The following is a 144,179-nucleotide window of genomic DNA, read 5'->3' as shown; positions in this document are numbered from 1 at the left end:
ATGCATCACTGAAATAGTAACTGTTTAACTATGATGTTGATTATATAAACACTACAGTAAAAAATCTGGGCTCAGTAACATTTTTAACATTTAATTTTTTTAAGAAAATATATTCAGCAACGATGCATTAAATTGATCCAAAGTAACAGTAAAGATAATCAATCTCGTTACAAAAGGTTTCTATTTCAAACTAATTTTGTCCTAAAAACCTAATTAAACCAAAGAACCTTCAAAAGAACCTATCACAATTTCTAATAAATAAATATATAAAAATAGTGCAAATAGAATTTCATTATATTATTAATGCATTTGTGGAAGGGGGGGCGTGGTTTAGCGAAGTTTGCAGCGGGAGAGAGAATCAGGAGACGAGCGGTAAGTGAGTGGTTTGGGCAGAAATTATCATCACCTGTTTCTTGTTCCAGTAATTGGCGTGGAGAGAGTATAAAACGCCAGGAGAGACGGAAGCAAGTGAGAGAGAGACGGACTGCTGACGCGAACCAAATACCTGTGAGTATCAAGGGGGGTACATATCCGGCCTTGGTGGATTCAGGATGCAACCAAACCTCAATCCATCAAAGCCTGATTCAACCGGGGGCATTGGATACAAGCCGCATGGTTAAGGTGCGGTGCGTACACGGGGATGTGGTGGAGTATCCGGTCGTCCCAATTATGATTCAATTCCGGGGACAAAAGCATAGTGTGGAGGTGGCGGTTAGTCCCCACCTCCGGCATCCGATAATTTTGGGAACGAATTGGCCCACGTTTACGGTTTTATTGGGGTCGTTATGTGCGGATGCCTCTTGGGGAAATAAGGCGTGGAAGGAGACCCCGCGGGTTCAGGTGGGGGAAACTGAGCCAGGACCGCTGGGTTCTGCTTCAGGGGAACCTAACGAAATCGGGAGACTGATTCTCTCGGAGCGTGATGACTTTCCTCTGGAGCAGTCTCAGGATGAGACACTAAAACATGCGTTTCAACAGGTCCGCGCCATCGATGGCCAGTCTCTCCAACCTGCCCTCCCGCTCTCCTATCCGTATTTTAACATTTTAAAAGACCGGTTGTATCGAATGACCCAAGATGCTCGGACAAAAGTGAATACAACCCAGTTGTTAATTCCAAAGGGCCACAGGGAAATGCTTTTCCATGCGGCTCATTCTAATCCTATGGCAGGCCATTTGGGACAGGCCGCAACACTAAATCGCCTCATGACCCGTTTCTTTTGGCCGGGCATTCATGACAACGTGCGCAGGTGGTGCGCGTCTTGTCCGGAATGTCAGTTGGTGAACCCACCGGCCGCCCCAAAAGCGCCTTTGCGCCCTCTTCCCTTAATGCAGGTCCCCTTTGAAAGAATTGGAATGGACCTCATCGGGCCATTAGAGCGATCGGCACGAGGACATCGCTTTGCATTAGTCATAGTTGATTATGCAATACGATATCCACCAGGAGAGAAAGTACTTGTATTACTCCCAACGTCGAGCTCTAAATTAATGGCTACGTGGCAGGGACCGTTTGATGTCACACGACAAGTCGGAGATCTCCATTATGAGGTAATACGGTCCGATAGGAACGGGTCCCGTCAGATCTACCACCTCAACCTCCTTAAAAAATGGAATGAGGCAGAATCAGTGATGTTAGCAACGGTGATTGGGGGGGAGGATGATCTCGGTCCAGAGGCGAATATCAAACCACAATCCTTCTCCCTGGCTCCAGGTGGAGATCACCTCTCGCCGTCCCAACTCACTGATTTAACGAAATTACAGGTAGAGTTTGCCGACGTCTTCTCGCCCCTACCGGGCCATACTAACCTGATTCAGCACCATATCGAGACTGAGCCGGGCGTGGTAGTTCGCAGCCGGCCGTATCGCTTACCTGAGCACAAGAAAAAAATAGTTCAGGCTGAATTAGGCGCTATGCTTGACATGGGGGTAATAGAAGAATCCAACAGTAACTGGGCGAGCCCGATAGTTTTAGTTCCGAAAACGGACGGCTCAGTCCGGTTCTGTGTGGATTATCGCAAGGTGAATGCTTTGTCGAAATTCGACGCGTATCCAATGGTTGACGAGTTGCTTGATCGGCTAGGCACGGCTCGTTTTTATTCGACATTGGACTTAACAAAGGGCTATTGGCAGATCCCCTTGTCTCCATTATCCAGAGAAAAAACAGCTTTCACAACGCCGTTTGGTTTACACCAATTTGTTACCCTTCCGTTTGGCTTGTTCGGGGCACCTGCTACCTTTCAGCGCCTCATGGATCTGAGGGCTGCCCTGAGGTCGCTGAGGGGAGCGGGGCTCACGGCCAACCCAAAGAAGTGTGCGATTGGGCGTGTGGAGGTAAGGTATCTGGGCTTCCACTTGGGGCATGGACAGGTGCGTCCCTAAATTGATAAGACAGCCGCTATTGCGACCTGCCCACGTCCCAAGACCAAAAAGGAAGTAAGGCAGTTCTTGGGGCTGGCGGGATATTATAGACGGTTTATTCCTAATTATTCTGACCTCACCAGCCCTTGACTGACCTTACTAAAAAGGAGGTGCCAGATACGGTCCAGTGGACAGAGCCGTGTCAGCAGGCCTTTACCCAGGTCAAGGCTGCTATATGTGGCGGGCCGCTGTTACACTCTCCTGATTTTTCTCTCCTTTTTCTGTTGCAGACAGACGCGTCGGACAGGGGGCTGGGGGCAGTCCTGTCCCAGGAAAGATAGAGGGGGAGGAACAGCCGGTGCTGTACATTAGCCGGAAGCTCTCAAAGAGAGAGGCTAAGTACAGCACCATAGAGAAAGAGTGCCTTGCCATCAGATGGGCCGTCCTCAACCTCTGCTATTATCTCCTGGGACGGGAGTTCACCCTCTGTTCGGAGCACGCTCCGCTGCAGTGGCTCCACCGCATGAAGGATACCAACGCGTGGATCACTTGTTGGTATCTAGCTCTTCAGCTTTTTAAGTTCAAGTGGTCCACAGGCTGGGTGTTCAGATGGCGGTGGCCGACTTCCTCTCCAGAAATGGGGGGGGGGGGCTTCAGGCCAGATGGCTCCCCGGCCTGAGTCGGTCGGTGGGGGTATGTGGCAGGGGGGGCCTGGTTTAGCGAAGTCTGCAGCGGGAGAGGGAATCAGGAGACGAACGGTAAGTGAGTGGTTTGGGCAGAAATTATCATCACCTGTTTCTTGTTCCAGTAATTGGCGTGGAGAGAGTATAAAACGCCAGGAGAGACGGAAGCAAGTGAGAGAGAGACGGACTGCTGACGCGAACCGGAAACGGAAACCGGAAGGAGTAAATCGAAAGTGCTGTGACAACGTGTCAGAATAGAAGTCACCATTTGGTGTTTGCAAAGTTTAAGTTATGTTTCTGTTAAATAAATACGTCAGCAGTCAAGCCGACCCCTTTGTCCTCTTCCTTGCCCACACGATCTTACTACAACATTATTTTGATCAAATAAATGCAGTCATGGTGGGGAAGATAAGAGACGTTTGCCCCTAAAATAATAATAAAAAAACACATATGTAACCCTAACAAGTCCCTTGCAAGTCTTAGACCTCAAAAAAAAAATCTCCGTAGCAAAAGGAGACCTAACAATGCTTGCAGTGACCGAAACACTGAAAGGAGGGCCCACACAAGGATCTGGGGCCTCATTTATAAAGCGTGCGTACGCACAAAACGGGGCTGGAAACGTACGTACGCCAGTTCCCACGCAAAGGTTGTGATCTATAAAAAACAAACTTGACGGGAGAATGTGCGCACCTTTAAGCAAACTTTGAGCCGTGCGTACGCACATTCTGGAGACAAAGGGAATTGGCGACACCGATGGTGAAGTCGTGAACTGAAGTTAGATTGTAGAAAATAAATGTGAGAAGAACGATTATAAGAATGAATGACATTTAATTTTCACTCCATTTCATACGTTATATCCACATTATCATGAAGATTAAATCCAACAGTGTTATTTGTGCCGATTGTTTTAGGCTATATACATCTAGTAAAATCCAAACGTAATTCAAAATGTATTAAAAGTAAAATAAAATAATAATCAGCGCTGCCTTACAGTCACATTGTCCACAACGGGAGCACAGGAGGACATGGCGCGATACATGTGATAGCCTACAGAATAGCATGAAATACCCTTTTATTAGAGAACTGCAGAACACAGTGTAAAAAGGAAATATTTTCCTTAATGTACATAGCCTATATCATAAAATGTCAAAGTCTGCAAATACAGTCATGAAGCACAATCGCTACTCATCATCGGTCCTAACTATTACGGTGTTCATTACAAAACCGTCAAGAAGCATGTGTTCACTATAACATTTTCGTCTTAAATTTTCGCCCACAAATTAATTAAGTGATTTTGTCAAGGTGTTAACGATCAGTCTATTTGCTAGAAACATATAAATTCTCCGGTGACCCGGGTATGTAATGCTTCATGATGGCACTCCTGGCACTGTTGGAGGATTACGCTAATGGCAGAATAAGGAGAGAACGAGTTTTCAGGGACCATGATGATTTCCTGGCCCATGATGATGACTGGCTAATAAGCCGATTTAGATTCCCTAGAGCTGTGCTCTTGGATCTATGTGCTGAATTGGGTCCAGTATTAGAGAGGGCAACACGCCGGAACCATGCCATCCCAGTCCAAATACAAGTCCTCACCACTCTGGGGTTCTTGGCAACCGGCTGTTTCCAGCGGGAATTGGCAGACAGGTAAATTAATAATATAAAAAAACTATAAGTAATCCTCAAATTTGTCTCTAAGACCTTTTTGTATATGAAATAATTCTATTGGAATCTATCATCTCACCCTATAGGTCTGGTATATCACAGCCGTCCCTGAGTGCCATAATATCTGTCGTTTTAAATGGTATACTTAATATGGTTAGTCGATACATCAGGTTCCCCTACACTGTGCGAGAACAGGCCGAAATTAAAACGCAATTTGCAGCAATGTCTGGTTTCCCAAATGTAATCGGCGCAATTGACTGCACTCATGTTGCTATAAGGGCACCATCTGAAAATGAATTTGCTTATGTTAATAGAAAGCATGTGCATTCTATTAATGTGCAAATCATATGTGACTCCAACATGACCCTCACAAACATTGTGGCACGCTGGCCTGGTTCAACACATGATTCCTTTATCTTGACACATAGCAGTGTAGGGAACAGACTAAATGCAGGCGCAGTACGTGATGGCTGGCTTCTTGGTGAGTTTAACAATATTAAAAAGTAGAAACTGTAACAATTTTATTTTTAATATAATTATAACCTGCAGGCGACAGTGGCTACCCCCTGAGACGCTGGCTCCTCACCCCATTTTTAAACCCGCAGAGCGCAGAGGAAACTCATTATAACGAGGTCCACTCTCGTGCCCGCGCAGTTGTGGAGCGTGCCATCGGCATCCTGAAATGCAGATGGCGTGCTCTGGATGCCTCGGGTGGCAGACTTTTATACCATCCAGCAAAAGTGTGCAAGATTGTCAGGGCGTGTGGTGTTTTGCACAATATAGCACTGAGAAACGGTATTCCTCTCCCTCCTGATCTCCCTCTACCCCAGCATTACGACCCCGAGCCACAGCCCCCTGGCCGACAAGAGGGATATCAACGAGGTGCAAGAATCCGTGAGGATGTCATGCGGCGTTTGTAAAGAAAGACAAAACTCAAGGTTCATGTTTTAACTGCATCTTTTAATGATTGTGCAATTTCTTGCATCACTTCTCTCATCTGCCGTAGCTCATCTGCAACCCTGTTGACAGCGTTTATTGTCTCTCGCTGTAACTGCAGGACTGCGTCAGTGAGTACCCGACCACTTTTGGACGTGCCAGACGCAGAAGGGGCACTGCTTTGAGCCGGACGCTGTGCATCTGCATCTGAGAACCCCTCACCCTGAACCTCCTGTTCATTTACAGCTTCAGACTCCGGAAGGACTGGAGGACAAACAATTGGCAACATTTATCCATTTATCACCCCACACACTCAAATGTACAGCGTTAATGATTAAAAATCGGTTTAACCTTGCTCCTCTGTGGTTTCAGTCACGTCAGTGTCTCCCTCCTTTTCCGACACAATACCACACACGCTGACCTCCCCAATTAAAGCCGCGATTTTGCTGTCCACTGATGTGAGATCAGCTGTACATGGGCCCCCACCAGTTGCAGCCACGCTCTGGCGGTGGGAGGACAGTTTTCTCTTTGCCTCCACCTTGAATGAATGAGAATCTTTATTTCACATATTTTGCATACTGTAAGCACATGTAAATAAAACTTTTTGAAAATCAATATTGCTATTTATATAGGTATATAGCCTAATAAAACACAAATGTAATATGTTGGTAAAAAAAAAAATTGTATACCTTCAGGTCGGACCATTTTTTCTTTAATTCTGCAACTGTCCGTTCTGTCCCACTGACACAATTGACGGCAGAAGCAATACTTTGCCACTCGCACTGCTTCTTTTTATTAGTGACCCCACTGCTGTGGCCACCAAATAACACAGTTTTCCGAGCCTCCACCTCCCCTACAAGTGTTTCAATCTCAGTATCTGAGAAATTACGTTTTTTTCCTCTTTTCTCACCTGTCGCCATTATTAAAATTAGGCTAACAGAAATGCACGTTTTCACTTTCTTGGATTAATTAATTGGCGGGTCGCATGCCAGTTTTCCAGGTATATATGGGATTCCACTCTCATTTACATGCTGATCAGCAATCATGAGGTGATTTGCATTGACTATTTATGGTTAAAAATGGGCGTGTACAGGGCGGGATATGAGGCTGGTTCACGTACGCACATCTGCGGGTGATCTGTGATTTATAAAGGGAACATTGCTTACATCGGTTTTATAAATCGGAATATTTTTTGGCGTACGCCATTTTTGGCTTTTGGGCGCACGTAAACTTTTAGTAAAGATCCTACGCATAGTTTTATAAATGAGACCCCTGGTGTGCCAGCCTGTAAAGGGGTGTGAATGCAGACATCCCTGGTGGTTGATGTAAGAAACCACTGCTGCATTTTCGGTGCACCTGCTGTGTGACTTTTCTACTCATATGAAGCTGTAAGTCCTGCTAATAAAACGTCTCAAGGTTACGCATGTAATCATGGTTCCCTGAAGGGAAAGAGATGCTGCATCAAAATGCTACAGGAACGCCTCCAGCGTGACCATGCTCTGAATGCTCTGAAGGAGGGGCTTACCTCGTCGCGGACAGAAGTCCTCGATCAGAGTCTTATGCAGAACGTCCCGGCCCGGTATCCAACTCCTCTCCTCTGGACTATAACCCTCCCAGTCCAACAGAAACTGGAAACCCCGACCACGGCGTCTAACATCCAGGATCTTTCTCACAGTATACGCTGGAGTACCATCCACAATACGAGGGGGGGGGGGTGGGGGAGTAGAAGAGACAACAGCATTTAGAGGTGAATGAAACACAGGCTTAACCCTGGACACATGGAAGACCGGGTGAACCCGACCAAGCGTGTAAGGAAGCTTGAGCCGCACTGCCACTGGACTTAGAACCTTGGTGATACGGTATGGCCCAATGAACCTGGGTGCCAGCTTACGAGAAGGCACCCGGAGAGGTAGGTCCTTGGTGGAAAGCCATACTTTCTGACCACACACACATACAGAGGAGCAGGAGTCCGCTGGCGATCAGCCGCTGCTTTGGTCCGTCTGGAAGCCCGGGCCAAGACCTCCTTAGCCCTCCTCCAGGTGCAGCGACACCGACGGACGAAGGCCAAGGCAGACGGGACCGCAGCTTCGGGTTCCTGAGAAGGGAAGAGAGGTGGTTGATAACCCATGGAACATTGAAAGGGAGACATACCTGTGGACGCTACAGGAAGGGAATTGTGGGAATATTCGACCCATGGTAGCTGCTGACTCAGACTATGTGATGCCAGACAGCGGAGAGCTCTCTCGAGTTCCTGGTTGGCTCGCTCGGACTGCCCATTGGTCTGAGGGTGAAAACCTGAGGACAGACTCGTTGAGGCCCCGATCGGTCTACAGAACTCTTTCCAAAACCGGGAGACAAATTGGTCCTCTGTCAGAGACCACATCCACCGGAAGACCATGAATCCGGAAGACATGGTCCACCACCACTTGAGCTGTCTCCTTGGCGGAGGGGAGTTTGGGCAATGGAATGAAGTAGGCCGCCTTGGAGAAGCGATCCACCACCGTCAGAATCACGGTGTTGCCTCTTGATGGGGGAAGGCCAGAAAAAAAATCAAGGGCCAAGAGTGACCAAGGACGAGAGGGAATGGGCAAGGGCTGTAACAGTCCAACAGGAGACTGGTTAGAGGTCTTATTCTGAGCACACACACCGAGCAAGCCAACACAAGCTGCCTGACATCGTGGACCATGGATGGCCACCAGAATCGCTGACGGACGGCGGCCAGCGATCTCCGAACCCCTGGATGACAGGCTACTCTGGACTCTTGACCCCACAGGAGAACCTCAGGACGTAGCACATCAGGCACAAAAAACCGACCCGGCAGGCACCCCCTCGGGACCTCCCCCTCCTGCACGGCCCTCCCCACCCGCTGCTCGATATCGCAAGAGAGGGCTCCCACCACCACCCCCTTGGAGAGAAAGGTGTCAGGAGCCACATTCCTCCCAGGACTCTCGAACAGACGAGAAAGGGCATCAGGCTTTGTGTTCTTGGAACCCGGCCGATACGACGGGAAGAAGTTAAACCGCCCAAAGAAGAGTGCCCAGCGGGCCTGGTGAGCATTCAACCTCCTGGCCGAACGGATATATTCCAGGTTCTTATGATCCGTCCAAACCAGGAAGGGCTGCGCTGCTCCCTCCAACCAATGGCGCCACTCCCCCAGAGCCATCCTGACTACCAGCAGCTCCCTGTTACCTATATCATAATTTCGTTCCACAGGGGTCAGGCGGTGAGAGAAAAAGGCACAGGGGTGCACTTTCTCATCTCTGGAGGACCGTTGGGACAGAACCGCGCCTACCCCGACCTCCGAAGCATCTACCTCAACAATAAATTGCCGTTCAGAATCTGGAAGACAAAGAACAGGAGCAGAGATGAAACGGGACTTAAGAACATCAAAGGCCTCCTGAGCCTGAGAATTCCACCTGAACAGTACCTTGGGAGTGGGGAGTGTTGTTAAAGGTGCAGAGACCAGGATAAAGTTCTGGATGAATCGCCTATAGAAGTTGGCAAACCCCAGGAACCACTGCAATGCCTTCCGGGAGTCAGGGGTTGGCCACTCAGCTACGGTCCTTACCTTAGCAGGATCTGCTTTGACCCCCTCCGCTGAAATTATATCCCCAAGAACGAAACTGACTTGGCGTGGAACACACACTTCTCCGCCTTGACATAAAGCTGGTTCTCCAGCAGCCGTTGTAGCACCTGACGAACGTGTTGAGTGTGTTCCTGCAAGGAGGGGGAGAAGATGAGGATATCATCGAGATACACAAAGACAAATTTGTTTACCATGTCTCTCAACACATCATTGATCAGGGCCTGGAAGACAGCTGGGGCATTGGTAAGTCCAAAGGGTAAGACCCGGTATTCAAAGTGTCCCGTAGGGGTATTGAAGGCTGTCTTCCACTCATCCCCCTCATGTATACGGACCAAATGGTAGGCATTGCGGAGGTCTAACTTCGTAAAGACCTTGGCTCCCTGTAACAATTCAAAAGCAGATGACATCAAAGGCAGAGGATACCGGTTTCTAACGGTGATGTCATTTAGTTTCCGGTAATCAATGCAAGGATGCAGGGAGCCATCCTTCTTCTTAACAAAGAAGAACCCAGTGCCAGCAGGTGAGGAAGAGGGACGGATGAGACCAGCATTTAAAGATTCCTTAATGTACTTGTCCATGGCCTCTCTTTCAGGACCAGACAGGGAGTACAGACGCCCCTTGGGTGGAGAAGTGCCTGGGAGGAGATCGATGGCACAGTCGTATGGCCGGTGAGGTGGTAAGGACGTGGCCCGGGATTTACAGAAGACTCGACAAAGATCGTGGTACTCCGTCGGGACTCCGGAGAGATCAGCAGCCTCCACCTGAAACACAGAAGACAAGGAGACAGGAGACAAGGCAGCACCTAAACACGAAGCAAGACAAGACTGACTCCAAGATAAAACAGAGTTCCCGGACCAATCCACATGAGGGTTGTGCTGCACCAACCATGGGTGCCCCAGGACAACTGGAGCACACGGGGAGTCGAGGAGGTAGAGCTCAATTACCTCACTGTGATTGCCAGAGACCACTAGACTTACTGAAGGAGTGGAGTGGGTGATGGAGGAGAGGAGAAAGCCATTGAGGGACCAGACAGAGATGGGAGAAGGGAGAGGAATGGCAGGGATACCCCACTGCGCTGCAACAGACACATCCAAGAAGTTGCCCTCGGCTCCAGAATCAACCAGAGCTGAACAAGAGTGAATGGTGTCCTTATATTGAACTGAGACAGGAAGTAGGGTACGAGACTTGGGGGACTCGAGAGACGGAGAAGCGCCCATCATGATCCCCCGGCTTACTGATGGGCCCCGGCTTTTAAAGGACACCGGATGGCTCTGTGCCCAGGCTTCCCACAATATAAGCAAAGACCTCGAGCCTGTTCTCCTTGGCTTTGAGATGGAGGCGTCCCACCTACATGGGCTCCGGGTCGGTTACAGGAGGTAAGGCAGTGAGGGCAGAATTGGAAGCTCCCTCGTCCAAGGTCCAGGGGGATCGTGCCGTCCACCGCTGACCGCGACACTGAAGACGCCCTTCTACTCACAGTGCCAGTTCCACCAGAAAGTCAAAATCACGAGGCAGCTCATGAGTAATAATCTCATCTTGAATCTCATCATCCAGCCCTTCCCGAAACCTGGCACGCAAGGCAGCTTCATTCCAGTCGCAGGCGGCCACCAGTGTTCTAAATTGGATGGAGTAGTCTGTGACGGATCGCCCGTCCTGATTCAATCATGCCAGTTGGGAGGCTGCCTCATCACCCTGAGCAGATCGATCAAACAACTTAATCATCTCAGCTCGGAAATCCTGAAGGGTGGCGCAGAATGGGGCACGAGCATCCCACACCGCAGTTGCACACTCACGTGCCCTCCCTTTCAGCAGGGTGATCACAAATGCCACCTGAGACTCCTCCGTGACATAACGGTGGGGCTGGAGTGCGAAGACCAAGGAGCACTGGGACAGGAAGGCTCGGCACGAATATGTGTCTCCATCATAGGGAGGAGGGCTGTTAGTGTGAGGTTCTGGCTCAGCCCAAGGTGGAGAACAGATCAGACCGAGAAAGCAGATTGGTTGGCCAGGGCCTCCTGCTGGAGTTCCTGCACCCGGACATTGATTTCGGCTACCTGGGCTGTCAGTAGGTCAACCTCCCTGGAGGTGGCGCTCAATTGGGAGGAATGCTGGCCAAGGAGAATGCCCTGTTGAGTCACTGTGGTCCTGACTTGGTCTGCTCCTGCTGAATCCATCCTTGGTCCGACCGTTCTGTCAGGGAAACACACGGATTCAATTTTTACAGGTACAACTCACATTTATTTCAAGTCTCAAGCACCACTCGGCTGAGGCCGAGGCTAGGAGAAGGATAAGGGGAACAGTCACACGGCTCTAGCCCCTCCACCAGGCAAGGTAATTGATGAGGACCAGCGCACACGGCGCACAGAGCGCACAGAGCCGACGCAACGTCAGATGGAGTACAGCACAAAGGGTCCAAGCGCCGGTACTGACACAACGTCTGAGCTGAGAGTCTCTTGTAGGGCACTGAGTATTCTGGCAATGTCAGGGCAGGAACTAGGGAACAGAAGACTGCAGAAACAAGAGGCTGAGAGCAAGCAGCAGAGAAGGTGAACTGAAATCACTAAACAGAACTTGGAGCCTAAGAAAACACAGCAAGACAAGACTAACTATAGGTCGCAAAGTGTAGCTCATAACACCACAACAGTCGGACGCCAGACTACACATGAGGGGAACTTAAAAAGAGGGAGAGTTAAGGAATAAACTAGTCACAGGTGTGACAGCAGCTGAGGTAGTAATTGGGATAACAATGGGGAGGGAGTGGCAAAGACAACGAGCACATGGTGAACGGTCAAACACAACAAAAACCTGCTGATCAGACCGAAGTCATGACAGTAAACCCATGGGCTTCTGTAGAAACATGTCCAGAATGGGCCTGTTCTCCTCATATTCCACCAGACTGGCATCAACACCCTCACTTTGATACTCGATCTGAACAAACACACTGACACACTTGTTACAAAATACATGATGATGAAGCTACATATAAAGATGTACTTACAGTAAGTTCTACTTAATTGGGTCAAAAACAACAACAACAACAAAAACCTCTAATGTTCAGCTAATTGCATTTAATATAAATTGTAAACTAAAGCATTTTCATTTAATTGCAGTTAATTATAATTAGTCAGAAAACATTATATTCTTTTAAAGTATTTTATTTTTTGTAATAAACTCTCCTTTTAATAGTATGCTACAGTGTCAAGTCAAGTCACCTTTATTTTTATAGCACTTTAAACAAAATACATTGTGTCAAAGCAACTAAACAACATTCATTAGGAAAACAGTGTGTCAATAATGCAAAATGACAGTTAAAGGCAGTTCATCATTGAATTCAGTGATGTCATCTCTGTTCAGTTTAAATAGTGTCTGCGCATTTATTTGCAATCAAGTCAATGAACTAAGCTACTAAGCAACTAAGCAAGCCAAAGGCGACAGCGGCAAGGAACCAAAACTCCATCGGTGACAGAATGGAGAAAAAAACCTTGGGAGAAACCAGGCTCAGTCGGGGGGCCAGTTCTCCTCTGACCAGACGAAACCAGCAGTTCAATTCTAGGCTGTAGCAAAGTCAGATTGTGCAGAAGAATCATCTGTTTCTTGTGGTCTCGTCCTGGTGGTCGTCTGAGACAAGGTCTTTACAGGGGATCTGTATCTGGGGCTCTAGTTGTCCTGGTCTCCGCTGTCTTTCAGGGATGTAAAGGTCCTTTCTAGGTGCTGATCCACCATAAGGTCTGGACACGTACTGGATCCAGGTGACTGCAGTGACCCTTTGATCTGGTGGCTACGGTGACCTCGGAATAAGAGAGAAACAGACTAATATTAGCGTAGATGCCTTTCTTCTAATGATGTTGCAAGTACATCAGGTGTTATTGGAAGTGTTCCCGGTTCCGGTTTACCTAATTAATGCAGCCTAATAATCCTTTAACGGATTTGGATATTAAAAGCATATTAGTATGTTATGTGTAAGCCAGGTTAAAGAGACACAGAGAAAGTCTCACCTGTTACAAGGCAAAGATGTGTTGATTGAAGTACTGAAGTGGATCTGTTCATTAGCGATGTTGATACACAACTGCTCAAATGAGTTCTTCTTGAAGTTTTCAAAACCAAAGATGTCCAAAATCCCCACGTTCATTCCACTCTCAGCCGCACTTCAAAGACACCAAGAGCCAAACAATATCTGACCGTACAATACATTTAGGCCTTAAGCACTCTAATGACCCAAACAACTAAATATTTTACGACCTGTCAACCAAGAAAACACAAAAACAAAGATCTTTAAAAACAAATGTCTGAATTAGTGTGTCATTTCTAGTTACGAAAAGCTTGGACCCTCGTCTCTGAACATACAGTCAGTCGCAATCTCCTCCAAACTCTTCAGACAGTGACCAGGGGTCACCTTCTGCTCCCACTAACAGGTTATTAGTGGCAATAACGCTGAACGCGCTGCTGATTGGAGTGGAAATGGCAGAGTTTGGATGGTGTGTATTGAGGTGGAAGACCTAAGTTTCTCTGACAAGCCCATGGCTGATGTCTGACAGGATTCGCTCGGATCAATGAACGGCTTTTTCACTCTCTCTGAAGTCTTTTTAATCATCTGCATATTATTTTTTCAATGTAACTCTGTATCAAAAATTTATAAAAAAAAACTATTTTCTTCTTTTGCTGTGGATATTAATATTCTGAGCTTTGTGGTGGTTAGACTGGAGGTCATCGCTGGAGATGATGCTCATCCGCATGTAAACGCATCTGTAATGGAAAGATTCAAGGAGCGAGATTGTGATGAAAGCTTAGAATTTACCTTGAAGTTAGCGTTAAATTAACTAGAGGTAAAAGTCAATCAACAAAGATGAGCTCAAGGGTACATAAGCTAAAAAAAAACCTGTTTAAACCAGGCAAGGGGAACAGCAAATATATGTGAAAATCAAGTTTGCTTAATTTTTTGATTGTCCACTTTAGTGTAGGCTACTTTAAATTCTAATAGTAGCTATATTGAAAAAAAAGCTTCTTGCAGAAAGTAATAAATAAATAAAAGGCCATGTGATAGTTCACCCAAAAATCACACATTTATCGAACCTGTATGAGTTTCTTTCTTCTGTTGAAGACAAATGGAGATATTTTGAAGAATGTTGTTAACCAAACAGTTGCTGGTAGCCATTGACTTCCACAATATTTTTCTTACTGTTATGGAAAGTCTATGGCCACCAGCAACTGTTTGGTAAACAATATTCTTCAGAATATATTCTTTGGTTTGAAACAACTTGAGGGTGAGTAAATGATGACAAAATGTTCATTTTTTTGGATGAACTATCCCTTTTATGACAGTTATTTAAAAATATACTTTTAAGATTTGACATTTTTTTATTTTTATTTTTTATGACAGTATTTCAAATTTTTGAGTAAACTATTTATTTAAGACCATTGTGAAAGTTCAAATCAGTCTACAATGGTAGTTTTGGGTCTATTTTAACATTAAACCAAAAGATGCATCCCTGTTAATGACTGTAATATTTTATCGTACCAGATGTTAGTGTCAGGCTGGAGCATTGCATAGGTCATTTTATTTCTAACACATTCTTGAGATTTATTTCATTGGGAGAATGTGGGATCTGTAGATGCAAACCAAGAAACTATATTTATGAAAATTAATGAAATATAACATCTCTGAAAGGTTTAAAATACTAAAAGCATCAATAATGCATCCATCTTGAACACATCAACGCTGACCAACAGCAACAGACACGCTTTGTCCAATCAGTGTATTACCCTCATCAATGTTTGCTGTCATTGGTCAGTGCTTGTTTTTGCCAGTTGAACATGTTTTGGTTTTCGTATGGCTGTTGAATGTATGAGAAGTAATATACTGTTAAGGGGTGACTGGAGACCCCAGACTACATAAGACTGCATAAAAACATTGAGGTAGTGTCCGTGATGGCACCCATAGGTATTTGAAGAGTGTTTTTGAAGTCTAAAGTGGGGCAAGCAGGTCGCCATCTTGGCAGCATGTCAACGCACATCACTCCCAGAAAATCATAATATGGACAAAGAGGTCGGAGCTGGTAGTTGAAACCATTTAAATGGATTTAAAAAAATACAAATAAGAAATTCATCCCCTCACAGTTGTCATGAAGGGCAAAATAAGCTATATAGACCAAAAACAGTTTTTGTACAAGGCTGTAAAAAAAAATTCTGCTGTTAAATTGGGCATTTTAACATGGGGGTCTATGGGACTGACTCCCTTTTAGTGCCAGCCTCTAGCGGCCAGTCGATGAATTGCAGTTTTATTCACTTCTGTGTTGGTTTCACGAGAGAGAACGGAAGATTGCTGCTTGGGTGATTGTCAACATTGTTCTGTGTTTGAATATATTGAAAATACATTTATAAAACGGATAGTTCTGGTCCTTGATTCTGATTGGTTGAGCCATGTCCGAAGCTGTTGTAAATTACTCACATACACCTTTGTTTTTGTCTTTGTGTTGCTCGGCAACCACTCTGTTGGAACCAGAACCGTTTCTGTGGAACTACATTGTTTGATAGAAGAATAATGTTTTCATTAATAAAGTGAAAGTCGTGAAATTTGCCAAGTATGGTAACCCATACTCAGAATTGGTGCTCTGCATTTAACCCATCCAAGTGCACACACACAGCAGTGAGAAGTGAACACACACCCAGAGCAGTGGGCAGCTATATCCAGCGCCCGGGGAGCAACTGGGGGTTCAGTTCCTTGCTCAAGGGTACTTGGGTATTGAGGGTGGAAGAGAGCACTGTTCATTCACTTCCTCCTATCTACAACTCCTGCCAGCACTGAGACTCGAACCTGCGACCTTCAGGTAACCAGTCCAAAGTCTCTTACATTTAGGCCACAGCTGTCTGGTTTATTTTGTGAAACCTTACTACGTATATGGAATAACCGTGTTATAAAAGCAATAAGCCCTGTGAAGCCGTGGTTTGCAGTGATTTTATAACAGCTAATACTCTCAAATCTATTACCAGATTTACTAACATATCGCTTGAGTTTTTAGGAGTACTACTTGTGCACAATGCACATTTCTTAGAGATATTAGAGAGTTTGACTCCTAACCCTAGGGTTGTGGGTTCGATTCTCGGGCCGGCAATACCACGACTGAGGTGCCCTTGAGCAAGGCACCGAACCCCAATACTGCTCCCCGGGCACCGCAGCATAAATGATGCCCACAGCTCCGGGTGCGTGTTCACAGTGTGTGTGTGTATGTTCACTGCTGTGTGTGTGCACTTTGGATGAGTTAAATGCAGAGCACGAATTCTGAGTATGGGTCAGCATACTTGGCTGAATGTCACTATTGATGAGGATTTATTTTTTTTAAAATGCAAGACATTTAAAGTGTACCTATAGTATCCTTTTAATAATTCCACTTGAATATACCTCAGCATATCTTTAGTTGGACTTCAGCACTACTTCTGTGCAATTAAAGTGCATTAAGCACAAAATGCACAACTTGTTGTAATTCAGCAGACTTTAAGTATACCAGTTTAGTGTACCAAAAGTATTGCAAGGTATTTTTATTGAGCACATAAATTTGTAGTATACTTACACACACATGTGTTATGATATATATTTTTACATCATTCACAGCTATTTTTGATTTAATCCTTTTATCAAGGCTAAGGCCTCAGAGTCGGGCACCTAACTCTTGTTACTCTGATGTTGGGAGAAGGTGGATGTGAATTCAATATTTCCTGTGTTTATATATTAATAGCTGATAGAATTTTGTACACAGAATTCACCTCCTGTATATAAAAATATAAATCACTGGGGGTGAAGTATCCCTCTGACAACTGTATAGGGTTGAGAAATACAATTCAGAATTCAAGCTGTACCTCTTCAGTAAATCTAGGAAAGACAAGGAAAGAGTCCTTATCAAACTGCTCCTTGTAGAGTTTGCTAGAGATTATGTCCTGCGTTACTTTTCTACTAACTCAAGTCAATGTATCTGAATGACCAGAAAAGCAACGTGAATCTCTGATCTCTGTCAGTGACACTGTAGATACATGATCTGGATTCAGAATTACACATCTTTATAAGAGCCTGTTTCACTACAAACCTGGGGACAGTTTTGCTGGGTAGCCGCAGTTGGCGCAGTGGATAAGACACACGTCTTTGGCGTGAGAGACCCGGGTTCGAATCCACTGTGAGACACCAATGTGTCCCTGAGCAAGACACTCAACCCCTAGTTGCTCCAGAGGCGTGCGACCTCTGACATATGTGGCAATTGTAAGTCGCTTTGGATAAAAGCGTCAGCTAAATGAATGAATGTAAATGTATTTTTCACCCCTGCAATTTAAAAAAATATAAGCTGTTAATAGTAATTCATGTTAAAATGGCCACAGATCTAGGCACAGTGGTTCCTCATGTAGCCTGTTTGATGACTCTTGATTTCTCCAGAAGAAACTGAGAGATCTCTGCACCCATCTACGCCCCTGTAGGTAGGACCTTCATCTCAAGATATTTTCCTTCCTAAGAATCTTCTTACGAAGTGCACGGTTATTAGCCTTGAAATACAAACAACAGATGATGTGACCCAGATTTCTACATCCCTACAGGGAAAATGAGCAGGAATCTCATGATAAAACAGAGATTGGTTACTGAAACATTTCTTTAGAGCACACCCAGTAGTGTTTGTATGAAGTATGTTAGCTGAAGTATAAAAGATGTGAGCACTCAACCTTGCCCAGAAATGTGAGATGCTGGACGATGAGGTGGACACTATCCGTTTTACCCGCTCCACTTTCTCCCTTAATGATTATACACTGCAATTTAAAACCATATTTAAAATCAGTCTACTATATCTCTGAAATCTATATATCTTATACTCTCTATTGTTTTATGAATGAGAGTGCAGACACACAGAAAGCAATTCCTGGTCTTTGGAGATGCTCTGATAGGCTGCATCAGTGGTAGCAAAGATGTGCGGGGGGTTAGTGGAGCGTTTCATCCCATGATAAAGCTTTGAGAACTGAGAACAGACACGAAACTACATCTTAATTCTCTCTCCACAAGGAAGCTTTGATTCAGTAAGCCAACTTGAAGTAGCTCCCCACAACAGTAAGCGTGAATTACACATTACATAAGATGTTTTAAACAAAGATGGTCTGCTTTAGACATAAATGCTGCTTTAGTGCACACACAGATGTTGAGGTTCTGGAAATGGTTAAGCGCTATGAGGATATCACCCACATATGGGACGATCTGCAGCTCCTGACATCGCTTCTGAAGATGTGAAATAATTATTTCCTAGAAAAGAGAAATGCTGGAGATGGAAATGTGTCTTTGTTGTTTATACTACAAAATTAACTGAATTCACATAATTTGAGCAGACATGTCAACTGCAACTCATTTTACTTTCATAATGTTATGTTATGTTTTCATAATACATTTTAATGGAGTTATGCAATTATTTGGAAAAACGATTTTCCAAAGAAAGTCAATTTTAAGGTCAATTTTAATTTTGAGAAATGAAAAGCCGATTTCAGCTAAATCATCTAAATACCTCAATCTTAAACCTCCAGGTTCACCAGATCATCATCAGGACAGCTCTCAATGATCATCAATGATCAGGGTTTTGTGAGTATTGATCCGCTCGGGCCTGTAAAACACAATACAGCAATGTTACAGCTTCAATAAATATGAAATACTAAAAAATCTATTCAATCATAAACAAGTAATTTATTGAGTTGATGTGCCATTGATGTCTGTAGCACAAATAACACTGGAGCACAAAAGCAGTCTTATGTCGCTGGGGTATATTTGTAGCAATAGCCAACAATACATTGTATGGGTCAAAATTTGCGATTTTTCTTTTATGCCAAAAATCATTAGGATATTAAATAAAGATCATGTTCCATGAATATATTTTGGAAATGTCCAATCGTGAATTTATCAAAATTTTATGAAAACTTAATTAGTAATATGCATTGCTAAGAACTTCATTTGGACAATTTTAAAGACGATTTTCTCAATATTTAGATTTTGTTTGCACCCTCAGATTCCAGATTTTCCAACAGTTGTATCTCAGCTTTAAATAATGTATAAATACAAATAAAAATAAAATTGACCCTCATGACTGGTTTTGTGGTCCAGGGTCACATATATTGCAGGACTAGTTAGTTACATGCATGCTAAATATTTAGTGGAGGTTTGTTTAAATCCTTAACCCTAACTATTAGGACCAGTAATAATGATGCTTGCCTTAGTAACACCAAAAAAACTGAATCTGGTAACATTTTATTTCAAAGTGTCCTTGTTACGTTATATACAGTATACTTACTATTATAATAACAATAACTTATGCATAATTGCATGCCAGTAACTCTAATCCTAACCCTACCCATTTAGTAAGTACATGCAGTTAATTAATATTACTCAGTACTTAAATGTATAATTACACTGTAACAAGAACACCTTAAAATAAAGTGTAACCCAAAATCTAAACATCCAGCATGCCCTTCCTGTATGCAGCATCAGGGTGTGATGCAGGTCTATCCTCTGGGGGTTAAAGGCTATTATAGCATGCAGTCTAAGCACTTCATCAGGGTTTGACCCTCTATTGTATTTTTGACCTTTAGATCATGAGGATGCAGCTGCTCTATTCACAGCTCTTAAAACCCATCGGGCCCCGGGGACATGACAGCGTACAGACACGATACACTGTGCTTTATATGTGTGTGTGTGTGTGTGTGTGTGTGTCTGTGTCGCTGTGTGTGTGTGTGTGTGTGTGCATCAGCGTTCACTCTGTAATCACTTCACTGATATTTGCCATCAGTGACAAAACAGAGAGAGCACAGCCAAGCTCATTATCTCATTACGACCCTCTCACTGTCACAATCAGGATAGCAGATTATATGTGGCCTGGGGAATGAGTGGCTACAATCTGGCAACCCTCTGACTGTTTATTCACAATTACAGAGTGTACCAGCCACCACTTTCTCAGAACAAGTTAAAATTGTCTTCGTAGACACCCAAGAACAAGAGTAGTTCAGATCCTACCCTGATGTAAAAGTCCCTCTGTCGCACTGAATTTATCAGGGGCTGTGAATCCTCATCTAACTCTGAACCAGAGATGTGCTGATAAAAGTACTAATGCTTCAGTGGTAGAACTCAGACATATCTTATAGTACAAAAATGAATCGGCCAAGCATCATAAACATAACATAACCAGTTCAGTGTGTCTAAAAGTAAACAACACTCACTTTATATGATACATATTTGAAATAATCGTTACAATAAACATTAGACCTTTCAGTGGTGTATTTATAGTAGTAAATAAACTAAATGATAAAAAACTGACTAACTAAATGTTTTTAGTTTTATATCAAGTAAAAAATAAAAAATAAAAACTTTCATATTAAGCTAATTTAACAGTAAGGTCACCCTCTCCGATAGTTTGTAAAATTTGTATTGAAACAAATGCAGTTGATTTGAAATTTTAATCATCAAATGAATTAATAATAATGATAATAATAATAATAAATTAAGCAGCACATCTGGTTCCAACGTTAATAATAATCAGAAATGCTTCCTGAGCAGTAAATCATCGTATCAGAATGATTTCTGAAGATCATGTGACACTGAAGACTGGAGTAATGACGCTGAAAATACAGCTGTGCATCACAGAAATAAATTACATCTTCAAATAGATTCTAGCCAATATACTAATGTGTGTGTGTGTGTGTGTGTGTGTGTGTGTGTGTGTGTGCGTGTTTTTGTGACATATCAGGACACAACTCTGTATAATGACATGGGTATGACACAGGTATTACAAGGAGAGGGTGACTTATGAGGACATAACCCATGTCCCCATTTTTCAAAAGCTTGTAAATCATACAGAATGAGTTTTTTTGAGAAAGTAAAAATGCACAAAGTTTCCTGTGAGGGTTAGGGTTGGTGTAGGGCCATAGAATATACAGTTTGTACAGTATAAAAACCATTACACCTATGGGATAAACCCACTTTTCACATAAACAAACGTGTGTGTGTGTGTGTGTGTGTGTGTGGTCTTTTAAAAGACTTTCAAAATCATTTAAGAAAGTTAAAGTTAAAGTTTTTAACTGCATCATGCTGTTTTTCATGTTAAAGTCTTTGTCAAGCTTTAAAACTAACATATTTTACATTGTTCGATACATTTATATTTGATATTCAGCAACTTTTAGATAAATCTAAAGGCCAATTTGAGTTAATTTTATAACTCAACTATTGAGAATACTATAGGCAGGGTGGTCATTTAAATTCACAAGGCCTGCAAATTGTATAGGCCCCATGTCCCCTTCTCAAAGGGCCCAAAGAACAGGTAATACAAGATCTGTGGGATTTTAAGGGTCTAAATGAACATTTTCAAGAAGAATCCAGAGGAAACTCTTTCCTTCACTATCTGTAGCGTCTATAACAACATCAGAGATATCCGTTTGACTTAAACCGCTGAAGTGATGCCAGCCTCTCAGAATAACCCGAGGAGCTTCATTCCTCAGCAGATAACACTGCCATCTGCTGGAAAGAGGAAACCCTCAAGATTTCTAGACTGTCACAACAGAAAGTCTCACTGTTTCACATTTAGACCTGATAAATCCACTGCGACAGCTCTGCATCTATAGAAGACAGTGATAGATGAAAGTCAAGTCCACTGTCATAGTCAAGGCCTCCAGATCTTCGGCATGACCCTGAGACGAATCAAAAAGCACTTCAAAATGACAATCTATGATTGGCAGGCTATTATAAACCAAAAAAAATAATACTTATGTTTAACCTACCCCTATATTTATAATCTCAAGCGGTCAGCCTTTTTTAAGCACGTGATGTGATGTATTTTTCTCTGCCTCATGAACATCTCAATGTGATTTCATTAAAGTCTGCGTGTTGTTTATGTTGAGGGCAGGATGTACCTAGACACATCCAGCTGTAGACAGCTGCTGTCTGAGTGATGTGTCAGTCTTATCATGTGTCTGCATGCCTGTCTTTTTTGTTCTGGACTACATGCATGTAAATATTCCTGCTCAGAGACTGTGGCTACCTGTAACTCATGACACCTATTAAATATTCCTTTATGATCTCTATATAATATGTAATTATGGGCACTCTTAGTTTACACCAAATCTTACAAGTAAATTTTATTTCATGACAATTTCTTAGTACACTTATGGTAACACTTTATTTAAGGTGTCCTTGTTACACGTTACATGCACTTACAATCAGTGACGGAATGGGACAGTAAATCAAGCCGGGAATCTGACTCCACCCCAGGCCACCTCTGTTGCTGCAGTCACCACCCAATTCATGTGTCCACCAGACTGCTAAACTCTTTGGCTCTTTCAGTGGTTTGAATTGGGTTATACTTAAAAAATGAATCAAAATCCTTAGACTGTGGATGGGCAAAATAATCAAATGAAGTATCAAGAAGTATCAAGGCATTCACTGTCTCTATCATCTTTACCTTAATCCCCCTCTCTCTCACTCTGCACATTGAGTTCATCTGCAATATGAAATAAGCACTTTCAATAGTCTATATTAATTATGCAGCCATCAATTGTATGTCCCAATGATCACAGTCCTACTACTGATGACCTTATAAATCATAAAAGCACATATTTTTCTAAGAGTATAGCCAGCATGTTTAGTTTTGCTTATAATTCATTATTATTTTCTCTTCTATGCTGCGTCTATAACATGGTCAGGTTCAGAGGTGTGTCAGAACATTGCTATTTTGCCTTCTTTGCTGGTTTTGGGTTATTTGATTGATGAAAAAACAGAGAAACTCACATGTGCACACAATTGTTAGCTGAATTTTCTTTTCTGATATTACACATTAATGTAAGCTGAGCATTTGCTTTGATGTTCTTAAGTATGCGGTGTGTTAAACACAGTCAGGTTCAAATGTGGGTGCAAAAAATCCATTAAAACTCTAGCAAAGGTTTGTCAGAGCGTTGCCATTGTGCCATCACCTTGTGGGCAAGTGAGAAATGTTAAATAAATTGAATTGATTTTACTTTCAATTCCTTTTATATTCTCCAAGGTATTAACAGTAACATTTTCCATAGCTCCATGTAGGACGTTTCTGTACATAAATGTAAGCACTGTGGCAGTAGTAATGCAATATTTAGAAAATGTACTCTTGTACTCTTGATACTCAAATACTTTTAAAACCAAGTACTTCAGTACTTTTACTTAAGTACACAACGGACTGCAGTACTTTTACTTGTACTTAAGTAAAATTTAGCAAGGGGTATCTGTACTTTTACTCAAGTAATGAAACTGTGTACTCTGTCTGCCTCTGGTTGTAATGTCTGGAAATCCAGAATGCGCTTCCTTTAGCAGAAACATATATTAGCTTAACCCTGTTTGTTTTACGTGTTATTTATAGTAAACCATATTACAGATGCTTTGTCAGATTTAAGTTGAACAGCGGTCTCAGCGCGTGCCGAACCGTGTGTGGTGAACTGAACGGTTCGGTTTTTTCAGTGAACCGTCCCATCCCTAGTAAATATAAATGTAATTCTGACCGACCTGCTCCCTTACTGGCAAACATGGCTGGGATTTTGCAGCAACTTGCTGCGTCTGTGGCCAGGGCTTTTCTCCTTTTGTATACTTTCCCTCTCTGCTCCTCCTTTGCGTTTATCATGTGATTTGTGGTCATGTGGTGGTGGCATTTTCACTCCGCGATCGCCTGATTCGTAGATTCATAAAACGTACTCGGTTACTAACTTAACCTCGGTTCTCTCTAGAAGAGGGAACGAGTACTGCGTCTTAGCTAAGACGCTACGGGAAAAGTCTCTTTTCACGAAATACTGAAGCAAAAAATTATCCTTAATTTTGAATTTTTGTAAAGCGCATTTGCAGCAGTACACAGCCATAGGCGAGAAAGCTCGCTCGCTCATTGGCTGCTCTGCAGCAAGTGCACAGCCTATCGAGCGCAGGCTGATGCAATATCAGACCAATAAGGACGCTTCGCGCCCATCACGCCACTTCCCGCCGAAATGGGTGTGGCCCAACCCTATAAAAGGAGCTCGAAAAGGCTGACTCACCTGATTTATTTCATCGCCGAAGCGAACCAGAGTGAATCGTACGCACGGCAGAGAACGCAGTACTCGTTCCCTCTTCTAGAGAGAACAGAGGTTATGTTAGTAACCGAGTACGTTCTCTTACGAGAGTTCTCTCGTACTGCGTCTTAGCTAAGACGCTACGGGAACCCCATGTAAAACGCCGTGCGCGCAGGGATCACACACCAATAAACCTGAAGCAACGCCCAGGATTTACAGTGCACAGTCACCCGAGGGACTCACAGAGAGCCCAGGACAGGAGAGGGGGGGAAGCCCTCCATCCCATATCTAGCAACATCCGTAGATGCGGCAATACAATCATCACACAGTCTAGGCAAGGCCTGACCAATGTGGCAATGCAGGTCTTACGTAATACTGCCCATATAACAGTCGGCAGCGGATAACGCTCACGAACTCAGAATTCCTATCAGGGCCCTGATTCGGCTATACCGACAGCAGCCTTGCTTGCAAGGCGGGAAACTCCAGATTATAGAACCTGATAAATGTAGAGAGCGAGGCCCAACCTGCCGCCATACATATATCCTGCAAGGAGATCCCAGTAGACCACGCCCACAACGAGGCGACGCCCCTCGTGGAGTGTGCTCTGACGCCCAGTGGGCACTGAAGGCCCTTGGAAGCATAAGCTAACGCTATGGCGTCAACTATCCATCTGGATAGAGTCTGTCTCGAAACAGCCATCCCCTTGGAACGTCCACTGAACGAGACATCAGATCCTCAGTCTGTCGAAAAACAGCAGAGCGAGACACATAAGCTCTTAAAACCCTAACAGGGCAAAGAAGACTCGAGTCTCCATCCTCTCCTGACACCGACAGGGCAGACAGGGCAATAACCTGAGCCCGAAACGGCGTGTTGAGGGACTTTGGCACATAACCGTGCCTAGGTTTGAGTATGACCCTTGAGTCATTAGGCCCAAACTCCAAACACGACTGGCTCACCGAGAGCGCGTGCAGGTCACCCACACGCTTCACTGAAGGGAGAGCCAACAAGAATACCGTCTTAAGTGACAGATGCTGGAGGCTAATCGATTGGAAAGCCCCATCATGGCCTCCAAAACCGTCGCGAGGTCCCATATAGGGACTGACGGAGGTCTGGGAGGATTCAGCCTCCTAGCTCCCCTAAGGAAGCTGATGACCAAATCGTTCCGTCCTATTGACTGACCGAGCGCTGTTTCAGAAAATGCTGCGATGGCCACCACATATACTTTGAGCGTGGATGGGGCTCTGCCCTTATACAACAGCTCTTGCAGGAAGGAGAGAACCTCCGTCACCTCACAATTAAGGGGTGAACATCCCCGAGCTGTACACCAGCTGGAGAACACCGACCACTTCGAGGCATACAGCCATCGCGTTGACGGAGCTCTAGCCTGAGTGATGGTATTTAGCAATCCCACTGAGAGATCAGCGGGTAACCGTTGAGCGCCCACACATGGAGGGACCACAACTCCGGTTGAGGGTGCCAAATCGAGCCCCTGGCCTGCGAGAGGAGGTCCCTCCTCAACGGCACTGGCCACAGGGCAATATCTGCTAACCGCATCAAATCTGGGAACCATGGTTGGTTCTTCCAAAAAGGTGCTACAAGCAGCATTGAACATCTCGTTTCTCTCACCCGTTCTATCACCTGCGGAAGGAGGAAGACGGGAGGGAAAGCATAAAGCCGGCAGCACGGCCATCTCCGTGACAGCGCGCTTTCGCTCTTGGAAAAGAACGTGGGGCAGTGAGCGTTTTCGTGGGACGCGAAGAGGTCCACCTCCGCCCTGCCAAATCTCTCCCACAACAGCCGGACTGTTTGCGGGTGTAGAGACCATTCGCCCGTGGGAATGTTGTTTCTGGACAGCCTGTCTGGACCCAGATTCTGCAGCCCAGGCACATGCACTGCCCTCAGCGAGCGCAAGTTGCACTGAGCCCAAACCAGGAGGCGTTCCGTCAGCCTGTACAGGTTTCGGGACCCGAGATCGCCCTGCCGATTTATGTAGGACACCACAGACATATTGTCCGAACGGACTAAGACGTGGCGGCCCTTGATTCGGGGACAAAAGCGCGTCAGCACGTTCTCCACTGCCAGCATTTCCAGACAGTTGATATGTTGGAGCTTTTCCCGTTCTGACCACAGGCCAAAGGACGGTCTGCCCTCGAGCAGCGCTCCCCATCCTGAAGTGGAGGCGTCCGTCGACACCATCTTCACCTTGAGGAAGTCGCCAGGCTTACACCTGATTGGTACCAGTCGTTTGCTGTCCAGAGTTTCAGGGCTGTAACGCAGCCCTGATTGACCTTGAGACACAGTCGACCAGATACCCACGCTCAGCGCGGTATCCACGCTTTCAGCCAGAACTGCACGGGGCGCATGCGGAGCAGGCCCAGCTGCAGAGCCGGAGATGCCGAGGCCATGAGACCCAGCATCCTCTGACATTCTCTGAGCGAAACAGTCGCGCCGCAGCGGAGAGAACTCGCCGCGCACTGCATGCTCAACGCGCGTTGTGGTGACAGCCGTGTCGTCATGGAACGTGAGTCCAGAGCTAAACCCAAAAACAGTATCGTCTGACTGGGGTTCAGCGAGCAGCGAATGAGCGAGCGAGCCGTCTCGCCTATGGCTGTGTACTGCTGCAAATGCGCTTTACAAAAATTCAAAATTAAGGATAATTTTTTGCTTCAGTATTTTGTGAAAAGAGACTTTTCCCGTAGCATACCAGCCTATTGCATGTTCGCCTGATCGACTGCACAGCGGCAGCCGGCAGGCCAGAATGACCGTCAGGCCACCGGGAATGTCCCGGTGCTCCCGATGGCCAGTCTGCCCCTGCTTACTATTATCATAACAATTAATGATGCATAACTACATACAAGTCAGTTCTTAACCATATAGTAAATACATGTATTTATGGGGAAGTCGTGGCCCAATGGTTAGAGAGTCGGACTCCCAATCGAAAGGTTGTGAGTTCGAGTCCCAGACCGGCAGGAATTGTGGGTGGGGGGAGTGCATGTACAGTTCTCTCTCCACCTTCAATACCACGACTTAGGTGCCCTTGAGCAAGGCATCGAACCCCCAACTGCTCTCCGGGCGCCGCAGCATAAATGGCTGCCCACTGCTCCGGGTGTGTGCTCACAGTGTGTGTGTGTGTGTTCACTGCTCTGTGTGTGTGCATTTCGGATGGGTTAAATGCAGAGCACAAATTCTGAGTATGGGTCACCATACTTGGCTGAATGTCACTTCACTCATTTAACCAATATTGCTCAGTACTTACATGCATAATTACACTTTAACCAGAAAACCTTAAAATAAAGTCTCCCCACACTTTTAAAGGTGTACTTTGTAGTAATGTCAAATTAAGTTTTACCTGAAGTTTCATTTTGAAGTATGATTTAATAATCTTTTGTTGTGCTATAAAGAAGTACACATGTTTTGACTTACATACTGTGCTAAAGTACAAATACTTAATTTTAATTAATCATGATGTTCTGTTGTGTTATTTAATATTCTATTTAAAGTGAATATATTTTAAATGACTACTAAACTGCAAAGCAACTTCATTACAAATGTGTAATTACAAATATTATTTAAATACACGTCAACCAGATGCTTGTCAGTATTCAGCAGTAATTAAACTATTTAATTCATTGTGATTAACCTGCAATCAAGTGACTGAAAACAAAATGTATCATTTCCAAAGCAAGTATTCCTACTCTAGTGTGCTAAAGTGTACTTCTTTTTAAAAGATAGTCACAAGCTGGACTGAATTTGGCAACATTTCTTGACTTTTCCCATTCGTCCTCATCTGTCCATTTTGGATTTCTTGTCTTGTTTCCCAGTTTTCTGGAAAGTACTAAGCACAGTGTCCGTCTAACTCTGGACTGAAACTGCATCTGTGCTGAGACCAGCCCTTCTGGAGTCGCAGTAGATTAGGCCCAGGGGTCTGTGATTAGCGCTCATGGCTGAGGCTCTGATAGCAGAGCACAGGCCGTTCAGCTGCACAATTACACACACATTCATAACACAGCAGCAACAGTGAGCTGTTATAATACACACAGACAGAGAAAAAACAGCTGGCACCTTGTGATAACACTGTGTCCCTGAACACCACATTCACTCAGCAGAATTATTTCTGATCTAATGGCTCTCAAAACACAATTTTTCATTGTGATGTTTATAAAACCCCTCACCTAGGCTGAAGCACATTTACTGTGCCAAACAGTTTTTTTTCCAGCTTTATTTTATTAATGATCCCATCATAATTAGACAAGATTTATGCAGACAAATGCCGATTTTCTGAATAGTGACACTGGAGCGTATGGGCTGTGGACAGCAAAGCATCTTCAGCTCAGTAAATACTCTTCGTTACAGAAGCACACACACAGGTTCGTCAACGGTTCCTTGTGGTAGTTGTGGTTCTTTGGCTCGTAATCATAGGGGAACCAATTTAAGTGCTATATAGCACCTATAAAGAACCTGTAATGGTTCTTCAGCGGTTCTTTGTGGTGGTTTACACTGTAAAAAATATTCCGTAAAATATACGGTAAAAAAACGGCAGCCGTGGTTGCCAGAATTATAACAGAAAAAATACGGTAACACCGTTTTAGTTTAATGGTTTTACCTTAAATTTACAGTTTAATACCGTAATTTAACAGTAATGATATAATATTAATATATCAACTTATTGAAGTACTGAAATCAGTTTTGTACCTTTGTATTACACTGGTAATCACCAAAAGCAGGTGGTAATGAGAAAGTCACGTGATGAAACAAAGCCCATCACAAGCAGTTTTTAAATAATAAAATACATAGAAGGTGCAGAGTGTCATTCACACAGACACTAATCACCATCATGGTGAGACTCATTAAACTGAAATATATAATAAACATTAATTTAACAACATTATACTGTATGTAACATACAACCCTAATAAACATAACAGATAAGAAAAAAATAAGAAAAAACATAGTTATTTCAAAGAAAAAGAGTTTACAGGAAATTACCGTTAACCATTTAACAGGTTTGTACTGTAGCATTTTCACAGTTTTTTTTTTTACCGTTAAAGACACAGTCAAAGACACAGTCTTTTTTTACAGTGTGGGTGCTATATAGCACCATCTTTAAAGATGTAGGTGCTATGTAGCACTCAAAGTGGTTCTTCCATGATTACAAGCCAAAGAACCACTTTTAGTGTTTTTTAGATTGCAATATATTAGCAATATTGGAATATACTCATACTGTAATTTCTAACAAAGTAGATTTAGTTCAGTCATGAAACTCTAGATCCCACACTACAAGCTGTCAGATGATCACAAATCACTATCATATGCAGCCCATGGCTGTACCTAAGCATGAAGCATAATTAATATTGAATACAATAAAATACAATTAAAATTAATTTACAAAATGTGCATAATACAACAGCCTTTTATTTTGTAATTCACTAATATGTTAGTATTTCATGTTAAACTATTAATGATAAAACACATTTCCTGTCTTTTAGGTTTGCAGGATATTATGTAGTTCTCATATATTTGAGTTTCTGATAAAGTTTTGCCATGTCTGCTAATTATGAAACATGCATATATACAAACGTACATATATAAAAGCACAATGACGAGGCTCAGTATATATTATACCAGTGGCAGGTTGCATAAACTGCTTAAACTTCCTCTTTAAAAAGTCTTAAAAATCACAAAAAGCAAGATTGGTCTAATCTAAATCTAGATTATCTATTTTATGTTGCTTTTTAAAGTTTAATGAAGTGAAACCAAATGCTATTTGCATTACTTTATTAGCTTAAGCTTTAAAAAAAAAAGTACACTATTTACAGGCAAATCTGAACTGAGTTTTCATGATTGATTCTGCTATTTCCTGTTTATCTCTTAATTCAACACAAATTCTGTCAAATAATTTGACTTGGCTTCCTTACTTACCGTGGTAACACTACTCACTATCTCCTTTTTATTGAATACTTAGGATGACAGAATGAGGTACTGTAAACGATGGCTGCCACATTGGTCGAACTCAAGTAATTATTTTACCTAAATCAATGTGTACCTTTAACAAACAGTTCAGGTTAAATGAGAAGATATAAGTCTGAGTGGAACTTCAGAAGCATTCTGTTCTAGAAACTAATAGCTAGTTCACAGCCCTTCAAAATTTAATTACATATCCATCAAATTTATGAACAGAAAATGAAGAGAGGTACACTACACTGGGGACTACAGTACACGGAGTCTGCTGTAATAACCTGCAGTTAAGTGTCTTGCTCAAGGGCTCAATGCTGCTAGTTAATGGCTCAACCAGTTTAAGACTTGAGACTTGAAACAACCGACCTTGAATTTTAACCTCAACACCAACCAACCATGTGTGTGACAGACTGAACACACAGACACTGAGGAGCACTTAAAGAGCACTCAGGATAAAATCCCACCAGCACACAGAAACACTCACAAACACCCTTTAATGAATATGACTGCGTCTGTGCTTTTAATTCATCAGGAGCGGCCAGCAGACCTGCCACGCTGACAAATGAACAACTAACACAAATAAATGAGTCAATTAGCATTCACAGGCCTCCTGCCGCGCACACAACATCCCTCTCTCTGATGTTTTCATTAACAATAATGGAATAATAATCTGGGTTTTTCGGTGCTTTTACGTGTACAGATACACACACATAGAGCCAGGCCTCTTTTATTTACAGTCTGTCTGGCTCCTCCCCCACGTTTGCCCTGCTATCTCATTATTTCCCTGATCATTCGTGGATTTGTCCCACCTGCATTCCCGATTTCCTTACCTTTAGTTCACATTTGTAAGTCCTCATCCTGTGTCTGGTTTATCCATCAGTTGTGAGTTTTCTTCTGTGTGTCATGTGTCAGTTTCCACTATTTTCTGGTTGTCTACTGAAATACAGTCCCAGCACCTGCTGTTCTGTGTTCATTGTTTTGTTCTTGTTTAGTTCTCTGACAGTTTTTAGTTTCCTGTCTAATCTAAATACTCAGTATTTCTAGAGATGTGTATTTCTCAGTACTTCACACAGATTCAGGAGTAAAAACATGCAAGTGGCTTGAAATAAAACACAACGCTAGTGACAGCACACATCGAATGATGAGTTGCTGTAGGCACAGAGCAATAGAGGGTGGCGGAGGGTAAGAGACGGGGTCCTGCTGCTAAAACACAAACACACAACACTCGTGAATGGTATACGAGCAAACGTATCAGACCAGCCTCATTCAGGGAGGGGAAATCGATTAAAAAGCTGAAGGGACAAGTGTGTTTGTTCAGAACAAATGTCTGCTCGCATTCATCTCCTCACACAAAGACAAGCAGAAAACACAAACAAGTTATTCAGGTACAGACCTGTGCCCAAGAACAGCTCCTCTAGAAATCAAATACTGCAGTCCTACTCTAAAATCTCGTTCTCTTGTTCTCTTACCTTCTCTTTTTACTGTCACCATCAAAATCGGCCAAAACTTTCTTACATTAACCCTGGAGAACCCACGGGGTCAAATTTGGCCCCTGTTAATTGCTGCTACCCAAAATGCGACTGACCCTCTGGGTGTATGGGTTAAAAAAATGTCGGGTCAAAAATGACCCTTTGGTTCTTTGAGTGACTTTGATGGAGAATGGTGACAGTCCTGTATTTGGCTAAAGCCTTGAAATAATTTCATTTGTATAATATATTTTAATAAGTAACCTCAGTAGTACAGGGACAGAGACTAATAAAGTAGTATATCTTTTCAGGGAGTATGGCCACTCCCTTTTCAGGACAGGGAAAGCAATTGAGAAAGATCACTCCAAGACAGGTATTGGAGCAACTTGAAGCTGATGATAGTGACTTTGGCCTTTCTCTAGCAGAACACATTTTTGGATAAGCAAAGACCCATGTTGTTAGTTTTTGTGATTTTGGCCCTGTATTCTTGTTTCCATTGGCCAAAGTGTTTGTACATTTGAAATCCAGTTCTAACATGCAACAAATAAAGACCGTGCATTGACCGTGTTTGCTATTGTGATTCTTTGAAATGAAAGCCCAATGGGTCAAATTTGGCCCTAATCCTAAATTAGGGAATAAAGGGTTAAAATTGAAAAAGTGGATATTTTGGTGTTCAGTGAACTTGTAGCAGTAATTTAATGCATAGTTCATAATTTTCCAAAGAAGAAAAAGGTTCTTGGGTTCTCCAGGGTTAATTGCAGACTTCAGGTTATAAATACAGTTTTTTTTTTTTTTTTTGCTATGCATTATTATATTAAATACTTAAAGACTGCATTTGTTGACAATGTTGGTTTTAGCAATGATGTCTGGGAAAGCTGTAGTATCACTCATAAAAAGATTGATAATATTTTGCATTAGAACATATTTTTCTATATTTAAATGTTGGTTTTTGAAATCAAAGTTTTTGAAATTTGTTGTCCTTATCTTATTTTTTATTTTTATTTTTTGTTTTTGTCTATTTATTTTTATTACGTGTTAGTTCATTTACTTTTAATTATTTAAATCCTTCAAATTAAACTAAATGAAAATGAGCATGATTATATTTTATTTTAATTTCATTTTTTTCACATTTTTGTTATACTATTAAAGCTTTTATTAAAATTTTTAGTTTGTTTTTATATTCCCCATTAAATTTTAATTTTATTTTTTATTTATAGTTGTCATTTTAATGTGTAATATTGCGGCATAAAGTTTATTTAATATTCATGATATACGTACATTTTATTTAGCTTTATTTCAGTTTTATTTTGGTTACTTTTGTACTTCAAGATGTCTTGGCAACTAGCTGGAATAAAATCCTTTTATTTTTATTTTTTTATTTTTTTCTCAGTTAACATTTAGGGCCAGTTTTACTAAACAGGGCAAATTAGCGTGAGAGCGCAATTGTAATGATGGGTCAACAGAGTGAGGATCGATTTGCAAATTTTAATGGTAAAAGCATGGTCATACAGGCACATATCGGTAACAGCAAACAGGGTTATCAGAGGCGAGACAAAGGCAAATACTCAAGGCAGACAAGATCAGGACAGGCAGCTAGCAGAGTAACACCAGTCCAAAAACAGAGCAGAGGGTCAAAAGGCAGGCATTTAACAATCCAAAACTATAGAAACAGTCCAGGGTCATACACAGAAATCTAATCAAGGTAGTAAAAGCTCAGAGATTTGCGATGAGAGTGTGAAACAGCGTTTTAAATAGCCCCATGAGTGTGCATCAGATGTGCTCCTAATCAGGGTCAGGTATGGAATGATGGGAAATGGTGTTCAGGGAGGAAAGTCAATATTCAGGTGATGGCAGCCTGTGGTGACGATCAGGGGGAACCACAGAGGATGGATTCGTTACAAAAATTCCAAAACAGCGCCGATGGGCGAGGAAATTTCTGCAGGTAATTATTTTACCAAGACGCAAATTACAGAGATGCAACATCTCATTTACATATCGACCAACGTAATATACCAAGTGCAGCACAAATTAGCATAGTCGCGAATACACAATAAACAAATAAATAAGCCACAGTACAACAAAAGGCCAAAAAAAAGATAGTTTGCAACAGTTTTGATAGAACTGGTATTGTGTGACTGTTCCAAATCGTTTATTTCCTGACGCAAATTAAATGGCTTGGGAAAAAATATGTTACACCCGGCACAATGTAGTGCAAGGTTGATTAATTGTTTCATAGGCCTATTTTGTTTTAATTTATTTATTTTTTCTCTCTAACTAAAGTAACCTGTGGCAAGTTTAGTCCAGTAATTAATTAGAATCACAGTTGCCAAAAGGAGTCTGCCGGACTGTGACATGTATATATTGCCCTTATTGTGAATTTTTAATGTGATTTATACTTATGAGAACTACCCAACCTTTTTGTTTTGACTTTTCCATTTCCATCTTTGCATGCGTGTTTGAGTGACAGAATGACTGAAGTACGTCAAACCCAACAAGCCCTCAGCACTTGAGTGGAGAGTTTTTACTGCAGAGCTCTTCAGTAGAGCAGGGCATATCTCAGACGAGCTGCTGTATATCTCAGTGAGGTGGAGTTGTAAGTGTTTAAGTCTTTAAGGCACAGACTGTGGGCCAGGGACGTGTCGGTCCGCTGCTGGATGACAAACGAGCCGCCCTGCTGAGTGTCTGGCAGGCAACATCTGTCCGCAGAGCTGCCGAGTTATGAGAGCGAATAGTCCCTCTGTCAGCTACACTCAGACAGAGCCATCTATTAACTCACACACACACACACACACACACACACACACACTCTCACATGCCCATATATTAGCGCACTCTCTCTCATACAGTAGGCTCATTTATTAACACACAAGCAGCTCTCAGTGACTGTGATGCTGCTGCGAGGCCTCAACCTCTGGGACAGTTTTAGGCCATCAAAGAAAACATAATTTTTAAGAGCAACATGCTGGAAAATGTCTTCCTGAACCACATAGTGTACAGTGCATTCCAGCCTCAGAGTGTTCATTGGAGACATTTTTACTCGAAAGAGTGAAGGCTATTTGTTTTGAAGTGCACTTAACTTTATTGAATGTGCACTAGGTAGTGTAAAAACTGTACTTGCATTCATATAATATTAAAGAAATAAAAAGTGTACTCAAAAGCGTACTTTTATGACTATGTTTGAAAACAAATCAAAGTTTAATGTATCATTAAAGTTGCCATAGGATGCATTGATACAATATTTTAAATTGTTCTCTGATGTCCTCAGAGTGTATATGCAAAGTTTTATCTTTTACCGCACATTTTTTTTATAGCTTGTTGAAATTGCCACTTTTAGGGTTTGAGCCAAGACACTCGGATTAAGTCGATGTCCCTTTTGAATGAAAATGAGCTGGTGCTCCCGCCTCCTTTTCAGTGTTGCCAAGTCCGCAGTTTTCCTAAGGAATTGGGGTTCTTTAACATTGTTGACGCAGGTTGCTTTTTATGTCCGCCAGAGGGTTTTGTTGTGAAAATCTGGCCAACCTCCCTTCTCAGAATAGTTCAATTCAATTAAAATCAAGTTTATTTATACAGGTTTTTTTTTTATATACAAATCATTGCAAAGCAACTTTACAGAAAATTCAGTTTCTACAATATTAAGTAGTCGCTTATCAGTGGTGACTGTCAGTTTATGTGCATATGGCAGAAATGTATGCAAAAATCAATTAAAGATGTAATCAAACAGACGATGAACACTATTAACAGCAATTATTATATGATGCAATCACACTTGTAGCTATATTTGTTAGTTCTGTATGTTGTTTCAGGGTTAGCATCATCTGAGGTCCTCTGAGGGTCAGCATCATCTCTTCTCAGGTGTTCTGGATCCAGACTGGAGCTTGTGTAAATGTAAATCTCGTGGCAAAACAGAGAAACAAATAGAGACATCAGCAGCGTAGCTGCTGATCCAACAAAGTAAAACAGATTAGTTTAACCCAAGCTAAAGAATAAGAAGGCGCATTTGATCAGATGCAGCTGGAGTCACAATTTACGAGATGCATTATTTAAAATAATAAACAGCTGTAATAATAATAATTAATAATAAATAGATTAAAAAAGAGATGTGTTTTTAATCTAGATTTAAACAGGCAGAGTGTGTCTGTGTTACATTTAAAGTTAATATAATTAAATATACAAAATTGCAACTTCATCGTTACAGTTTAAATACATGACATGCAAGTTTCTATAGAAATGACATGAGAGTTTATTTTAGTTTACCATAAGTGTTGTCAGTATCAGCAGTGCACTTTAAAAATATTTCAAAGAAAATTTAATTATGAAATTGCATATAAATATATTTCTACTAGAGCTTCTAAAACAACCAGATAATTGCATTTTTACTATAAATGTAAACTATAATGTATTTAGTTGCATTTAAGATGCATTTACGTTTCTGAAAGCATTACATTCATATCATACTGAAGTATATTATGTAATGACTAATTTGGTAATATGCTACAGTGTACTCTTTTTTTTTAACAGGTAACATATAACTTTTTTTTAAGGTAACATATCTCCAAAAGTCTGTATAAAATAGTTTGTAAAAACTATTATTCAAAGTGTCAAAAAGACTACAAAGATCATGGAAAAGTCTTTAAAAGACATCACAGAAATCAGAAAAAAAGCTCATCATTTACTAAACTAAACTCGATGACTTGATTTTGGCCACGATGAAAAAAGCTTCTAAACTCTAAAGTAAAATCAATATTGGGGTAAGGCATTAGTAACGTGAGTTGCAATCAGATTACTTTTTTTTTTTTTTTAATTAGTAAAGTAATACTACATTGCTTTTAAATTTACAAGTTTACAGTTGCCAATAAATAAATAAATAAATAGCCTAACTTTTTTTTTTTTAATAATCAGAATCAGAAAGAGCTTTATTGCCAAGTATGCTTGCGCATACAAGGATTTTGTTTTAGTGACATAAGCTTCCAGTAAACAGAGACAACAACACATAGACAAAAAAAAATAAAAATTACAGGAGAATTACAAATTGGCAAATAAATAAGTGTATAAACAATTGTGCTATAAATGATAATGGAATAGGATTGAGTTAGATGCAGGAATGTTCTAGGATGGTGTGGTAACAAATAAATATAAGGATATTGCACATTTTTGCATAAGCATAAGTTTAAGTGGGAAACATTTAACTGTTCAATGAGGTAACATTTAACTGTTCCACGATCATCTCCACTGTTTTGAGCGTGTTCAGCTCCAGGTTGTTAAGACAGCCAGCTGCTCAACCTCCTGTCTGTAAGCAGACTCGTCACCGTCCTGGATGTGGCCGATGACTGTAGTGTCGTCTGCAAACTTCAGGAGCTTGACAGAGGGGTCTTTAGAGGTGCAGTCGTTGGTGTACAGGGAGAAGAGCAGAGGGGAGAGAACACATCCCTGAGGGGCACCAGTGTTGGTGGAGCAGCTGTTTGACATGAATTTCCCCAGTCTCACTAACTGTTGCCTATCTGTCAGAAAGCTGGTGATCCACTGACAGATAGAGCTAGGAACAGAGAGCTGGGTCAGTTTGGTCTGGAGGGTTGTTGGGATGATGGTGTTGAAAGCCGAACTAAAGTCCACAAATAGGATCCTCACATAAGTCCCTGTTTTGTCCAGATGTTGCAGGATGAAGTGCAATGCCATGTTGATTGCATCATCCATGGACCTGTTTGCTTGGTACGCAAACTGCAGGGGGTCCAGTAAGGGTCCAGTGATGTCCTTCAGATAAGCCAGAACCAGTTTTTCAAACGACTTCATGACGACAGACGTTAGAGCCACAGGTCTGTAGTCGTTAAGTTTATTAATAAATAAGTTAGACCAGCCCAGGTGACAAAAAGTAGCTTAAAAGTAACTAAATTAATTACTTTCCATAAAAAAAGCAAGCAACGCAAAAAAAAAAAAAAAAAAATTGTGGAGTAATAATGTAAATGGATTACTTTTCAAAGTAACTTTCCCCAACACAGAACAATGCCGTGTTTGTTTTTTGTTTTTTTAGTCTTAAGTACAGTAATAAAATATTGTAAGAATTTATTTAAAAAAATACAGAATAGAATAGATGTATCCAATGCTCATGTGCCAGTTAAAACTCAGCAATATGATTATATACACAATTCATCCCTGCCTGCAGTGTCTTATTGCGTGATGTGCTGTTGTTAGGCAAATACAAACGTGGAGCTCTTATCTTTTTATGTATATTCCCTCTTCTTCTGTTTCAAGATCACCTTATATCCTCAATGACTCTTAATCTAGTTTTGGCTTGACTGAAGTCCAAAACAGACATAAAGAGATGTAAAGAGCAGTGCAGGTCGAATGACAGACATACTACTTAAAAACACATCTTCTCTGTCTTTCATCAGAAACTATCACCAAGAACAAAGCATCAGGCATCTAAACCAACCCCTGTTAAACACAGTTTTCTTTTTTCCACAGTGATCTGTCATTCTGCGCTGCTCTAAGTCACTGGGTGCTTTGATAGATATTCAGACAGGCCATCCTCTCTGAAGAACACATCAAAGGAAAATAAGCGACTCCTTCGATGCAAAATATAATGCGTGCCTGCAGCCACACGCTCGCCTTGATGTTGCAGTGCTGTAGAGAGCTGCTTATACATAACAAAGTGAAGGCAACGTCGCTGATGGCGCTGCTATTGTGCTGGGTAAATACTGCCGTGGTATTCACCCTCATTGGGTGTTCGAGAGCACATGCAAACAGGATGTAAACGCGCTTGGTTTATTCTAATCTAGCCGCAGAGCCATTAAACTCTGAATGTCAAGCAGTCACACTTTCAGCCATGTTACTCACAACATCAGTTTGTTACGCTGTATAGGACAAGCAGAGGGAGGGAGAGGTGGACAGATTTACATACATAAATGCAATGAGAGAATCTCATAAAACCTGTCAGGTATACATCTACAGTAGCTCATATTTCAACCCCAAATCAGAAAAAAAATTATACTATGAGTAAACATAATTAAGTCTATTTTCAGGACCATAAAAAAATGGTGCATTGTCAAATTTTAAAGTATTTTGTATGTTTTAAATATATAGTTCACCCCAAAATGTACATTTGATGAGAATGTATTTAACCTTAGGCCAAGATGTAGATAAGTTTGCTTCTTCATGGGAACAGATTTGGAGAAATGCAGCATTATATGACTTGCTCATCAGCAGATCCTCTGCAGTGAATGGGTGCCGTCAGAATGAGAGTCCAAACGGCTGATAGCATAATTCACAAGTAATCAAAATGACTCCGGTCCATCAGTTAACATGTTGTGAAGTAAGAAGGCATTTTTATGGATAGAACGACCAAAAGCAATGGTTTAAAGTTAAAGCACATCAATGGTGGATTTGTTTCTCAGAAACACACAGCTTTCCGCTGCACAAGATGAACCCAGGTGGAATAAAGGTACACTTCCATAATGCACTTAAAGTGCTTTATTTTCGCGCACTAATTTTGTACTTAATTATTTTTTAATAGACTACTACTTAAGATAAACTTAAGATCATCTAATTATACTCAAGTGTAATATTTTGGGTCACATGAATGAGAACTAAAATGCACTTTTAATATACTATCTCTGTATATAAAAAAAAAGTATTTAGTTACCACTTGTAGTACACTTGAACCCATTTTTCATACACTAGTACACTTAAATTCATTACAAGTGGTAAGGGAATATATTTTTTTTAAATACAAAGTATGTTAAAAGCCCATACAGTTGAGTATACTTAGATGATCTTAAGTTTATTTTAAGTAGTACTAAAGAATACATTTTAGTATATTAAGAACACAATTAATGTGTGAAAACAGAGCAGTTTAAGTATATTATGTAAGTGGACTTTTTTCACCTGGGTACTGGACTGGAGTGGATTATTGTGATGTTTTACCAGCTGTTTGGACTCTCCTTCTGACGGCACCCATTCACTGCAGTGGATCTATTGCTGAGACAGTGATGGAATGCTACATTTCAACAAATCAAAAATGTATTGATTATATTATTTAGGTGGAAAATTACTTTTATTAAATATATATTTGAATATATATAAATAAATTAAAACTAACTATAAGTCATCCTGTGGCCCCCTTAAAAGTTTACTGAGGGCCCTTAGGGGTCCTGGCCTTCTAGTTGAGATGCCCTGATCTACAAACATTATATACAATCATAATGTCTAACACAGATTAGAATATATCCTTTAGGTTGGAAATCAAACTGCATTTCATTCACTGAAAAGAGATTGAGGACATTCATTTAATCCATCTTGACATTATGACACACACACACACACACATTAGTTTTTCTCATGATGATTATAATTGCCATAGACTTTCATTGGGCCAAAGGATTTTTTTTCAGTTCTCTAACTGTAGCCCTAAACCATCACACTATTTTTGCATGTACTATACATGTTGATTTACTGTCATCTATGTCACTGTACTCTGTTCAGTAAGAGCAGTCACTGCGTTTGGTAAAAGCACAGCCTCAGACGGACACACAAACATGACTCCAACACCGGCTTCGGCTGATAAATGACATGGCAGACATTTTGTCAATACTAATCTGCCACATATAAAAGACTCCACAATTCCTCAACCTCCCAGTGGCCGGCCATCCTGATAAAATTATTTGTAGAAAAGTGGAAATGAAGGCAAAGGACTGCCACCAGCTAAACACAGAAAAAGATTGATGATACTCTATATTGCCTTTTTTAGTGTACATGTTTCCATACATGCTACACTGCCACTGATTCGCCAGTGTGGTAAAAATAGACAAATGTGACTAACGTGAGTTTCCATGTTGTCCAAGTCCAGGTTGTTTTTTATTGTGCAATGGTTAAGCCAGTTAATAGGCCTGACAGGAACAAAACAGATTTCAAATAAAGGGTGAACGCTATACGTTAACATTTATCTCAATAGTAGTTGGCTAACACACGCAGCACTTAACAGTAACATATACAGTATGTCTTACTTTTAAATCAATCTGAGTTGAAAATCCATGTGACTAATTTTGTGAAAAATAAGTGCACTTAAAGGTAAAGGTTGTAGGACCTGCCACTAGAGGGCGCACTACCAAAACAATAACAATCGCGTGGTTTGATGACGCTAAGAAGGAGCGTGCAATGATGGGATTTGTTGATCTTCTACCCAACCGCTGACGGCCATCAATCAGATGGAAAGATAAATCATGGATTTAACGCGAGTTCAACGATTTGCGCGAGTAGATTACAAACAAAGTCAATGCAAAGACGTGTCCTCGCGTGGGTCTAGAGACGCGATGCCCCACGTTTGGCGTGTATGGCCCATAATACTAATCTTATTGATCGTTATAATAGCATACATTTTCTGTAAAGATACAAATCAAAACAACTCACCTGTCGAGTAAAACACAAGCGAGATCGGCATCTCTTTCTAGTTGAAGTTTGTCACGAAGCTCTCTCCATCTGGAAAATGCAACACCGATATTGATCCTCGCTCTTTCTCTCCTCTTGTCCCAAACTCTTCTTGGGTCGTTTGGTTGGCCCGTGCACTTACGTTTACAGGAGCTGTCCTTGTCGACAGAACCAGCGGCAGACCGTAAACAGTAATTATGTTCCATAAGTAACACAATCTACCATAAAACGTGCAAGAAGTAAATAAGGAACTGCTTGAAGCAAGCTAGTGGTTTGCTGGACGCTAGACACTACTGAAGATGGTAACAAAGGGTAACTAACGTCATTGACAGGCGACTGCACTGCCCCGTGTCACTGTTTAGAATGGGAATTTTCTCATGATTTACAAGTAGTTGAAAACATTAGAGATATTGTTAGTAATCAGCTGGACAAAATATATAACACTAGCCTAGTTGTTTTGGGATGTTTTACTGCAAATATCTTACAAATTGTACCTTTAATTGTACTGAATGTGCACTTTTAGTGTACATCAAACAAAAAAAAGTATGGTACATTAAAATGGTGCTCGCAGATAAAGCCATTTAAAGAAAGCACACTTTAACACACACACACACTTTTAAAAGGAGCACTTTGTAATAGTGTCACATTTTAAATTATAATTTTTAAAGTACATTTAAAATAATAGTTTTAATAATCTTTTGTTGTGCTTTAAAGTACACTTATTTTTGAGCACAACAAAATATTATTAAAACTATTATTTTAAATGTACTTTAAAAATTATAATTTAAAATGTGACACTATTACAAAGTGCTCCTTTTAAAAGTGTGTGTGTGTGTTAAAGTGTGCTTTCTTTAAATGGCTTTATCTGCGAGCACCATTTTAATGTACCATACTTTTTTTTGGTTTGATGTACACTAAAAGTGCACATTCAGTACAATTAAAGGTACAATTTGTAAGATATTTGCAAGATACTTACTAAATTACACATTAAGAACTTAATTATACTATCTTTTAATTAAACTGCCTTTTTTTAAGTTAATATAGTTTAAATGTACTAAATTGCATCTTCATTACAAATGAATAATTATAAACATACGTCCAAAAAATGCTGCAGGGGTGTGAACATACTGTATGAACACACATGTGCACCCAATGAATTATAAACATATTTAAATACGTTTCGTGCTAGGATGAAGGACTTCCCTGTGCAGATTTCACTCATGTTAAAGTTGTTCATGCAAATTCACTGTGCTGACCAACAGAAAGCTGCTTGGTTTGAAAGAGACATCAGCTGTGCTTCATCACTACACTGTTTGTCCAGGCTTAGCATGAGCCTTTAACTCTGATGGCTAGGTGCAGTGGATTAAATTGAAGATTTCCAGTAAATATAAATATGATTTAGCCTTAATTAAAATCCCAGGAGTCCTTGTACTGTTCGTGTCAGTGAGAAAAGTGTGTTAGCTTGAGCTCCAATAATGGCATTCAGGTTGGGAATTGTGCAGCCTTGTGTATGAGCAGCTACTCAGTTCCCTCTCACGTCCTTCATCAGGAGTCAAACATTTGGGGCTGACAGGCTCCGATCGCTCCACGCCCCTCGTAATCTCTCCGTCTGAGAGCGGGCTGATGGTGGGAACGCCAGCCCGGACAGATGACATGTTAACAGAATCATTTCATGCCCCAGTACACACACCAACACTGATTTATTCAGCCGCTGCTGTGCTAAAGGTCCCACGCATCTGATTTATGCGCCCCGGCCCAAATATCTAATTTCATTTGAAAAAAAAAAAAAGAAAGAAAAGAAAGGTAGAGAAAGAGATAGAGGGGGAGAGACAGGATGGTGAAAAAGTAGAGGGATCACATCATTTTAAAGCACGTCTTGATGGTGTAGATACTATACATGATTATTGCACTCAGGCATAAACCATAAGACAAATGGGCCGGCAAAGGCAAACGCACAGTATTCTAACATTATCATTTCTCATATGCAGCATTCATAATCGAAACATCAAGCAGCATTAAAGCACCTTTACGCTACCCAAGCTCACTGAAAATACATGCTTCTACAGTCTAAAATTTGCTGAGTTGTTTCAACCCAGCTTTGGGTCAAATATAGACTTATCCAACTTTTGGGTTAAAAAAATCTAATTTCAAAATGTAACCCAACGGAGTTGGGTTGGGTTAGTCCATATTTGACCAAAAGTTGGGTTGAAACAACCCAGCATTTTGTTACTCAAAATAATTTACCTAAACGTTTGAACAGCTGCAGTTTCCAGCTAAAATGGACACTAGAGGCAGTATAGTTCAAAAGTGTTTAGTTCAAAGTAAAGTTGTTGTATGTTGAATGACACATATCTATATGTCTTTATATCAGTTTATTGTTTAAAATTGGGGAAGTCTTGGCCTAATGGTTACAGAGTTTGACTCCTAACCCTAAGGTTGTGGCAATACCACGATTGAGGTGTCCTTGAGCAAGGCACCGAACTCGCAACTGCTCCCCGAGCGCCGCAGCATGATGATGCCCACTGCTCCGGGTGTGTTCACAGTGTGTGTGTGTTCACTGCTGTGTGTGTGTGTTCACTGCTGTGTTTGTGCATGGGTTAAATGCAAATTTGGATGGGTAAATACATTAAATTTGGATGGGTTAAATGCAGAGCACAAATTCTGAGTATGGGTCACCACTGTATGACACTGTATGTCATGTCACTTTCACTAAAATGGTCAATTTGTGTGCGTATCCTGAATCTTTCAATATTTTGAATGACTGAATGAGGCATTTATATAGCGCTTTATTGTGTATCGCCCAAAGTGCTTTACAATCATATGAAGGGGTCTCTCCTTTACCAACACAAGTGTGCATCATGCACCTGCCTTTTGAAACCTAAAGGATTTCTTCCGCTATAGGAAAAGACGTGACCTTTCCAGTGTGAGGACATAATGCGTGAAGTTGTGGACACGCATTGCAGAGCTAGTGCAAGACGAGCATTTGTGATTAAAAAAGTATATACATCTTTATTTTTTTTTTTTTTTTTACGACTGATAATTTCTCTAGATAAGACCCTTTCCTGGCATGGGAGTGAGTAAAATATGTGGACATTTTAATTCTGAAGTGAACTAATCCTTTAACTATAATTACACCAGTACCATTTTTTCTCCCATGAAATGTAGGCATTATTCAGCATAATGTATAATACATAATGTGCACTAAGCAGTAAGTCAAGTCAAGTCACCTTTATTTATATAGTGCTTTAAACAAAATACATTGCGTCAAAGCAACTGAACAACATTCATTAGGAAAACAGTGTCAATAATGCAAAAATGAGAGTTAAAGGCAGTTCATCATTGAATTCAGTGATGTCATCTCTGTTCAGTTTAAATAGTGTCTGTGCATTTATTTGGAATCAAGTCAACGATATCGCTGTAGATGTAGTAAGCTAGTATTTCTCCTCTTTCTAAAAGTGAGTAAACCGCTGTGGTGTCTGTCTCCCGACAGCGAGTGACCCATCCCCTGCAGGCCTGGAGTGGGCAGATAACATGAGCGTCAGCCTCATCTACATGACAATGGGGAAGGGAGGGCGGCTAATCACAAATGCAAATTGCAATCAAAGGACATAACCACAATGCATTCTGGGTGATAACAGGGTGATCAGAAAGATGGCAAAAGGTCAGATTCACATCAGAGCTCTTACAGTTTATTATTAAACAGAATATTGAGACACGTGAGATCCTCTGATTCTGTGACGATTAAACAGTCAAGCTAAATGAGGGTGAACTGGGAAATCACCAGGCATGGCAATGAGCACAGTGGCTCATTACAACTCACATAGCTCCCTATAGTAGGCAAAAAACAATGAGACCAGAGTTGTATGTTCAAATTCACAGTATTCATAATGCAGTAGTCATGAGGTCTCCAGATGACCTACTATTCAGAAATACACATTCAATGAACACTTTACCATCCCATGACTATAGCAACAAAACTGACACTGACAACATGACGAACGTAGTACATTCAGATTACATTCATACTACACACAATTATACTATATAAAGCATACTATATATGTGACCCTGGAGCACAAAACCAGTCGAAAGTAGCACAGGTTTATTTGTAGCAATAGCCAGTAATACATTGTTTGGGTCAAAATTATAGATTTTTCTTTTATGCCAAAAATCAATAGCATATTAATTAAAGATTATGTTCCATGCAGATATTACATAAATATCCTTCCGTGAAAAAATCTAAACTTAATTTTTGATTACTAATATGCATTGCCAAGAACTTAATTTTGACTACTTTAAAGGCGATTTTCTCAATATTTAGATTTTTTGCAACCTCAAATTACAGATTTTCAAATAGTTGTCAACCATATGTGCCAAATATTGTCCAGTGCTTACAAACCATGCATCAATGGAAAGCTTATTTATTCAGCTAAAAATTGACCATTATAGAGACCATTATTCAGAGCGTCATGGGGAATGAGGATTGTGAGCTATTTCCTATCTGTCCTTCTCTCTTTTTTTCTGTATTCTCATTCCTATTTCCCTCAATCTGTCCTGTCTGTCTCCATTCCTCCCTCGCTCCCCAGTCTTCAGCGAGTGTGGTGTGAGTGTAGGTCCCCCTGCTGTCTCACTGTGGTATCTTGAAGAGTGCTTTGACCGTGTGCATCTCGGCCAGGGGTGGGTCTCTGTCCGCCAGATCTATGGCAATGACGCCCAGAGACCACACATCACAGCGGGCATCAAGAAACATAACTGATAACTTCAGGTTTTTAAAACTGAATGGACTCCAGTTCTAGCTAAAGGCACTTTAAATATTAGAGGGATTCATATTCATTTGATTATTTTATGGTTTAAAATGATTAAATAAACAAATTTACACAGTATATCCATGTATATCCAACTTAGCCAAATTATTTTCCAAATTAAACTAATCTTATTTCAGCTCCAGTTAACCAATATTTGTTATATTGAATCATTACAGTACTGCAATAATCACAACAATTATGTTATTCTGCAGCATTAAATCAGTCTGTCAGAAACACTGTGACCAATCGGCATATTGCCAAGCATTTAATTTAGACTGTATTTTAATTGGCCCTAAGGGGCCTCCCCCACTGGCCCCATCACCTCGCTTTATTTGACTCTCACCGAGCAGCACTTAGCTATTAACCTTCACATGACCCCCCACACACACACACACATCTCCATTAGAAAGCTCACTAATGCATACAATATACACAAAAGCAATCTAAGCATTACGATACAAATTTTTTCACAAAGACAGTGAATCTACACAGATTGTTTCAGTAAGAACAGTACATAAAAAATAAATAAATAAATAAATAAAAATAATGTTAATGTTTATTTTATCTTAAGCGTGACATTTGATAGATTAGAGCTGAGTGTTAATATAGTTTACATTTTGGTATGATAAAAACATCAGTTAAGATTTACTATAGTATTTATCTTTTATTATGTGAGTATATGCATGTGGTTAAATTTCTATATACTTAGACAGGGGTGTCCAATTCTGCTTCTGCAGGCCACTGTCCTGCAAAGTGTAGTTCCCACTAGGGCTGTCAAACAAAAAAAACAACAGAAAAAGATTTCTTCTTATTCGTCGAATTTAAAATAAATAACGTTGCATTCGAATTGTAGGTGTGTGTTAAGGAAGCAGCCTTATGAGTGGTGCGACGACGATTTTAATGCTTTTGTTAATCAATGTTGAAGCCACTAGATTGTAGCGTTGTTAACACTAGTGTTATTAATTTCAAATATTGCATGAAAAAAGATAACATCAATGTGGAGAAGATCTTGTTTACGTCCAAACTGAAACCAAGCTTGAATAGCTACTTCCTACCTTCTACCTCCTAACCAAGTTCACACAGGAATAATATTTTGTGCACTTTCTTGAGGGATATCTATCAACGTAGAAAGCCATGGAAAATTTATGCAAGTTCAACTTTGAAAAAAAAAAAAAACATATCTAGACTTTATGGTGTTTTTTTCCCCCCATCTGACTGCAACTTCAGAACATTTGGAACATTATGCACTTTTTTTCACAGATAGTCATGGACCGTTGGCTAAACATCTGATGCACATGGGACACCAAAATGGAAACACTTAAAGGGTTTCGAAGTCATCATCGGATTGGTTGAATTCTACAGGATTTCCACGAGGCGTGTGTGTCACATTCTTTAACGCTCCGCCTGGAAACAAAGATACCGTGGCGCCAAACCCCCTCACAAAAGAAGAAACCGTCGAGTGTACAACTGTGATGACGAGCGCTTAGTGGGGTCAACTAAATGCTGGATTTTTAGAATGATGTGAAATATTTAAAGTTCACAGCATATCATCTTTAAAATATGTCAGAGAGTTTGTTATTGTGGTGACATTTCCACGCCTCGAAACGTGACGATGAACGAAACGAACAGTGATTGGTTGTTTGATATGTCGGTCAAATGACCTCATGGGCGGGCTTTAGCCAATTAAAGTGGCCATAGTTTCCAGACCTTCAGCCATCACTCTGAAGGTCTGGCTACACGAGACTATCTTATGCTTTGAATAAACGTGCATTAGTAATATTTTGCTTCTTGCGCCCTCTTGTGGCCTCAGGAGAGAAGCCAAAATCTTTTCTTCACCCTCACTGAAATAATGCATTTTAAATTTGAATATAATTAGAATTTTTATAATATTTAAGTAAAAAAAAAAAAATCAAATTTAGTTTTTCAGCCATTTTGACAGCTCTGGTTCCCACCCCATCAAGCTGGAGCTAAATTTTGCTTGCAGTGGCCCTCCAGGACTGAGTTTAGAAAACCATGTACTTATATATTCAACTTTATATAGTGTATAAATCTGTGTGATAATGTAGTTTAAAAATATGCCTTTACATGTAATTTAGCAAAACTCTAATATCATAGGAATACAATTCACTGCAGTTTGCAACTGAAATGAACAATAGCGACAGTAAAACACCAACAACTTTTATTAAGTTCCAAATAAATTATGATTATGGGGCAGATTATTAATTATTAAATACTTATGTTTGCATGGTTCTTTTCACAAGAAGACCACAAAACACTTTTACCATAATACATGATTTGTAAACTAATACATCTTGACATTTGCATCACATAACCAGCTCCATATGTATGGCTGATGTAGTAAACTTAATCAGTAACTCACCTGACACTTGAGAGGCAGAGCACTTGGAACGAGTCACAATAAAAGAGCTGCAAATCTTGTAGATGTAAACTAAAATGGCATGGTTGCTTTAGCAAATTTGTTTATATCTCACAGTTGCTTTTGTTCCAACTATCGGTAAGGTTTAGGGTAGAGATTAGGAGGTATGCTATTTTCAAACAAAATTAGCCTAAGTGATTAGCAGAACTCACTGGGTATTTTATTTCCAAACTGCCACAATACATACAACAATCAATGGAAATGTTGCCACAGGCACAGTTTTCCAATGAGCCTAAGTTGAAAATAATAGAAAAAGAAAGAAATGTATGACATTCCTGGCTGTTCTAAAGTAGTCCATATGACTAATGGTCTATGTTACAAGCATTTTATAGTAAGGAATAATGCATGGCTAGCTGTGTATTAAATAATTTTAATGCATGACGTTTAATGCACAGCTAGCCATGCATTATCCCACTTATACCTTGGTCATTTGCCAACATTTACAAGTTAAAGCTGTTAATGATGTTTCTTGGTGCAATATTTGACTTTTTTGAATATGTTTGTCAGTTAAGGTTTGTTAGTGCTAGCATTCTGTCCACCTCAAATCAAACACAAAGGTGAAATAGTGCGGTGTGATCACATTTATTTGAATGAATTATAGTATTTATTTTCGATGAATTATCGGTCAAGATAATTGTGTTAGTTAGGGTTAGGGTTGGGGTTGTGAGTGTGTGTGCAATGCAATCTGCAATCTTTGACTCTGTGTGTGTGTGTGTGTGTGTGTGTGTGTGTAGGTGTGTTTGTGAGTCATTTGTGTGGGTTTGTGGGCATCAATTAAAGCAGCGCATTAATATAGACCGGTGATTAAACTGACTTGGAACTACCTGTGCATTAAACGGTTTTACTTCATACCTGCCAGCCAATCAGAATCCAGTATTCAGACAGACCATGGAATAAAGTATTAACAAAATGATATAAAATAAAAATGATTTGTACTGTCTCAAAGAAAGAGGTAGGTGTTGCCTAGAAAGAGATTTAAAGGGAGAAATAAAGAGTGCATACTCATGCGGTTTATGACAGGACAGACCTCAGGAGCCATCCAGAATGGTGCTCCCACTGATGTGTTTCAGCACAGATGGGCACCTGTCAGCTGAACCTGCAAGAAATCAGAGACCTCACGTGTCAGAATCATAGCTAAGAGTTATTTTTCTTTATTTTCCTTGAATGATTTTTTTTTCTTTTTACTGAAATTTGTGAACATCTGTGACAATAAACAACAATAACTAAAGCATTATTTCTCAAGGAGGACCAAATAGCAGTTGAATGGATTCAGACATTTAGGAGGTGGCAAATGATCTAACGTGACATTAGGGCAGGGAGCAGGCGGCTGGCATCCATCAACATTACGTGATGAGGGCATTTTGCTTCCCAGCAGGATCCACTTCTTTCTCACATGCACATGGGACAAACACGCCTCAGGCAGCATCAGTCGCCCCACACACCCCCCTCTCCCCCTCACACACACACACACACACGCACACACACACACACACACACACACACACACACACTTTCCATGCAGAACAGCATTTAACCTCACTCACAAGGGTGTGTTTGATAAAGCATACAGATGCCTGAATAGCTCCAATTCAATTTAGTGGCATTTAATTTGCTGATAACTCATGAACCACAGTACAGCATTAGCATACTGTTCGATTTATTATGCATACAGTAATAATACATGATGTGTATCTGCATAAAAACAATATAATTTAAATCTAATTTATGGTCAACAAATTAATTGCTAATAAACTGAGGCACACAAATGATGTTTCTTGGTTAAAAGTAGATATCCATTGTGAAAAAGAAGTGTGCTTAAACATACTGAATGTGCACATGTAGTGTACTTCAAATCTTAACAGTAAAAAAAAAAAAACTGAACTTGCAGATAGTAATATAATATTAAATAAAAAAAAAACACTTAAGTGTGTTTAAAAAGAGTACACTTTTCAGTTTTGGGGAAAGTTACGTTTGCATTACAATATTGAGTTTATCCATGTTTCTTTTTGTGTGAAGTAGTGCATTATGTTACTTATGCATTACATTTTGTCACCTGGGCTGAGCTTGCTTATTTTTATTTATTTTTAAATAACAAAACCCAAAATTTACAGTGCTGTGAAAAGTTTTTATTTATTTATGTATTTATTTATTTATTTTTGTATTTGTCACACTTAAAAGATTCAGATCAAACAGATTAGAATATTACACAAAGATTACACAAAAATACTTGACTAACTGGGGCCCAGGTCAGGAAGCAGACAGACTGGCTAAACCGACCGTCTGCGATCTGCCTCACGTCACAGAGGTCAGCTAATTCTCAGCACATAGAGACTCTTTCACCTAGATATCACACTATAGAGACTGTGTCTGTTCCCCGAACTACAAAATACGAAAAAATGTGCAAACCAAGTTAAGATTAACAATTTAATTGAGGTTCAACAAATGAAAAACAGATGCAATATGGATAAACAAATGATAAAGCTTGGCTTATTGAATATCTGATCCCTTTCTACGAAAACATATTATTTGTAAATAATATGATCACTGATCATAATATAGATGTGCTCTGTTTGACAGAAACCTGGCTAAAACCTGATGATTACATTATTTTAAATGAGTCCACCCCCCAAGATTACTGTTATAAACATGAGCCGCATCTAAAAGGCAAAGGGGGAGGTGTTGCTTCAATTTATAACAACGTTTTCAGGATTTCTCAGAGGGCAGGATTCAAGTATAACTCGTTTGAAGTAATGGTGCTTCATTTAACATTATCCAGAGAAACAAATGTTAATGATAAATCCCCTGTTATGTTTGTACTGGCTACTGTATACAGGCCACCAGGGCACCATACAGACTTTATTAAAGAGTTTGGTGATTTTACATCCGAGTTATTTCTGGCTGCAGATAAAGTTTTAATAGTTGGTGATTTTATTATCCATGTTGATAATGAAAAAGATGCATTGGGATCAGCATTTATAGACATTCTGAACTCTATTGGGGTTAGACAACACGTTTCAGGACCTACTCATTGTCGAAATCATACTCTAGATTTAATACTGTCACATGGAATTGATGTTGATAGTGTTGAAATTATGCAGCCAAGTGATGATATCTCAGATCATTATTTAGTTTTGTGCAAACTTCATATAGCCAAAATTGTAAATTCTACTTCTTGTTACAAGTATGGAAGAACCATCACTTCTACCACAAAAGACTGCTTTTTAAGTTATCTTCCTGATGTATCCAAATTCCTTAGCATATCCAAAACCTCAGAACAACTTGATGATGTAACAGAAACTATGGACTCTCTCTTTTCTAGCACTTTAAATACAGTTGCTCCTTTACGCTTAAGGAAGGTTAAGGAAAACAGTTTGACACCATGGTATAATGAGCATACTCGCAGCTCGCAAAATGGAGCGCAGCTGGAGGAAAACAAAACTAGAGGTATTTCGTATTGCTTGGCGGGAAAGTAACCTATCCTACAGAAAAGCATTAAAAACTGCTAGATCCGATTACTTCTCTTTTAGAAGAAAACAAACATAACCCCAGGTATTTATTCAATACAGTTGCTAAATTAACGAAAAATAAAGCCTCAACAAGTGTTGACATTTCCCAACACCACAGCAGTAATGACTTGTGAACTACTTTACTTCTAAAATCGATACTATTAGAGATATAATTGCAACCATTCAGCCGTCAGCTACAGTATCGCATCAGACAGTGCACTATAGACCCCCTGAGGAACAGTTCCACTCATTCTCTACTATAGGAGAGGAAGAATTGTATAAACTTGTTAATCATCTAAACCAACAACATGTATGTTAGACCCTATACCATCTAAGCTCCTAAAAGAGGTGCTTTCAGAAGTCATAGATCCTCTTCTGACTATTATTAATTCCTCATTGTCATTAGGATATGTCCCCAAAACCTTCAAAATTGCTGTTATTAAGCCTCTCATCAAAAAACCACAACTTGACCCCAAAGAACTAGTTAATTATAGACCAATCTCAGGATTTCCAGTCAGGATTTAGACTGTATCATAGTACTGAGACTGCTCTCCTTAGAGTTACAAATGATCTGTTCTTATCATCTGATCGTGGGTCTATCTCTGTATTAGTTTTATTGGATCTTAGTGATGCGTTTGACACAACTGACCACAACATTCTTTTGCATAGACTAGAACACTTTGTTGGCATTAATGGAAGTGCATTAGTATGGTTTAAATCGTACTTATATGACCGCCATCAGTTCGTAGCAGTGAAAGAAGAAGTATCATATTGATCACAAGTGCAGTATGGAGTACCTCAAAGCTCAGTACTAGGAGCGCTAATCTTCACGCTTAACATGTTACTCTTGGGAAATATCATCAGGAAACACGGTGTTAGCCTTCACTGTTATGCTGATGATACTCAGCTCTATATTTCTTTGTGGCCCGGTGAAACATACCAATTTGAAAAAACTAATGGAATGCATAGTCGATATTAAAAAACTGGATGACGAGTAATTCCTTACTGCTAAATTCTGAAAAAATGGAGGTGTTAATTATAGGACCTAAAAACTCTGCATGTAATAACCTAAGACTTGATCGCTGCTCTGTCAATTCTTCGTCATCAGTTAGGAACCTATGTGTGCTATTTGATAGCAATCTTTCCTTAGAAAGCCACGTTTCTAGCATTTGTAAAACTGCATTTTTCCATCTCAAAAATATATCTACATTACAGTCTATGCTCTCAATGTCAAATGCAGAAATGTTAATCCATGCATTTATGACCTCAAGGTTAGATTATTGTAATGCTTTATTGGGCATATTATACATCCCTGAAAGACAGCGGAGACCAGGACAACTAGAGCCCCAGATACAGATCCCCTGTAAACACAATCTGACTTTGCTGCAGCCTGGAATTGAACTACTGGTTTCGTCTGGTCAGAGGAGAACTGGCCCCCCAACTGAGCCTGGTTTCTCCCAAGGTTTTTTTCTCCATTCTGTCACTGATGGAGTTTCGGTTCCTTGCCGCTGTCGCCTCTGGCTTGCTTAGTTGGGGACACTTCATCTACAGCGATATCGTTGACTTGATTGCAAATAAATGCACAGACACTATTTAACTGAACAGAGATGACATAACTGAATCCAATGATGAACTGCCTTTAACAATCATTTTTGCATTATTGACACTGTTTTCCTAATGAATGTTGTTCAGTTGCTTTGACGCAATGTATTTTGTTTAAAGCGCTATACAAATAAATAAAAATAAATAAAGGGTGGTTGTTTTGCACGCTTAATAAACAAACTCCATTTAGTCCAAAATGTAGCAGCTAGAGTTCTTATTAGAACCAGGAAGTATGACCATTTTAGACCAGTCCTGTCAACACTGCACTGGCTCCCTATCAAACATCGTATAGATTTTAAAGTCTTGCTTATTACTTATAAAGCCCTGAATGGTTTAGCACCTCAGTATTTGAACGAGCTCTTGTTACATTAAAATCCTCCATGTCCGCTGCATTCTCAAAACTCAGGCGATTTGATAACACCTAGAATATCAAAATAAACTGAGGGCGACAGATCCTTTTCCAATTTAGTGCCTAAACTCTGGAATAACTTACATAACATTGTTCTGGAGGCAGACACACTCTTGCAGTTTAAATCTAGATTAAAGACCCATCTCTTAAACCTGGCTTACACATAACACACTAATACACTTCTAATATCCAAATCCATTAAAGGATTTTTAGGCTGCATTAATTAGGTAAACCGGAACCGGGAACACTTCCCATAACACCCTATGTACTTGCTACATCATTAGAAGAATGGCATCTACGCTAATATTAGTCTGTTTCTCTCTTATTCCGAGGTCATCGTAGCCACCAGATCCAGTCTGTGTCCAGATCAGAGGGTCACTGCAGTCACCCGGATCCAGTACGTATCCAGACCAGATGGTGGATCGGCACCTAGAAAGGACCTCTACATCCCTGAAAGACAGTGGAGACCAGGATAACTAGAGCCCCAGATTCAGATACCCTGTAAAGACCTTGTCTTTGACGACCAACGGGACAAGACCACAGGAAACAGATGACTCTTCTGCACAATCTGACTTTGCTGCAGTCTGGAATTGAACTGCTGGTTTCGTCTGGTTAGAGGAGAACTGGCCCCCCAACTGAGCCTGGTTTCTCCCAAGGTTTTTTTTCTCCATTCTGTCACAGATGGAGTTTTGCTTCCTTGCCGCTGTCGCCTCTGGCTTGCTCATTTGGAGACAAAAAATGTACAGTGATATTGTTGACTTGATTGCTAATGATTGCACAGATATTATTTAAACTGAACTGAGATTATGACATCAATTCAATGATGAACTGCCTTTAACTGTCATTTTGCATTATTGAACTGTTTTCCTAATTAATGTTGTTCAGTTGCTATGACACAATCATTTTTGTTTAAAACGCTATATAAATAAAGGTGACTTGACCTGACTTGACTTGCTGCAGAACCCAAGTGCACTTGAGCTTGAGGTCATAAACTGACAGACAGACAATCTCCTTCAGGATTTTCTGATAGAGTGCAGAAATCATGAAGGTCTTTGAGGGACTGGTTAAAAACGTCATCTGCTCCTCCATACCGGATACTTTAGTCCCTCTTCAGTTTGCCTATCGCCCAAACAGATCCACAGATGATGCCATCTCTCACATCCTGCACTCTTCTCTCACTCACATTGACAGCAATAACAGGAACTATGTAAGGCTGCTATTTATTGACTATATCTCAGCTTTTAATACTATAGTCCCCTTAAAGCCAGCTTCTAAACTCATAGACCTCAGCCTGAATTCTTCACTCTGTAACTGGATTCTTGATTTCCTCACCGGCAGACCTCAAGTGGTGAAACTAGGCCAGTACAACTCCAGCTCCATCACCCTGAACGTAGGAGCCCCGCAGGGGACTCTCTCTATACACACATGACTGCGTGTCTTCGCACAGCTCCACATCTATAATCAAATTTGCTGATGATACTGTGGTTCTGGGCCTCATTCACAACAATAATGAGACCGCATACTTGGATGAGGTCGAGAAATTAACATCATGGTGCCAGGACAACTGTCTCTCTCTGAATGTGAGCAAAACTAAATAACTGATTGTGGACTTCAGGAAGAGACAGCAGCAGCCCTATACCTGGTGTAAACATCTCCGAGGGCCTGACTTGGACTACTCACATTCAAACACAGGTTAATAAAGCCAGGCAAAGACTGTGCCATCTGTGACAGCTGAGGAAATTCAGGGTCTCACCAGCAATTTTTTAATCTTTGTTGTTTTCTTTAATAATTGCACTGTCCATGGAGCGGACCTGACTCACATTTCACTGCTGGTTATATATGCTCTATATAATTGTGTATGTGACGAATAAAAATCTTGAATCTTGAAGTCATGCTTCAATCAATTATGGCAAGTCAAGCAGACCATCACACTACCATCACCATGTTTGACTGATAGTATGGTGTACTTTTTATTAAATGCTGTTGGTGTGTTGGTTTTTCACCAGATGTAACGGGACACACACCTTTAAAAAAGTTCAACATTTGTCGCATCAGTCCAGAGAATATTTGCCCAAAAGCCTTGGGGATAATCAAGATATTTTTGGCAAATGTGAGACGAGCCTTTAGTCAGAAAGTTTCTATTTAAGTGTTTTCTTGATTCAACAGGTCTGGCAGTTTCTATTTAAGTGTTTTCTTGATTCAACAGGTCTGGCAGTAATCAGGTTTTGGTGTGGCTAGTGAAATTTAACTCAGCTTTCTAAAATAATGTAGTTAATCATAATTCTTGATTTATGGGGCAATTAGTTTTTTTACACATAGGGGTATGTAAATCATCATTTAAAAACTGCATTTTGTATTTACTTGCATTATCTTTGTTTAATAATTATAATCATTCCTTTCATTTTATATCGAGCTTTTCTAAACAATCAAAGCGCTTTACATAGACAGGGGGTATCTCCTCATCCACCACCAGTGTGCAGAATCCACCAAGATGATGCGATGGCAGCCATAGTGCGCCAGAACGCCCACCACACACCACACACCAGCTTACTGGTGGAGAGGAGACAGAGTGATGAAGCCAATCAGCAGATATGGGGACTGATAGGAGGCCATGATGGTCAGAGGCCAATGGGCAAATTTAGCCAGGATGCCGAGGTCACACCTCTACTCTTTTCAAAAGACATCCTGGGATTTTTACTGACCACAGAGAGTCAGGACCTCGGTTTAATGTCTCATCCGAAGGACGGTGCTTGTTGAAAGTATAGTGTCCCCGTCACTACACTGGGGCGCTAGGACCAACACAGACCACAGGGTGAGCACCCCCTGCTGGCCTCACTAGCACCTCTTACAGCCTAGTTTTCCCAGGAGGTCTCCCATCCAGGTACTGACCAGGCTCAGCCCTGCTTAGCTTCAGTGGGAAACCGGTCTTGGGCTCCAGGGTGATATGGCTGCCGGTTTAATATCAAAATTAGTTTGATGATCTGAATCTTTTAAGTGACAAATATGCAAAAAATTAAAAACAAGAAGGGGCAAACACCTTTTCACGGCACTCTATATTTTTGGCAACTGCACAAGCCCTTATACACCAGAAGTGAAATTAATAAGCCTTCAGCCTCTGCATCTCACTCCTGATTTCTCTCCCCATAGGAAAGAAAAATCAAAAGTGAGATCTCTTTAACATCTCAAATATTTATCTTAGACACAAATGAGGTTATTTAAAGATGGAATGGAGATTTTTGCTTGAGACTCCTGCTTCTCAAACTTGTCTCCCAAGACAAACACTCTAACAATCTCACAATGGTCTCCTTTAAAGCTTTAAAAGAGATCTCAACAACATCACACACTGTGCTTAAATAATTCTTCTTAGCTACAGACACAGACAGAGCGAGATATCAAACATCAACAGCCTAACCTTCCTTCCTGGGACTGCAGGACTTTTACTAAATTTGCTATAATGTTTTCTCACCAGTGAATGACACATGATGTATTGTAGTAATGTTGTCTCTGTTTTCTGGTCTGTGTGCCTTCATGTATTCAGTGAGGAATATTTAATCATGTAAAGGTCTGGGAAAGTAATTTTGTGTCTCTTTGAGATGCACAGTAAAGTGACGTTCACTTGCAGAACGCAAGCTTCTAGAGGGCACATAAGTCTGAAGTAACAAATTTAGGTAAATGGGTGCAGAGCCAGTGGTGGTTTTGTAGACAAACATCAATGTCTTGAATTTTATGCGAGCAGCTATTGGTAGCCAGTGCAAATTGATAAACAGAGGTGTGACATGTATTCTTTTTGGCTCATTAAAAATAAATCTTGCTGCCGCGTTCTGAATTACTTGTAAAGGTTTGATAGAACTGGCTGTAAGACCTGCCAAAAGAGCATTGCAATTGTCCAGTCTGGAAAGAACAAGAGCTTGAACAAGGAGTTGTGCAGCATATTCCCAAAGAAAGGGCTTGATCTTTTTTATGTTGAATAAAGCAAATCTGCAGGATCTGAGAGTTTTAGCAATGTGGTCTGAGAAAGTCAGATGATCATCAATCATAACTCCAAGGTTTCTGGCTGTTATTGAAGGATTTTTGGTTGATGTGCCTAACTTGATGGTGAAATTGTTTTGAAACGATGGGTTTGGTGGAACCACAAGCAGTTCTGTCTTGGCAAGGTTAAAAAAGCACTCTAAGCTAATTTCATTAATATTAAATTTAAGGTAAAATTGTAATCAACATGTTCACACATGCAGTCAATTCAGATTGAATTTTTAAGTACACTCCTTTAAAGTACATATTTCGGACCCACTTTATATTAAGTGGCCTTAACTACTATGTACTTACATTTTAAATAATAATTTAGTACAATGTACTTATTGTGTACATACATGTTTTTACATTGTACTTATATTTTTTTTTAAAACTACATGTAATTACATCAGTATTTAATTTCTGTAATTACATTTATAATGACACTGTTGACCCATACTTTACACCTTAACCCACCCTTAAACTTACCCATACCTCCAACCCTCTCCCTAACCTTACCCCTATCCCACCTCAATAGCAGCAAAAGTGTTTTACAATACAATATGAACACAATAAGTACACTGTACTTATTTTTTTATGTAAGTACATAGTAGTTAAGGCCACCTAATATAAAGTGGGACCCATATTTCTATATAAGTATGCTAAAGTGTACTTCTTTTTCACAAGAGACTGTATACTTTCATATGGATGTCAGCATTGCTGCACTTTTTAAGATACATGCAGCAGTAGATTAAATAAAGTAAAACCAGCTTATGTCCATAAAAAAAAATTTCCTATCAAAAACAAGTTCAAGCTTTCTTGGAACTAAAGCTGATCCAAATAAGCATTAATGTGTTTTTGCTAATGATCAGTAAACGATACAAATTTAGTTTCAGGAGTGTCCCATTAAGAATAGTTCACCTTAAACAAAAAATTATTTCTTTATTGACTCTCATCACGCTCCAAATTAGTATGTTATCCATTTTGGAGCATGACGAATATTGTCACCTTGAACCATTGTTGTATAGGGTGGGGGGGGGGGGGGTTTACTTATGAAACTCTTAAAACAAAATAATTAAAATCTAAATAATCCTCCCTCTGGAATGAAAAAGCAGTAGCCATTACCAAAGTCCACCAGTTTGACTCCACTGTCTGTGGTCAGGAGGATGTTGTTGCCCTTTATATCACGGTGGATTATTCTGTGGTTGTGAACATGCTGGAGACCCTGAAAAGAAAACAAGAGAAACTGGAGTCAGTCAGTAGAGACTGAAGGCCAGACTGCCTCTGATCAGCCCTGAAGTCTACAGCTGGACACCCTGTGTCTATCCTCACTATCACGACCCAAAATAACTAATCTGGCACAGTCAGAGTGCTGAGGCAGCGTTCACAGTGCTGGGGTGAGCAGATTACTTCAGTCAGTGTGTGTGTGTGTGTGTGTGTCACCAGAAGTGCTCCATACAGGATGTAGGAGATGATGGGCTCCTCAAGACATTTTCCCCCTCATCAGCAAACCCTTTATCAGGTCAGTTACTGACCCCCTATTACACAGCTAACAGAGAGAACTGCCAGACACAGAGGGAAAGTAATGAGGAACGGGAGAGAGAAAAGAACGATAGATAAATGCAGTTATAGAGAAGAAGGCAACCAAACAACAGAAACTACATTAGTAAAATAAAATGCTTAAAAATGACAAAATACACCACACAGTATTTATATATATATATATATATATATATAATATTTTAATTATACATTAATCTGTTCAATGTGAAAACAATCACATTTATTCAGTTAAAAGTATGAACGGTTAAAATATGGCTAGCTGCAAAACAATATTCAGTCGGTATGAGATTGAAACTAATTAGATTTATTGATGATAAATGTATAAAGCTGGTTATTTAAATTGTTTCAATTGAGTAATTCAAATGGATGGAAATTGTACAAATAAATCAAACATATGAAATCAAATATATGAATCTTAAATTTAGGCCCAAATATTTATTTGTCTACAGTGAAAACCTGCAGTGCCCAACTTTAATGTTACTAAAACAGCACCCTAATTTACATTTGTTGTGTGTAATGACAAGGTGTTCTTATGAGATTCAATGACTAACTACATGGACTGTCCCCAACTGAAGCTAGAAATAATTGAACATTGCAGCTAATTAAAAAAAAAAATGCTATCATACACAGTATCAGAATAGATAGTAACAATGAAAAGGATGCAAAAACGCTCCCAATGCGTGCTTTCATGCATGTGCTTGTTGCAGTCGATGGAGGCAGCCATGCATGCACTGTGCAGCAGGGGGTTATGGGGGATCAAGCAGCACTAAATGAGAAATATCAGCATTAGGCATAAAAATAAAACATCTTGACAAGTTTTCCAAAAACCAATAGTGCTATAATATGAAAATATCTGTGGGTGAAATTTAGGAAGAATGTCTACTTACTCTGTTAGTGTGACTGGGATTCTGAGAAAAGCCAGAGGACAAGATTGGAAGAAACACCTTTAAAGATGGTTTTCTTTGTTCTTTGGCTTTTAAGTCATTGGAAACACTGTTAAGAGTCTTCAATCCAAAATGAATCCTAAATGAACTTGACTAGAGAACAGAGACGGTGGTTACTTATCCTCAGTACATTTTCATCATGTTTTAAATTCATTATTGAATAGTAATGTCACACTGCCCCCTTTTGAATCTACTGGGTCTAAGGTTTAAGACTCTCAAAGAGAGGAGAAACAGAAAATAGGGTAAAATCATGGGATTAGTACCTTACATGTGTTCACATCACTGCTCCAGTAAACTGAACACAGAAGAGATGCCACAAAGGAAGAAAATCTCAGAAGACCCAACATGACTCAAATTAATGGGATCCAAAATTTTCATGGTTGCTTGACTTCAATCTTTCTTGATGATGACCTTGTAGACCTTGCCTTAGGTTCCTTTCTCAGTTGTTTTCACAATGTCCCAATCAGTGATGGATCTGCCAGCGACTCCAGAGCGATCATGCTTGCCTTGTAGGGATCCAGTCCATAGAAAGACCTCCTCAACATAACAAGTAATTTAAAAGATAGATTTAACTCATTTTCTTCACATATTTATATTTGTATAGTTAAAAGACATATTTTAGATTAATTATGTTGATTTCCATGACTTCCATTTACCATTTTTTTGCATTATTTATTTATTTTTCACAAGTTGAGTCATTTTGATAAGAATAAGGATCTACATGATTGGGATTTTTTTTTTCGAGGTGAGGCCACAATCACAATTGTTCTAAAAAAAAAAAATTCTGTGTGAAATCCAGTTATTCCAGTAAGATAGGATTGGATGTGATGGTATGTGATTGGAATTTTTGTGAGTGCAAAAGTACCACAAATACCACATGCAGATTTTAACATGGTGTAAGTTGGCCATGCAAAGTCACTGTGCTTTTACAAAGCTTGTCAGTAATGTTATTTCGCCTTTATTGGCAAATGTAAGTTGTTCAAGAGAAAAAAAAAGTAAATTCTCTCATCATTTACTCATCCTCATGTCATTCCAAACCTGTATGATTTTATTTTTCATGGAACACAAAAGGAAAAATTTACAGTTCACAGTTAGTGTTCACTGCTATTTTCTATACAGTGAAAATGAAAGTTTGACAGTGGCTGTACTGCTGCAAAAATAACACAATGGGCACCAAAAATGTTTCACATCCTCTGAAGCCATACAATAGATACAGTATGTGTGAGACAAAAGTAATTCATTAGCCTCATGATTTCTCATCTGGGGCATCTCTTTAACGTTCACATATATTGAAATATCACACATCATAATGCCACATCAGATTTTGCATCTCTATACAAAACGTGTTTTGCGACTAGACCAAATGTGCTAACTTCACAGTAGGAAAATTTCACTTAGGGACATCAGAGGGAAGATTTTAGCTTAGATTTTCAGTCTACTCCTCGATTTTTTTGGCTTCTCACATAAAGCTACTGAATGGCTTCAGAAGAGTTGGAAAACCCTTCATGATATAACACTTATATTAAACTTTTGTCATTTTTGTAGCTTGATCATGAAGGTATGAAAATATGATGACAGAATTTTCATTTTCTATTGGCTGAACTCATCCCTCTAAATGATTTAAATTAGATTTGTAGAAATATAATGTTTTGTTTTGTCAAAGTCAAAGTCAAAGTCACCTTTATTTATATAGTGCTTTAAACAAAATACATTGCGTCAAAGCAACTGAACAACATTCATTAGGAAAACAGTGTCAATAATGCAAAAATGATAGTTAAAGGCAGTTCATCATTGGATTCAGTTATGTCATCTCTGTTCAGTTAAATAGTGTCTGTGCATTTATTTGCAATCAAGTCAACGATATCGCTGTAGATGAAGTGTCCCCAACTAAGCAAGCCAGAGGCGACAGCGGCAAGGAACCGAAACTCCATCGGTGACAGAATGGAGAAAAAAACCTTGGGAGAAACCAGGCTCAGTTGGGGGGCCAGTTCTCCTCTGACCAGACGAAACCAGTAGTTCAATTCCAGACTGCAGCAAAGTCAGATTGTGCAGAAGAATCATGTTTCCTGTGGTCTTGTCCTGGTGCTCCTCTGAGACAAGGTCTTTACAGGGGATAGGTGGGTAGTAACGAGTTACATTTACTTCGTTACATTTACTTGAGTAATTATTTGGGGTAACTAATACTTTTCGGAGTATATTTAAAGATGGGTACTTTATACTCTTACTTGAGTACATTTTTTGGGGAAAATCTGTACTTTTACTTCGTTACTATGGGCGACGCCCCTCTCGTTACTTTATCTTAATGCAATAAATGTTATAAATGCTTCAGTTTGATCCAAACGCGCCGTCTACTTTTCTCTTGGCAATGAGCGATGCCCATTCGCTAATGATTCATTCTTTTGAGTCAAATCTGTTCAAAGGCTTGATCAAATCAATTGGCAAACGAGTGAATTTGTTCATGAATCAGTTTGAATGAGTCGTTCAGTTCCCTGCCGCACGCGCTGAGCGTCTGAAGTGGTTCACTCGGAGTTGTAACGTTTAAGAACAGAAAGAGCATTGAAAACGTCGCTGGAACTGCACTGAATTGAAAGCAAATCTGCAAAGGCTACTATTTGCTAGCGATGGAGATCCTTATTAGATGAACACCGTGTGTGCTGTCTACTGTTTAACAGGTAATAACTTGGGCTACATTCGATTACAGTACACGATACCTCTGACATTAATTTGTTGTACGTGTGTGGCTTATAACAGAGGGGTGTCAAGTTGAATGCAGCTTCCAAAAGACAAAAAATAGCCGATTAAGATTTTATTAATTTTAATACAATAACACCGGTGCGAGTACGTTCAGCAAGTCATATTATCAGCTGCTAAATTCAGATCTGTGATTGCTTGCTGGCGCTGAGCCAGAGATAGATGCGTTTTTACAGCACTGCGCATTATAAACAATCACACATGATTCTTTTGAGCTGATTAAAGCATTGGCCAATCAGAGGCGTTCAGATGAGTCATCGCTAAAATGCCGGTGCTTCCTTCACTCGCTCACTGACTGGAGACCTCTTTCTGGCGAATTCTCTCGCAGGAACAACAAAGTGCAGATGTGTGTGTACTAATCTGTAAATAAGATATTGATTTCACAGTGTTAACAGTTTCAGTGATTTTAATGGGAGTTTCTGAGAGTGATTGAAATCTAGACTGTCAGTGAAAATGATCTTTGATAATGTAAATGTTATTTGCTCTCTTTCTGAACAATGAAAGATTAGTAGCAATATTTATATCACATTAACTTTCAATGTTAAATTCACATTTAATATAAAGTCAGTCGTATTAAAAATATGTTATGGCATGACACCTATATCTGTTACTTAAGTAAACAGACAGGGTTTTATAATAAATTACATAAATTGGAGTAAAGGGTGATGAAATATATACGTTTATACACGCACACATACATTACATACATTTTATCTATATATCTAAATAAAAATAGGCTCAGTATATATGACCCAAAGTAACTAGTAACTAACTACTTGAGTAGATTTTTTATCCGATACTCTTTTACTCTTACTCAAGTAACTATTCAAGACTAGTACTTTTACTTTTACTTGAGTAAATATTTCTAGAAGTACTTTTACTTTTACTTGAGTACAGTTTTTGGGTACTCTACCCACCTCTGTCTAGTTGTCCTGGTCTCTGCTGTCTTTCAGGGATGTAGATGTCCTTTCTAGGTGCTGATCCAGCATCTGGTCTGGATACGTACTGGATCCGGGTGACTGCAGTGACCCTCTGATCTGGACACAGACTGGATCTGGTGGCCACGGTGACCTCGGAACAAGAGAGAAACAGACAAATATTAGCGTAGATGCCATTCTTCTAATGATGTAGCAAGTACATAGGGTGTTATGGGAATTGTTTACGGTTCCGGTTTACCTAATTAATGCAGCCTAAAAATCCTTTAACGGATTTGGATAATAAAAGCATATTAGTATGTTATGTGTATGCCAGGTTAAAGAGATGGGTCTTTAATCTAGATTTAAACTGCAAGAGTGTGTCTGCCTCCCGAACAATGTTAGGTAGGTTATTCCAGAGTTTAGGCGCCAAATAGGAAAAGGATCTGCTGCCCGCAGTTGATTTTGATATTCTAGGTATTATCAAATTGACTGAGTTTTGAGAACGTAGCGGACGTAGAGGATTATAATGTAAAAGGAGCTCATTCAAATACTGAGGTGCTAAACCATTCAGGGCTTTATAAGTAATAAGCAATATTTTAAAATCTATGCGATGCTTGATAGGGAGCCAGTGCAGTGTTGACAGGACCGGGCTAATATGGTCATACTTCCTTGTTCTAGTAAGAACTCTTGCTGCTGCATTTTGGACTAGCTTTAGTTTGTTTACTAAGCGTGCAGAACAACCACCCAATAAAGCATTACAATAATCTAACCTTGAGGTCATAAATGCACGGATTAACATTTCTGCATTTGACATTGAGAGCATAGGTCGTAATTTAGATATATTTTTGAGATGGAAAAATGCAGTTTTACAAATGCTAGAAACGTGGCTTTCTAAGGAAAGATTGCGATCAAATAGCACACCTAGGTTCATAACTGATGACGAAGAATTGACAGAGCAACCATCAAGTCTTAGACAGTGTTCTAGGTTATTACAAGCGGAGTTTTTAGGTCCTATAATTAACACCTCTGTTTTTTCAGAATTTAGCAGTAAAAAATTACTCGTCATCCAGTTTTTTATATCGACTATGCAATCCATTAGTTTTTCAAATTGGTGTGTTTCACCGGGCTGCGAAGAAATATAGAGCTGAGTATCATCAGCATAACAGTGAAAGCTAACACCATGTTTCCTGATGATATCTCCCAAGGGTAACATATAAAGCGTGAAGAGTAGCGGCCCTAGTACTGAGCCTTGAGGTACTCCATACTGCACTTGTGATCGATAGGATACATCTTCATTCACTGCTACGAACTGATGGCAGTCATATAAGTACGATTTAAACCATGCTAATGCACTTCCTCTGATGCCAACAAAGTGTTCAAGTCTATGCAAAAGAATGTTGTGGTCAGTTGTGTCAAACGCATCACTAAGATCCAATAAAACTAATAGAGAGATACACCCACGATCAGATGATAAGAGCAGATCATTTGTAACTCTAAGGAGAGCAGTCTCAGTACTATGATACGGTCTAAATCCTGACTGGAAATCCTCACATATACCATTTTTCTCTAAGAAGGAATATAATTGAGAGGATACCACCTTTTCTAGTATCTTGGACAGAAAAGGGAGATTCGAGATTGGTCTATAATTAACTAACTCTTTGGGGTCAAGTTGTGGTTTTTTGATGAGAGGCTTAATAACAGCCAGTTTGAAGGTTTTGGGGACATATCCTAATGACAATGAGGAATTAATAATAGTCAGAAGAGGATCTATGACTTCTGGAAGCACCTCTTTCAGGAGCTTAGATGGTATAGGGTCTAACATACATGTTGTTGGTTTAGATGATTTAACAAGTTTATACAATTCTTCCTCTCCTATGGTAGAGAATGAGTGGAACTGTTCCTCAGGGGGTCTATAGTGCACTGTCTGATGTGATACTGTAGCTGACGGCTGAATGGTTGCAATTATATCTCTAATAGTATCGATTTTAGAAGTAAAGTAGTTCATAAAGTCATTACTGCTGTGGTGTTGGGAAATGTCAACACTTGTTGAGGCTTTATTTTTAGTTAATTTAGCCATTGTATTGAATAAATACCTGGGGTTATGTTTGTTTTCTTCTAAAAGAGAAGAAAAGTATTCGGATATAGCAGTTTTTAATGCTTTTCTGTAGGATATGTTACTTTCCCGCCAAGCAATACGAAATACCTCTAGTTTTGTTTTCCTCCAGCTGCGCTCCATTTTTCGGGCTGCTCTCTTTAGGGTGCGAGTATGCTCATTACACCATGGTGTCAAACTGTTTTCCTTAACCTTCCTTAAGCGTAAAGGAGCAACTTTATTTAAAGTGCTAGAAAAGAGAGAGTCCATAGTTTCTGTTACATCATGAAGTTGTTCTGAGGTTTTGGATATGCTAAGGAATTTGGTTACATCAGGAAGATAACTTAAAAAGCAGTCTTTTGTGGTAGAAGTGATGGTTCTTCCATACTTGTAACAAGAAGTAGAATTTACAATTTTGGCTATATGAATTTTGCACAGAACTAAATAATGATCTGAGATATCATCACTTGGCTGAATAATTTCAACACCATCAACATCAATTCCATGTGACAGTATTAAATCTAGAGTATGATTTCGACAATAGAGTAGGTCCTGAAACGTGTTGTCTAACACCAATAGAGTTCAGAATATCTATAAATGCTGATCCCAATGCATCGTTTTCATTATCAACATGGATATTAAAATCACCAACTATTAAAACTTTATCTGCAGCCAGAACTAACTCGGATGTAAAATCACCAAACTCTTTAATAAAGTCTGTATGGTGCCCTGGTGGCCTGTATACAGTAGCCAGTACAAACATAACAAGGGATTTATCATTAACATTTGTTTCTCTGGATAATGTTATATGAAGCACCATTACTTCAAACGAGTTATACTTGTAGCCTGCCCTCTGAGAAATCCTGAAAACGTTGTTATAAATTGAAGCAACACCTCCCCCTTTGCCTTTTAGATGCGGCTCATGTTTATAACAGTAATCTTGGGGGGTGGACTCATTTAAAATAATGTAATCATCAGGTTTTAGCCAGGTTTCTGTCAAACAGAGTACATCTATATTATGATCAGTGATCATATTATTTACAAAAAGTGTTTTCGTAGAAAGGGATCTGATATTCAATAAGCCAAGCTTTATCATTTGTTTATCCATATTGCTTCTTTTTTTACTATTTGTTGAACCTCAACTAAATTGTTAATCTTAACTTGGTTTGGACGTTTTTTGTTTTTTCTAGTTCGGGGAACAGACACAGTCTCTATAGTGTGATATCTAGGTGAAAAAGTCTCTATGTGCTGAGAATTAACTGACCTCTGTGACGGGAGGCAGCTAGCAGACGGTCGGTTTAGCCAGTCTGTCTGCTTCCTGACCTGGGCCCCAGTTAGTCAAGTATAAACACTAAGACTATTTTGTGTGGTCACTTCAAAACTGTAATCCATTTGTGTTGTTTCAGAAAATTTTATTCATAATTGTGTCCATCATAACTGGCATTGTTATATTTATACATAGAATTCGAAATGGATGAATCATGGGTGTTGCACTATGACCGTACTTTCTTCTGCACTGGAAGCTCCTGTTATCAGGTCAAATTCCTTGTGTGTGTAAACATACTTGGTAATAAAGCTCTTTCTGACTTCTGACTTCTTTCTGTTATTTCATAGTGTGTTCCTACATGAAGCCTGCACCTTGCAAAGCTAATTAAAATGTGTCTCATTATGTCAAACAGGCTAAAGGGTTGCTTCAGATCACAATCATAATTTTAACACAGGGATTTAGAAACACACACACACGAAACTATGACAATGACTTTGACTTGATGGTTGAGAAATATCAGGTAGTATAGCAAAAATCATTTTTTCTCAAGAACGTACAGTGAACGACCAGACATAATCATTCTGTCAAAGTCATAATGCAATGCTGATGTTTTGTAAAAGCTGTCAGATATTTCCATTTCTTATCAGTTTTTCTGACTTGCTATGGTCTGTATGTCTTATGTTGAATAAGAAATTAAATCAGTGCTCTATATCACATACTGTAGGGGGAAGCATATAAAACTAAAAAGGACCTAAGATTGAGCCTTGCGGTACGCCGTTCTTGCGGTACACATCTGACAGGTAGGATCTAAACACATTTATCCACAAATAAATCAAGAATATCATGAAAGATACTACGATCACAACAGTATACATACTTGGAGAACAATATATATATTATTTGTAAAAGAAAAGAAAAAGGGTCTATATTTATTTTCTAAGCAAGAGTGCTGCCTGTGTCTCGCTGGCAAATGGGAGAATTAGTTGATGGATTCAGATACCACTTTCCCGTCACTGTGCTCACCATAATTGGATTAAACAGAGATTAACTCTGTCATGTAGCCTACCTCAGGACTACTACTGTCTCATTTATCATTTAGAGTCGAGATGTCCAAAACTTTCCCACCTGATTACATTCCTGAACATAATCTACAGAGGTATGGAGAGAGATACCACAGACATGGATCTCAGTACCAGGGGACTGATGTCTGTCCTCACTGTGAGGTGATGATAAAGGAGGCACAAAATGTGCTATGTTCCCCAGCTTTAGTTTAAAACAGTGGAATGGATTCAGTGACAAATTACTGACTTAAAGTGTAGCAACACATTAAAAGTGTATGTAATATCATAAATTACAAGCAAAAAGTAAAGTATGATGTCAATTTAGAAAATAGTATAGAGCACAGATGCTTTAGATAACAGGGGTTGGCAATACTTTTTTTTTTCTCAATGGGCCAACATCAACATTATGGTTATCAGTAAATTAAATTATGATACCTCTGCATAATAATATTCTCATCAATGTAAATGTGAAAATGTAATGGTTTTCTGCTCATGTCATGATTCTCTCCCACTCCTCTTATTCTTCTTAAAAGGCAAAGGCAAAAACGGAAGCACCTCCACCTACACACTGCAGATGATGGTAATACTTCTACATGCTTGCATTTCATAATCACCTTCACAAGATTTTTTTTTCTCTTAAATAAATGATAATGGCTCTACTGAGTCTAATATATGACATGTGATGAATTTTGCCACTCATACAGACTCCTGAGGGAGGGAAGCGTTTATTTTGAGGTCACGTTGAAGTGGAAAAGGTAAATGGCGTTCTGCCCGTGAGGCTGTGAGCCTCGCACACACAGAATTATGAATGGCATGAGCGATTAGAGCGATGGATGCTTCGCCTGTGCCGTGTGAGATGGATATTTCATACCTCTCATCTATTTTCTGGAAAGGCAGAGAGCACAGCTGAAATTCGACTAATGCCGTTTTTTAGGAAAAAACATGAATTTGCCACACAAGGACAACAGAATGGACTTCAAGCTTATAATAATTTTAATACTACGATTGTGTGCTATTAGATATTAAATTGAAAATGTCTTTTAAAAATTTAATTTACTTTTGAAACCAATTTTGAATTGAGTTATAGTAAACATGCTGCAAAATAATTAATGCATGACCTGATAATCATAATTATCATATCACTTATGATATTCATAATCAATATAAAAACTATTTCATTTATACACCACATGTCAAAACTTTGGAATAATTTGGTTGATTATTTAAGGATTTTTTTTTTTTAAGAAGTCGCTTATGCTCACCCAGACTGCATTTATTTATTGAAAAAAAAAAGAAAAATAAAGAAATACAATTAAAACCAATAGTTTTGAAATATTATTACAATTGAAAAGTTTTCTCTTTTTTTTTTTATCTATTTTGAACGTATTTTAAAATGTAATTTATTTCTGTAATGACAGTTGTCAGCATCATTCCTCCAGTCTTCAGTGTCACATGTTTTTTTCAGAAATCATTCTAATATACTGATTTGGTGCTCAAATATTAATAGTGGTTTTTATCATTATGAATGTTGAGAACGGTTTTTGCTGCTTCAGAATATTTAGCATATTAGAATTATTCCTAAAGATGCAATTTAAAAGAAAGCATTTTGACAATACTTCACAATATTACCGTTTTTTTTTTTTTTTTACTGTATTTTTGAGAGCATATGAAACTTCTCTCAAAAGCATGACATATATTCTGAATGGTCTAGTTTTATATAAGTGGAAGGTTGCTTATTTTCCAAGAATGCTCTAATTTACCCCAAAGTCAATTGAATTTCAGTATAATTTACTTCAATTCAGTTTTCAGTTCAGCATCCAGCCAAATGTTCAATTTACATTCACACTCATGAATCGAAATTTTATCCAACACTGTTATATTACAACGCAGCAGAAAACACACGGATATCTCAACGAGTCCCACATTCATTAATTCCTTAAATGCTGCTTTGAAATTTTGTATAACAAAGTTTGAGGTTTGAACAAAAAGACAGCAGTCTTCAGCAGTGAGAATGTGTATGGCACTTGCTGTTTGTAAGACTTGGTTTAATAATCTAATAATGAAGCATCTGTCAGTGTAGGAGTCGGTTTCATCTGATCTGCTCTTCTCCAGATTGACTTTCACCGTCTCTGACAGCTCCTCACCTCTCTACACTGACAGACAACCACAGCTCATCTAACATGATCCTGTTTTAAATATTTATTAGACAGATGGTATTAGTCATAAAAGAGCTTTATATGGAAGACGGTCATTCAGTTATAAAACACTAACATGCGCTAACATTATGAGCTGAAAGCTATAAACTATGAGACTGTAGATAACCTACACATCTTTCAGTATAAAGCTCCATCAGACATAAAAACAGGATTTAATCCCTCGTGCGCACAGAAAACACAAACATAAATGTGTAAAAATAGAAAGATGTGTTAGCTCTTAGCGTGTTAGCCCGAGGTGGTAATGCTAGTCATAAACAGAGACCAGTGAAGCAGGACCCGAGTGAAAACGACAGCCTGCCTCTCATTCTCTGCTAGTGCACGTGTCAATCTAACATCTGTCCAGATACACACAGATCATGTTCTGTATTCACAATCACAGCCTAAACTCTCAATGTACTATAAAGCATAAAGCCTTTTGTATAATATTTGATTTGCAAATTGAATGAAAACCCAAATACAAGACCTGTTGTAATTAGCTTCCTGTCGCCTGATATTTTAAAATTTTAAATCAAGTTCAGGCCCTTTTTAGTATTATTCACTTGTGTTTTTAAAAACAAAAACATGTTTAAATGTGAGTATCAAATATGATCATCAGGCTCTTAAAGACACGTTTAATTGTTCATCTCTCAGTCGTCATTGTATTGCATAGCATTTGCAACTACTGAGCTTAGATCATAAAAAACTAAAGCATTTAAATATTATCTTCTTAAGACATAATATTGGAGATATGGAGTGATGACTGATATTTATATAATTTTATATCAGTAATCTGTTATAAAGAGTTCACTGCTCTTCAAGCTAACAGGATTTCTTCTCACATTTTGGCCGTATGAATAACAACAGCTGCAGCAAATTGTTGCCTCTGAATAAAATTGATGAACACACATCACTCGCACACACACAAAAACACACACACATAGTGAAAAAAAAACTGCATTTTTGCAATAAAGACCTAATGTATAAAATATGACTCAACAAAAACAAATATGCAAATTTTTAATGAACAATCTAATTAATCATATGTCAGGCTTTACCAGTTTAACTCCCTGCAACAAACATTTTGTTTAATTTAAAGATATTTTCAAACTAGGCAGAAGTTTATTACTCTTCTAGAGAATAACCAAAGATACCCTAGCAACTGCATAACTAGTACACTAGAAAGAAAGAAAGAAAGAAAGAAAGAATGAAGGTCTTACAACATAATCTCATTTTCTAAGCTTCCCTCGCTCTCACACACTGACTTCATTCAGTCCTGTCCAATCTAATCCTGTTACAGGAATGTGACAGACTGCTCCGTCCACCAGTAAACACTGGATTTACAAGCATGACCTCTTACTGTATGACCACTGACAGATCGATCTGGACTAACGGAGAGCAACAGCACACATGAGCCTTCACAACTTTACTGGCTATGAAGCTGGTGTGAACGAGCCCTTAGAATACAACTACAGAATTACAAGTACAGGCTGTGACCTATTCTGTGGAAATGGTTATTTTAGGATTCTTTGATAATTAAACAAGATTTAATTAGGATCAACTATAGCACAAGACAGCATCTCTTGATTGTAAAATGAGTTATCCTACCCTCTGGGCACAGGGTAAAACACACACACACAACTCAGGGTTAGTTAGCGCCCTGAAAAACTACACATACACACTTATCATGAGCTTTAATTGGACACACACTACATCACACTGCCAAAAACACTCATTATCAATATAAAATATCTTTCTAAATTGCTCGAGGTGATGTTTATTAACCTGCTTTGGACCACATCAGTTCTTCCGTTGGCATTTCCTGTAAGAATATTAAAGAATTGACAAAAAACCTTGACATTCCAGCTTTATTATCTGTCTTTTATTATATATGTTCATTCTGATTGTAAGCGTATAGCTCAGGCGATGTAGATGCTGTTCTGTGGATGATCAAATAATCACAGCACACAGGATCACTCGACATCACCTTTGATCAGGTCTACCTTCGTGGCCTTACCCTGCACTAATGCCTTTTCTGCCATTCATTTGTTTTTGTTTTTTTGTTTTTTTTTATAGAGAATACCTACCTGCCATAGCCGGTTTCTGACATATCCAAGGTGATTTTCAAACCTTCACTATAACACCTACAAATACCTACTGTAAATGCTGGAATGCATGTGGCATTAAAATATTCACTGCATCCATTACAAAGCATTTTTCAATAAAACTGGCATAAACAGAAACTGCAACCATCCAAAAAAACAGAGTTTGCTAAGCTAATATGCTATGATGTCCTGCACAATGTCAGTGTGTCGTCCAGGCAGCTGCTGTGCTGCCAACCCACTTTCCATTCAGCACACAAACATGTTTACAGGAGTTTGGTTTGTGGGCCTTCATTGAAGATTGAATCATTAGGCAGATGAATGGTGCGCTCGCTCATTTAGCAAACACTGAATCTAATGCAGCGAATCTAATGCTTTGTCTGTTGTCTAAACTATTATAACACGTTTGTAAATGTGTTTGTCTTTACCAAATATAAATCAGAAAACAAGACTGGTATGTCCTGTGTTAACTTTGGCAGAATTCATATTATCTGCTGTAACTAATTGGTACAGAAAGAGTCATTATGTTCTCTCTCGGCCGAGATCAACTCCTTGCTGTCACAGTAAACCTTCAAGACTCATTAATATGATGCGGTCAGTTACTAAACCTCCGCATAAAAAAACTGCTGCTACATTTGCAGATTAGAAACGATAACAGACAAACAATATAACTAAAATGAGAGAAATTCAATGGCAGCACACATACACAGCTCACATTTAGACAATGCATTTAATATATTTCATTTCAATAAATCACTTCATTTAATTACAGCATTATTCTGCATGGTAAATAATTTGTCACAGTAAGTTAATATGTATATATATATATATATATATATATATATATATATAAACACAGAGGATTAAAGATTTCACCATGAATAAGCTATAAACTCATTCTTAGGAAACTCTCAGTTCCATTTGTGCTGCTCTAGCTGCATATTAATATATCATATTAAATCTCCCAGTTGCATTTATTAAAATAAAACAACATGCTTTCATATCTAAATTTTTTTTTCCGAAAAATAAAAAAAGTATGCATTTTATGCATCTGTCTTTGTACAGTTATAAATACACTCTTGCTTAATACAAGTATTTTCTTTCAATTTTTGCTGACTTCACACTTCTGAAATGTAATACACTGAAAAATAATAGACAATGCAAAAAAAAAAAATAAGATAAAAAATAAAAATAAACCTGGTGAAAATTTCAAGTCAACAGCACCTTTAGAAATATATTTACTGTTCAATACTTGTTTTACCCGCTACACTGTAAAAAATTACTGTGATTTTAACGGTAAAAAACTGAAAATGCTACAGTATGACTACAAACCTGTTAAATGGTTAACGGTAATTTCCTGTAAACTTTACAGAGAACCTCTGCGTTGAATTTCAAATTTTGTTTGAATTTGATGTTTTTTCTTTGAAATAACAGTTGTTTCTTCTTTTTTTCTTATCTGTTATGTTTATTAGGGTTGTATGTTACATATAATGTTGTTAAATTAATGTTTAATGCATATTTCAGTTTAATGAGTCTCACCATGATGGTATTTAGTGCTTGTGTAAATGTCACTGTGCACCTTCTATATATTTTATTAAAAGCTGCTTGTGATGGGCTTTGCTTCATCCCGTGACTTTCCCATCACCACCTGCCTTTGGTGATTACCAGTGTAATACAAAGGTACAAAACTGATTTCAGTACTTCAAGAAGTTGGTATATTAATAGTATAGCAGTTAATTTATGGTATTAAACTGTAAATTTAAGGTAAAACCATTAAACCTAAAACGGTGTTACCGTATTTTTTACGGTATAATTCTAGCAACCACAGCTGCCAGTTTTTTTACCATATATTTTTTAGTAATATATATATATATATATATTTATTATTTTATACAATATTGTATTAGTTAATTACTTTTTGTATGACGTTTTATTTATATAATATTTTTAATAGACAAGATGTAACATTTCTGGATTAAGTTTTGGAGAGAAAAAAAAAGACAACAAAAGCACACAAAGGCATATCAGAGCATCTGTATATTTTATTCACATATGTTACATTTTGCGTTAAATGTCATTAAAAGTCACCCTTTCAGAGATGACATCATAAAGTCTGAATCAGCACCTACAGTAATGTACTGTATTACTGCCTGCCTGACAAGCATTCACTGCAGGAGAACACACCAGCATTATCCACCCGTTACACTTACCACAACTGTCTGTCTATACAAAGTTGGGAAGGAGAGTAAAAACTCTTAGAAAAAAGAAAAAAAAAACTTAAATAGAATAACCGCAGCATGCAAGAAATCAAGAAACATTAGACAAGAAAGCAAACTTCAAGTGCACTGAAAACATCCTCCCTCCAGCATGGTATGATTGCAGCAATGATTATCAATACCTACCAATCAATACAAACCAAACATGCTTTTCTGGTGTGTGTCTGAATATGTTTGTGTGTGTGTGGTGTTGAGGGTGCTTGTCTGTTTCCAGCAGGAAACAAACAAAAAGCAAAATGCACTCAATATAGATGGACATGACATGTGTCACTGTAATCACGCTGACTATTATTATTGCAAAGGCTCCACTGATGCCATTGTTTTGATTGTGACCCACAATTAAAAGAGACACACTCAATATCACATGGAAACTGTGCTGCAAACGTCATTTAAATGTGTGTACTTAATTTCTATATACAATTAAAACAAAAAGGATGGGACAATTTTCTTTTCTTTTTTTCAAGAACTCTCAACGTGGAGTCAGACAAGGTGAATCACAATAAGGTTTAGATTGTGGTCATTTTATGTCAATGTGAAGCTTGATCTTACTTTTTAAGGGGGCAAGGGTTAAATGAGAAAGTACTAAAACTAAACCATTTGCTAACACAGGAGCTGCATAAAATAAAGAAATTGTGTGCACCACCATACATGTCCATCACTGAACTGGGCTGCAATATTCAATTTGACGTGATCCAGTTTAATGCATTTTCAAATAATTAACTTGTGCATGCACAATGCCCTCTCTACAATTACAGATTACACAATCAAAGATGGTCCAAGGACAGAGCTTTGAGGAACACCATGTGTATTGGACTGGAAAACTAGCCTTTGCTAAAATGTCAGTTTGTATCAAGTACTTAATTATCTTTTTTTCTTTCTGATAACATTAAAACAGATAGTATTATTATTTTTTTATTTTTTTTCTCTTGATACTTTTGCATAAAGGATCTACACACAATCTGGCCGAGTTCGAAGTAGAACAAAGTGACAACCCTTTTCTCAGGAACACTTCAGATCAGGAATTCAATATCCTGAGGGGTGTGTGCATTTAAATATCGTCACAACAACACATAATGTCTATAAACAAGATAAAACGTCACTACCTGCAAAATCCTAGAGGAGGAGAAATTAGGCCATGGAAGCCAGCTGCTACAAAACTCAGTTAAGGCAATTATGAATAACTTTCTTAACTTCAGAGGTTTTTGCAAATGTGCATCAAGCCACTAGATGTATAAGACTAACAGAACAGCCATCGAATGGCTCTTTGAACCAGAACTCTGTGTAATGGCAAACACTGCCCCCTATGGACCATCTGACACCAGTCCAGGCATAATGCAATTAGAATATTGTGAAGAAAATCAAACTTTGAGGGACAACAGACTTGGTGGTTATATAGATAGATTTTCTGGTTATTGTTCGGTGAATTTTAGGAATATTCAAGAATATTCCCAGATCATTATTTCACCTTAGCCAAAAAAAAAAAAGCAAGAAGATTTTCTGAACTTTAATTGTATTGCATTATTTTCAGGACAAATTAAACGCATCTGCCCACTCTTTACAATAAAGAAACAAATAGACTCCTCTCTCTCTTCTCTCCTCTCTCTCTCTCACACACACACACACACACACACACACAACGAAGAAGAAGAAGAAGAAAAAGGAGAAGAAACATCAAGATTGTTTACATTAAGAATTTGGGGCAAACCGTTAAGAAAATGATGCAAAGATACTTTATTCTAAAATAAACTTCATTTTCTTAATGCAAATTCTTTATTTTATTATTATTATTTTATATATATTTAAAGGTTACTTTTATGACATTTATGCGAGGGAAAGAGCCACAGATCATTATTTAATGACTAGCTCTGTCTCTAGCCATTAAATATGTGCTACAAGGTTGTAGGGGATTTTTTTTTAATTTATTTTCATAATGAACTTAACAGACCAGCCAACCACCATCAAAAACAAAACCTTCATTAGGAAAAAAAAAAGATGCAAATTGTAAAAAATATTTTTACAAAGGTATAATTTACTTTTTTCAAACAATGAATAGCAGCACTTATTATATATTAAAATCTTTTATCTGAGACTACAAAACAAAAGAAAAAATAAAATAAAATACAATTCCTGAGGATGACTGCAACTACACCTCGAGTCAGACAAATCTCGCTTTAGCTCTAATCGGTTGATATTTCGTTTTTTAAACCCACAGTCAGTCTTATGAGATGTGCTTCAACTCAAATAGCATGATGTGGTCATGGTGTGGGCTGGGGGATATGTTGAGAGTCTTGGTACCTTTAGCATTCAAGGTTTTGATATTCATTCTGATATCTGTACATGACTTGTTTAACATTGGCCAAACATTTTTTTTTTGTTTCCTCAAAAACCAATGTCAGTTTTCCAAAAGTTAGAGAACGGGAGTATTATTCCACTCTGTGTGTCCAACAGACTAGACAAAGATTCACTCAGTGGGCTTTCACCTTGAGCTTGCTGGGACAAATTCTCCCCTCTAAATCCACACGAAAAATCACTTTAAAACACACGCAAACACACGCTGTTAGTCAATAGGCTTGATTGTACACTAAACTTGACATGAACTCAGGCTGTGGCCAACTCAATGCAGGTTTACTTTATAATTACATGACAGAAATCATCATGAGCGGTCCACTCCAGGACGTGGGCTGCACTGTTAAAGTCCATTGTAATGGGGACCCCAGCGCTTGTTGATGTGGTCGAAGGTGTGCGAGACCCACTGCTGCTCCAGAACACGGTATCTCTCCTCACATAAATACAGAGGCTTTCCTCGACTATGGAACAGGGAAAAAAACAAGAGGTTACAGCAGGAAATGGAATCCATTTTCTTTATTAGAGAAATGAACGGGGAAATTAACTCCGTTTCACAAATACAAAGACTACTGGGGATAAGAACGGCACAAAATAAACAAAATGCAAGATTAAAGGTCACTGCAAAATTTTAGCACGTTAAAAAATAAATACGACCCCACATTATGTCAATCACGTTTACACACTGCCTCCAAAATATTCATCAATTTGGATCGGGTTTGTTTTTTCGCATCCGTAGCAAGCATTTTGACAGGTGTTTTGACAGTTCAGAGCCACCGTACATGCGAACGCCAAAAACCAGAATGACAATTGTCAAGTTGTGAAGTGGTCTTTTTTTCACAACTGTTTTTAGGATTTTGAATACGAAACCAAAAAAAAGTCTTCACTAGGGTTGCAAAAAAAGTGAAACATTTCCAGTAAATTTCAGAAATATTCCAGAAATGCTGGAAACTTTCCAGGATTTTTTTTAAACATTCCAGGGATTTTTGGAAAGTTTACTGGGAATTGTCCACCCCTCTGCAACCCTATTCCATTCACTGACTGAATTCTGCACTCTTGTGAATTCTCTCATCATTAAAGTTCAGATACACATGTAAGAAGATTTATTTTGCAGCGTAAACAGCTTGATCGATAGCTAACTGTTCTGCACGCATACTGCATATCATTCATTTTTCTTGCTACTGAGATAACCAATGTGAAGACTTCATTTTCAAATCCGTAAAAGGCAATAAATGAATTCATAAACGGTTCTCAGCTTATTGTGTCTGTGTAGATAAAACATGACATGCTGTTTCCCCAAACACATTTCTGAAGTATTTATGTATTCTACATAGACACTTTTTTTTTTCTTGTGATATGATTTCATTGGTCACTCTATAGTGCTCTGATTGATTGAAATTGGTTAAATTTAAGTATTTAGCATTAATTTAATGTAGTAATTATAAAAACTGCCCTCAGTAAATCCCAGGGCGCAAATATAGTTCTTTAATGGGAAAAATATAGCTGACACAGCTGCTGACACCTGAGAATTAAATCTAGATGCAATATCTGTCCATCAGAGCATTGAGAAGATTACCGTAGGTCTCTGTCCTCCTCTCCATGAGCGTCCAGATACACAGACCCCCACAGACAGAAGCGATGGCCTCGGATGATAATGATGACCGAGGCGTTAATCAGCAGGAAGATACCAGTCGCTGCTCCACAGTGCTGAGAGTGCTTCAGATAGAAATAAAAACACATATAATCATCAGTGTAAGGCTCTTTCAAACTGAAGCGTGCAGATTGTGCCTCACACTCACCAGCACACACTCACAGACGCCCTGCTGTTTACAGCAGTGCCCCTTCAGACAGACGAACGCACCGCACACCAGGCACAGCGCAGGGTCTTTGGGGGTCTTGCCGCAGCTGGTGCAGGATTTCCTGTGGTAGTACTGGAAGATGGTGTTGTAATTGTCTGGCAGGTGCAGGAGACGAGGGGCGGCCCACTGCGGATCCTGAACTAAAAGAGACTGAAGAGAGACAAAAAAAATAATCACTCAGATGCCCCATGAAATGACCTTTCATTTACAGTCAAAACTATCTTTTTAGTAACATTTTATAAAAAATAAATAAATAATTGAATGTGAAATCTCTAATTTCTCACCACTGGTGAGATGAACAGTCCCATAACAGCTTGAGCAATTGTTGCTGTGGGTCTGGTCAAAATGCTCAATACTTTTTATATGGAAACCTTTTTCATATTAAAGTTACTAGCAAATCAAAATGAACTATTCTTTTTAAATGGAATGTTGCTGTGTTTGTATTCCAAAAAAAAAAAGACCCAAAATGTACATAGCTTAGAAAAGAAACATAAAAAAATGCAAATAAACTGTCACACAAGAAGAATGTGAGAATAACTCCAATTTTGCAAAATGGCAGAACATTATAATTCCAAGATGACGGTTTGTCAAAGTTTTGTTCTAATCAGTCATGACTGTGAGAACGGACACAATTCAAGATATTTTACTGCATAGTGTCCTAAAATGTGCCGTTCTGTAGCATGAATTCTTATTGATTGAAACCCTGCTCGACAAGTTCTAGCTGTATACTACATAAAACAGAGAGCTCCGGTCCTTGATTCTGATTGGCTGAGCCACGTTCAAAGCTGTTGTAAATTACTCTACAAACACACACCTTTTGTTGTAGGAACTACATTGTTTGGTGGAAGAACACTGTTTTTATTCATTTCATTAGACTTTATTTGCTCCATTTTATTTTGTGAAACCTTACTACGAATATGAAGTAACCGTTTTATAAAAGCAGTAAGCCCTGTGAAGCTGTGGTTTACAGTGAATTTATAACAGCTAAGGGGGTGTTTAACCACTGCTTCACTGGGCTTATTGCTTTATCAGATATGATGCTTACTGTCACAGGTCATGCTTGGTTAGGTCACATTGATTAAATCACAGGTGTTAGCAAGACTCCAAATAAAACAGGGTGCAAAGAAAGATGACAGGAGACACAAACACTGACCACGGACTGCTGGGTGGGAGCATCAGACAGAGTGATGACTTCTGAACACCACTGACTGATCAGATCGAAAGCACTGATGTTCCACTCCAGACACGCAGCACTGGACTGAGCAGAACCAGCCAAACCCAGACACCCGGCCAGCAGAGAGAACTCCTCCTCCACCTGTGAACACAGACACCCGCGTCTGTCAACTATGAGAAAATCCGGCTATGGGACGTCTTCATTTAGACGGCAGATTTAATGTGTGTGTACCAGGCAGCCGGGTAAGCTGTCTCCATACAGGTGGTGCTGCAGTAAACAGGACAGTCTCAGGAAGGGCAGACAGAACTGCTGTAGGCTGAACTCGATGGACTGAGGAGACCACACACTGGAGCTCAACTACAGAGAGAAGAAGACATCATTAATAACAGCACACAAGAGCTTCCTCAGAGATCAGAACAAGCTTCAGGCTCAAATAACAGTACATATTCCTCTTTGGCTGGTTGTCATAAAACTTTAGGTATTTTATATAAAAACCAGTATGCAATTCAAAGTTATTTTAAAATAAATTAATACTTTTATTCAGCAAGATTGCATTTATTTGGTTCGAAAGTTACTGCACTTTCACAATGTTACAAAAATATAGGTTTAGGATAAAATGTTATTTTTGAAGTTTCAATCTAATAATCAATCTAAAAATAGGAGTAAAAGAGGAGTAATGGCTGCTGAAAATTTAGCTTTGCCATCACAAGAATACAATACATATATATATATATATATATATATATATATATATACACACACACATATTATATTATATATTATATATATATATATATATATATATATATATATATATTCAAACAAAAAACTAATTATGTATTGCAATAATATTTAATAATACTCTTTTTTTCTTACAGAATTTTTGATCAAATAAATGCTGCTTTGAGAAAAACGGACAATAAAATAAATAAACCTTACTGACCCCAAACAATAGTGTACACATACACAGTCCTTGCTCATAAACAATCAATTTAATGATTTTACATTTGTAAAGTTCCAAGTTTTGTTGTTTTACTGTAACGTATCCTGATTTGAGATGAAAAATAAAAAAGGACTTGACTAGAAAAAGACTGAATTTCACTAGTTTTTGCTGTCTTGTTAAAACAACAGCGGAGGAAAGTGAAAAGATTTACTGAAAACAGTTCATATGTCATGTCTGCAAAGCAAGTTCAACAATGGGTCCCTTGGATAAGTGTCTACATCTTTTCTTCTTCAAAAAAGAAAACGCTATTGCCTGCACAACATATTCTCATTATAACTGCTTATGAACTCATTTTTTTTTGCCCAGTAAATGTACTTTGTAAGATTAATCATAAAGGCAAATCAAATTATTAGCATGTTTTGTTAGGTCAACTCTTTACTGCACTGTATATAAATTAACAATGTCAAAACTAGAAAAAGACTGTGGTGGTGATATTAAACTGTGACTCACCACCAGTGCTTCCTCCGAGCTGGTGTCATACACATCTTTAGCCTTCGTCAGCTCAGAGATCACATGACCCAGGAGCGACTCCCATGATTTGTCAGAGTTTGGCGTGTTCTGTGTGTGGAAGGGCATAATGAAAGAGAACAGGGCTTTAAATCTCTCCCTTCAGACTGGAATCACTGTTATTTTACCAAATGGACTGAATTTTTAAATCCTAGTGAGCATGACTACCTAGACACCATTGCTGGCCATCACATTTGAGACTGAACATTTAATTTAAACAACGTTTTTTTTAACATCTGAAAGCACCTATAATGCTATCTAGGAAGGCAACTTGCTAAAGGTTTGGAACCCGTTCAATGTGTTATTTTAAATGTCAGCAAATTGCAAAAACAATGCAAATTTCAGGCAGAGATGACGTGTGACTCTATAATGTGGAATTAAAGCAGTCTGACTCTTCACATTACTCCATTTATTTCCCACAAAGCCCCAAAAAGAGTCATTTTAATGGAGTGCAGAACCATTGCTAATGATCTCTTCTGCGCTAATGAAAAGTGAGATTTATGTGAAGGATTTCCTCTCTCTGGCTTATCTGAACATTATTACGATCATCCCCTTAAACAAATAGCACTGAGGGCCAATAACACATTCTCTCTCTTAATAAAATTAGCTTATCCTTAAGGGTTTTAATGGGCAGTTTAATCATTATAAAATGGATAGTTCCAGCTTTGAAATCTGACTGGATGAGCCACATTGAGCCTTTGAATAATAAACAATACAAATATACACACTAGCCGTGTTTCCACAGTCAGGCTTAAACCGAGCGTGCTAGTGCGTGCCAGGGCCAGTCGCGTGTCCACTGTCACTTCCGGGGCTTGATCGTGCCTCGTCTGGGCTTCCTCGGGGCCAACGGCCAGGGTTTTTTGGCCCGACGGAAACCTTGGGCCAAAGCGGGCCAGCTGGGGCTAGAGAAGTGGTTATGATCAAAGGCAGGGTTTCTCCGTGTCTGGAGAGCTTCAGCACCACGGATCATTTCAGAAAGATAACAGCTTTAACACCGGTATTAAAGACTTTTTAAAATAATTTGAGATCAAAACTCACTCTTAGTCAGCAGCGAGTGTTTGAAATAACTCGATCTGATGTAGATTATAATCGCTAAACAAGGAAGAAATATTTATAAACGATGCAAAAGACGCTAAACATTACCATTACCATAGTAAACATGGTAAATATGAATCGCTTGGAGAAATCAGACGTCAGCTTCTTATTCTCTATCACAATCATGTATTTATTTAATAACTTATATTATCCGTCATAAATCTCGTCTCGAGAGTTTAGTTCCACGTTTCCTATCATAAAAATATAATAATGATTTTGTTCGGGAGCTTTTATAAAAATAGAGATATCATTCATTCTTACTGTGACATATATGGGCAAATAAACAGAAACAGACTCGACTGAATAAACAGGCTATTTTCATAAGCGTTAAAAACAAATAAATAAACATTTCTGACAAATTTTCAAGCCTGATAAATTAATTCATTATGATCAATGTATCACCTATTCTATAGTAAAACATCGATGCTTTTGAATTTAAATATTTAGCAAAGCATGCAAACAAACGGCAGCTTTTATCATGTTCGTTTTGTGATGGCGCTAGTTCCAGTGATTTATTCCTTAGTTTTCTGATAACTTCTCTTTGTTGCTGAAATGATGGGGTTTGGTGACGTTGTTCTGAGAGGCGTGTAAAGGGGGTTGTTTTAGTGACGTGCAGCGTACTTCAGGCTCCACTGTGGAAACCCTGCGCTATTCTGGCCTCGGTGCTACTGGCCCGGGGCTATCAGCTCCGCCCAGCCGCTTTAATGCCCTGGCTCGCACTGGCCCCACAGTGGAAATACGGCTACTAATGACCAAACATCAACTGAATCTACAGGTTTTTTGACAGGTATTTTGCGCACCTTCTTGGCAGCTCCAGTGTTGCTCCAGGCGAGCCTCTCTTCACGACTGAATCTGACGGACAGAGCGGCCAGAGCCTGTGTGTACTGCAGACTGTACAACACCTTCACCACACACGTGAAGTGCTCTGCACACAAACACACACAGCATGGTTATCATATGAGATCACAGTTATCACCAGAAGCTATAGCCTTTGTTTACAGTCATTTAGAATATGCTTTTACCCAAAGCGACTTACAAATGATGACAACAGAAGCAATCAAAATCAGCAAAAGGGCAATAATATGCAAATGCTACGACAAGTCTCAGTTAGGCTAATGCATACATACACACATATATGAAGAATTCATCTGCAAAAATGTATATATATATATATATATATATATATATATATATATATATATATATATATATATATATATATATATATATATATATATATATATGTGTGTGTGTGTGTGTGTGTGTGTGTGTGTGTGTGTGTGTTAAAACAGCAATACTGTGAAACTTTATTGGTATTCAGAATAGCTGTTTTCTATTCAAACATATATATAAAAAAGCAGGTTCTTAAGCGTTTACTTTGGTCTCCCCAAATGTAAAAATGTTGTTTATATCCTTGAATAAAAGCACCAATAAGAGACACTCACTCAGAGAGCTCTATAGACCCCAGAGCTTTCAAGAGAATCACAGGTCTTTTGTTAGGACACAAATCAATTACGTGACTGTGTACAGAAAAAAGACATCAGATTTTTAAGAGAGGGTAATTAGCACTTGTGTGCATGTAGCAGGTGTTAGGCCAGGCTGTGTGATGAGAAAGACACACACACACACACACAAAATGACACTCCATTAACATTCCTCATCAGAGACAATGACACCTCACACACACACACACACACACCAGTGTCTTTTTGAAAGCTATTCGCTAACAAATGCACAGCACGTTTCTATTCTAATACAAGCTTTATTGTCTTGAGTCTTCAGAATGATGGACTCAAATCGATCCCTTGCTCACAGCGACAAAACACTCGATTCTTATTTGAGCTTCAATCAATGCCCAGTGATCAACCAAATAACAGTCATGGCCCATCTAAAGACTAAACCCATGCGAGGGGAAAGAGGAAGATTTTGTGTATTTGTGATGTTATGCATGCATGTGTAAAACAATGTACTGTTTGTGTGTGTGTTACCTTTGCGTAAAGGCTGAGGCATGGTGAGGATGAAGATGATGAGGAGGGACGGGACGTCTCTGAAGAGCATGGGCACCTCAGGACGTTCATCATCACAGTACCTGCACAAAAAACACACAATTATACAACAACACTCAGTGCACAGAGGAAACTATTCATCCACTAAACATCACCACATCACCAGCTGACTAAAAGACACGGAGCAAAAAGCTTGTGCAGCATTTGAATGCAGATGATACTTCGAAATAATGCAATGACATCTGAACATATAAAGAACGACTTTACTGTCCGAATTCTACATCTCAGAAAAGAAAAACAGCTGATGAGTGATCACAGTCAGGCAGAAACAGGGAGAGCAGTGGTTTTATTCAAATGGCAGTATTAATAGCTCGGCTAAAGTGCCTGAGGGGTCCAGTGACAGAGTTTTCCTTCAAAAGCCTCTAACAAGGTATTTATAGGCACAGCTGCCTCCCCTCTGAAGAGTCCTAGGAGACGCACAGGTGAAAACCCTGTCTTACCGCCCCAACGCAGGAGAAATGAGCCCATTTAAGCAGCCCAAGAGTGTTAAGTGCCTTTTAAACAGGAGACGCGGTGAGCGGTAACCTCCACACAGCTATAAACCCTCAAAATAAAGTGCAGCACTCATGAAATGTACTGCTGCACACCATAATTTGCCAGATGCTGCAGTTATTGGTATCTATGGAAACCCCATTTGCACCAGTCTCTCTCTCTCTCTCTCTCTCTCTCAAAAAGATGCAGCAGCAGAGACAGCATAAAAAGCAGAATCATCTATGTTTATATATATAAATTAATACACACAAACACACACACACACACACATACATAAAACATTTAAAATGCAATTTATTCCTGTGATCAAATTTTCAGCATCATTACTCCAGTCTTCAGTGTCACATGATCTTCAGCAATCATTTTAATATGTTAATTTGCTGCTCAAGAAACATTTCTGATGATCAATATTGAAAACATTAAAACAAAAACATGAACAAATTATTCTTTCATTGTGGGAGTAGGAAGCTCTTTTGCCAACAATTGAATTTCCATGATTACAGTAACCTCTCTGATTGCTGGATCTCGGTTTAGGATTAGGAGAAGTGCAGTCCTACACAGAGAGTTGAGCAGTTTATCATTTTATAAAGGATCTCAGTTCAGGAAATGTGATGGTGTGTGTGTGTGTGTGTACTCACGCGGTCTCTCTGCTGTGGGTGCTCTGTGTGAGTCTGGTCCAGGGGTTGTATGCTGAATCTATGCTGTAGAGACGCATGTGCATGGCCAGCACATGAAACAGCTGATCTGAAACACACACACACACACACACACACACACACACACACACACACAGTGTTAGTGTGTGTAACATGATGAATGGAGTTTGCATAGAGCCCCCAGGCATGTAGGAGGATGTGACAGATTATCAGACCCAGACCTGTGTGCAGTTCACAAACCCACCGGACACCAGCAGGGGCTTCAGAATAGAGGTCTTCTTCACAGTGCACCCGAGTCCCGGGTCCCGGGTCTGATCAACATTGTGTATAATACCCGTGCGATCGGAGTCATCGCACCCGGCCCAGCTAGCACACATGTGCAGTCTCAAACCATGTGATGTTTCTATGGCAACCAGTGAGGGACACTTCGACCGCCAAACCGCGCTTTACATTTTCTCCCATTTTTATAATAATATAAATGAACCGTTTAATCTTAAAGTTTTAGTGGTCAGGTTCAGACTTGACGCAGGGCAGAGAGCACAGAGATGATAGCAAATAAATAACGTCAGCAGCCATGGCACTGATCGAGCAGTGGTTATTATAGTTCAAAAGGGCAAACAGTCGAAGTTAACTCACGAGTTAACTCCGGTGAGAATGGACATGTGCATGTCACCGTGACATCAAGTGGACTTTTGAAGCTGAAATAATTAGTGGATTAAGCTTGGACATGTAATAACGAGAGGAATAACATGGATAACTTTCTTGTCGGAGGATTGTAATGCATCACAGACAGTCAGGTACAAGGAAGAGAGACTACGGCTCTAGACTATGGTTGTGAGTTCGACTACTCGAACTCACAACCTTTCGATTGCAAGTCCGACTCTCTAACCATTGTCGTGGCCTAATGGTTAGAGAGTCGGACTTGCAATCAAAAGGTTGTGAGTTCGAGTCCCGGGCCGGCAGGAATTGTAGGTGGGGGGAGTGCATGTACAGTTCTCTCACCACCCTCAATACCACGACTTAGGTGTCCGCAGCATAAATGGCTGCCCACTGCTCCGGGTGTGTGTTCACAGTGTGTGTGTGTGTGTTCACTGCTCTGTGTGTGTGCACTTCGGATGGGTTAAATGCACGAATTCTGAGTATGGGTCACCATACTTGGCTGAATGTCACATCACTTCACTTCCCTTAAATTAGGTAAAACAAAAAGTATTTTTCGCAACAGGTTTATTGACTTGTAATAGCAATTTAAGGTGGAATATGTGACAATCGGGCCCGGTCGGGTCTGTGTCTTCAAGGCGGGTTCGGGACCAGCTTTTGAAATAATAGACGGGTCCGGGTCGGGTCTCTTTCGGGATCAGGCACAAATTTTTGGACCCGTGAAGACCTCTACTTCAGAAGCAAAGCCTGATGAACTTCACCTCAGCAGAAAGATTACAACAGAGGAAGGAGGACAGACCTTCTGCTAGTTCTGCAGTATAGATATACACCACCGTTTAAAGTCTTGGGGTCTGTATAGTTTAGCATATAACTGAATTTAATTTGATAAAAAAAAAAAAAACAACCTTTCAAATTATTGGTTTTCATTTTGACGATTAGAGCTTTCAGCTCATGAAAGTCAAAAATCCAGTATCTCAAAATATTAGAATATTTCCAAAGATTGCAAAAAGATTCCAATCTCCAGTGGACCTTAAAAAGGATCTGCAAAACAGAAAAGTTCAAGTTCTTTAAAGTGTGTTCAGTTCTGCACTCAGTACTTGGTCGGTGCTCCAGCATCAGTGAGGTGAGGCATGAAGCGATCAGTCTTTGGCTCTGCTGAGGACTTATTAGTATTCAGTTCTTATCTACCGTTTCTTATCTTTCTCTTGAACATATCCCATAGATTTCATATAGAAGCATAAAGTGCTCCAAAATCTCCTGGTAGATGGCTGCACTCACTTTGGACTTGATAAAACACAATGAACCAACACCAGCAGACGTCACAGCTCCCCAAATCATCACTGACTTAAAAAACTTCACTCTGGACTTCAAGCAGCTTGGATTCTGTGCCTTTCCAGTCTTCCTCCAAACTCCATACCTTGATTTCCAAATTAAATACAAGGTTTATTTTACCTAGACCACTGAGCAACAGTCCAGTCTTTTTCTCCTTAGCCCAGGTAAGATGCTTCTGACATTGTTTCGGTTTCAAAAAGTGGCTTTGCTGCCCTTTTCCTGAAGACGTCTGAGCGTTTGACTCTTCATGCACTGACTCCAGCTTCAGTCCACTCCTTGTGAAGATCTCCCAAGTGTTTGAATCAGCTTTGCTTGACAGTATTTTCAAGATTGCAGTCATTCCTGTTGCTTGTGCACCTTTTCCTACCCAATTTCTTCCTTCGAGTCAACTTTGCATTTAATATGCTTTGATACAGCACTCTGAACATCCAGCCCTTTCAGTAATGACCTTCTGTGACTTACTCTCTTTGTGGAGGGTGTCAATGATCGTCTTCTGGAAAATTGCCAAGTCAGCAGTCTTCCCCATTATTGTGGTTTCACAGAACAAGAGTTACCCGACATTTATACTGTAGGGCAGGGCTATTCAAATCTTGCCCTGGAGGGCCAGTGCCCTGCAGAGTTAAGCTCCAACCCTGCTCAAACCCACCCACCTGTGATTTTCTAATGATCCCAAAGACATTGATTAACAGGCTCAGGTATGTTTGATCAGGGTTGGAGCTAAACTCTGTAGTGCACTGGCCCTCCAGGGCAAGATTTGAATAGCCCTGCTGTAGGAGATGGTCATTTAATGAAAGTCAAATGTAAATATTCTAATGTTTTGAGATACTGGATTTTTTTACTTCCATGAGTTGTAAGCTCTAATTGTCAAAAAGAAAAAAAAAAAGAAAAAAAAAAGAAACTTTTCAAAATGTTTTACTTTGGCGTATACTTTTGTATAGACATACAGAGGCTAATTCAAGTATTCTTTAAGCTATGCTTGACTTGACCATTCATTTCCAAAGCCACGCATTTCAACTTCATATTTACTCTGCTCAAAAATCTTTTGAATCATCAAAATTGGATAACATTGGATAAACATGCTAAAGAGTCAATTTAGAGATGATAACATGAAAGTACTGATCGGATTACACAAAACAAACTGTATGAAGCAAACAATTTTACTTTTCTATTCCCAACGTGCCTAAGAAATCCTAGAGCCATACTTATGAGCACACACTAAATCACACTAATTAACCTACAGTACTTCTGTGAGCAGTACAGTGCAATGTAGATGAACTGTGTGTGAGGTCTAATGTCATTTGACATTTCAGCCTTTAAAAAGGTCAAATTTAATCTCCTCTGAATGCAATATAAGATGTGACATCTCACAGACCTTACAGACTCTGAGTTCTTTCTGCAGAGAGTATGCCAGATGTGCATTATTAGCTGGCTCATCTACAGACTCATGGAGAGAGCAATAGCACCACCTATAGATACCTACGACTGGATAAAATTATTCCTTCATTTACAGCATTTTAAATCCAAAAAATTTGAAGAGGAACAGCTAACAACAGCTTACTGGTCAATTAAGTATAACATTTTCAACAAAATCCTTCACAGAAACAGCAATGCAAGGGCATGCGAGAAGAACATTTAGATTGAAGAGCACTTTTGCACTTATGTCTGCACTATTGTTTGAGGTGTTGGTCCATTTACACGAGTCAAAAATTCATTCCCATCTACACTAACATCCAGAGAATTAACTTCAAACTAAACTGAAAATCTCCTGAATACAACCCAGAATTGCTCTGACTAACTACAGGATATCTGCTGGCAAATCTGATAGCAGTAGCATAAAACACTCATTCTGGAAGCCAACTAAATTTTACCAGCCATTTACATTAGAACAAATCTCTGAATTAAACTGTGTCATGTAATGTGATACTGCATAACAATTTTGAAAAACACCAAAATCATAAAAAACAAATCAAAACCATAAAAAACAATGGCATCCTCTGGTCACAAGTGGCATGCACTTTCTCTTTCTTTGTCCATACTTTCGGTTTTCTTGTTCCCTTGCTGATCTGATCTCTAATGTACTGAGACTGAGTAAATCTGGCCCTCTCTGTGGATGTGTGTTTAATGTAGCTCAGAAAATGGCTGCATTGCTGGAGTGTGAAATCTCTTCAGCTGTGCTTGAGCATGGGGATTTTTTCACAAGAGCTCAAAGGCTGCACACACACTTATTTATACAGAGCCAGTGTTTGGATGTGTGTTGATTGACTGGTCTGGACTGGACTGCAAAAACGCACCAACATCAGTCTCGATATTCTCCCTGTGTCCATCAGCATCCTCCATAATGCATCATATCCCAGAAGAATGGCATTCCTGAAGCATTTGAACAGTCGCCTCACACTTGAATCATGGACAGTAGTCCCCTTGTCACTAAAGTTTATAAATTGCATGTCTTTTTAATTCTTGCCAGAGTTTGAACTATTCAAAACTAACATGCTCTCCTGTGCACTCATGCGCACTCACAGCGCACACACATAACGTCAGGTTCACATTACTTCGTTGGCAGTGCATTCAGGAGTGGTGCGTCACACACCAAATTAAAGTGATAGCACATTGTTTCCAGTAAATATGAACATGGAGTGAAGCGAAAATGTAGTAATTACACCACAAATGCATATAATTAAAGTCTACTGTGTTTCATAGTCAACACACAGGTTATAGCTTTTTGGCTAGGTTTAAAGGAAAATAGGACTTTTAGATAAAGGCAATAATAGATGGCACTCGTTGAGGTAGGAAAAAAAGTCCTTTATGAACCGCAGGAATGCTTGTAATAAAGATTTAAATGCAGAAGAAAAGGCAGTAGAGCTGACTGTTTCTGTCAAAGGGTAAGTTTGTGATAATGTAAGAAAAGTAGATGAAATGTTTTGCCACTTGCTTGAGCAACTTAAAATCAATCTAGAAGTAAATGCAAATGTAAAAAGCATTGAATAATGCGCTTCTTATATTTCTTGCATTTAAACCAGTATGAAAGATTGTAGTACCCTACTATTGTATATAAAAACAGAAAGAGGGAGAGCGAAAAAGAGAGAGGCACTCACTGAGACAGGAGCGTTTGGCAGCGGCACTGGCCCCTCCACTGCATAGATCCCCCCCACGATGGACCAACTCTAACTCCAGATTAGTCCTGAGAGAGAGCGAGAGTGCGAGAGAGAGAGTTAGTCAGTATGTGGACTATATCAGCTCTGCAGGAAATGATCAACCGGTCCAACGATCCAGTAGCTAACACTTTACCTAAAGCCTATATAAGGCATTAAAAAACATTTAAACCAATATAAAATATATTTAGGAGGGGAGGGAAGGGAAAGACAGACAAAACCACAAAGAAATAAAATAAACCAGTCACAACAAACAAATACAAAAAAATACAAACAATAAATAGAAGATAACAAAAATGACCAAAGAAAAAAAACAAAACAAAAAGATTAACACAGAATGAAAGATACAAAGAACAAAGAGGAGAGCACAAGCTGAAAAGTAAACAAAAGAAACAAACAAAAGAATGGAATTTATGAACAAATAAACAAATGAAGGAACGATTCAAAGAACAAAAGTAGAGGTCGACTGATTTATCGGTTTTGACGATTAATCGCCAACAACAGTTGATTTCTGGAACAATCGGCAAAATCCATGCCGACAGTGGCTGAAATCACTGACAGCATGTGCTGCTTGTTCATACAGTGATGCTGCACGCTGAACAGAGCGAGACACTTGCCGCGCCTAAGAGTGCCATTCACATTTTTTTTTTTTAAATTACATTATATTTGCCCTGAATCGTTGTTAATGTACATAATGAATTGTATATTGAGCATTATCATCGATTGTCTTTCTGTGGCTCTAATGAAGTCTGTATGCCTCATAGAGCTATAATATAGATTGCTCTTTTCGTTTGCTCCATTTTTTAAACACTGAACTTCAAACTTCTCTTTGGCTCATTGTTCTTTCTTGAAATCAGCTTGTGTCCGTTTGGCGAATAAATAAACTGTTTTAAACTGCTGCTCGAGTTGAACGCGACGCGTCCAGAGTGTGTGTGACATGAGTTCTCCTAGACTCAGCGCTGCTCTTTTATTTTGATTAGATGATCATTAAGTGTTCAAGAATAGAAGCAGTTAAAGTGCGAGAGTAAACATTGTGCTGGTATAATTGTAGGGCCCTATGATTTCGCGCGATGCAGAAAACGCGAACGGAATCGCGGAATCCATTCATAAAAACAGAATTCCTCACTAAATGAGGAAGAAAACACATGAAGAACATCTCCAGAACTGCTCTGAGAGTCACTTCATGAGCACCTGACAGTTTGATTTGAGCAAAAGCACACATGCACAGATCAATTCATCTACACTACATTTTTTATGTAAAGTTAAACTTTTATTAAATTGATTTGAAAATGTATAAGTTTCATGATTTTAATTAATTAGACTTGCTTCATGATTAATACATTTTAATTTAACTATTAAAAAGGAGTGGAGAAAAATCAAAATGGAAATAAATAATCGAGAAACATTAAATAACAGAATTTGGATATAAATAAAATGTATTTTAGGAAAAAATTCAACTGATTTCATAGGGCCCTATTAGAGTGTGGTAATTTCAAAATTTATTTACTATTACTGTTGTTATCATTATTACCTTTATTATTACTACCACTATTAGTATGGTTTAGTAGGTTTTTTCTTTTTGTAAATAAAGCACTATTTTAGTTTTTGTTTAGCATCCATTTTATAAACTATCGATTGATTAATTGGTATCGGCCAGTGTGGTCCAACCTAGCTATCGGTATCGGCAAAATTCAATATCGGTCGACCTTATCGAAAAAGCAGATGTTGTTTAATAAACCCATGTGGACAAACCGCTGATCTGAAAACAAACTATTCGAGCAGGTAAATATTGTCAATATGCCATGCATTTCACAAGCAACACACTTCCTCCAGGAAACAACTACTACCGAAACAGATTGAGCTTCCTTCTAATGGCACACATAATGAGAAAATTCAAGCTAGGCCTATATATAAAAAAATGCAGTTCATGGCTCTTTCTTACCTGGCCACGGAGTACATGAAAAGGAAGTCATTGTCAGGTGACCCTGGGTTCTTCCCATAATCCATGTATTTTTTCTGCGTGGTGTTTTTAATGTCTTTTATAACAGATTCCATCTCTTTACTCAGATTTGACTCCGCCTGGGAGGGGAAAAAAAAGTTAAAAAGTCAGTCACTCCGTGAAGGCTTCTCTGTTTTTCAGAGCAGAGTTTAATGGCCTGACATGCAAGTTTATGATACTATCTTGAGATTTTGTGTTATGAGATGTTAAACCACAGCAACGTTCGGCGGGGCATGAAGGATCACATGGAGGTGAGTGGCACACCAGTTCTTACTCTGAATCAGGATGGAGGGATGAGATGCACAAAACAGAAAAGAGGGGAGGGGAGAGCGCTCTAATAAATACCAGTATAGGATCTCTCTGCTTTAGGCTGGCGCTTACTGGGAAAATGCCCAGCTGCTCCTGAAGGTCCTCCACTTCCCTCACCAGTGTGGACATGCTCTTGTTACTGGGAGTGTGCCAGGCGCCCGTCTCCATCCCACGGCCAGGACGACAGGGCAAAACACTGTTGGCGAACTGACGACACAGCGGACAGGTGAACTCGCCTTTATCCACAGAAAACCCCTGAAGAACCTGATCGTTCTGAAAAAACATACACAAACTGTTCATTTAATGAGGTTTAACAGATGACTCATCAAACAGATACCATTACATCTATTTGTGAGAATATGATCCGTTATATAATCCCATAAAGTCTGAACCTCTAATGAGAACAGAGTCTCAACTAAAATTATAGTCTTCAGTATGAACAGCTGATGAATTCTTACCCGTAAGGACTCCATGTAGGACTTGTGACAGTCTATATGCAGAGTGTGGCCACACGTCTGCACATACACACCCCCATCCCAGCCAATAGACACAGACTGCAGACATGAACTCTGGGAAATACAAATGTTTTTAGCTGCTGTAAAATAGCTTAGAGTATATGCACACATTTTTACATGCACGCAGCTGTAAACTATCTGCAGTGGGGATAATGAGCTCCATTACCTTGCAGAATAATTGTTTATTGTAATTCCTAATTTTATAAAAGCAATAAGACACCCAAGACAGTGATTTTACTACGTGATTAACAACTCTTAGCCATGGTAATATCACTGTAATGCATTGGCCCCATGTGGTTTATTGAATTAATAAAGTATGTACGTAACCCTTATGAAACTGTATGCTTAGTCATATTGTATTTATATGCTTCAATAAAAAACTAATGTTTTAGAAAGAGTGTTTATATGTGGTACATACATCTTTAAAGTAACGCTGCATAAGGGTCAGCCTAACATCATGGGCCGCTCCACATGTGTCCACGGGGTAGATATGTTCCTCATCAGTAGTAGGCAATTGCTTTGGTGTGTCACTACGACAGCGGTGTCCCAACACTGAAATACACACACACATACACACTCTTTAGAAATGCCAATCATATGCTGATTAGCTGCCATCATCACATTTATGACATTCTCCATTTGCATACTATAATGAAGCACCATGTCAAAGTCAAAACTGTAATGCACGTCACGCTGCCTCCAAATCCCACCATACCTAACACTCAGCAATAAAAATTAAAGATCCTTTTAGTCCATCAAATCTTCAAGAAGTGATTTTCCAGCTCTATAGGGTCAAACAAGATTGCTACAAACACAGCTAAACTACCATCTTGACCTTGAGGCATTTCAAGAATACTAAAGTCACAAATCAGACAAATCATAGACCAGTGATTGTTCATAAAACAGAATGTTAATTTTATCACAGGACTGTGGTGGGAGAAAACTAGATGCGAGTCTACCTGCTAAGAGTCCCCAATGCTTGATTAATGAAGCAATTAAACACTGTTGTTAAAACAAGTAGTGTAAAGTGGGTGGATTTAAAGTCATGGGTGGGTTAATGTAGAGTTAAAGAGCTCCAGTGATCTGGATCACTACAATCTGCCACCTGCAGATGGAAAGCTGTAATGCTTGTCCTACTGCCTGTTACAGACCTAGAATAGAACAGAAACTAAACTTAATTTAACGCAAACAAAAACACAATGATGTCCGGTACGTTTAATATACTGAGCTTCTGTAAAACTATGTTTTTTTTAAAGCACTATACAACTAAATGTAAATGTAAAAAACATATTGAATGGATTACAATTGTAAAAAACGCATTCTTGATCTGGGATGCGAAAATCATGACAATTAAACATTTTTGGAGAACCTTGTTCAAAGTGTTTATTTAAAATGTCAAACTGGACCTTCTGGACTTCTCTCTAGTGACCTATGCATCATGACTTTACATATGCTGTCTGCTTGGAAGAAATTTAGAAAGCAATAGCTAGTATGGCAACAAAGGCAATTCCTTATATTATCTTATTTGATCTAAAATACACTATGAAGGTTGTCTCACACCGGACAAGAAGCACAGCTCCGCGTCACACCACGTCTTTAAAATTTTAACACATTGGGCGAATTCCAAACGGAAGTGAGCATCAACCTCAACTTTGCTTTAAAATGCATAGCACAATCTCCTGTCTGAAGATCACACGATCACAAACGGATATCACTTCCGTGCTACTTGTAATGCGTTTAAGCTAACTGAGACTTGTTATAGCACTAATATATCATTGCTCTTTTTGTTGTTTTTGATTGCTTCCATTGTCCTCATTTGTAAGTCACTTTGGATAAAAGCGTCTGCTAAATGACTAAATTTAAATGTAAATGTGAAGTGACCATCACGTAGGGGTGTGACGATAACCGCATCACCGCAACACCGCATTAATGAGATGCCTACCGCGGTGTGAGGTCATCACCGCACATGATTTTTTTTTTTTTTTTTGCTGAAACTTACAGGACTGCATATGGTGTGTGATATGAACTATAAATACATTCATCTTTGCTAATAATTTACTTTTACCGCGAGTCCTATTTTCAAGGGCTTCTGGGGAAAAAGCCTGCATCCTGCGCAAGGGAGGGACAGTCCATTAAACATATGGGGGATTTTTTTTGTGTGTGTCTGATTTTTAATTAACTGCTAGCCATGTTTCAGTACTTGTAATGTTTACAGATAATGTTAAATGAAATACACACAAACTGGGCATAAAAGACAATAGCGTAACTTAAACAGTTGGAGTTAGTTAGATTTTAATTGCAAGTAGGTAATTAACTACCGGTAGCTATCACTTCATATGGTATAGGCAATAACCGTTGACAGCGCTAGCTGACATTATAAAAAAAATGGCCACGAATTTAGTGTCTAAACCCAATACTGTGTCGCCTATTTGGGCACACTTTGGCTTCGAGTCAGATGACAAGGGAGAGCCGGTGAATTTGGACAAGGCAGTATGCCGTATTTGTCGCACAAAAGTATCCGTTTCGCAAGGAAATACAACTAATTTAAGATCACATCTGAGAATTAACCATCCTGTGGCGTTTGCCGGACTTGGGAGCACCAGCAGCACACCAACCTTAGCTACAACCTCAGGCCAGCAGCGACAGTTGGGAGTCTCCGAGGCCTTTGCGAGAGGTGCGAAGTACCAAAGAGGCAGTAATCAGTGGCGAGCGCTTACTGATAGCGTGACTCGTTACCTGGTTGAAGAAATGGTGCCATTCCGTACCATTGAGAAGCCAGCGTTCAAAGCCATGCTACATACATTTGATAAGCAATATGTACTTCCTGACCGAAAGTACTTTTCTCAAACAGCGATCCCTGAAAAGTATCTGTCAGTGAAGGACGGCATAATACAGGACTTAAAATACGTTGATTATTTCTCAGTGACAACTGATATGTGGTCAAGCGTAAACATGATGCCATACATGAGCCTGACCATACATTATCTCAGCGCAAACTGGGAACTAAAATCGAAGTGCCTGGAGACTGTATTCACGCCAGAAAGCCATACGGGTGACAACCTGGCGGAAGCCCTCAGGTCCTTCTTCCAAGAGTGGTCCCTGGACGAGAGGAAACTGGTCTGTATTACAACGGACAATGGAGCAAATATTGTGGTTGCGGTCCGAAAGCTTGGCTGGACATGGCTAAGTTGCTTTGGCCATAATCTACATTTAGCCGTCACCAATTCGATGAAGTCAGAAAAGGACCGCACTGCCCGAGCCATGGGTGTCTGCAGAAATTTGGTGACGGCTTTCTACCAGAGCTGGCAGAAGAAGAAAAAGCTCCAGAGAGAGCAAGTCGAGCACAACCTGCCCCAACACTGCTTAGTTCTGGTGAGTTGTGCTAAACTTCGATTCTACTTTCTTTAGAGGTTGTTTTTCAGGTAACAGTCCGTGGATATAAACGCACTCGTCCAAACGCAACATGTTGAAACTTTGAACAATTTATTCTACATAATAAAGGGTTGCAAACGGTGACAAAACCTGCTGTATAATTCATATTAAACTCAAAAGATATATAAAAACAAGTAATCTATGAATAAATGTTAATTCATATTATTGTTAATATGTTTATGATGTAATAATTATAATTTTTCAAAGCGAATACAAAACGATATCGAAAAAAAGTTATATAAATAAATGTTATTTCATATTATTGTTAATGCTTATAATAATTATAATTTTTCAAAGCGAATATGAAATGATATCGAAAAAAGTTATATAAATAAATGTTATTTCATATTATTGTTAATGCTTATAATAATTATAATTTTTCAAAGCGAATATGAAACGATTTCGAAAAAAGTTATATAAATAAATGTTATTTCATATTATTGTTAATGCTTATAATAATTATAATTTTTCAAAGCGAATATGAAACGATTTCGAAAAAAGTTATATAAATAAATGTTATTTCATATTATTGTTAATATGTTTATGATGTAATAATTATACATTATCAAAGCGAATACGAAACGAAATAAGGAAATATAAAATAGCCTACTGTAAATAACTGGGCAAAACTTATGGAAACGCCAATCAATGCTCTGATTGTGAGCACGATTTAGGCTACTAATTCGTTCCCTCGATTTATAAATAATGCGCACAATTTACTATTTCATTCCCTCGATTTGCAAAATCGTGGGACGATTTACTTTGTTCTTTAGACATGCTAAACGTAGCCTACGATTTAGCCTATTTTTTTCTTGCATGTAATGTGCGGGGCTCCGTACGATAAAACACAACAGATGGCAAAAATAGCCTACACATTAAATAAAAAATAAAGAAATGGAAAATAAGGATAATAGCATCATATATAGGACTATAGGGCATAGGCTACAAAATACAGATTGATGTGAACATTGCACTTGTCGGGAAAAGGAGACAGTGGCACGGTGTATAAAAAATATATATTTTATTGCACAGGACAAAAAACATAGCCTAATTGGGGATTACAATTGTGTTTTAAATGTTTTCACAGGATTGTCCTATCAGGTGGGGCACTAAGCAGAAAATGGTTGCGCGCGTTCTTGAGCAAGTCCCAGCCATTAGGCGGGTTTTGATGGATGACCGGCGCAGCCAACATTTGATACCGACGTGGCAGGACATCGAAGTCCTCGAATCCATTAATGCAGCGCTGAAGAAGGTTGCAGATTTTACAGATGCGCTGTCTTCCGAGAAGACCTTTACAGCGTCCTCTGTTAAACCAGTCCTACAGTTATTAACTGAGGATCTTTTGCTCCCAACCGATGACGATACGGAGTTGACGCGCAACCTGAAAAAAAAAATGGTTGGAGTCTTGAAAGACAAATATAGTGCACCTGCCACACAGCAACTATTGGCAAAGGCCTCATTCATTGACCCAAGACACAAGGACATCAACCCACGCGATGACGTTAACCCTTGTGGATTGTTCAAATTCACTACCCTTTCGAGTTGTTCGGGATGAAAACATCCACTCAATTAAACTGCTGTAAAAATGAATCAGATTCACATTTTTTTTCCTTTTTTTTTTTTGCATAAATCTGTTAATCAACCTCAGTCCTGATCAAAACTACCAAATGTTTTTAAAGAAATCCAAGATTTTAACTCTTTAATTGCCAAGTTCATAAATGATGTCACTGGTTTGGGGAAAAAAAACACACAAAATGACTTATTTTCAATATAAAAGTAATTGTGGCTGGATTTTTTTTGTACTTTTTATAACAGTCTTGGGCATGTCAAAGTTTAGTAGCAACATTGGCTTTGATGCATTTTTAGTTTTTGTGCAACATTAGATTAAATTTTTTTCTCCCTAATTAGTTGTTGGTGGCTGTTTTTGCCCCATTGACTTCCATTATAACGACATTTTTTGATTGTAAAGTCATGACACCATGTAATCATGCATTCTTGATTGTTTGTGGTTTTCCCTTTTGGGAAGAGGTAAAATTTGTTAATTTTACAGTTGATCACTAGGTGGGACCATTAACCCTTTAGATAGGCCTGTGCAAAAAAAGGCTTAGTTTCTGGCTTGTATATGGAGTTATATGGAGTATAACAGAAAATTATAGTGTTTGTGTGTGTGTGAGATTCTTGATTGTTGGTGGTTTTCCCTGTTGGGAAGAGGCAACATTTGTTATTTTTACAGTTGATCACTAGGTTGGACCATTAACCATTTAGATAGGCCTGTGCAAAAAAAAGTTTAGTTTCTGACTTGTATATGAAGCTATATGGAGTATAACAGCATATTATATTGAGTGTGTATGTGTGTGTGTGTGAGAAAGAGAGAGAGAGTGTGTGTGAGAGAGACCTTTGCACACTTACCTTAATGTATTTCAGAAAATCACAATGTACACCTCAGCTCTTAGAACTACATGGAGTAAACAAAAGTGTATTTATGCACCTGCTGCTTTTTAATGGTGGTGAAAGTATTCGGTTGTTAAGTGATGACGTAAGAAGCGCTGTTTCCGGTTCCAGGCCTCAACTCGCTTCACTTGAGAATATGACCTCAGCAGCCGTTTATGAGCACTGTTTAATCATATTGATAATTTAAGTTAAATGCTTTCAAACTTACGATATACACTACAGTCTCCGTGCTCACAGCGTCCCAAAAACAAATCATTTTTAGATATTTTTTTTATATTTATATTTTCATTGTCTGGCTATCTGGTACTTCGGTATGGAGTTAAAGGTTCATATTATAACTTTTTCGCTAGTATTCTATCACATTGTGAGTTTATATTAGCACCTTTTGTTGTTTTCTCGTGGTAACTGATAGAGCGTTTGGACACGGAAGCACTGCTACGTGACGTCAGACTTAATAAGCGAATAGACTAAACAAAAGCAAAGTACGTGGATTTAAACACTTGCATGCCATCGTGCTGGATATTTAATGGTGAGAAGAGCAGCAAGCAACACAAGAAAGGGCTTGACTTGTACCAAAGTTTTAGAAATGATTATGTAGCGTGACCCCTCCAGCGAGCTGCAGCTTATTTGAAGTTGGTATTGCATTTTGGTTGATAATACATTATGTTCATAAATTTGATGCGAAGTAGATTTTTTTTACAGGATTTTAAGGTTTTAAACTGGCTTTACCATCAAGAAAAGAGGAGCATTTCACTTATAGGCCATCTGTACTTTTCACCATCAAAAGGAAGCAGGTGCATAAACACACTTCTTTTTTTATTGTTTACTCCATGTAGTTCTGAGAGCATGAGGTGCATATTTTGATTTTTTCAAATACTGTACATCAAGGTAAGTGCACAAAGGTCTCTCTCACACCCTCTCTCTCTCTCTCTCTCTCTCTCTCTCTCTCTATCTCTCTCACACACACACACTCACACACACTATAATTTGCTATTATACTCCATATAACTCCATACAAGCCACAAACTATGCCTTTTTTTGCACAGGCCTATCTAAAGGGTTAATGGTCCCACCTAATGAACAACTGTAAAAAATAACAAATGTTACCTCTTCCCAACAGGAAAAACCACCAACAATCAAGAATCTCACACACACACAAACACTTTAATTTGCTGTTATACTCCATATAACTCCATATACAAGCCAGAAACCAAGCCTTTTTTTGCACAGGCCTATTTAAAGGGTTAATGGTTCCACCTAGTGATCAACTGTAAAAATACATTTTTTTACCTCTTCCCAAAAGTGAAAACCACAAACAATCAAGAATGCATGATTATATGGTGTCATGGCTTTGCAATCAAAAAATGTCGTTATAATGGAAGTCAATGGGGCAAAAACAGCCACCAACAGCTAATTAGGGAGAAAAAATTTAAATCTAATGTTGCACAAAAACTAACAATTAGTAACCAATCTTGTTACTAATCTTTGACATGCCCAAGACTGTGATAAAAGGTTAAAAAAAATCCAGTCCACAATCACTTTTTATATTGAAAATATGTAATTTTGTGTGTTTTTTTTCCCAAATCAGTGACATCATTTATGAACTTGGTAATTAAAAAGTTAAAATTTTGGAATTTTTAAAAAAAAATTGGTAGTTTTGATCAGGACTGAGGTTGATTAATAGATTTATGCAAAAAAAATGGGAAAAAATATTTATCTGATACATTTTTACAGCAGTTTAATTTAGTGGATGTTTTCATCCACGAACATCCCGAAAGGGTAGTGAATTTGCCCACAGTGTACCGTTGAGTTTTTGAAAAATTTCAAAGCATTTTCCCAAAATATGGGTCAAAATAAGATTTGTCACCAAAAATCATTCCATTAGCTCAAACACAGAGAAAGTTGTGGCCAAAATAAAACTCAACTTTACCCCCTAGTGGACGAAAACGTCCCCAACAACCCACAAGGGTTAAAGATGCGCTCCTGGAGGAGATGCTGGCAGTGCCCGAAGAACGGCGTGATATCGGGGATGGAGAAGCTGCAATGAGTGCCGCTGCGGCTGGAGAGGGAGAAGGAGAAAGTGCGCCATCTTCTCCTCCAAAAAAAAAAAAAAAAAGAATCTTGCGGACCTGCTTGGAATGAGAAGAGCACAATCCTCCAATCCGATTCCAAAAAGAATCCGTGCAGACACTGAAGTCACAAGGTATTTGCAGGAGGAAGCACTCGATCTGCACTCTGATCCGCTTGCCTGGTGGCGGGATAATCAGGCTCGATTCCCTCTTCTGTCAAAAGTGGCAAGAAAATATATGTCTATATGCGCTACGAGCACTCCATCATAGCGTGTATTCAGTGCGGCTGGCAACATCGTCACCCCGTTAAGATCCTCGCTGAAACCTGACAAGGTTAACATGTTGGTTTTCCTGTCACGCAACATGAAGACGGAAAAATAAAAGCAGCAGCACGATTCACTTAAACGGCCCAACAGACAAACACTTGTTCACTTTTTGTTTTGTTATTTTGCACTTTAAAAAAGGTTGTTCATGTTTAGCCTATATAGTTAACTATTAATATTTAGCTACAATTTAATATAAATCTTAATTTGTTTATTAGTTTATAATAGAATACTGCTTTATAATTATTAAGAAGAAAGTTTAACTTTAGCCTAATCATTAGTTAATTATTAATATTTACCATTTAGTATAACTGTAACTGTTATTTGTTTATTTGTTAATAAAGAATACTGCGTTGTAATTATTAATTTCAATATTATTCATTTCCATTACAAGCTGCATGCGTTCTTGAGTGTGTGACGCACCCGCCGGGGGATTTTGTGTGTTTGTGTGTGTGTGTGGGGGGGCGGGGGCGGTTAACCGCCAAATCGCGAGTCTATTTGCTTCATCACCGCGGTAAGAAAAAACCCCCAACCGTCACAGCCCTACCATCACGTTCCCTTCGCTAACGGACTTCTGGAAGTGTCCTTAATGAAGGGATTCAGTTGTTCACTTTCGTTTGGAAAGTCTCTACAAATGGCGTCCCCTTCCCGAAGTGCCCTTCAAGGGCGTTTGGAATTTGTACATTGTTTTCTATAAGTGTACACATACCGGCTGAGCCTAGCAATGACTCAAAACAATGCAAAGACATGACACAGTCCTGCGCTTCTTGTCCGGTGTGCGGCCGACTTTAGAGACCACTGCTGAGATAGACACAGATACATTGTTAATAGGGCTGCACGATATTGGGAAAAAATTACATTGCGACATTTTATTTTTCTGCGATATATATTGCGATATGAAATCCAATCTACATTTTTCTTACAGACAAAAATGGGGCGAGCACCATCGTGTCAATTGATTAATGAATAACGGATCAACTACGACAGCCTACATCGCACATCCTGCGATGTGACTATCGTGGATTCTTACAAAGCGATATCGATGCTTAGACGACATATCGTGCAGCCCTAATTGTTAATACTAAAAGGTGCGTGATACCGGATGAGGCCTGCAGCAGTACCACCAGTCCTGTGGGTCTGTCTTCAGTAGACGGGCCGCTCTGACCACAGATCACACAGTCATACAGAACCTCTGAGTCCAGAGCTTCCGCCGAGCCCATGTCCATCACTGCATCTGTATCAGGTGACTCTGTTAAACACAAAATCAAACAACACTGTCAGATAACAAACAAATAGGATTATATAGAGGACATCTGAGACTGGTAGATCACATGATTTCCCTTAAAAAAAAAAAAAGGGGGACTACAGAGCTGCCCACAAATACTCTACAGCATGTGAAGGCACCAAAGGTCTGAAGGCTGTTCCAAAATACAGGCAGCAAAATTAAGCCGCATTTCGAGCAAATTCTGTGCATTCCTCCTCACTAAGTTGAACACTGAAAGAATGAGTTCAGAGAAATGTTGAGTGAAAAGTATTGTATAACCAATCTGTTCAATCAAATCAAGACCACTTACTAGATTTAAAAGCAATGATGAAGATCAAACTGGACCTCTTTCCCTATGATCAATAACATCAATAACATATCATTCATTACCGTGGCATCCCACTGCACCATGGTCTCATCACAGTACCTTTTCTAAGGATTTTACACAAAACCAAAATGGAGAGAAGCCAAGCATGAGAGTGAGAGAAAATGGTTGTAAAATCCAATAAATGCACATGAATTCTGAGTGCAGTAGATTGGCAAAACAATTAGTTATATAATATGGTTCTGAATTATTTTTTGCCCTCTCCTGGTTAAATTAACACAGTTAAATGGAGGTTAATGCGGTCATGCATTAAACGCAGTAACAACGGAGCTAATGTAGTGTGTAAACCCTGTTTTTGTACGGCATGTGCGAAGTGAGCAGAACATTCTGCTGTCTGTGAAGGTCAGGATCTAAACACAGTATCCTAAAACATGTACCTAAAACTTATTGATATCAAACTTATTGATACACGACTGTGTATTTAGATAAAGATAATGACAAAAATATAAAAACTCAAGAGAAGTACAGATATTTACAACAAAAGAGCAAAGTAGTACTACTTTGTTACATTTCACCAGTGAAAAACATTAGGGACGTATTGCATATAGTTACTCACATTTCCATAGCTTTAAAAGTAGCATTCCCGGTCCCAAACACTGCCGATATGCGCTATTCCTGACTGACATATTCATGGGGATTAATTACCTTTTCTAAATTACTCCTAAATGTTAAAGAACATGTTCAATTTCAGAGCAAATAGAGGCTTTGTAAATGTCACCATGTGTTTTGATTGATTTATAGCTTTAGGTGCTCAGACAGAGACAGAAGTGTATGTGGAAATGAAACGTTTGTGCTGGGGAGTTAATGTGACCGTGTTTGCCTGAGGCGGCCTGCCTGGATCTGCTCCCCTCCAACACACCCGTCCCAACTCAACAGTGTGACAACTAGTCCTCATGGGCGGACAATTCATGACATTTATACACAGTAAAAAAAGGTCAAAATCTCAAATATCATGAGGGTGAAACTACTTCTTGTTGATTTCAACCATAATTTCATTCAAATCCATCTACCCGATTTTTTTTCTTTTTATCCAGAAGTACTTGTTCATCAAAAACACACAAGCCATTCACCAAATTTACAGTTCAAACTCCAGCCTTAATCAACACCTCAGTCAAGCTCTCATCATACAGTGAACAAGCTTAATGAAGCAGACCACTAGATTACTGACCACAGAATAATTTGACCACAACATTCTTTTGCATAGACTTGAATACTTTGTTGGCATCAGTGGAAGTGCATTAGCATGGTTTAAATCGTACTTATATGACCGCCATCAGTTCGTAGCAGTGAATGAAGATGTATCCTATCGATCACAAGTGCAGTATGGAGTACCTCAAGGCTCAGTACTAGGGCCGCTACTCTTCACGCTTTATATGTTACCCTTGGGAGATATCATCAGGAAACATGGTGTTAGCTTTCACTGTTATGCTGATGATACTCAGCTCTATATTTCTTCGCAGCCCGATGAAACACACCAATTTGAAAAACTAATGGATTGCATAGTCGATATAAAAAACTGGATGACGAGTAATTTCTTACTGCTAAATTCTGAAAAAACAGAGGTGTTAATTATAGGACCTAAAAACTCTGCTTGTAATAACCTAGAACACTGTCTAAGACTTGATGGTTGCTCTGTCAATTCTTCGTCATCAGTTAGGAACCTAGGTGTGCTACTTGATCGCAATCTTTCCTTAGAAAGCCACGTTTCTAGCATTTGTAAAACTGCATTTTTCCATCTCAAAAATATATCTAAATTACGGCCTATGCTCTCAATGTCAAATGCAGAAATGTTAATCCATGCATTTATGACCTCAAGGTTAGATTATTGTAATGCTTTATTGGGTGGTTGTTCTGCACGCTTAGTAAACAAACTACAGCTAGTCCAAAATGCAGCAGCAAGAGTTCTTACTAGAACCAGGAAGTATGACCATATTTGCCCGGTCCTGTCAACACTGCACTGGCTCCCTATCAAGCATTGCATAGATTTTAAAATATTGCTTATTACTTATAAAGCCCTGAATGGTTTAGCACCTCAGTATTTGAATGAGCTCCTTTTACATTATAATTCTCTACGTCCGCTACGTTCTCAAAACTCAGGCAATTTGATAATACCTAGAATATCAAAATCAACTGCAGGCGGCAGATCCTTTTCCTATTTGGCGCCCAAACTCTGTAATAACCTACCTAACATTGTTCGGGAGGCAGACACACTCTTGCAGTTTAAATCTAGATTAAAGACCCATCTCTTTAACCTGGCATACACATAACATACTAATATGCTTTTATTATCCAAATCCGTTAAATGATTTTTAGGCTGCATTAATTAGGTAAACCGGAACCGGAAACACTTCCCATAACAACCTATGTACTTGCTACATCATTAGAAGAATGGCATCTACGCTAATATTTGTCTGTTTCTCTCTTGTTCCGAGGTCACCGTGGCCACCAGATCCAGTCTGTATCCAGATCAGAGGGTCACTGCAGTCACCCGGATCCAGTACGTATCCAGACCAGATGGTGGATCAGCACCTAGAAAGGACCTCTACATCCCTGAAAGACAGCGGAGACCAGGACAACTAGAGCCCCAGATACAGATCCCCTGTAAAGACCTTGTCTCAGAGGAGCACCAGGACAAGACCACAGGAAACAGATGATTCTTCTGCACAATCTGACTTTGCTGCAGCCTGGAATTGAACTACTGGTTTCGTCTGGTCAGAGGAGAACTGGCCCCCCAACTGAGCCTGGTTTCTCCCAAGGTTTTTTTCTCCATTCTGTCACCGATGGAGTTTCGGTTCCTTGCCACTGTCGCCTCTGGCTTGCTTAGTTGGGGACACTTCATCTACAGCGATATCGTTGACTTGATTGCAAATAAATGCACAGACACTATTTAACTGAACAGAGATGACATAACTGAATCCAATGATGAACTGCCTTTAACTATCATTTTTGCATTATTGACACTGTTTTCCTAATAAATGTTGTTCAGTTGCTTTGACGCAATGTATTTTGTTTAAAGCGCTATATAAATAAAGGTGACATTGACATTGACATAAGCAATAAATAAAGTAATTAAGACGAAGCAATTAAGCAGAAAAAAAACAACTTAACACAGGAGACGTAAACAAAACTAAAATTATAAAAGATTCATTTCAAATCAATGTGTTCCCGGGTGTAGCAAAAGGGAAGCTGAAGCCTATAATAAATGTCAAAATTGTTAATGGGTAATTGTTATTTTCAGCAAGAAACAAGTTGAAAATTATATATTTGAATGTGTTTGTGTTCCCCTGAAAGTAGGTAAACTCGTGAAAACACTGATGGAGAATTTCTTTTCTCACCTAATATTACTTTCCAAAACGAAAGCAAGTCCAGCTTCATGTAGACAACAAAGGTAGTGACTATGTGAGACTATATTTTGGCTCTCAAGTTCTCTTAAATTAGAACTTGTTTTAATTTATGAACCTCATTCCCCTTTTACTGTATTCAGTGTTGACAGTCCTTTCACTGTTAAGAGAAGTCATCGAGTACTGCTCTGAGATTCATTACCATATGCACAGATGCTCGAAATGCTGGCCCAATTTATCTCATTAGAATTCCAGATGAAATATTCCTGTCCAAAGTGACCTTTGATTCAAATCTGGAAAACAAATGGAGCCTGTACATCAGAGCTCAAGAGAATGCTTTATTCTGACAATCACAGGCTTGTGAGATTACATCTATAATACAGACACTGCTCAATGTCAGCATCTGAAGCTAGTATTTCAGTCAAATCTCAACATAAGTTTAGCTTTTGTTGTTGACTTCTGGCGAACAAGACGAAACCTGTTTCTCTAAACAGATCAGATATCATACAGATATCACAAATTTCAGCCACCGAAACAATTGGCAGGAGGTACATTTTTGGTTTTGGAGGGCCAAAATCATTGACTGAAACGGTAACATTTAATTAGTGTTTCTCCAATGGCACAATGACCGTGTCAATGCTATGGCTGGGCTGACAATATTGATTTCTTGTTTCTTAATGAATCTTAAAGAATGCCAAATTTCTGCCTTGACGATATATCGGTTGACCACTATACATTTCTTTAACATATTACAATTGGTACTAAAGTTGACAATCTCAAATAACCCTAGTAGCTACAATCTCGAAAGAGATTCTTGTAAATCATCCCATATACAGTACATGGGGAGGGGGGGGGGGTCATGTGTAAGATATGACATTGACTGTACCAAGATATTCTAGTAAGGCTTATATTAAACCTTCATCACTCATGTCTTAAACATGGTGTCACTGAATTTTCTTCTGATCTCGGAGACCAGCTCACAGTAGTACGGCCCCTGAGAATCACACACACACACACGCAAGGGTGTGCTAAAAAGGACTGAAGGGAGTGTGAAGGGCAGAACGGAGGCAATAAGAGTCACCTTCCTTCAAGAGAGTAAGATTACAGCCCACAGCCTCAGCCTTCAAGGACTTCTGCAGGTTTACCACTTCCTCTAAACTACGTGCAAAACGTTGTAGTAATGGACTTAAGTTCAGAACACTACACAAAAGAGCATATCATTAAAACCAGAAGTGTACACACATTTGTCTAAATCGAGATTTGCTATTCACTTAATGCCCATACATGAAGCTACAATAATATTCATTAATACGTTAAAATGCAGTGCTTTCACTATAAACTATTTTAATTAACCTTTTAATCAGCCTATTAAATTTTAAAATTTTGAAACATTTAAACAGACTAACCGAAACTTAACGGAAATTCTAAATTCCACACATTAAAAAATGTTTCTCAAGATGTCTGCAGTCCGTTATGTTGCTTGGCTATTTTTCAATGCAAGAACAAATCTCATTTAAATGCCCCCCCCCCCCCCCCCCCCACGAGTCGGGTTTTGCACATCCCAGATACATACAGAACAGTCACAGACAGACTCAAAGATGAGGTGAAAACATCGAGATAAAACACGCCGAAGTCTTCAGTTCAGACAAACGTCAGAATGAAAATTTAAATAAACATCAAACTGATCATCTGCTAATTAACCGCTGGAGAGAATCATCAGATGTGTTTAATAAAGGTCAGCAAACAACTTCAACTCGTGTTCAAGCTCACCAACATCCATGGCAGTCTCCATGAAGCTCTTCTGCCTGGAGGCAAACTCCGCCAGCAGCTTCTGCTGTCTCTCTCTGGCCCTTTGACGCCTGCAGATGTCAAAACAGAAATGATTTGCCTCAGTATAACTGTTAATTATGAAATGTTTATTTTCAAAAGCTATGAATGATGGGTTAGAGTCAAATGGTTTTGAAATGTTGACATGTGATGATAACCTGACTACAGTCGGTGACTGTTTGAAGGATGGATTTGGATGGATTTTGAAAATGGTCGATCATTAAGTCCAATGGAAATGCTCATTAGTTAGGGATGGACCAGTTGAAATTCTGGTTGGTATATGGTAATTTCCATTTCTTGTCATTTCACGATTGCATAAATGATACTGACTTTATAAAAGAGTTCATAAACCCAATCTGTTAACCTCAGTATTATTTATGCAATTTTACCTTGCTGTGTAAATGAAGAAATGCCACCTCTGAACAGTCTTTGTAAATATATATTTTAAGGCTATAATATGGCCATAACATTGTCTTCAGAAGCTGCATCTGAAGTTGTATTTAGGTATGTTGAATCAAAACATTTCTTTCTAAAGCTACTTTTTGTTATGGCTTTTCAAAACTTTATTTAGCATATGACTTTTTGGGGGTTTTGAGCCCACGTTGATGTGTGATTAATCATCAGTTAATTGGATTAAAGTCAGCACAAACATGTAATGGTACAAAAATAGGGATGTCCCAATTAGGGTTTTTTTGTGCCCCCATCCAGTCCAAGTCATTGATACTGGCATTGTTACATTTAACAATAAAACCATAAGTGTCAATTTTTTAAAAATTGAGATTTATACGTCATCTGAAATCTGAATAAATCATCTTTCCATTGATGTATGGTTTGTTAGGAGGACAATATTTGGCTGAGATGCAACTATTTGAAAATCTGGAAACTGAGGGAGCAAAAAAATCTAAATATTGAGAAGATCACCTTTAAAGTTGTTCAAAATGAAGTCATTAGCAATGCATATTACTAATCAAAAATTAAGTTTTGATATTTATGGTAAGAAATGTCTAAAAACTCTTCATGGAACATTATCGTCACTTAATATCCTAATGATTTTTGGCATATAAGAAAAGTCTCTAAGACTCCAGAGTCACATTTGCATAACAAGCTGTACCATGACGAAGCTGCATTTTGGCAGAAAGCCACTAAACTTCTTGTATTTTCTTCTAGCCTCGCATATTCTTATATTCCAAAAAAAATAATAATAATAATTCCCTTTATTTGTGACAAAGGATTGGGCTTATAAATGGACCATAGATTTTATGACTCCGGACCCAGACAATCACATTAAATAAAATTTTTCACCCCCTACAGAAAACCATTTACTGTATAGTTGTTTGGTTTGCAGGCAACATGTTTAATTAACTCTGACGCTTTGAGTACGGGTGAAAAAAATATACATATGTGATTCTGGAGCACAAAACCAGTCTTAAGTCGCTGGGGTATATTTGTAGCAATAGCCCAAAATACATTGTATGGGTCAAAAAATATAGATTTTTCTTTTATGCAAAAATCATTAGGATATTATGTAAAGTTCATGTTCCTTGAAGATATTTTCCTGCTGTAAATATATCAAAACTCAATTGTTGATTAGTAATATGCAACTTTAAAGGTGATTTTCCTCAAGGATTAGATTTTTTTTTTTTGCATCCTCAGATTTCAGAATTTCAAATAGTTGTATCTCGGCCAAATAATGTCCTATCCTAACAAACCATACATCAATGGAAAGATTATTTATTTCAACTTTCCGATGATGTATAAATCTCAATTTCGAAAAGTTGACCCTTATGACTGGTTTTGTGGTCCAGGGTCAGAAATGATATTTTTGGGAGCACACACACACCTCTCTTCCTTGTCCATGCTCTTCTTATCTCCAGGACTGTTCTTCTTGGGCGGTATGGGTGGACACACCTTTCCACAGATTTCCTGAAGGCACCTCTTGCTGTGCCGGCTACGGGCAGCAGCTTTGGCCAGGATCCTTTCGATGGCTGTTAACCCATCTCCGTGCGGATGATGGGCTGGATCCACCTCAGCCAGCCAGCTCAGAGACAGAGAGTTCTGCTTGCCAGACAGTTTCTGGTGCAGCTTGACCAGGAGAGACAGCATGCTCTCACCGATCTCCAGGATCTCGGTCACCAGCTGCGGAGGAGAGCCGGGCGGCAGCGAGCGAGAGGACGACGACTTGGGCCGCACCGCCTGACTGGCCTCGTGGTTACTGCGGTTTATGATCTCCTGGAACTTCCTTCTGCGCTCCGCCACTAGACTGAACACCTGAGCTTCACGCAGGTTCTGAGGAGAATTCACAGACAGAGGCATGAAAACCAGTCACTGACAGCTCACCCGCTGAGGAGAAATTTGCTTGGTCATAGTCACTCACAGCAAGGGATACACATGCTATTATTAGTCCGGGTGTTAAATCATTTTAATGCATGGTCTTAGCAAGGGCCTGATAAAAGATATTTAAAAAAGAGTTTATTAATTATTAGTAGTAGTAAAATGCACTAATATTAAATATCAGAATGTGCAGTATAAGTAATAAGGTGAAGGTTATTGAAGGACATTGCTCATTAAAACATTTCTATTTTAAATGTAATTTCTGACCCACGATTGGCAGAACATAATTCTGAAATCAACATAATAAGAGAGAACTCCTTTGCACATACTGAGTACTTACTCTTATGGAAGGTGTCAGTGTGTTTAATTAGTATTCAGGTCTCACTGAAGCGGATGAATATTTAACGATGAGCAGTGAACCGCTGACCGCTGGGCTCAAGACTCATTAGATCACTATACATCACGCATGCAGTTAAAGAAAACTACCTCTCATAACTCATCTCTAGCTAGAACATTTCTGAACACGTCAAACAAACCAAGCAGGAGAAAACTGGAGCAGTTTACAATGCACCCCCCCCCAAAAAAAAAAAAAACCGCACACAATCTCAGAAAAACTAGAAGTACTAGAAGGTACATTATGACCAGTGCTCCATTTCCTGTGCATTTATTTGCAATTGGGTCAATGACATCCTATTAAATTTAGTGATTCTGGACTGTGTGCAATTTCTTTAGATAACCGAAGACTTGAATAAACCTCTTTAAATGACAAACACATTATTAATGTTACATAAAATCTTCACAAGATAACTGAGAATGAAAAATCTCCTTTGCCACCAAAGGAATAAATTATATTTTAAAGTATATTCAAATAGAAATGTTATTTTTTTATTGTAATTCACAGTTTTTTTCCTGTATTTATGATCAAATAAATCAAATAAATAAAATGCAGCCTGGATGAGAATAAAATAATTATTTAGTAAGAAAAAAACAAAAATAAGATATTACTGATCCCAGTCTTTTGAACTGTAGTGTTCTTAGTTACTCGGCAAAACTTCATTCTTTTTTTAAAAAGTAGTGAAGCGGTCATATTTATATTTTAATATTTTAAGCATTTGATCCTCACAACAACTGTAATATCCATTATTAAGATGTCATTATTTGTAATCAAAGTTAAAAAATGTTTAACAAAATCATCCATCAGATATTCACGGTCATGTATTAAAATTGTTCATCATCTGACATTTAATTAAAGGTTTTTTTGTTGTTGTTGCAAACACTACCTCACATTTGTAAAATATTGGCACATCATTTTTAAGCAATATATTTTCTTCACATTTTCAGAATCTCAGACAAGCTTATTTGTCACAGACCCACTAACTTGCGTCAGAATAATTATTGGAAATACTAATGACAAGAAACGAGCTGGTCTATGAATAACAAAACAAGTGCAGTCTTCCTCATTCAAACCATCCCAAACTGAACTCTAAAGATCATTTCACACCACTTTAAAATCATTCCCAAATCCTTCTACCTCTCTCCAATTTCCCGTCAGCCTTCGGGAACTCTGTGAAACGAGAGTGATGTGATGAGCACTAAACAGAGCTCTGTGACAGTCAGACGACGCTCACACCTGAGAGAATGTGTCTCACCTGGCCGAAGCTGCTGCTCTCAGAGCTGGTGCTGGCTGGAGTTTCCCGTTCTCTCTCCCTCTCTCGCTTCCTCTCCACCTCAGGTGCCGTCTCTGGCACTCGGACCCGCACAAAGTTGATCACGTGATGGAGGTTAGACAGCAGACTGGTGCCCGGGAACCAGCTGTCATGGCAGTGCTCCTCAATACAGGGCTCCTACGACAGAACAGGAAAAAACATCTCAGCGAGACGGACAAAACACCAGTCTGGAATCCTTACCTAAAGCTTGGGCTTTCAGCTGCCAGAAATAATCTAGTCAGAAGGTGTTCTGTTCTGGACTAACACTGATTTAACTAGTTAAGTGCTGATAGAGTAAGTACAGTGTGCTGGCTGGCTGGTTGTTCAGTTGAGTGTGTTAGGACACTACTTTGTTTCAAAGGAAATCGAAACCCAATGCAAACAGATTGGAACTTAAAGCTGGCTAATTTGGGGGGGGGGGGGGGATAAAAATAATAATTCCAAGTATGCTGTATTTGTTTTAGCCAACTGTTTGTAAAAGAGGTGGACCGATTAATCGGCACCGATAATCGTCGGCTGGAATTGGCAAAAATCCATGTCAATGTGCATTATTTGGATTTAATAGTCATTGTGCGTACGAATGTAAGTAAGATATTCGTTTCATAATGTAAAGTGCTTCAGTGATTTTAATGGGAGTTTTTGAGAGTGCCTGAACTCTGGCTAGACTGAATGAAAATGTTTTTTGATAATGTAAATGTTCTTTACTCTCTGTAAAATGAAAGTGTTAAAATAAGTATCTTACAATATTTTATTAAAATTTACATTAAATGCAAATTCAGTCGTATTAAAAATATTTTATGGCATGATATGGCACTTAAGTAAAAAGTCAGGTTTTTATGTGTAGTTAATAGATTACACTACATTTCCATATATTGATCAAATAACAATCTATAAAGGTGCAAAACGCGTTTACCTACACATATTTGAGAAACGAGATATTTCCTGATATATTAAGCATGTTTGGAATTGTTTTGAATAAAAAGGGAAAAAAAATATAAAAAAATAAGCCTATATCAGTTATACAGTGCTTTTGTAGAATGACATACTCCCGAAATGTGCCCCCTCAAAAATCATGAATGCATGACGCCCCTGTTTGAAATTATAGATCAACTTTGCTATAAAATAATAACATAATGAGCTGCAGTCTGTATGTCAAAAATGGTCAAAATTATTTGTTTTGATTTGATTGCCAATCAAGTGCAAGGTAAGATGCAAGCAGCTAAATATTTAATCATTAAATGTTTATTAAATTGTCTAGAGATGTTAAAACACTGGCAAGAACATCCAGTAATGCTTTACTCAAATGTTGTGTTTTAAATTTAAAATATAATATTTGTGTGATTGTGTAATTTGTAGATTAATGCCGGTAGCCAAAAGTTATTTGTGATTATTGCCATCATATGTATATCACAAATTATTTGAAAGGGAGCCCTGTAAGCGCCACAGCAAGGCATGTGTTATTTTAAGGATGTGTTCATTGCATGTTCAGGAACCTGAGGTCGTTGTGCCCTTTGAGTTCCAGCACTGTCCAATTTACAAATAAAAGTACTGGCAATACTGAAGTACGTGCTAAACGATTCTGAGACTAGACCAGTCTCTTTTAGGAAAACAAAGCTTACCTCTTCCACTTGATCGTCCTGGACCTGATTATCAAGTCCAAGTTCTATCAGGTAGAGCACCATACACAACACATGTTCAGACATGGTCTGATGATCCATCCAGATCTAAACAACAGAAGCATGGAAAGAATGTTAACAGGGGTGAAGAGACAATTGGAAAACCATGTATTTGCTTCTTCTAGATGGGCAGACATCTGCATTTAAAATGAAAAATCCCCCTCCAACACACACACACACACACACACATTATTATTCCAGGATAAGTTTCACCTTGTAAAGCAGTGTAAAGATGACTATATGTAGGGTTTTGCAGTGCAGAAGGCGCACCAGTCCTTTATAGCAGGGGTGCAGGGGGGTCCTCTCCTTATAGGGCGGCCAGGGGTTCCCCGTTTGAACGCCTGACTGTTTCAAACTACAAAAGTGCTTATTAGACAACAATCATTAAACAATGCAAATGGCTTCAGCATAGCTTCCATACTGATATATGTATTTTTAAGTGTAATCCTGAAACGCAACAAATATTTCACACCAAAATAACAATTCTAGCATTTTTTTTTTTTTACAAAATACAAAAGGAGATATTTAGCAGATTGTCCTAGCTGCTCTTTTCAATCAATGTGATGTAAATGAACTCCAAAATGCCTTCACCGTAAAGGAATTATAAACCTTGTCCACAGCTTGTCTTCTGAAGTCACACAACAGCTTATTTGAGGAAATCACCCATGTTTAAGGCCTTACTCACTGACCTCTTCAGTAGATGTCAAATATTTTGGGACATCAACAGTAACATCAATATTTTACACTCACGCTAACTTTTAAAAACTACTGTGGATGTAAACATCAAGCGAATTTGCTTTTGTCAACTTACAACTAAAAGTCTGCATTCACTTTCCATTATATGGAAAAGGTTGACCAGTACATTCCCAATATGTTTGGGCTTTTGATTCATATTGTGTTTAAGGACGAAGTGTGACACTTTGTAAGTGAATGATTCCAGTAATTCACAAAATTAGAGACTAAGTATCGTTAAAGTATAAACCACGTTACAATGCACAGCTGAGGTTATGGAGGTAAAGCCACAGAGGACATGAACGCAGCTGACACAATTCAAACACACAAAAACTGCAAACAAAACGTGTGCTTGAGAAATATTCAAGCTTTATCAGACCTGAACACAGCTGCCCTGATTTAAAGACATCACTGACTCCATTAGCATCGAAAGGAACGAGGGATACAAAATATTTAGTCCTCTTGACAGGTAATCCATCATCCAGCGGCCGGACACAAGCACAACCGAAACATATTCACAAACTGACAAACCACTTACAGTACATGACATCTTTCTTTCCAACACTTACGCATTTCATGTTGATTTTGCAGACATTGCAAAACGATCATTTAACCAGGCCGCTGAATTCACAGAGAGCTGAATACGCTTTAACATTACAGATGACAACGGAAAATAACTTCTATTTCAGCAGTCATTACTAATGCCATGCATTCTATAGATGGATGTTATTGCCAGGGCTTGACATTACCACATGAATCTTATATAGGCTACAGTAACAGAGCTCCACATTAATGCTTGTGTGGGACAAACTGATTTTTTGAAGGGGCAAGTGAAAGAATTCGACTTGCCCAAACGGACAAATAATCCGATTAAAATTAACATTTCGGCAAGAACGCTTCTGATTTTATTTTATTTGGTTTAAACGGTTACTGATAATGGATAATCAACAGTGAAAAGGTCGCACCAGTTGAGAGGTTTTGTGGAGAAATCAAAACAAATGAACAACTGCACACAGAAAAAACAAACTGTGGTAAAAATGTAACCTAGTTTTTCTATATGTATTAAATAGCCTAGTTAAGCAACACAATGTGACCAAGAGACTCAAGTTTTTGATTTTATGCAAGAGTTCAAATTGAACGAAAATAGTTCAAAACAAAGATCACAGGAAAACTGTGGCGCATCTCTGAGCAACACTGATTCAGTGGTCCGCTCATAAAGCCATTTGTTTCATTCTTGAACGAATCTGCCTGAATCGTTTGAATGAATGACTCAATGACTTACTCATTACGACTTGCTGCCACCTACTGGTGGTTCCCTCTCATTTAAGACACGCTTATCTTTGCATCTTTCCCAACATTCTATATTTGTGCATCTAAAATAAATAAATGAATAAATAAATATAAACACACACACAGCAGGTAAAATAAGTATTGAACATATCACCATTTTTCTCTGTAAATATATTTCTAAAGGTGCTGTTGACATAAAATTTCAACCAGATCTCGGTAACAATCCAAGTAATCCATACATACAAAGAAAACAATACAAATAAGTTCAGAAATTAAGTTAAGTGGAATGACATGGGGGGAAAGTATTATGCGTTTCAGTTTTACGTCGATTTAAATCAAAAATAAATAAAAAAAACTTGTATGGCTAAATATGTAAAATATATCAAATAAAATAACTAAATATGAAATAAGTAAAATAAATAAGAAGAGGACTATTCAATAGAATGAAATAAACTCATGTTCTGGAATCATCTTTTACTGCCATACATATGGAAAATCCTCAGGTGGCTGAGATGAACAGGAAGTGATGTAGTGTGTGTAAAGGCTGTGGTTGGAGAGGGAATCTGTATTTGAGGTGTGATGCATTGATTCTCCGTGACATGACTCTAATTGGGAAAACCCATTTCAGGAGCAAGTCCCTCCACGAACACCTCAGAACAAGAGAAGTAGTGACCCTGAAGATAATTCCCTCCATCCCAGAGCGACCCTCAAACTCAAGGTCAACAGCACACAAAACTCAGCAATTTGCAGCTCCACAGGAGAGTCTTCTCCTCCGTTTGGGTCCAGGATGATCAATGAGCACATCTCAGAGACTGAATGCTCCACAGCAGTTGTTTACCAGCATCACTATATTAAACTATTCCTAGTCTCATTTCCTCCTTCGTGATTGCCAACTATAGTCCTAGTCTCAGGAAAATCTCTGCCCTAATATTTACAAAAATTATAAAACTTCACAGAATACACGTTTGTATCAAGCGTGCCGGATTTGCGTGCATTTATAAGCTATACGTTAAGAAATCTCGATTTGCACAAAAGGAAGTGAAACAGACATACAGTGGATAGTGTTTAAATAATAAAGTGAATGTTAAAATGAGGAGGTCTTCAGAGACTCACAATGCTCCGTATCGATCCATGGCCGACTGCACGTCTCTGCGGTACACTGTGCGTAGAATCACCATTATAGGGTCAAACTCTTTCTCCCAGACCTCCGCTGGAAAACACACACACACACACACACACACACACACACACACGGAATAAACACAGTGTTAGTTAGTTTTGAAACAGCCTCAGTCTGACACCATGTGGAGAGAGCAGAGCAATCAGCTTAAAACCACAATACAGTCATAGTTCTAGATAAAAACATGTTTCGGAAAATGACTTCTGGTTTAAACACTGTATAATTTTTGATTACATTGTTTGAATGAATGGATCAGACATGAAATATCCTGATATGTAGTTGGTGTGTTACCTAAACTCGTGTCATTAGTTACAGTGACCAGACTATGAAAAACATGTCAATAAACACAATTTGTCTAATCAGCATAAAAAATTATTTCTGATCGATCATGTGACATTGAAGACTGGAGTAAATGCAGCTAAAAAAAAAATGTATCTTTAACAATGCACAATTTTTAAATTATACTTTTTAAAAATGTATATTATAGTAAAATGTAAATTAAAAAAATGAATAATATTTCACAATATTAAAATTTATTCTATAATGAATTCGGTTTAAAATACAACCTTGGTGAGCTTAAAAGACTTCTTCAAAATGTTTATTTTTTAAATCTTAATAAAAAATCAATTAGAGCTGAACTTTAAAAGTACAGAAATCTGTTTGGTCACGTTCAGTAACAGGCAACAGAAACAAAGAGCCAACTATTGCTAGAGAGCAGATGCTTCTGTCCTAATGCAGAGAAATGTGTCCAACAACGCAATCATAGAGTCACAGTGCCATCTGCAGGTAATGAGAGGTACACACAACATCTCAAGGCATAAGGTGCGTCACCTTTAGGGCTGTACATGCCCTGCTGCATGGATCCTCCCGGCTCAAACACCGGGGCTTTAAAATCAGCTACAGCAGCCAGCATCTCCTCAAAACTACAGCTGCCCGGCACCACACCGCTCTTAGGGTTGGGGTTCTCCGGGATCTACAGCTGCAGTCAAGGACAAGCATCAAACCCCAACTAATGTCTTCAAAATATTAGAAGAGGTTCAACTCGATTCAATTCAAGTGTATTTGTATAGCGCGCTTCACAATACCAATACAAAAAACGCCAAGTTTCTGCATTATATTTAGCAGTAGGTTATAAGTGGTGACTATGGCAGGAATGTACAGTAAAAATCATGGAGTTAATTACAAATTACACTTAATCAAACAGATGGTGAACCCTTTTAACCACAAAGATTACACAACAAAACTGGACACCATGAAATCAGTCATAAGCGTACATTTTTACAAATTGAGATTTATAATTAATATGAAAGCTGCAGATTTTTTTTTTATAATTTTGCCCCATACAATGCATTTTTGGCTATTGCTACAAACATACCCATGCAACTTAAGACTAGTTTTGTGCTCCAGGGTCACATATGATTTTGTGCTTAATTTTGATAAAGTGATACCTCATGATACAAAACCAAGTACAATCAGATGACAAGATGTACCAACGCTTGCAAAAACACAATCAAAGCAGAACTTCCTGCGAGTACATCGTGTTTTCATGGTGGAAGGATACAAGATCCAGCAGGGAACTGTGGGTACGGTCATTCATACACAGCTGTGACACCATCTCGGCTCTCAAAATCTCATCATCAGACATTCCTGCAATGACACACAAAGAGAGAAAGACAGGAGTTAATATCACAACACACGAGACAAGCTCGTGCCATCACGCTGTATGAAGAGAAAGTCCGCTCGCTTTCGGTTCACACAGAACGTTTCTAGAGCACGCTTACAAAATGCAGATGTGAGTCCCATTATTTTTAACAGCTCTTATTTAATTTAATAATGGTAATCAGTCATATTCCTGAAGCTGTAAGAAGCCTAAGATTCAGGAGTAGCATATTAGAGCTGGAGAAGCTGTGCACCTAAGTGTACTCGGAGACTGCTGAGGATGACCAGGAAGGTCAGCGCTCCCTCCAGCATGGGTCTCTCCTGCTCCGAGTCCAGCACTGCGTTCTGATGCTGAGACGCCATCGTCAGCAAGTCCACCACCTTGAACCTGACGGAAACACATCGCTTTCAGCAGCCATCACTGAGTGTGAACACACAAACCAAGACTGAGACGGAGTCGCACCTCTCAAACACTGAGGAAATGAAGTAATCTGGATCCAGTCGGGACGCACACACCTGAAGACCAAAAACAGACCCAAATAAGTCATGCTACTCTCATTAATGGCAGAGGAATTGTGGGACAAATCTGTATTTGTGTTCATTGTACAATACATTTAAAGAAAACACAAAAGAATAGAGAAGCTAGTGTTAGTTCTTTTTTTCTTTTTTTTTTCTTTTTTTAAGAAAACAAGATGTTAGTAAATGAATCGAGTGTAATTCTAAAAGGGGCATAAGAATAGAATTAGAAAAGAAAGTGCTAGAGTTAGATAAAGATGAAAGATGCGTTTCAGCCGATTCTTGAAGATAATTATATATCTATAAAGAATGCATTAAAGGTCCCACACGGTACACTTTACTGGAGTTTTATTTTAGGTTTTGATGTCCTGAAGAATATATATTTGTGGTATATTTACCAAAAACCATCTCATTATATTTTCGCAGCTCCTTTCTCAGGAGGTCTGCTAAGAACAGGTTGATTTTAGCCGATCTAATTAATATTCATGAGTCTCTCTTCTGATTGGCCTGTTGTTTTCTTAGTGACGCATGGCCAGGCCATTCACAGGTAACTAAGGTCAGCTGAGGCAGCAAAACAAAAGGGTAACTGCTTAAAAAATTAGCTTAAAATATCATCTTGATGTGATGTTGGGTGCCAGAATCGATGTAATACAGCCTCAAAATAGAAATTTGATGCATATCTGCTGCCATGGTTAAATGTGATAAAACGAGCGGACTCTGTTGTCTGGGGGTTTGTCAGAAGGAGAGAGGGACGGTGGGCGTTTATCGTGAAAAAAGCCAGGAAATTTCAACTTTGACACTAAGGGACCTTTAACCCTCAATGAATGATGTTATTATTCAGATCAAACGGTCTACTGAAGAAAATGTGCTGCCGTCTACGGTGTGCCTCGGAAACAACGTTTACCTCAAGGGAAAATTAACCAAGAAAGGTTTTAGGGAAAAAAGAAGGAATATTCCTCACATTATCAAGCCATGGAAAATGGAAATGGAAATCTGAGAAACAATCATGTTGTCTATAAAAAAATATATATATATATATATATATACACATTTATTGTTTATATTTATTGTAAATATTTATGTTTTGATGCTGTAAGTGACAATGACCTTTGCCTATTTTTTTTTTTTTTATAAAACCAAACAAAACCAAAGGCGGCAAAAGGGCTTTGACTTATGAACAAAGTGGTACAAATAATAAATAATTAGGGCTGCCAATTGATTACATCAAAATAATTGGATGATGTGCCAAATAATCAACATAAAATCAATATAAAAATGTTCCTGTAGCTCAATTCAAGGTTGTGGGTTCGATTCCCCGGGAACACATAATAGGTAAAAATTAATAGCCTGAATGCAGTGAAAGTCGCTTTGGATAAAAGGGTCTGCTAAATGCATAAATTTGATTTAAATTTAATTTTAAAATCAATAATTTTGACCCCTGGATGAACAGTTATTTCAGCACAGAAGTGTGAGGCGAGCGAGCTCAAGGGTGTCAGCGTGTTACCTGCAGGAGGTAGATGTCCGGGTCAATCATGGAGTTACAGAAGTGAGACTGGACATAAGTCATGGCCTGACCTTTAATCTGCAGCCCGTTTCTCACCCACATGTTACTGTGGATCTCAGACAGGCTAGCCTGCACACACACACACACACACACACACACAGATCAACACATGGCCTGCTTATCACACGCTGTGGCATTAGCTCCATAACACTGTCAATGCCAGAAGTGAAACACGAGACATCAGAGAAGATTTATGACAAACGGCTGCAACCTTACACAACACAATGTCCTCTGCTTCAGCAGCATTAATACACCGACCGGCAAAATGAAGCCTTGCGCATGAATTTGATCCAAATCAAAAGCACACTATTACATCATAAACCAAAATGTTTTAAACGGTTTTAACTTCTAAACTGAAACAGATGAAAAATGACAATTTCCTGTTTTGTTTTATTTAGCAACTTTTAAAAACAAACTAAATAGTGTTCAATATTTAATTAATTTTAAATGTAGAAACGGTAATATTTTATTTAACTGCAGTAATAGTCTATTAATTTGTCTACTTAAAAGTGAATTAGTCATTTCCATTTGTATGTGTCAATTATTTAAAATGATAACTTGTTCATTCATTTGCTTCCTCCATAGTGGGCAAGAGTTTCAGTGATTACCTGTATCTGAAGAGGGTGGACCATGATCTTCATAAGCATCTCCTGATCAGGAAGCAAACTGTCTAAATCCAGACCTTGACACTTCACTCCCTGCAAAACAACGAAAAACACAATCGTGCTCAAGAAAAAAGGCTTCAAACAGACCCTATTGAAAGATCAATACATCATTGATTGATCACCTTGCTGAGGAACATGGCATAGTATCTGTGGAGCGGTAAATGAAAGGTCAGCTGGTTGAGGGCAGGCTGTGACAGAGACACAGAGGGGGTTACTCGCCGGTTCCACATCGATCAAGACAATCTAACAGCGTAAACATCAAGACCGTACCTCATCTACAAACCCAATGGCATCGAACCACATCTGAAGAGTTTCCAGACAGTACCGCACCACTGTCTTCGTGTACTCCTGGGTTTCCTGACAAAACACAAGATGTTTAGTTCACACACAAGCCTCTTTAAGACCTCTACTAATAAGGTGCTGTCCACACAGAACGCCACTATTAATTCCACTGCACTGCTATTGCATTGTTTTTTTTTTACTGTAAACATGCACTAGACGGAATAGTAGTGGTATATTTTTATTTAACGGGGTGTCTATTTACATACACAAATAGTACAAATAGGCCACCTTGTTGGCAGAGGCTATTCCCATCAGCATGTGATTCGGTTAGTCAACATTACAAAATCCAGTGGAGCAGAGGGTAAAACGTGTGTCGCAGTCACTTTGACACGACTGATCCCAGTTCAAATCCACCTTTTGGCAAACTTTTTTCTCCCTTTTCAAATCACATCAGAAAAGTAAAAGTATCAGGTCGGGTTAGGTGTTGTGGAGGGTTTTATTGTCCCAGTAAGGTGGCATCTAGGGAGGCTCATTTCGGTTATTTTTCCTAACTGACAACCAACGCTCGTTAATTGATTGTTAACCGTTAGCCGGTGTTAAAACTGAATTAAATTAGAAAGGATAAGTGTGTCTGTGACCAGTTAAAAATACCAACATTTGTTTCCCAGGAATTAACTTTACATGCGCAAAAAGCAGCAAACAACAGAACATGAGGATTCACATCACGCACCTGAGAAATATTTACAAAAAGTGTATGAGAAAATGAAACTATGCATTCTAGACTACTTGTTGCACAGTTTATCATTCATTTTCTTAAGTAAAAATATATTTCTCATATATTTTTACTTAAGAAAATGAATGATAAACTGTGCAACAAGTAGTCTAGAATGCATAGTTTCGGTTCATTTTTGTGCAGCGCGAAAGGAAACAGACGGCAGAAAGGAGAATCCAATTTTTTTAAGGCTTATTTTGTTTTTATTGTGAATGAACAAAATAATGATAATACAATTCCGATTATCTTTGGCTAAAAGGAGTAGTTGCTACCACTGGGGAAAATGAATCAGGTGATTGCGCTGGCACACACACAGTTAAGCTTTGCTACTTTGACAATGCCTGTTCATTATCATCATAAAATACAGTCAGTCAAACATTTAAACACTGCTCAGTTTGAATATGTAGTCAAATCTGTGACATTAAATGTTATCACCGTACCGCTGTGATTTTATGCAAAACATTTGTTTACATGGATATTGGAAAGCGAGTGAAGTACATAAATAATAATTTGGCATTCAAATACAGAAACATTTGATTTTGTGTCGAATGATTTTATCCTAAATGAATTCGTTTTGGCTTGTGGTTTATATAGCTATAGCTTCCTATATTTTTAATTCTTGTTCTTTTCTAAATACTGTTAATCGAAAGAATTGTTGTGGAGTGAACTAAAATATCCTAGCTGTCTGTGTTTATTATAATCTTTGTAAACATTTTTCGCATCGGCATTAGGCCTATTTCTGAATGAAATAAAACGCGACTTGTTTTTTTCTCTCTCCCTAAACACATATTTTATGTTATTAATTGTATTAATCGATCACAATTCTTAACGGTCGGTTAACGGTTAAACGCTTAAAATGAACATCACTAGAGGCATCCATTTAATAATTTGAATAAAAAAGTTATTATTGCATACGGTTTTATAGTGTACTACAATACTGTTGTGCAGATAATTATTAGCAAATTACTATTTGATAATGCACTATTTGCAATTAGTAGTATGAATAGCATAAAATCCTGCTGTTTTAACAGTGTAAATAGAACCTGTGGCCATTTACACTTATTGTAAATAGCATCCATCGCTAAGAAAATATTCTGCCTTTATCTTAGGCTTTTGTCATGGCAAAAACTATAAAAAAAAAATCAAGTATAACAAATACAATAAAAACCGGCAAACAAACAAGTTATATTAGACAAGATTTTTTTTTGCACTAGACAGATATGTTTGATCACTGAACAAATGTTTCATATCTTTTGCAGCACTTTGCGCACGACTTTGTGATCTCTACTGCCTTTATTTAAAGGAGTCATCGGATGCCCATTTCCCACAAGTTGAGTCTACAACATACTTTGGTTAAAATTTCTCAGTAGTAGTGTAAATCAACACCCTTTTTACCTTGCCAAAAACACACACTGTTGTGTACGAACACTGCCAACACACATTTATGTACAAACAACATGTAAAAGCGGATTTCGCACCCAATGACCCCTTTAACCCTCTAAGGTCTAAAGGTATTTTTGGGGCCTGGAGAAGTCTTATACACATCTAAATGGCTAAAGTCTAATCTCACTGTAATCAGCACAAACTGGGCTATAATAATATGTGAAATGTAAGTAAATGATTGTGTTTTTGATTAAAAAAAAAAGTTGTGCATGGTTATGGTTAGTGAAAAACTAAAAATGTTAAATAACTTGAATAAGGCAAAAAAACACATACAGAACAATGGTTCCCGGGATTTCTGAGAACTGGAGCTTGTAGCCTTGAATTTTTCTTTCTAAATTATGTGAAAATCATCTTGTTTACTCACTTACAGAAAACAATATATTGATTTAAATTTTACAAGACTCTTTTTGTTGGTAAAAGTCATATGCGAGTAGGCGTCAACTACCATAAATATCATTGTGATTTACACCTGAGAAGACAAAGGCCTGCATAATGAGCTGCATAATGAGCTGCATAATGAGCCGCATAATGAGCTGCATAATGAGCCTCTCAGTCATCTGTGCCACTGAGAGGGAGGAGTTACAAGAGAGAATGTGAGAACAAAATAAAAGTATATAATTTTATGTTTGTAGTTTATTAAGAATATATTTAATTATCCCACAACATAATTTAATATCCACTTGGGGGAGCAGTTAAACAGTTTATTAGAAACAATCAAAGCTGACTTTCAAACAAATTTTTTGCATCATTACTCCAGTCACACAATCCTTCAGAAATCCTTTTAACAATCTTATTTTCTACAAAAAAAAAAAAACAAAAAAAAACTTTTGTTGTTATTATTATCATCATTATTATTAATGTTGAAAAGAGTTGAGAATATTTTTCTGGGTTTTTAGGGGGAATAAATGGAAAGAAAAGCATTGTTTTTACATTTGTTACAGTTATATTTATGTGTTAAGTTTATATTATTTACATCAAGCTTTCGAAGGGTATAGTGTTGTATATTGTTATTGAAACTTCATAATGTTTCACTTGATTATACATTTAGTCAGGAATTATAGTTTGGAAAAAGTCTAACTAGTAAAACGTTTACACGTTATGTGAAAACTTATACAAGTATATAAATAAATAAAAAGAGACTTACTCATGTTTATGATCTCTGCTGAATAAAGTGCTTCATTCTTTTTTTCTGAGGAAATCCATTTCTCAAATCCTCAACCACATGACATCTTTTTGGGGTCAATTATGTCTTATTCCTCTCATCGCGAAGCAAACAGTAAAATAACAAATCATGAAGGACAGTCTGGCTGCTTTTTCTTCTGTTATGGGCGTATTCAAGCTGCGCGCTTCAGTTTGAATCTGAATAGTGCGTTCAGCGCGGGGGCGTGGTCACATTAGAAGATAATGAAGGGAGATGTGAAAGTAGTTTTCATATTGATTACTTTATCACAGAATATCTGTTTTCGGCGGCACTTGTTTAGTTTAAAAGTAGACATGTCAAGCTTTCTATAGATGTCTCTCATGTCTCTTCGTTGAGTATTCACGGAGTTACAGTTCATTTTAATGACGTCTTTGTAAATGAAGATCAGCGCAGAGAAAGGCTGCAGACAGCACACCTTGTTTATTATCTTTATTTTATAAGTGCACAAAGTTTTGTTGTTATGTCTGTATACAAAAAAAAGTAGACCCTTTACAGATTCGATTGATGTATTGCTCTTATCTGTACGATCAAAACTGAAAGTGTAATTTAAGTTATTTTCGGGGTTATCGGGAGAAAATGACTCATAACGCGTATCCGCGTAAATCGACTCTTAACGCGGTTAAAGCAAAAATGTCTTCTGTGTGAATTGCCCCTAAAAGCAACCGAGATACATACACCTATTGTACGACGACAATAACTCTAGAAGACACATGGATGCAATAATACATGATTAAACACTTAAAAAGAACTCTGTGTGTAGCATCTAAATAAATTAAAAATCAAAAGATGCTGGAGTGTGATGCATGTAGACTGTAGCCTCACTTTGACTTTGCAGTGTGTCAGGAGACCCCACATGGGCTGAGCACAGGCCTCCAGCTCGGCTGCAAACGCTGCATAATACGTCTGAGACTCAAACTCCACGTGCTCATTCAGCTCTCTCTTGTTCAGATTCATCCCTAACACAGCAAAAGGCACAGAGAGGAAATCCGTAACATCAGAGTGAATCATTGCCTCGCTGAGATCAAGTGTCAGCTGTAACAGAAGCGCTTTAATTCTTATCAATAAACCTTAATGACCTTTCTTAAATGAACAGTCCTGAATGCATTTCACTATGTAGTTAGCATTCAAGACCAAGCCATATTCGAAGTACAGTCACAATATCAATCTCAAGCAATCACTAATTCATGTGCATTGTGCGATTCATAGGACTGAAGGAAAAAGCACTACTGAATTTCAAAACCAAAACTCTCTGACTGCAGGATTTTCTCTCAGTTACTGACCTTGGAAGAAGGAGACGAAACTCATCCAGAGCATCAACAGAGATTGATCCTCCAGGAAGCGCTTGGCCACACTTTGGTGAGAGAGGATATTAATAAAATCACTAACTAAAGGCCAGTAGGTGTTATTCTTCAGTAGAGCTTCACCACAGTTCACCACCACGTGACGATTGTTCTCCTCATCTGGGGCAGATCGAAGGCATTAAGACAATTTGTAGCCAGCAATCCAATAACTTGACAAATGGCGCATGGTATAAAAAGCCATTTTGAACACCGCAACCACTGTGTTTGTTTTGTTACCTTGCAGTTCGCTCTTGATGAGGCAGCTCTCCATCATGTAGAGGAGCACGGTGACCATGATGTCCAGTAACTGGCACTCCTCTGTGACGTGTCTGGCCAGCTCCTCGTTACTGAAGAGCTGCACGCTGATGTGAACGATGCGGTTGGACATGGTGTCCGACTCGTGGCTCTTCATGAGGGTCTTCATGATGAAGGCATAGTGCTGTACAAATGTTTTAGTGAACGTGATCTGCGGCACAGGAGCAGGAAGTCCACGTTACAGATTTTGGTTAAAAAAGAAAATCTGAAAATAATATTTTGAGATCATGGAACGGTTGCACGAGCTGTACGTTATGTATGGTGTCAACGAAATAAGTTTAATTTATACACCATTACACTTTAGTAGATATCTGGATCCACATATCTGTTAGACTTCGATGACTGATGATGAGGAATAAGTATTTCAATGCTTTTCCCTCGTGTTCTGATCACAAAAGTACTGCTTTCTCTGGCAAAACATTTGCGCGCAAAGTTTCTCTGGGAACGCATGTTTTGCAAGTGAAAGGAAACTTTTTGTAAACAAAAGCATTTTATATTCGCCATGTCTCTTAACAGAACAAAAACTGAAGATAAACCTCTTATTATAGGACTAGTACACATTACTTTATGGAGAGATTACAACCTAATAGCTACAGTCAGTCTTAATAACACATGGTGCAGCAAGATAAAGTACAGTGTTGGTTACTAGCAGTTAAGAACTTATGAACATCCAGTATGACACTACTCATATGTACAAAGTCCAATATTAACAATCCCAAAGTTGCAGAAAGCATAACAACTAAAATTTTACTAGCGATTTAAAATTTGTGTACATTTTTAGGGATGCACGATATTGTTTTTTTGCCGATATCCAATATGCCGAAGGAACATCTTAACATGCATTAACGGTAATGCAAAATATCACGGTGATTAATATGCACAATATTGTTATTGTGGGCACTTCTAAATACAGTGAATAATTATAGATCACAAATTATTCTGAATTTGGAATGCATTTTAAGATTAATTTTCCCGTCGACTGGTCAAAATGCACAACACCGATGCATGATGCTTGAAAGACACATGTGTGCTCTGATGTAAACAAGCACACATGAGAAGCACATGGAGGAACACAGAGATGCGCTGAATGAAAGCACATTCACTCTCTGACAGCAGATGGCGCTAAACTGCAGAAAATGCAGCCTTTACCCTGGAAACCCCATAAATAAAGCAGCTGCGCTACTTTCTAAAACATTTATATAATTTTAAATGGCCATTTAGATTTGTTTATTCAATATGGTGTTCGTCACCGAGCCAAATACTTGAAAAGGCTATTTATTTTTTTTACTTTTTTTTCATTTTAATCTGGACTACAACATGTCCTAGATATTACTTGAAAGTGTTTTGATTCTTTATTGTTCGTTCATACATTACATTAGGGCTTCATTCGTTAATTAGTTCAACTGCCAATGAATATCTTCTGAACAATCATTAATCTTAGGTATCGCAATATTTAATAACACGTTAAAATTGAAAGTTGCAGCTGTTATTTAATGAGCTAACATGAATTATTAACTTCTGTAGCAAATGTACTGTAGCTATTGCTCATTGTGAATGTTAATGGTTTACTAATGAGATCTTATTGTAAAGTGATACTGATTGGTCTTTATAGTTCTTTTGCACTTTAATCTGTGTAAAACTTTTAACTTTATATATTTTGCTTTATTGTATATGTTCAGTAATGTTGTTATGAGAAAAAAAGTTATTTAATCTTTTATACTGTATTGACCACTTTTTTTAAACTAAATTTCAATAGTGAGATAATACCGTATACCATGATAAAAGCATTACCAAAAGGACAAATTTGATACCGGCATATCCCTAATTCAGGCCAACCTCTGCTTCAAGAATGAGCCACACTGATCACTAGCACACCCTGAGCACATGGGAGTTAACGCAATCCTCTTATTAGCAAGACATAACGGCATAATCTGTAATATCAGGCCGATGCCGATACGTACATTTAAAACCATTATCAGCCGATTCAGTTATCAGTCCGCAATATCTTGCATCCCTATTAATTTTGGGTCCTGCATATGTAAGAGTTTAACAGCATTAAATACCTTGTAATCCTGATCTGGCAACATGTTGAGCAAAAACGTGACCATCTTCTGTGGAAATTCATACTTAATAGTCCAAAACAATAACTCTTCTAAAAAACATTTATGTTTCAGGGTGTCCATTATGGAGGGATCTAACAAAACAGGAAAAGGGCAAGGAGATGGAAGTGTTTTGTTACTACAGTACATTAATTGGGGAATAACGGTTCATGAGATTTAGGGATGATGAGATGTCTAGGGATCTACCTTTGGTACTGCTACTGAGCTTGACTCTTTTCCTCTGGCCAACACCCTGCAGCCCATCCTGATCCTCCTGTCAAACAAAGACGTGAACCACTTTTAATTTGACCCGCTCTTCTCAACAATGAGCACAGCTAAAACAACTCCCTTTAACAAACTGGTTCAGTGGCCAAAAAAAGAAGGCTGCGTTCTCAACAATGACAAAGGGAAGACACACCCTGCTGTGCTTGTTTTGACTGCTAGCTGGGTCACATTTTATCTATCCCACAAGTATGTGTGCCTACCTCTTTACTAGAGTCCTCTAGACTGGCAGTAGCTCCTGAAATAATAAGAAACATGCAGAAAGATATCATTAATATCCCTATTGCCCCATCAGGAATAAAGCACAGAAGAGGCAGCAGGTGTTACCCAGTAGACCGAGCGCTCCTGCCCCAGCTGGGGTGTCTGTTGCCCCAGCTCCTGCTCCTTTCTCCTCCACTGACACCAGACCTGAACTCTTCAATGCTGACAGATACTTCTCATAGTTCCTCTTCGCATAAACATTCTCCTCTTGACCTGTGGGTGTGGGATAATATAAAAGTGTGAACACGAAACTGAAAAGGAGTCTTTGAAAACGGGGTCTTTTGAAAAAGGCTCTTTTTAAACAGGGTCATATAAAGTGTGAAAAAGAACACAAAACATCTTTCTCAGATCAAAAAAAAAAAAAAAAAAAATGATCATGTTAAAAACCAAAATACATCAATGCAAAGAAGTCAGTAACAGCAGTCCAGAAACATTAAGTGATGGGGAGGTACTGTATGATGTAGGATAGGCGTGCTAAAATAAGGTTCAAAAGGGGGATTTTTCCAGCAATGCCACAGAAGAACCATTTTTAAACAACCTCTCGGTGAACAGTGAAGTAACTTGTTCCACTTTGGAATGGAACCAAAGATGCCAATAAAGAACTTTTATTTGTAAAATTGCATATGCCATTATCCTAAACATTTGTGACCCTGGACCACATTTTTTTAAATTATCAATCAACTAAAAGCTGAATAAGTAAGTTTCCATTGATGTATTGTTTATTAGGATGGGACAATTTTTGGTCGAGATACAACTATTTTAAAATCTGGAATCAGAGTGTGCAAAAAAATGTAAACATTGAGAAAAAAATCACCTTTAAAATTGTCCAAATTAAGTTCTTAGCAATGCATATTACTAATCAAAAATTCAGTTTTGAAATATTTATGGTAGGAAACTTATAAAATGTCTTCATGCAACATGATCTTTACTTCATGTACTAATGATTTTTGCCATAAAAGAAAAATGTATAATTATAAAATTATAAATTAAATTATAAACCCATACACAGTATATTTTTGGCTATTGCTACAAATACAATGACTGTTTTTGCGCTCCAGGATCACATTTAATTAGCAGAAAGTTGCCAAACATTGTGATGTTTAAGGCTACCAAACAAGCCTGAGAACAAGATCCATGATCATTGCACATTTCAATGCATTAAATACCACTATTTGTTTCACATTAGAAGACGACGGCCAATCGTAAAGTTGACTGGCATATATAGGTTTTTAACGGCACCCCTTTTTTTAATTGTAAGGGTGAGAGAGTGGAAATGGTCAAATCAATAAATAAACACGTGATGAATACAATCCCAGGAAACTCAAATGACTGGAAAAACAGACACAAGATGCGTGCAGACACTATTTGAACAACTTTACTTTTTCAGCTACACTACAGGCAATCCCAACACATTTCAGACATACTCACCCATGCTCAGTTCTTTAAAGGTCTGCTGATTGGTTAGGATCTTGGTGAGAACGGTGCGCATGGCCCCGCCCATCTTAGTGAGCTCTTCTAAGAAGGATATGTGCAGGTCTAACTGCTGAAGAACCTTCTGCAGATCTCTGTCAGCAGGCGACTCTGTCAGCACATGATAAGATGTTTGTGTGTGTGACAAAATAAAGCAGCATATGTCGCCCCAGTGGGCATGATTAGCAGGCTCAGCCAGTACACACCACACACATGGGGTTAATATTACTCAAAACCACAGAGAAAGCATTTGACGTTATTTCACATTGCTGAAGATCTTATTCAGTGCTGGGGGTTTTTATATCCTAAACAGATGAAATGGAGTATTGTGGCTTTTAGTTCATGTCTATGAGCTTGGAGGCAATCTAATGGATAAATTACCATAGTAGCCTTATGCAGACAAACACATTTTAAAATACAGAATTTCTCCAAAAGGAAAACGGACCAAACTTACTGAGGACCCCATCATGGAAGGACAAGCCTTTAATACACCCCGCCCCAACTGTTCCAATAGGAAATACATCAATATATGATGCTTTTATGCTCGAGAAACCATTTCATGTGCTCTCTGAAATAGTTACAGCAGTACATGAACATTAAAAATTAATGAAGACCGAACTGTTTTGATTCCCATTAACTACGGACAAAAATATGGGTAGACAATATGGACAGACATTGAAAATAAATACAGAGGACAACAGGTACAGAAAACGGTTTGATCAACAACATCAACATTAAAAAACCTCCAGATTTACTAACCCTCAAGCATCACTTGCTCACAAATGGATCCTCTGAGGTGAATAAGTGCCTTCAGAATGAGAGTCCAAACAGCTGACAAAAACATCATTTATTAATAATCCACAGAAACATCTAATAATCACGTGAAGCGAAAAGCTGTAACAAACAAATCCATCAAGACGCTTTTCAACGTCATACCATTGCATCCAGCTAAAATAAGAGTCCTCTATACAACTTTTTCACTGGATAAAGACTTGGTCTGAAGTGATGTTTAAATTTAAACAGTCTTGATATATTTTCTTTTTTGTTTGTTTTTTACAAACATGCAGCTCTTTACTTCACAAGGTATTAACTGATGAACTGGGGTGGTGTGGATTATTGTGATGTTTTTATCAGATGTTTGGACTCTCATTCTGACGGCACCCATTCACTGCAGAGGCTAGAGTAGTTAGTAAGTGACGCAATTTCCCCAAATCTATTAACATAAGGAAACATCTTGAATGGCCTGAGGGTGAAATGTAGCAACAAATTCTATTTTTTAGGTGAAATATTTCTTTAAGGTGTGATATGGCGTCCTCACCTGGCTCCGTGTAGCCGTCTCTCAGGTACTGAATGATAGTGATGATAAACCGCGGCAGCACCATCTCAGACATGAGCAGCAGATCCCGAGGAACTGACGGCACATTCTCTCCCGTTTTTAACCGATGCCTACTGCAAAACCTGTCACACAAGAGAACTTGAATTAGAATTTCATTCAGCTGAGCTGAATTTGCTGTTTAGTGTACAAAACTTATATTTTCATTGTAATAAATACAAATTCATATACTGGAAAAACCCCAGTCTTGCCTGCATTAAAGAATGTTTTGATCCTATCTACCTGATGTCTGAGGTCACAGTCTGTTTTCATAAAGGTCATCGGGTCGCAATAGAGAATATAAACTTCTTCAGGTTTTTCACTAACATAGACGAGGTGTAGGAATAAAAGATCTGTGTTACATTAGCACTTAAAAATATCATTATACAACAGTGTATTTTCATCGATGAGAGTTCAAAAATGGAAATGGAGAATTTTTTTTTTCAATTGGGAATGCACTATTTAGCCCATGAAGCAATGCAACAGCCATAACATAAAGTACCAGGGTTTCCCATACATTTATTTATTTGTGGTGGGCTGACAATATCAAAACTGACTGCCACAAATAGATTTTCTAAAAAGCTATGACTTTGTTGAAAAAAACTTGAGCACTGCATGCATGAAATTCAAAAACCGGCGCGGGTGTTTGTATATCCCTGTATTTCAGAAGGAAACTGACTGTCTATAGAAAATCTTTGATGTCATTTTCATTTCATCTTTCATATAACGCCTGATAAAGCAGTGTTTGTGAGCAGAGCTCTGCTTAGTGTACAGCAGTTACGGGAGAAAACACTATCTCTCCCGCTCTAAAAGTGCCTCCTGCTGGCAGAAAATGAATCCACACATTAGTGTTGTCACGGTACCAAAATTTCAGTATTCGGTACCGATACCAGTGAAAATCCACGGTTCTCGGTACCAATTTCGGTACCAAAGCAAAACACAAAAATAAAAATAACTTTTTAGCACTAAAAATAAAACCAATGCCATTCTTTATACTTATTTACAACTGTGTTTAAAGTTTTTTTCTACAAGTTATATAATTATGAAAAACAGTAAACAAGTTTCACCCAAATTTAATTTGTCTTTTAATTTATGAAATTTAAACATTTTATTTTTGGTAAATAAAGGGGATTTGCTATTAAAATTAAAACATGGAAGAAATATTGTGATTTATTTCTTTAAAAAATAAAGTTTTATAATTTTCTTCAACAGTAGTAGCAGTAAAACATACATTTTACTAAATAATAGTAATATTTCTATTTCTATTTCTATATGCCTTTATGTAAAAATTAACTTTTAGGCCTAATGAATGCATATTTGTCATTTTGACTGAACTTAAGACTGGTAGTGATGCTTAAGATATTTTTGGTCATTGAGGGTTTCTGTAAAAAAATAGTAATAGATCATATTAATTATTATTAAAAGACAATACTACTACTAATTCTACTATCATACCAATGTATATACAATGCACTATGAATTGATGAGTTCATGAATATTAATCACGTTGTCTGCGTTCGGTCAAAATGATTTGCTGAAATCAAAACAGGGACGGTAAGAGATCAGCGCCAGCCAATGAAATTGCCATCTGCGCATTAGCTCCGCCCACTACCGGAGAAACCGGTATGTCTTTCGTTTTTTCGAAAATAAATATGAATAATTCTATATGAACTCCATTATTTTGAAAGGAGAAGACAACAAAGAATAGTTTACATATAGCGTGTCGATTCAGCGTGGTAAGACTCTCGCTCTCGCTCTCTTTGCATGTGTGAGAAACAGCGCTATCAGTAAAGCGACGGTGAGTTGTGCGCCTTCACAGAGTTTACAGAGCATCAATTACAGGTGCGCTGTGCGTCCATTGAGATGAACTGAAAAGTTCAGATCGCTTGATGGAGAGAGAACTCTGAAGCTCAGATCCTGAAATTAATGCAAGCGTCATGCGCTTCAGTCTATGTAGTAAACAAACCCGCACGTCTCTGCCATTCATTAATTCACACAGAGACGCGCAGAACATGGATTCATATTTCAAACAACTTTTGCGGCTTAACATTTACAGATACTGGTCCATATGGAGATTTGATTTGATTAATTTATGCTAACTTTGACAAATTCCATGACTGTCCATATTAAAATGTAAGTTTCATTTTCATGACTGGATTTTGAGATTCCGTCCTCATTTTCTGCTTCGCGGAAATCATAGCGCTGAACCGGGTTTGAACGGGACCTCAGTACTACCGGTACTTTAAGAAACCTGGTACCGTCACATAAATGTTTTTTTAGTACCGACTTGGTACCGAAGTACCGGGTCTTTTGACAACACTACCACACATAAAATATATAATATATATGGGGGAGTGCTGCTACAAATAGAGTGTAAGGCAGTGGAAAACACTGTAAAATATATTCAATGGCATTCACTATTCTATTCAAGTCAGTTCTAAATTATAAACGTAAAAACAATTGTCTGTATTTCAAAATGTTTATACATATAGAAGTATGCAAGTAGACTGGGAGTGTGGAGAGTAAGTCTCAATAACACCAATCACAATGCTTCATGGGAGTCAGTGGCTGCTGCAGAGTTAATTTCTTGCCGATTTCTTTTCCATGGGAACAGTGACTGCTCTGATTGGTCAATCTCTGTTCAGAATTATGGGTAGTGTATTTCCCCTCACAAAAGTACTGACTGTTAAAGTCACAATGAAATGCAAGCAGTGACCGATCTGGATGCCTCTCTCTCGTGAACGTTCATACGACGGTTAGCGGAAGCTAGAGATTAAAGTTTATAAAGTTGTAAATATGGATATTTTTCTTCACACAAATGCATTGCGTTGCTTCATAAGGCCTTTATTAAAGGTACAGGTTGTAGGACCTGCCACTAGAGGGCGCACTACCAAAACAATAACAATCGCATGGTTTGATGACGCTAAGGAGGAGCGTGGAATGATGGGATTTGTTGTCTTCTACCCAACCACTGACGGCCATCAATCAGACGGAAAGATAAATTATGGATTTAATGCGAGTTCAATGATTTGCGCGAGTAGATTACATACAAAGTCAATGCAAAGACGCGATCAGACTATGGATCAGACCCGTCCTCGCGTGGGTCTAGAGACGCGATGCCCCGGGTTTGGCTTGTATGCCTCATAATACTAATCTTGTTGATCGTTATAATAGCATACGTTTTCTGTAAAGATACGAATCAAAACAACTCACCATTCAAGTAAAACACAAGCGAGATCGGCATCTCTTTCTAGTTGAAGTTTGTCGCAAAGCTACTTTCGCATTTGTCCACGACACTGTTGTCATGTGGTTTCTACATCAGTAAAAGCGGTAACAAAGGGTAACTAACGTCATTGACAGGCGACTACACTGCCCCATGTCACTGTTTAGCAGTGTTGGTCATCTTACTTTAAAAAAGTATTTAGTTACAGTTACAAATTACTTCTCCCAAAATGTAATTGAGTTAGTAACTCAGTTACCACATTGTAAAAGTAATTAGTTACTCAGCAAAGTAACTGTGACTTTATTTTTTTATGTTCTATAACGCCATTACGTCCTATAACATCTTTAATATATAAGATGTTTATATTAACTGATTGAAGAAAAAAAACACTAAGTATTTTAGAAAATGTTGTATTTATTTGAACTCAATAGATTGCAGCCTGCCATATGATATGCATAGAAACAAAAACATAAAAAATAAATATTGAAAATAAAATTCAAGTGCAAAATTAAGACAAACAAATTTAAACTTGGGTAAAAAGAAACAAAGGGAAACTTGGACATTAGTGCAAATCTCTGTAACTGTATATTAGGCCTAAAATTACTGCACAATAAACAGAACACTATCCAACTCTTATGGTGCGTTCAGACCAGACGCAAATAGACAACCTCCGAAAATCACATTTGTAAATAAACCGCATATATGAGTTTAAAACAACTACATTCTCGCATGAAATACTTTTAAAACTACATTTCATGACACGATAACAGTAATATTTAGAAAGTTATCCGAATAAAAATGGTGGTTGAAAATGCTGCGTGAACTCAACTGGCAGAAGCCCCCCCCCCCATGACTGGAAATTGCGTCTGTTGTGAAGATAATTTCATGCGTGAATGAAGCGTATGAACTCAAAATGTTCAAGAGTCTACGGGCGAATAGTGCGATTTATTCGCGCAAGTCGCGTCTGATTTGAACACAGCATTAACTATTCAGTACAGTAACATGTTAGCATGTGTTGATGTGAGGTGGTTCATAAGATTTGAGTTGCTTGAGGCAGACGTGGATAAAGTCTTTTCCTGGGTATAGCGTGCATGTTACAGAAACATTCTTGCCTTTAATTTCAATTAACGAGAAGTGTAGTGCCGGGTAACCGGTACTTCCAGTTCGAGAACTCCATTATCGCTGATGCCATCTTGTGTTTTGTGGTTGTCAAAACGTGCAGTAACAGTGAGACAGCGTGAGCAGGGCACCGCCCACCCAGCCAATCATCATCGGATTTGCAACGGTGTCAGGCAGCTGATGTGTAGCCATTAGCCAAAGCATGACACCTTGCGCTTTATTCAACCAAATTGTAGTAACGCGACACTTTACATTAATGGCGTTATAACAGATAACAGCGTTGCAACGATGGGAAAAGTAATTAATTAGATTACTCCGTTACTGAAAATTAAACTCCGTTAGTAACGCCTTTATACTTAAACGCCGTTACTCCCAACACTGCGGTTTAGAATGGGAATTTTCTCATGATTTACAAGTAGTTGAATACATTAGAGATATTGTTAGTAATCAGCTAGACAAAATATATAACACCAGCCTAGTTTTTTTGGGATATTTTACTGCAAATATCTATAACGAGTCAGTCTGTTGTTCGTTATCTGGCTCGGCTCGGTGTTCATCTTCAGTTCTCTCTTCACAGCAGTTCAGTCAGTGTACTGTTTGAGTAAATGAATAACTCCGGGATATTGGTTTGTTTGAACTCAGAGGGAGTGTCAGCCACATTAAAAAAGTTAACATCTTAAGTCATTTATGGATTAATGCGTATTGGAGATGCGAACATTTTAAAACGATTCTTTTCGATTATTGAACTGGTTCAAGAAGATCCGGTTACATCGAATGATTCGTTCGCGAACCGGATATCACTACACTGCAGTGAACGAGCTCACATCAGACATGGAAGAGAAGACAATGCTGAATAAAGTCGTAGTTTTTGCTATTTTTGGATCGAAATGTATTTTCGATGCTTCAAAATATTCTAACTGACCCTCTGATGTCACATGGACTACTTTGATGATGTTTTTCTTAACTTTCTGGACATGGACAGTAGACCGTACACACAGCTTCAATGGAGGGACTGAGAGCTCTCGGACTAAATCTAAAATATCTTAAACTGTGTTCAGAATATAAACAGAGGTCTCACTGGTTTGGAACAACATGAGGGTGAGTCATTAATTACAAAATTTTGATTATTGGGTGAATTAACCCTTTAAGCTCTGGAAGCCCACAGTGCTGTTTTAGCATTTATAGCACCAGTCATGTCACATAGTACTGATAACCTACAGATTAAGCTGGAAGAAGGACACGAGGCTAGGACGACCATGGATTTCCAAATAAGAAGAGAGATAACTGGGTCTAGTGGACAGTCACTTTGAATCAGAAAGAACATGCAAGTAGACTGATGTCTCTCTCCATAGCAAAAGCATTTGTGGAGCGTGTTTTTTACTTTTCTTTTTTTCTCACACTACACTCCATCCAAGAATAAAACTTATTGTGCCAATATCCCTCATTCCAGTATAGCAGAACATTTTGTGATAATTAAACCCTTTAAAACCTGATCTAGATTTTTAGGCTTTAATGTTAATGTTATCTGTATGCACCGGGAGTCTGAGAGTAACACAATTTTGATTCTCTGTATGTATGTATTGACATTAGGGATGGGACGATAACCGGTTTTATTGATAACCGTGATAAAATGTGCTGAAGGTTAGTAATATCGTTTAAAAATGAATTATCATTAAAACCGTGTTTGATTATCGCGGTTTTAATAACTCACTATTAAATCATGTCCAGCCAGCAACAGTCTGACGCAAGCGCAGCGTACAATGTTTTTTTTGTTTTTTTTTCGAGAAGGAATGGCGAAAGTCAGTGACTTTTCTATGCTTTTCTATGCTTCTACACTTTTCATTGTAAGGAAGGAAATGCCACAGAATTTAATCTTTCTTTAAATTAAGTGCATAGAGTTGCTTGTTTTATTAGTTGTTTGTTGATTATTAAATATAAAACTTGCTGAAATGTTTTCAGTGTGAGCAACTATTTTTGAACACTTTCATCTCGTTTCAACAAAACCGTGATAATATTGATAATCGTGATAATTTTAGTCACTATAATCGTGATATTTAATTTTCATACCGTCCCATCCCTAATTGACATGTGGAAGAATTGACAATAAAGCAGACTTGACTTTACTGATCAAGTACAGCGAATCTTTTGAGCTCCAGCTGACAGCAGTCTTATCCGGCCCCTAGTAGTGAACCTCCAAACGACTGTCTGTCTGTCTCACAGCACAAGTGTTAAAGTGAAGGCCCTGTGCAGTGTGTAGTGTGAGAGGAGGAAGGGAAGACACCAGTCACTGACCCTGTGGGTGGGTTAAAAATAACCCAGACTGTGTCACTCTCTCTGTAAGGCAGTGATCAGGTGCCACAGCCCACCCTACACTATTAGGTCAGGAAGATCGGAAACACCCGCCATATATATCTGTGCCCAGAAACCCCTATGGTCCAAACCAAAGCTCACTGGGTTTGACAGTGTTTTGCATAAAAATACTGCTGATTCAGAACAGGCCCATGAAGAGTAAACACTGAGAATCCTAGTCGAGTTTGAGAATGACGGCAAAAATAATGCTGAACTAAAACACCTCTATAATAAGATGCACACCAGCGTTTTCATTCTTTCTGTCTGGGTAAGTTTGTGACAATGTCCAAAAACGGTGTCAATTCAGGACAGATATTTGAGTTGATGTCCCAAGCGGCACAACAGTGACTTGATGCCCTAGAGAAGTCACTCAGGTCACTAGCCTGATGCACAGAAATACAGAAACAGATATCCACTAATGCTGTCCTTAATCGGTGAGGCTGCTCACTAAGTTTAGAGACTTATGCAAAAAACACTAGTCGGGATGATCCTATACATGGTTTCCATAAACACTGTCTAGGTAGAGCGCTCATTAAGTGATGCCGAAGATTTCTGTTTCTTTGTGAAACTCCTGTGATGCTGCTGAACCAGGCCGCGACTATAATGTGATAATGGACCACAGATTGTGCTGATAATGATGACTAGATAGACCGCATACATGGTTGAGATTATTACACACCCAAATATTGCATTTTTAGAAATCGCCTAATATATCATACAACTAAAATGTTGTATGGGCAGTCAGTATGCAAGGTGTTGTGACTAATACTGTTGTAGATCTTATGATCAGTGTTATTTTATCATAAATACAAGATTATATCTTTAATATTGTGAATTAAATAGGACTTTTTTTCCATTTATTTTTTGGTCTTCCGTTAATATTACTGTTTTAGTACTTTTGTTGGTCAGACCCAGAATGCAGCTATAAAAATGACAAGAATGCTACAGATTTGGAACACACTGCTGGAGACTTAGATTACAAATTTAAGAGACTTTGATTTTTATGATATGAATACCTGTGAATAGCTATTAAGATGCTGTCTATGTAGTCAGCACATCAGGCTGGAGACTAGGACCCATAAATTCTGCTGGTCATTTGTGACTCTGAAGCACAAAACCAGTGTCAAGTCGCAGCAGCAATAGCCAATAATACATTGTAGGGGTCAAATTTGTTGATTTTTCTTTTATGCCAAATTCATTAGGATATTAAATAAAGATCGTGTTCCATTAAGATATTGTACATTTCCTATCGTAAATATATTAAAACTTATTTTTTGATTAGTAATATGCATTGCTAAGAACTTCATTTGGACAGATGTAAAGGCGATTCTGGTTTTGTGGTCCAGGGTCACATTTGTGATATGGTTGTGTCGTGATGCTCAATAATAATAATAATAATAATGTCGAGGGTTTGACATTATGATCTCCAGAACGACGCTGATTTTAACCGCCTAACGTTAATCTGCGGCTGGCTCGGGATGCGCCTAAACGCGGTCCAGGAGGCCAGCTCTCTGTGGAGGGTCTGAGACTCAGCCCGTGTCCGTCCGTGAGTGTACTGACCCGCTCTCTCTCATCACGTTCCCGTCCCCGCAGTCACAGGCCCCGCCGGCCTGACTCCGGAACATGTTAAAATCGTGGCCCGTGTGGTCGCCGTTATTGAAGCACTCCGCGCATAACGACATGCACGGCGAGATGCCGCAGGTCCGGCAGCGGTACGCCACGAAGTTGGCGGTCCACACCAGCCCGCAGAGGGTGGCGTTATCGTAGGAGCGGACGGTCCGGCAGAACTCGTCGAAGCCGTCGCCTCCAGCCAGCAGCCATTTACACCACTCCAGCGCCTCCGGGTCCGAGCCCCGCTCCGGGTGCAGCACGCTATCCAGCAGCTCCCGCAGCTGCCGCAGCCCCGAGCTGTTGTCAGTCCTCTTCAGGTCAGCCTTCAGATGGGCGGCAGTGGATCTCTTGTCCCGGCGCAGCAGCAAGGCCGCCATCATGCGCTACGGGTTTGTTGTGCTCACTTTATTTTGGTTGTCTTGTTGCTGTGATCGCGGCGCTTCTCGCGAGATCTTGTTGCTACGGCCCTTTTGCGCGTCTCGCGAGAGTGGCGTGAGAGAGACCGAGATATCGAGAAACTCTGGAAACAGCTTAACCATTTCTGAGATTAAATGAAATATCTTCCAGTTGTGATAATAAATGTAAATATACTTAATAATCAAGAAAGCTATAAAACACCTAGAACTTGTGCCATGTATTCTTAATACATTTGTATCTGTATTTGTGTGTCCTTTCTTTTTTTTAGCCTACTCCTTTTCTGTCGATTTCTTAAGCATTTTTTTAATTTTATATTAGCCTACTTCTTCTGTTAACTATGAAAACATAATTCGTTGTGTGTGTGTGTGTGTGTGTGTGTGTTTTATGTTATTATGTACTATGTTTCTGTTTGTTTTGCACATACTACAATCTTTATTTGTAATTATATATAAAAATAAATAAATTACATTTACATTTAGTAAGACGTTTACAAATAGCAGACGTTTTTATTCCGTGAGAAACAGGAAAATAAATTTATCATAAAGGAACAAGCTAAATTTAAATTGCAAAAATAAAATATAAGATACAAAATGCTACAGCAGAGGTTTTGTATAAAGTGCAGTAAATCTTTTAATTGTTAAAAAATGTCTCTAACTGAACAGATATAGAGTTTCTCTTACTAATTATAATCTATTTTCTTCAAATAAAAATTGAATATTCCAATATTTTTACATGGATGAAGTAAAACTTTTATGAACAAAATATTTGAAATTTCCAGTTGCACCAAAAATGTAACTTTCCACTGCGTATTTTGTGTTCACGTGGTAACTGTTACTTTTCTTAGCGCTGGTAAAGATTGACCAATCAGCTGTTTGCGATTGCTGATATTATTAAATGATTTTAGCGAGATTACTGGGTTAAATGTCAATTTGGATGAATGGGACTTCTATTTGTATTTAAGAGTTTAAATCGATTATAGATTTTTAGTGTACAGTTTTCTACAAAAAGGCACAGATGTCCTAATATATGAAGAACGCGTTTCAATGGAGGATTCATCAGTTTTGTGAGTCGACCACAAACTGGATAAAAACGGTATAAAAGTCGACAAGCGCCTTCTAGAGGAATGTCGTTGTGTGTGTGTGTGTGTGTGTGTGTGTGTGTGTGTGTTAGAGCGTTTAGGGTCTTTCTCGCGAGGTTTTGTGTAGTTCGTGTTTTTCTCGCGAGGTTTTGTGGTTTGATTAGGCTTGTTTGAGATGCGCCTTGCCTCGCCTGAATTGTAAGCGAGAGTAGGCGGCTGCAGTAAGGGGAGGAGTTAAAAAAGTGCAGGCAAGCCGGACACTTCCTGAATCTCGCTGTGTTGTGGACTGCAAACGTCAGCAATGGAAGAGATCGCGTTCGCGTTCTTTATCGCAGACGAAGTGGATGCAATTGAAATACCACTGCTTTTGCACGAAGATGGTTATGATGAGGAGAATCACTTAAGGTGAAGTGCTCATTACTTAAAATGGCTTTTTCAGTAAATAGTAGGGATATAAATCTATCTGGTCTTGGTATGTTGCAAGTTGAATAGATCTAATGAAAATAAACAGTCCAGACTGCAGATAATTCAGCACTAAATAAAATAAAGGTTTAAAGGATTTAATTAAAACGTAAAATAAATGTTTTCTCTCTCCTAGGAATGTCCCTAAAATTCCTCACTTTGTTGAGAATGTGGTCCATTTGTACAGTCCTTCTGAGTTTCAAAGTCATTTCAGACTTTCTAGAGGTCATGTGGAGGTATGTAGGCAAACAAAACATCATGTTAGGCATATGCTCCCCCCATGCAAATTCATGTGTCCATGGTTTTATTATATGATAACTATTTTTTTTCTCTTCCTAATGCAGGATTTAATTAATACACTTGGTCCTTTTTACATGAATAAACAGCAGACTAAGGTGCCGCTGACAAACAGTATACTTGCCTCTCTATGGACTCTTTCCAACCAAGAGTCCTATAGAGGAGTG

At 38.7% G+C, this 144,179-nt stretch overlaps 1 protein-coding gene and 1 long non-coding RNA gene across 2 annotated transcripts; both read right to left on the bottom strand.

Annotated features, from left to right (window-relative positions):
• Positions 1–74,800: 74,800 nt before the first annotated feature.
• On the bottom strand, positions 74,801–76,832 carry LOC132094855 (uncharacterized). Its single transcript, XR_009422412.1, has 2 exons — positions 75,647–76,832; positions 74,801–75,600 (listed from the first exon to the last, which is right to left on the bottom strand). It is a non-coding gene; the product is annotated as an uncharacterized LOC132094855 (long non-coding RNA).
• An 883-nt stretch (positions 76,833–77,715) lies between these two features.
• Positions 77,716–142,200, bottom strand: LOC132094854 (E3 ubiquitin-protein ligase ubr3). The gene is made up of 39 exons (XM_059499486.1): positions 141,708–142,200; positions 133,403–133,542; positions 132,043–132,195; positions 130,672–130,827; positions 130,557–130,588; positions 130,279–130,345; positions 130,036–130,166; positions 127,895–128,123; positions 127,598–127,777; positions 127,140–127,273; positions 122,890–122,976; positions 122,742–122,807; positions 122,563–122,652; positions 121,895–122,023; positions 120,338–120,390; positions 120,129–120,262; positions 119,777–119,862; positions 119,047–119,188; positions 118,149–118,245; positions 115,227–115,368; positions 114,957–115,061; positions 113,281–113,475; positions 111,141–111,586; positions 109,244–109,332; positions 103,583–103,732; positions 94,627–94,760; positions 94,152–94,262; positions 93,766–93,966; positions 93,328–93,464; positions 91,329–91,414; positions 86,230–86,335; positions 85,022–85,122; positions 83,834–83,958; positions 81,882–81,989; positions 80,660–80,785; positions 80,408–80,569; positions 79,195–79,404; positions 78,972–79,111; positions 77,716–77,859 (listed from the first exon to the last, which is right to left on the bottom strand). Exons 1-39 carry the CDS (start codon positions 142,136–142,138, stop codon positions 77,742–77,744), a joined length of 5,529 nt encoding a protein of 1,842 aa, XP_059355469.1. The 5' UTR covers positions 142,139–142,200; the 3' UTR covers positions 77,716–77,741.
• Positions 142,201–144,179: the final 1,979 nt, after the last annotated feature.

The sequence above is a fragment of the Carassius carassius genome, chromosome 19, assembly GCF_963082965.1.
Source record: "Carassius carassius chromosome 19, fCarCar2.1, whole genome shotgun sequence".
In the NCBI taxonomy this organism is placed as follows: Eukaryota; Metazoa; Chordata; class Actinopteri; order Cypriniformes; family Cyprinidae; genus Carassius; species Carassius carassius.
The sequence above is the reverse complement of the archived record's forward strand: the minus strand, read 5'-3'. Positions and strand labels throughout refer to the sequence as shown.

Bases quoted from the DNA above. Each gene is read 5' to 3' on its own strand.
- LOC132094854 (XM_059499486.1), bottom strand. From the start codon at position 142,138: ATGATGGCGGCCTTGCTGCTGCGCCGGGACAAGAGATCCACTGCCGCC. The intron at 130,828-132,042 runs GTGAGTATGTCT...CCACACCCACAG, and splicing joins CTTTAAAGAACTGAGCATGG to GTCAAGAGGAGAATGTTTAT. The intron at 113,476-114,956 runs GTAAGCTTTGTT...GTTCTGTCGTAG, and splicing joins AGGACGATCAAGTGGAAGAG to GAGCCCTGTATTGAGGAGCA.